The sequence below is a fragment of the Xenopus laevis genome, chromosome 6L (assembly GCF_017654675.1).
Source record: "Xenopus laevis strain J_2021 chromosome 6L, Xenopus_laevis_v10.1, whole genome shotgun sequence".
Classification (NCBI taxonomy): domain Eukaryota; kingdom Metazoa; phylum Chordata; class Amphibia; order Anura; family Pipidae; genus Xenopus; species Xenopus laevis.
The window spans coordinates 7,335,308-7,479,486 of NC_054381.1; the positions used below are offsets into that span (position 1 = coordinate 7,335,308).

At 38.9% G+C, this 144,179-nt stretch overlaps 3 protein-coding genes across 14 annotated transcripts; 2 read left to right on the forward strand and 1 right to left on the reverse strand.

The window, feature by feature from the left end:
• The first annotated feature begins 465 nt into the window (after positions 1-465).
• Positions 466-54,879, forward strand: LOC108718688 (ALS2 C-terminal-like protein). Of its 6 annotated transcripts, none has more exons than XM_018267032.2 (27): positions 471-751; positions 20,601-20,741; positions 22,993-23,098; positions 24,402-24,585; positions 25,005-25,070; positions 29,693-29,843; positions 32,212-32,340; positions 32,527-32,646; positions 33,198-33,274; positions 33,548-33,614; positions 34,866-35,062; positions 35,396-35,461; positions 37,110-37,208; positions 37,414-37,575; positions 37,744-37,855; positions 38,971-39,048; positions 40,017-40,147; positions 41,837-42,010; positions 43,654-43,747; positions 45,363-45,520; positions 47,333-47,404; positions 47,677-47,853; positions 50,223-50,265; positions 50,438-50,499; positions 51,012-51,161; positions 51,604-51,700; positions 53,020-54,879. In XM_018267032.2, the coding sequence occupies exons 2-27, from the start codon at positions 20,646-20,648 to the stop codon at positions 53,068-53,070; spliced, it is 2,919 nt and encodes a 972-aa protein (XP_018122521.1). In that variant the 5' UTR covers positions 471-751; positions 20,601-20,645; the 3' UTR covers positions 53,071-54,879. The 6 variants fall into 6 exon arrangements, 5 of the variants coding, with proteins under 5 accessions (XP_018122521.1, XP_018122523.1, XP_041421681.1 ...); XM_018267034.2 differs by lacking the exon at positions 471-751 and adding an exon at positions 8,476-8,635; XM_041565747.1 differs by lacking the exon at positions 471-751 and adding an exon at positions 12,009-12,105.
• jmjd4.L (jumonji domain containing 4 L homeolog) lies at positions 41,836-66,598 on the reverse strand. 3 transcript variants are annotated; one of them, XM_018266160.2, is made up of 8 exons: positions 65,149-66,598; positions 63,549-63,714; positions 61,883-62,008; positions 59,740-60,007; positions 59,034-59,180; positions 58,631-58,942; positions 50,772-50,875; positions 41,836-41,913 (listed from the first exon to the last, which is right to left on the reverse strand). In XM_018266160.2, the coding sequence occupies exons 1-7, from the start codon at positions 65,345-65,347 to the stop codon at positions 50,831-50,833; spliced, it is 1,263 nt and encodes a 420-aa protein (XP_018121649.1). In that variant the 5' UTR covers positions 65,348-66,598; the 3' UTR covers positions 41,836-41,913; positions 50,772-50,830. The 3 variants fall into 3 exon arrangements, with proteins under 3 accessions (XP_018121649.1, XP_018121650.1, XP_018121648.1); XM_018266161.2 differs by lacking the exons at positions 41,836-41,913; positions 50,772-50,875 and adding an exon at positions 54,985-55,725 and having other exon boundaries at positions 65,149-66,597; XM_018266159.2 differs by lacking the exons at positions 41,836-41,913; positions 50,772-50,875 and having other exon boundaries at positions 58,514-58,942; positions 65,149-66,594.
• Positions 66,599-66,624: 26 nt separating this feature from the next.
• Positions 66,625-94,553, forward strand: snap47.L (synaptosome associated protein 47kDa L homeolog). Of its 5 annotated transcripts, none has more exons than XM_018266121.2 (5): positions 66,625-66,741; positions 69,186-69,697; positions 75,369-75,853; positions 83,528-83,640; positions 93,784-94,553. In XM_018266121.2, the coding sequence occupies exons 2-5, from the start codon at positions 69,204-69,206 to the stop codon at positions 93,928-93,930; spliced, it is 1,239 nt and encodes a 412-aa protein (XP_018121610.1). In that variant the 5' UTR covers positions 66,625-66,741; positions 69,186-69,203; the 3' UTR covers positions 93,931-94,553.
• Positions 94,554-144,179: the final 49,626 nt, after the last annotated feature.

Sequence of the window (144,179 nt, forward strand, 5' to 3'; positions counted from 1 at the left end):
TCTCGAGACAATGTAAGAGAAATCAGCGGCAAGAGAAGTCAAATCTGTTACATAGTTTAAAGAGACAGAATCGGAGAACAGAAATGGCCGCTGAGACGCTGCTCTCAGTATCAATTCCATTTACTCGTCACTTTAAATGCAGTCAAAATCCCTAATGAATGTATATTAGGAAGTTGCTTTGAATTCCATTTTCTTTCATTGCCCACATCTTTTTTTCAGGGGATCACATCCCCTTTAATTTGCTTTTTTTTTTTTTTTTTTAATGTAGTTTCAGTTAATATTTCTGTCGTTCCAGGTTGTTATTGTTCTTTGCTGGGATTCCAAAGTGACTTGTATGAGCCGGCTGTACAACTCGGGTATTTGCAGTGAGTTTAATGTGACGTGCCCCGTCCCTGGGCAACTGCCAAACGCCTGCCTCTCCAGCAGTGATGAGCTTGGCCAAGAATGTGACTGCACTGCACCCTGGGAAAAGCTGTCAAATGGGACTTCCTTGTTTTCCCAGGAGCTCATTATCGAGGGGACAGGGCTCCCAGCACTTGACTTCTCTCTCCTTTACCCTGACGTGATGTGGAGTTACAGAGAGAAGTGCTGAGTGCTGTGGGTGTTGCTTCTATAAACAGGAACACAACTTATTTCGGGAGCTGCTAATACACAAGACTGGTGAGAGCGTTGCCTCCAGCCTTGCACAATCCTGTGTTTCAATTGTTTACTCTACAGTCCAAGCAGGAGAGGAGGATATAGTGGCTCTGCTGTAAGTATTAACCAACCCGTTGCTTTCTTGGTTTCGAGGAAGGTCCAGGTAGGGGATCTATTATCCGGAAACCCTTTATCCAGAATTCAACTGTGTTGTTTCCCATAGAGTCATATGAGGGCAGATTTATCAAGGTCGCGGTGAATCTTTGAATTCAAAAAATTTCGAGCTATCTTTCGTGTACTTCGACCAGGGAACAGGGAATTCGAATAGCGAAGTTTATCATGTACTGTCTCTTTAAAAAATTCAAATTCGACCATTCGCCACCTAAAACCTGCCGAATTACTGTTTTAGCCTATGGGGGACCTACTAGAACCTATTTGGAGTCGATTGGTCGATTGGAGTCTTATGAAAAAGTTTTTTTTTTTGGGGGGAAAAATGTTGAATCGAATTCGATCAAATGCGCTATTAATTTGATTGGTACGATTCGAATTCGACCGAATACAGACCTATTCGGTCAAAAACGAACCTATTGGAGCAAAAACATTTTGACAATTCTTTTTGAATTTGAAATTTTTTCCATTCGAAATTAGACCCTTAATAAATATGCCCCATAGAGTCATAAAGGGGCAGATTTATCAAAGGTCAAGGTGAATATTCGAATTCAAAAAATTAAAATTTGGAGCTATTTTTTGTGTACTTCGAGCAGGGAATAGTCCACATTCAAATCTATTGATTTCAAATTTGAAAAAAATTTGAATATCAAAATTTATCATGTACTGTCTCTTTAAAAAATTCAAATTCGACCATTTGTCACCTAAAACCTGCGAATTACTGTTTTAGCCTATGGGGGACCTCCTAGAACCTATCTGGAGTCAATTGGTGGACTTATGAAAAAGTTTTTTTTTTGTTGGGAAAAACGTTGAATCGAATTCGATCAAATGCGCTATTAATTTGATTGGTATGATTCGAATTCAACCGAATACAGACCTATTCGATCAAAAACGGACCTATTCGAGCAAAAACATTTTGACTTAATTATTTTTGAATTTGAATTTTTTTCCATTCGAAATTAGACCCTTGATAAATATGCCCCGTAGAGTCATAAAGAGGCAGATTTATCAAAAGTCGAGGTGAATATTCGAATTCAAGAAATTAAAATTTTGGTCCACATTCAAATCTATTGATTTCAAATTTGAAAAAAATTTAAATATCGAAATGTATCATATACCGTCTCTTTAAAAATTCGACTTCGACCTTTCACCATCTAAAACCTGCTGACTTGCTGTTTTAGTCTATGGGGGACCTCCTAGAACTTATTTGGTGGACTTTGGAAAATCGAAGGTTTTTTTGGGGAAAACTTCGATCCGAATTCGAACTAATGCGATATTACTTCAATTCGAACAATTCAATCGAAAACTGCCCTATTCGGCCAAAAATAAAAACTTCGACTTAATTTCGGTTGGTCAATTTGAATTTCGAAGTTTTTTAAATTCGAAATTCGACCCTTGAATTTGCCTTTCCGGTGCATCTCAACTGGAGAATAAGAAAGGAGTCTATAGAATAATATGATAACACTGAGCTTAATGGCAGACATGGGAGCAGATTCACTAAAGGGCGAAGTGACAAGCGCTAGCGACCATTGTAGATGGTTGCCACCCGCAGGGACATCGCCAATTCACTAACAGGCGCAGCCGTCAATTCGCTAGCGAAAGAGACAGTCGCTAATGTTCGTTCGCACTCTATCGCCAGGCGACTTTTCGCTCTAGCGAAAGGTCGTTACTCCGCAAATGCACTATTTTACTGAAAATGACCGCTTTCGCCAGAGTTGCGTTCGCACCTCAGACCAGGCGAAGTTCTAAAAAGCAGCCAGATCTTCCTCAATCTTCTGTCACTTACATCATATCCTGTGAGCTGAAAATACAGTTTTTCTTCAGACATTTCATAACATATGGAACATTTAAGGGCATATTTATCAAGGGTCGAATTTCGAAATTTAAAAAACTTTGAAATTCTAAAAGACAGACCGAAATTAAGTAGATGTTTTTTTGGGTCGAATAGGTCCGTTTTCGATCTGTATTTGGCTGAATCGTTCGAATCGAAGGAATAGCACATTCAATCAAATTCGATTCAAAGTTTTTCCCAAAAAAAACGTAGATTTTTCAAAGTCCACCAATTGACTCCAAATAGGTTCTAGGAGGTCCCCCATAGACTAAAACAGCAACTCGGCAGGTTTTAGATGGCGAATGGTCGAAGTCGAATTTTTAAAGACACAGTACATGATAAATTAGTAACGCTAGCAAAAATTCGCCAGAGGTCGGTGCCCAGGACGAAACTCCGCATTTTAGTGAATTAGCGTAGTCGCAGCGCATTTCGTCTGGCAAACTGGTGCGAAGCTGAAGCCGGCGAAAATTCACCCGTGAATGTACCCCTTGGAGTGAATATGTCGGTTGGGGAAAACCCCATGTGTGTCATTAGCTTAACTAAATTAAAGGGGTAGTTCACCTTTAAATTACAATTTAATATGTTATAGAATTGCCAATTCTAAGCAACTTTTCAATTCTTCTGACTCTTTCCAACTTTCAAATGGGGGGTCACTGACCCCACTTAAAAACAAATGCTCTGTAAGGCTACAAATGTATTGTTATTGCTACTTTTTATTCCTCCTCTTTCTATTCAGGCCTCTCCTATTCATATTCCAGTCTCTTATTCATATCAATGCATGGTTGCTAGGGGAATTTGGACCCGAACAACCAAACTGATTGAATTGCAAACTCGGGAACTGGTGAAATAACAAAATGAAAACCAGATGCAAATTGTCTCCGAATATCACGCGTTACATCATACTAACAGTTAATTTAAAGGGGAAGAACCCCATTAAATAGTGCAGAATGAGGCGTTTTTCTGTCTGGTGTGTAGAATTCTCTGGCTGCTCTGTATAAAGGGTTAGGTTATAGTTTAACTGCCTCTGTGCTGGTTGCTGATTAACTGTCAGTCAATGTTTGATGGTAACCCTGCCCATGAGAGCTGCCTATGAACACCAAGTTAACTGTTTCTAGTCTATAGGTGGTACAGTGTATTGCAGGTTGTAGCTGATGTCATTCTTTATTGTAGTTAGTAAAACAAATCACAGATCCATAAATATGTTTATTAGCCTCATAAAACTCTCTCTTTCTCTCTATCTCTGACCTCTACCCCCCTCCTCGTCTGCTTTACACTTCTCTCAAATGTCTCTTTTTCCCTCTTCTCTTTCCTTCCTTGTTCCACACCCAAAGGTTTATTAGCTTCTCTTAAAGGGGTTGTTCACCTTTAAATTAACTCTTAGGGCCGGGGCACACAGCCAGATTCGGGGAGATTCAGTCGCCTGGCGACTAATCGCCTCTTCTGCGGGGCGGCAATCTCCCCGAACTGCCTTCCGCCTGCTATAATGAGAAAACGCCAGCGCCAATGCACTTGCGGAGTGGAAACTTCGGCGACTTCGGAATTCAAAGCACCACGAGTGCATTGGCGATGGTGTTTTCTCATTATGGCAGGCGGAAGGCAGTTCGGGGAGATTGTCGCCCCGCAGAAGAGGTAATTAGTCGCCAGGCGACTAAATCTCCCCGAATCTGCCCGTGTGCCCCTGCTCTTAGGGGCATATTTATCAAGGGTCGAATTTTGAATTTAAAAAACTTAGAAATTTGATTTCAAAAAGACCAACCGAAATGAATTCAAAATTTTTTTTTGCCTGAATAGGTCCGTTTTCGATCGAATAGGTCCGTATTCGGCCAAATTCAAATCGTAGTAATAGCGCAATCGATTAAATTAAAACATTTTTCCAAAAAAACCTTTGATTTTTCAAAGTCCACCAATAGACTCCAAAAAAGTTCTAGGAGGTCCCCCATAGGCTAAAACTGCAATTCGGCAGGTTTTAGATGGCGAATGGTCGAAGTCGAATTTTTAAAGAGACAGTACATGATAAATTTCGATATTCAAATTCAAATCAAATTTGGACTATTCCCTAGTCGAAGTACACAAAAAATAGCTCCAAATTCGTTTTGTTTTTTTTTTAATTTGAAAATTCACTTCGACCTTTAATAAATCTGCCCCTTAGTATGACGTAGAGAGTGATATTCGGAGACAATTTGCAATTGGTTTTAATTTTTTATTATTTGTGGTTTTTGCGTTATTTAGTTTTTTATTCAGAAGCTCTCCAGTTTGCAATTTCAGTAATCTGGTAGCTAGGGTCCAAATTCCCATAGCAACCATGCACTGATTTGAATAAGAGACTGGACTATGAATAGGAGAGGCCTGAATAGAAAGAGGAGGAATAACAATACATTTGTAGCCTTACAGAGCATTTGTTTTTTAGATGGGGTCAGCGACCCCCTATTTGAAAGTTGGAAAGAGTCAGAAGAAGGAGGCAAATAATTAAAAAACTATAAATAGTAGAAATAATTAAGACCAATTGAAAAGTTGTTTAGAATTAGCCATTCTATAACATAGTAAAAGTTAACCCCCTTTTATCATAAAGACTAATGTCGTTATATAGCGGGGGCCAGTCCTAGAGAAAAATAAGGCAATTAAGGTCCCATTGGGGTCGTGGGATCCGCCAATCATATTATTAGATATAACACCGTGTGGATATGACTCAGTCTCTTCTTTTAAAAAGCCTTTTCCCAGATGCAACGTTTTCATAACCTTGTGCAACGTCCTCACGTTACTCCGTGATGCAAACTGCCACTTTCCCGGCACAGCAATGACCATTTTGCATGTTTAACTACAGCTCCCCATTGGCTGATTTTGGGAAGTAAATATCTGCTTAGTGAATAAACCCAGTGACCCCATGCTCTGCACTCGACTTTGTGCAATCGGGGCACTCTCGTGGGTGAGAAACGTGACGTCCGCTGGTAACACAATCACTCCAATGCCCATCAGACAGAGCAGGCAGTTAGCCGAATGGCAGTTAGGCTTATCAATTGGCTGAATATTGGCCAGAATATCCAACTTGAATGAAAAATTCCTGAAAGTGCTCTATTGATAATTTGTATTGGGGCATTTAGGTGTTTCCTCTGGAAGGAATTGCACTAAACTGTAGTCTTTATGGGCGGGGGAGGGGCTGCAGACTTAAATAGGGTGTTTCCCTTTAAATTAACGGTTAGTATGACGTAGAGAGTGATATTCTGAGACAATTTGTATTTGGTTTTCATCTTTTATTATTTGTGGTTTTTGAGTTATTTCACTTTTTATTCAGCAGTTCTCCAGTTTGCAATTTCAGCCATCTGGTTGCTAGGGTCTACATTCCCCTAGCAACCATCCATTGATTGAATAAGAGACTGGAATATGAATAGGAGAGGCCTGAATAGAAAGATGAGCAATAAAAAGTAACAATAACAATACATTTGTAGCCTTACCGAGCATTTGTTTTTTTAGATGGGGTCAGTGACCCCTTTTTGAAAGCTGGAAAGATTCAGAAGGAGAAGGCAAATCACTATGACTATGAAAAATAAATAATGAAGACCAATTGAAAAGTCGCTTAGGATTGGCCATTCTATAATATACTTAGAGTTAACTTAAAGGTGAACCAATCCTTTAAAGGGGTAGTTCGTCTTAAAATGAATTAATAATTAATAATAATTAATCATTTAATTACGATGTAATGAGGGATATTCTGAATTTTTAGTTGCTCTTTGTTTTTGTTTTTTATTTATTATTTGTGGTTTTTAAATACATCTGGTTGCTAGGGTCTAAATTACCATAGCAACCAGGCAGTGGTTTGAATTTGAAACTGGAATATGAAAAGGAAAGGCCTGAATACAAAGATAAGTAATAAAAAGTAGCAATAACAATCGTTTTTTGTAGCTGTCGGGGGGGGGGGGTCAGTGACCCCCATTTGAAAGTAGGAGAGAAGGCAAATAATATAAAAACTATACAAAATTAAAGATAAAGACCAACGGAGAAGTTGCTAAGAATTGGGGGGTGAATTACCCCTCTAAAGCTGTGCACAATAGCTCCCCAGCATGGGATATTATATATATACATATTTTTATATAAATATATATTTTTAGACACAATACTTGCACTGGATATAATAGCACACTGAATATTCAGCTATTTATTTAGCAGTTACATGGCTGGACGTCTAAGATTCTAAGCCTTTGAGCTTCACAGTAATATAAGTCGACTCAATTGGAAATCCCAGTGCATCAAGGTCACAGAACTGAGACGCCACGTTGATGTCCAACTGCCAGCTTCAGCCCAAAATAGCCCCTGCTACAGTGTAACGGCTTATACAGGGGCTTTAATATACTGGAAAGCACCCGGCAATTAGTTAGGAAAATATGGGCCCCATACTACTTAGCTGGCAGGACCCACCCACTTGGGTAAGTATTATGGGGCCCCATCATTTTTAAAGGGGACCTGTCACCCAAAAAAATTATTGAAAATCCTATTTTATCACGTTAGTCAAGCAAAATGAACTTTAATTACACTGCATAAATCATCTGAATCTTGTTTCCTTCAGTCTGGGAATTCATAATTATAACAAGCAGGCAGGAGCCATTTTGTGGACACTGTTATTAAGACAAGCCTTGTATCATCTCAGAATCTTGTTTGTGCACCAGAATGGGGGACCTGATGTCCATCCCCATGTCCTGGCTACACAATTAAATGGTGAAGAGAACGGGGGAATGTGGGGAGAGCAGTGACATCTAGTAAGTGCTGAATGGAAAGTGAAAGTAATTGTCTGCCCCGCCCCTATGTCTAAGGCAGAGAGGAGGGGCATCCAATATTTGATTGACAGCTGAGATTTTTAAACGAGTTTACAACAGCTATGAATGCTTGAATAAAAAAAAGAATTTGGATTTCATGTTTAATTTGAAAAGGACTTTTATTATACAGCTTTTGTGTCTGGGTGACAGGTCCACTTTAAGGGCAGCCCTGATGCTTCAGTGAGCTCATTAATGTGCTTCATTTCCATTTTGCTCCACTTTGCTTTATTATGATTATTAATATAATTTCTTGCTAACCCACTGCTGACCTTGAGAAACTATCCTGCCCGCTGGTAACAACGATGCTAAAATAACTGACACTTCCTTTCTTCGTGAATTTAGCAGAACTATCACAGATAGAAGGATATATAGAATTTCATTCTGTGACACATTCCCAGCAATATCTTAAAAGATGGAATAACATTGTAATATGTGCAGGGCACTTACCCACCAGCACACGGGCAATTCCTATCTGATCCCCATTGTAAGCAGCAGTCCTGCTTTATGGCAGCTGAGATTCTAGCTATCTGTATAACAGAACATTCTGTCCCAGTGGCTGCACAGATCCTATCTGATCCCCATTGTAAGCAGCAGTCCTGACCTGCTTTATGGCAGCTGAGATTCTAGCTATCTGTATAACAGAACATTCTGTCCCAGTGGCTGCACAGATCCTATCTGATCCCCATTGTAAGCAGCAGTCCTGTCCTGCTTTATGGCAGCTGAGATTCTAGCTAATCTGTATAACAGAACATTCTGTCCCAGTGGCTGCACAGATCCTATGTGATACTCAGTATAGGCTGCAGTAGTTACAGTAGTTCTTTGTAATGAACTATTTCCATAATAGTGAAATTATGTTTTACGCTATATGATGACTTAAGCACAAGACAGGAGCTGACGCACAGCACTCTATGGACTTTGCATGAAGTAACTTGTTACATTCCTATTTTGGGTGATTTAGCCACTTCCTTTTGTGCAACTCATGAGGTTATTACTGTTCCAGTTTGGATTATTCCTCAGTAAAACAGAAGATTCTGACTTTGTAGCATTTCTCTGCGTTTTTTATTTATTTTATTTTTTTTGGTATAGTTCATTGTCTTCTATTTGCTTGGCTCCTTGGCTTAGGATGTTGCTTTAGAAATTGACTTGATAATATGGACTCTCTACAGAACCAAAATACTACATTTCCTATCAGAAGGTAAGAGACGGATTGTGCGCCACATTCTATTTATACATGGGGCAACTTACTAATCAAATGGACTGAAACCTGCTTAGACTCCTGTCCAAATCAAAGAGGCCTTGGCCAAGTAATGTAACTAAACTAATGTAACTAAATAAGTACCTAATATATAGAGACAGAGACAAGAGGAAAGTGTTGGAAGGGTTACTGTCTGCTCTCTCTCATTTCCCTACAGAAATAGGGATTGGTAACACTAGATAGGTACCTAATATATAGAGACAAGAGGAAAGTGTTGGAAGGGTTACTGTCTGCTCTCTCTCATTTCCCTACAGAAATAGGGATTGGTAGCACTAGATAGGTACCTAATATATAGAGACAAGAGGAAAGTGTTGGAAGGGTTACTGTCTGCTCTCTCTCATTTCCCTACAGAAATAGGGATTGGTAGCACTAGATAGGTACCTAATATATAGACACAAGAGGAAAGTGTTGCAAGGGTTACTGTCTGCTCTCTCTCATTTCCCTACAGAAATAGGGATTGGTAGTACTAGATAGGTACCTAATATATAGAGACAAGAGGAAAGTGTTGGAAGGGTTACTGCCTGCTCTCTCTCTCATTTCCCTACAGAAATAGGGATTGGTAACACTAGATAGGTACCTAATATATAGAGACAAGAGGAAAGTGTTGGAAGGGTTACTGTCTGCTCTCTCTCATTTCCCTACAGAAATAGGGATTGGTAACACTAGATAGGTACCTAATATATAGAGACAAGAGGAAAGTGTTGGAAGGGTTACTGTCTGCTCTCTCTCATTTCCCTACAGAAATAGGGATTGGTAACACTAGATAGGTACCTAATATATAGAGACAAGAGGAAAGTGTTGGAAGGGTTACTGTCTGCTCTCTCTCTCATTTCCCTACAGAAATAGGGATTGGTAGCACTAGATAGGTACTTAATATATAGAGACAAGAGGAAAGTGTTGGAAGGGTTACTGTCTGCTCTCTCTCATTTCCCTACAGAAATAGGGATTGGTAACACTAGATATGTACCTAATATATAGAGACAAGAGGAAAGTGTTGGAAGGGTTACTGTCTGCTCTCTCTCATTTCCCTACAGAAATAGGGATTAGTAGCACTAGATAGGTACCTAATATATAGAATTTAGTGACCGGTAGCAGAATCGGTAGAATCGGTAGCAAAAATCCCAATCTCCATGTATTTCTATTTTAAGTTTTCTAGAATGGTTTCCCGAAACCAAATATTTCCAATATTTTCTTTGTTCGGAATGTTGATTTGTTTACAACAATGCGGCGCGTGGAATAATTCCATAACAGGCCTCCTCTGTCCCAGTGCAGTGTCTCTATAACACAGAAGGCCATTGTTATTGACATTGTTATTGTGTGTCGGGGCAGTTAATGCCGGGTGACAGTTGCGGCTCAGGGTTCGGGAGACTCTGCCCTCCAATATGCTGCGAGGATCAGCAAGGGAACCGGCGTGTCTGTATAGAGAGAAGGGCTGGTTGGACTGGTTCCACTGCAGATTAATTGTGACTGACTCAACATTCAGTCTGTTGTTGTTGTTGATGTGGGAACGAGACGTGGATTTTATTGGCAGTTTCTAGTTTACGGTCAGCAGTGAGGCAAGTTTTATAGATTTATCACTCGATTCTCTGTAATCTTATCTTACTGGTGCGACGAGGAGGAAAAATGAAAGCGAATTGCACCTCTATCATTATATTGTTTAGCAGTTCAGATATAGGATCTATTATCCAGAATGCTCAGGGACTGGGGTTTTCTGGAAAAAGGGATTCTTTTCGTAATTGGGATCTCCGTGCTTTAAGTCTACTAAAAAATAATTAAAATTTTAAACAAACCCAGTAGGATTGTTCTGCCACTAATATGGATTCATGCAGCTTAGTTGGGATCAAGTACAAGATTCTGTTTAATATTACAGGGAATCACTTTTCAAAATTAAAAACAGTTGATTGAAAATGGAGTCTATGGGACACAGCCTTCCCGTAATTCAGGGGAGTTTCTGGATAATGGATCCCATACCTGTATGGGATCACTTTCTATGGCAGAAGCAACAGTAGTAACCCTGAGTCTCCCAAACACCTAATATATCCCAATTCATTCTCTGATATTAGAAGAAAGCTGCAGGAAGGAAGGAGATCTATTGATGATATATCCAGAAATAAATATTGAAAATAGTAAGTTTTCAGTAGCGATGCCCCGAACCCACTATTTTGAATTCGGCCGAACCCCCGAATCCTTCGTGAAAGATTCGGCCGAATACCGTACCGAATGCGAATCCTAATTTGCATATTAGGTTTTGCCTCCAATAAGGATTAATTATATCTTATTGGGATCAAGTACAAGCTACTGTTTTAGGACCTGTTATCCAGAATGCTCGGGACCTGGGGTTTCCGGATAATGGATCTTTCTGTAATTTGGATCTTCATTCCTTAATTCTAGAAAATCATGTAAATATAAAATAAACCCAAAAGTTGCATATGCAAATTAGGGGTGGGAAGGGGAAAACATTTTATACTTCTTTGTTTTGTGACAAAAAGTCACGTGATTTTCCCTCCCCGCCCCTAATTTGCATATGCAAATTAGGATTCAGATTCAGTTCGGCCAGGCAGAGGGATTCGGCCGAAACCAAATCCTGTTCAAAAAGGCCGGATCCTGACCGACTCCTGAATTCGGTGCATCCCTAGTTAGGCTAATGACAGTTAGGTTTTCGAATCGGCTGAATATTGCCCAAAATATCCCACTTGAATGGAAAATGCCAGAAAATGCTTTATTAATCATTTGTATTGGGGCATTCAGTTGTTTCCTCTGGAAGGAGGAAGTTTAGGCTTTATGGGGGGGGGGTCAGCAGATCTGGTTGCTAGGGGCATAATGACCCCAGCAACCATGCATTGATTTGTATAATAGACTGGAATATGAATAGGAGAGGCCTGAATAGAAAGATGAGGAATAAAAAGTAGCCATAACAATACATTTGTAGCCTTACAGAGCATTTGTTTGTTAGATGGGGTCGGTGACTCCAATTTGAAATCTGTAAAGAGTCAGACAAAGAAAGCAAATAATTTAAAACCTATAAAAAAAATCAACGAAGACCAATTGAAAAGTTGCTTCGAATGAATCAATCTATACAATACTAACAAATAAGTTAAAGGTGAAGCACTCCTTTCAATGCTTTATAAATGCTAATGCTACGCTAATACCCCCTTTACTGCTCCGGGAGGTATAAATAGGCTGGAGGCTATTCTGAGAGGCTCTGTACATGGCTGGGCTCGGACGCTGCCTGGTCGCTATATATATATATATTACAGCACTGACTGCTCTGCTTGGAATTTGGTTGAACAGAAAAAAAAAAAAAAAAAATTGGGTGGGAGGGTGTGGGACAATAGAGTCAGTGCCTGCAGCTCTGTATAATGGCTGGGTGTGTTTGTATGTGAGGGAGCCGCTCCCGTCTGCATGGAAAGGTAAGGCAGCTACTCACTGGGGGAACCAGTCTATTTCCGTATATATATATATATATATATATATATATATATATATATATATTTTTACCTATAGGGTTTCACTAATACATAAGAGCACAGCAGTGAGTGTGCAGGGCACCCACATTCATTGTATTAATGTACTGCCGGCCAGCTGACAGTTAGAGAGCAATATCATGTGTCTCCTCTGGGTTCCCGACAGCAGAACAACTTTACTTAATAACTAGTATGGGACCTGTTCTCCAGAATCCTCGGGACCTGGGGTTAATGGATCATTCATTAATTTGGATCTTCATACCTTAAGTCTACTAGAAAATCATGTAAACATTAAATAAACCCAATAGGCTTCCAATAAGGATTAATTATATCTTAGTTGGGATCAAGTACAAGCTACTGTTTTATTATTACAGGTATGGGACCTGTTATCCAGAATGCTCGGGAACTGGGATTTCCGGATAATGGATCTTTCTGTAATTTGGATCTTCCTACCTTAAGTCTACTAGAAAATCATGTAAACATTAAATAAACCCAATAGGCTGGTTTTGCTTCCAATAAGGATTAATTATATCTTAGTTGGGATCAAGTACAAGCTACTGTTTTATTATAACAGAGAAAAAGAAAATCATTTTTAAACATTTGGATTTTTTGATTATAATAGAGTCTATGGGAGACGGCCTTTCCATAATTCGGAGCTTTCTGGAGAACGGTTTTCCGGATAACGGATGCAACTTTCCAATATACATTCATTTAATGTAGTAATATGTAAAAGAAACCAGTATCTGCCCTGGTGGTTCTGACTTCTGATAGAATGTAGCAGAAGGAAGCTCATGAACAGATCTGGGGAGAGGCCTGCAAGGCTGACACCTGCTACATTGGTTCATGAGACAGAAGCAGCAGTGCAGAAAGGAACAGCAAGTAGCTGGGGGACTGCTGGGGAGTGCAGCCTTGGGGCATGCTAATTAATTACACCACAAGGCAGGGGGTGCCCTTCTATGATTGACACCCTCTTTTATTTCATTACAGGAGCAGTTCACCTTTACATTAACTTCTAGTATGTTATAGATGAACATCTTTATGATGTTTGAAGCATTGAGTTTATTAGATACCACCTCTATGGGGAAAGTCACCTTTTATTTCTGCAAAGTTTCCATTGGTATATTTTACCCAGTGGATGGTTTTCACCAGGATATACAGTATAATTATAAACAGGGTTTAGTGATGTCACATGAAAAGTTGTGGTTGTAAATCCCCAATAAAAAAGTGATAAAAGCTTTTATATATAAAAACACTCAGCCTGCAGCCTTGTGCCTTTATATGGTCACAGAACAACCCCTCAGTGACTTCTAATAGCCTTATCATTTACAGTAGGGGGTACATTATCCCTTATAATACATGAGTGATACTCAGAGTTCCCTGTATAACTCAGCCTGCAGCCTTGTGCCTTTATATGGTCACAGAACAACCCCTCAGTGACTTCTAATAGCCTTATCATTTACAGTAGGGGGTACATTATCCCTTATAATACATGAGTGATACTCAGAGTTCCCTGTATAACTCAGCCTGCAGCCTTGTGCCTTTATATGGTCACAGAACAACCCCTCAGTGACTTCTAATATCCTTATCATTTACAGTAGGGGGTACATTATCCCTTATAATACATGAGTGATACTCAGAGTTCCCTGTATAACTCAGCCTGTAGCCTTGTGCCTTTATATGGTCACAGAACAACCCCTCAGTGACTTCTAATATCCTTATCATTTACAGTAGGGGGTACATTATCCATTATAATACATGAGTGATACTCAGAGTTCCCTGTATAACTCAGCCTGCAGCCTTGTGCCTTTATATGGTCACAGAACAACCCCTCAGTGACTTCTAATATCCTTATAATTTACAGTAGGGGGTACATTATCCCTTATAATACATGAGTGATACTCAGAGTTCCCTGTATAACTCAGCCTGCAGCCTTGTGCCTTTATATGGTCACAGAACAACCCCTCAGTGACTTCTAATATCCTTATCATTTACAGTAGGGGGTACATTATCCCTTATAATACATGAGTGATACTCAGAGTTCCCTGTATAACTCAGCCTGTAGCCTTGTGCCTTTATATGGTCACAGAACAACCCCTCAGTGACTTCTAATATCCTTATCATTTACAGTAGGGGGTACATTATCCATTATAATACATGAGTGATACTCAGAGTTCCCTGTATAACTCAGCCTGCAGCCTTGTGCCTTTATATGGTCACAGAACAACCCCTCAGTGACTTCTAATATCCTTATAATTTACAGTAGGGGGTACATTATCCCTTATAATACATGAGTGATACTCAGAGTTCCCTGTATAACTCAGCCTGCAGCCTTGTGCCTTTATATGGTCACAGAACAACCCCTCAGTGACTTCTAATATCCTTATCATTTACAGTAGGGGGTACATTATCCCTTATAATACATGAGTGATACTCAGAGTTCCCTGTATAACTCAGCCTGTAGCCTTGTGCCTTTATATGGTCACAGAACAACCCCTCAGTGACTTCTAATATCCTTATCATTTACAGTAGGGGGTACATTATCCATTATAATACATGAGTGATACTCAGAGTTCCCTGTATAACTCAGCCTGCAGCCTTGTGCCTTTATATGGTCACAGAATGCCTCAGTGACTTCTAATATCCTTATCATTTACAGTAGGGGGTACATTATCCCTTATAATACATGAGTGATACTCAGAGTTCCCTGTATAACTCAGCCTGCAGCCTTGTGTCTTTATATGGTCACAGAACAACCCCTCAGTGACTTCTAATATCCTTATCATTTAAGGTAGGAGTACATTATGCCTTATAAAAGTGTAACAAAATAGACCAGAGATGCATCATATATTATTCAACGTCACACCCCATTCGACACAAGAGCCAGTTTAAAGCTTGGGTGCCCAGCAGATCAGATCAGTGCAATGCCAGATGAATTAAAATGACTTTACTGTTGCAATCTGGGTGTGATAGAAACTGGCAGTTGGACAGGTCAGGATATGTCTGTACTGGATTTTACAGGGAATATGTTGCTAAATTATTATTTTTATAACATTCGGCATGGACAAGTAAAAACATGCAGATAGAATGTAATGCAAAAAACATGCTTATCCTCAGGTAATGGTGCCGTTATAAAGTATGGATTATTTCCTAACTCGTTGTGGTCCTATCACAGCCCTACAGTGCTGGGTGATTATTTCCCAGAAAGCAGTGGAAAAGCAAATTACCTATAGGGAAGACGCAGCAATGGAGGTGGATTTAATCAGTACCCTGGGCCATAACTGGGCAGTATTGAGCACAGTCAGGTGTAGCCAAGGTTATAAACCTTCTGGATTTCAGTTCTGGGCGGGTGACGTCACCAAGTTAAATATAAAGCTCTTGTTTTACTGCAGTTACTAATTGCCACATGCAACTGCCAGAGGATTCCCAACACAACAACATGTTTTGTAGGTAACACCAAACCTCTTTTTGCCACTATAGTTCCACCGTCACGCTCATGCTTGGGCACACAATCCCATCACCTCCCCACTGACAGCCTCATAGTTATTATTTCCAGGATCTGCTCCTGTTTCTTTAGGCACATGACCTTGTCCATATAAACATATCTAAAGCTGACCAAAAGCACCTGCAGGTCACTGGAGTATGATAGAGGCATGACGTTGGGAGCCAAAGGTGCAACAGATTCCCTGAAGCCATATCCACACTTAGTTGCGCATATCAGTCGATTATTTATAGTAAACAAAGGTCTTGTGTATTAATTTACAGGTATGTACAGATAGATGTGCTGCAATCCATTGTCTCCATAATAAATTCTCTGCCCACTTACCCTTTATACTATTGGAATGTGGCCCTTGTATAATTGAATCAGTGAAGGTTGGACACCTATGCTAAGAACACCCCAAAGGCTCAGGGTCCATCCACTTGCCTATTGTGGGACAATTGAATTAGTGAAAACAAACCACACCTAGATATAAGGACACCTAGATAGAAGGCTCCGCCCACTTACCTATGAATGTGTCACACGAGGAGGCCAACTTCACCAAAATATGAGGAGTCCTTCATACTGATCTGAGGTTACATTTGTCAGCCATTGTAACTATCAACAAGTGTTACTTTCTTTTCCTTCAAGCAGCAGACTGACATTGAGCACTTTCTTACAGAAGCAATAGAATTACATTGGCATCTCATGGGCGAATATACTGCAAAGGCAGAGATCCTGGGGAGGTATAAACCTGAGCTGATCTGTAGAGAAAAGAATAAGGAATCCAAATATTCAATTACGTGGTACAACTGCACATTTCTTTCCCCTCGAGTTGTTTCCATAGTAAGGGCACAGAGGTATATTCTCAGCAGTAGATGAACAATCCATAGGTGAGTTTTGTTATTAGTGTATTGGCTTTGGAATCTCCCTGCTCATCCCGAAGGACAATTTCTGAAGGAAATCTATTAGGTGCTTATTCACCTGCCTAGAATTAGTAATATGTCTGTTTACAATGCTGTGTGTATATTGGCACGTGTACACATTGCTATTTTTATCTCATTACCCCATAGACTCCATGAGTGGCCATGTACATAAATATCCTCTTGTCCGCCCAGGTCTGCAAATGAATGAACGAGCAAAGCAATAAGCCATATTGGTTCAAGTGCAGAGACATATAATTTGTGGGGTACTTATTTAAACAGCTGGATTCCTATGCAGAACATCCCATGCCCAATAAAGTTCAACAGATAGGATCTTCCACCAGTTCAGATTAATATCTACTGGAACCCCTGATCAAGTGTTGATCTGGAAGAACTTAGTTCTCCTTGTTTGAGAAATCACTTCTATCCTATCTATAATACACAAAGGGGCATGTTTATTAAAGTCCAAATACCAAAAACGAAATTGAGTTTTTTTACAATAAAATCCAAATTTTTAGCGGAAAAAAAACCTAAATTTTTTGGAAATGTATTATACCCTGAGGATGGAAAATCAGAATCTGAAAATCCAGCATCTCAAACCTGCCGAGGTTTAATACAAGTTAATGGGAGAGGTCCCTATCCTATTTAGACGTTTCTGTGGTCTGCACTGGAATTAGCCCGAAAATCAAACTATTTCCAACTTTTTGGGCAACAATCCGAAAAATGTTGGCTTTTTGGGAAAAAGCCTGAAAAAATTGAGCTATTTGGGAAAAAAACTCAGAAAACGTCATATGATTTGAATTTTTGCTCAATTTTTTCAGTTTGTCCCCGATCCGATTAAATTGTCATTTTTATTAATAAATAATATTAATTTTATTAATTAGTTTGGTCAGACTTTTTTTTATTAAAATAATAAGAAAAATTTGGATTTTGATAAATAAGCCCCAACATGTCCAAATAGCTTGTAGAATAAATCTTTGTAAAGAGTGACTGGTGATGCCACCAGTTGTAATCCAAACACCATCCCTTTCTTTTAGATACGAGTGGTGGCTTTCACTCATGTTAGTGGCTAATAAGCACATTAATAAGACAGTTCCTGTTGAACAGAATTTGACTCACATGGAGCCTATGAGGGGAGCCATACATGGTGTCATGCAAATGCCATGGGCTCAGCTCTAGCGTGCGGGCAGTGGTTCTGCTTCCCTTTTGCTAATCCGACTGGTATTTCCGCAAAGCCACAAGTTCCAATATAGCTAAAAACTTGTGGTTCTGGCCCACATTTGAATTTTGGTAGGTGTTATAAACCCCAAACTCAAGGGAAATACTTAAAAGAGTGCAAAGTCTTCTACAGGGCTGATCAGCCAATCAGCAGGTACGGTCTAGACTTGGGAAAACTTGTTATTACCCCATAAGATGGCATGTAACAGTTCTTTCCTTTTGACTCAACAAACAGATTATTGATCAATTTGGTAAAATACATGGTGGGGACTGGTCTATGAGCAGTAGTCTGGATAACCAGGCCAATCATGGTGGGGAGGTGGGAGAATAAAGAAGAAAACCAGCCTGTGTATGGGCAGCTTTAAAGAAAAGACTTCTTCGGGAAAGAATAGCACAAATGGTAGGGACAAAAACTGTAAACCATATCTACCAATCAGATTACTTACCAAAATAAATTTACTGCTGAAGGTGACTCTCCTTTTCTAACATCGAATTGTGAGGCCAGGGACACAGGTGAGACATTCAAAGATGTTCCCCTGAGCCCAGGCCTTGGTAGGGGTTTCATAGCCTGAGAAATATGCACTAGATGAAATGACAAACCATGTGCTTAAAGGGATCCTGTCATCGGAAAACATGTTTTTTTCAAAACGCATTACTTTATAGTACTACTCCAGCAGAATTCTGCACTGAAATCCATTTCTCAAAAAAACAAACAGATTTTTTTATATTCAATTTTGAAATCTGACATGGGGCTAGACATATTGTCAATTTCCCAGCTGCCCCTGGTAATGTGACTTGTGCCTGCACTTTAGGAGAGAACTGCTTTCTGGCAGGCTGCTGTTTTTCCTTCTCAATGTAACTGAATGTGTCTCAGTGGGACATGGGTTTTTACTATTGAGTGCTGTTCTTAGATCTACCAGGCAGCTGTTATCTTGTGTTAGGGAGCTGCTATCTGGTTACCTTCCCATTGTTCTTTTGTTTGGCTGCTGGGGGTTAAAAGGGAGGGGGTGATATCACTCCAACTTGCAGTACAGCAGTAAAGAGTGATTGAAGTTTATCAGAGCTCAAGTCACATGACTTGGGGCAGCTGGGAAATTGACAAAATGTCTAGCCCCATGTCAGATTTCATAATTGAATATAAAAAAATCTGTTTGCTCTTTTGAGAAATGGATTTCAGTGCAGAATTCTGCTGGAGCAGCACTATTAACTGATTCATTTTGAAAAAAAATTTTTTTTCCCATGACAGTATCCCTTTAATATTCACAATGGGAACATCCAACCTGCAGGCCTCAAGATGCAGACAAAAAAATTGTGTGAGATTTTTTTTCCAAACAAATTCATAGTTTAATGAATATGAGATCTTGTGCCTTATTTAAAGGGTTTATATTATATATTTATATATATTAGGGGTGCACCGAATCCAGGATTCGGTTCGGGCTTTTTCAGCTGGATTCGGATGAATCCTTCTGCCCGCCGAACCGAATTCGGATCCTAATTTGCATATGCAAATTGGGGTGGGGAGGAAAATCACGTGACTTTTTGTCACAAAACAAGGAAGTAAAAAATGTTCGGTTCGGTCTTTCGCAAAGGATTCAGGGGTTCGGCCGAATCCAAAATAGTGGATTCGGTGCATCCCTAATATATATCCAGTGCCTAGATGTTAATCTAATTATTAATTAACTGAATCCCATTTCTGTTGTCAACATAAACTGTTTGCAGGGCAAATATCCATCGCGTATTGACTTAGACGTGTCATTGTCACTTTAAGACCAAACTGAATTCTCCCGTAATGAGTTGCTTTTCTCTCCCATTGTGCTGAACTAGCAAAGTTTCCGCATGAGTTCTCCCTGTACTCCTGATTTAGATGAGCTAGCATTCTTTTGCTTTTGCCAACCTCCTGTTTTTATCACAGAAACACTACAAACCATAAGACGTGGGAGGAGTTGCCTTTGTCTGTCCACTCAGCTTCTTCATCTTTATCTCTATTTACTGTTCTCTTCTTTCATTCTTCTATTTTTCTCTTGTTCTTTGCCCTTCTGTCTTATTGTTTCTCCTCTTCCTTCCTTCATTATTTTTCTCTCTTGGTCAATCTTTCCCTCCCTAATTCCATGTTCCCTCTCCTCTCTCTCATTCAGAAGTATAGACTGTAATGGGTGCGTCGACAGTATTAATTATTGATTTTGGTGTCCATGTGGACTTTTCTTGGATCCCTGATGGGACAGTACAACCTTGGGAAGAAAGTTACTGGTGGGGTCCACGTACTAAGTTGTTCTTATAATCAGTTTAATAGCCAGTCCTCAAGATTTTGCAAATGTAAAGCAGAATTCAAACTTACATGTGGTGTTTTGGGTAAAGCCAGGTTTGGAATCAAATCCATAACAAAAGCATTGAAGTGTAAACCAAGGTGCTTCCCACCAATCTAAACAAAATCCTGCATCAGCAACTTTTGTTACACAAGGCTCCATGCACCACCCTGTGGGTCCAGTACTGGTTTAATGAGCCATGCAACCTTTATCCAAGAAACAAACAGGACTATCCCACTATTAATTTCACTTTCAGTGGTGCAGTGCATTCATGGGGACCAGTTAAGCACCAGTACAACTGCTCAGTAACCTTTAATTGTCTAGTACTGTTGAGTAAAATATAATTTATATTATTTATATACTGTTTCTTCCTATGGTCATGGATGCTCCATTGAGTACACACTCTAATAAAGCCATGGCTGGAAAATAACCATTGTATAACATGTTACTCAGATATGGGAATGACTGTTTTAATCTGTGTATTATTTTGGCATAGTTGTAAACATTTCTTGTTTTTGCCAGATGACTGACCCATGAATCGGCTGGAGATCACGTGACAGTTCTATAATGGCCACCATTCCTTCAATCACTAGGCGACTGGCTCGTCGCGAGTTCAGTTCTTCCAAAGATGGGAGGCTGTCCGTAGGAGGTTCTGTAATGAAGGTAACATGGCTTTGGTAGCCTTGAGAAAACCCATCCTTAAATAAAAGGAGGGTTCTGGCCAAATGTTGCTTTAACTGAAAAACTTTCCCAAACAAATTTTGATCACACTGCCATGAATTTTTAATATTTTTTATTTTCGATTTACAGATAATTTACACAATTATGCACATTTGTGCTACGATGTAATTTGTCAAGTAGGATCTCTGTATTGTTCTATATTTATATCTTCCAATCATTTTTGCTTGTGAAAATGTGAAACAGTTCAGGAAACTGAAACTACGTTGTTTTTAAATTGTACATCCTTTTCTGTGTGGCTAAGCTGTTGTTAGCAGGATGTGGTTACCCAAGATGAGTTGGGCAACTATGGGTTAAAGGAGTGTTATTTACTGCAAGCAGTGCATCAATATCAGATCATAAACTTCTCTTAGACCAAAGAATACCACCAATTTGTAACAGTATCACCAACTGACCATGAACTGGGAAACCAGCACAGGTCTAACCTAGGAGTAGCTGCTCATTACAGGTCTAATCTTAGAATAGCAGCCCATTACAGGTCTATCTTTGAAGTAGCAGCCCAGTACAGGTTTAATCTTGGAGTAGCAGCCCAGTACAGGTGTGATCTTGGAGTACTATCCTAGTACAGGTCTAACCTTGGAGCAGCAACCCAGCTACAGGTATAACCTTGGAGCAGCAGTCCAGTACAGGTGTAACCTTGGAGCACCAGCCCAAGTACAGGCGTAACCTAAGAGTAGCAGCCAAGTACAGGTTTAATCTTGGAGTACAGGTGTGATCTTGGAGTACTAACCAGGTACAGGTCTAACCTTGGAGCAGCAACCCAGTTACAGGTATAACCTTGGAGCACCAGCCCAAGTACAGGCGTAACCTTGGAGTAGCAGCCCAGTACAGGTGTGATCTTGGAGCACCAGCCCAGTACAGGTCTAAACTTGCAATATCTTTTGGAACTACATATACATGTAGCTTGGGGCTGATACAGTTACACACAGAATACCCCTGGATATGCCACAGATTGATTCTTTGATTTACTGGATTATGGATTGAGGGTCATTTGGTTTTATTAAATTCACCCAAATCATCTAATTTACTGCACTGTTCTTCCCTGCATGTGTTTTCACTAAATAAATAAAATCATGGGCCAGTGAGTAAATACCAAATCACTTGGTGGTTATTACTGTATGTCATCTATACATAATGGTGCAGCACATGACACTTTAACCTACATCTGCCTTTGAGGCTGGCCAATGCTTCCTGTTGGTGGGGGGCTGCATCAGCATGTTCATGGCTGACCCAAGAGTATTAAAACAGACACTGGCTAAAACTAATGTAAACTTTCTATAAACCCCAATATATTATGTTACAAGATGTTTGCTTACATTTATCATGTGCAGATAAGGGTTGTCTCCTTTAAGAGGCTCAGCCAGAAGGCAAGTCAGGGTGAGATATAAAGTGATACTGATTCAAGATATTATTACATTTTCCAGACATTCAGTAGTCCTAGATATTTTTGGAGCCCCACATAATGGATAGGTGGACTGGAGAGCTTACATTACATAATAGGGGGTGCTGGGCAGCTACCTCGAAAATAGTCTTCTGCCTACCCCTAGTCTGCACCTCTCAGTTACTCCCTTTGCTTCCCATCGCTCACCCCTCCCCTCCATAGCTCACCCCTATCTGTCGCGCGTGTGCGCAGACACACGCACAGGGCTTTCCGACCGGGCTTCCTAGGGCGCCCGTCCGGCCCTGCTGTTGGGGCAGGGGTCCTGCCTAATTTTTGGCCTGAACGGGGTGGGTGGGATCTTGAAGACAAAAAGTCTGAAAAACTGTTCTAAACATTTTTAACTTCACCCTAACCAAAACATTTGTAATTATCCACTTGACCTTAAAATAATACAGTTGTCTGTAATAATTTCTTTAGAATTTTGTTTTTTAATTCAACGTTTTAGCCACAAAAAGCGCTGTAGCATTTGCACAGTAATTTCTGCTTTTTATTTTCCTCCCCACCTTTTTTTACATGGATCTCAATTGACCTTCTTTTTTTAAACTCCCAGAGATTTTAACTTGATGTTTTAATTCCCAAAGGAATAAACTGAGAATCATTAATTCATTCTGCTCAGTGTTTCAATGATGGAATCGTATAATCAACATAAAGTAGAAATAACTGTTGGCCCATAATAAAAAAATAACATTTTTATAAAATCAAACCCAGCTAGTAACCATTGTTTTGTGCTTACAGATCATTTCCAGTACATCGGTAGAATCACTGTTAACGGCAGAAGAAGACTTTTTGGAATACTTGTCTTTCCTAAGCACGGTGGCACTGAATGCATTACTACGGGCTGGTAAAGCTTTCAAAATTCTTTAAAAATGTTTTTTAATTCAAAATAAATGCTTACTTTAAGAAACCTTTCTAAGAATCCAAGTAGGGAATGGAGAATATATATGTATCATCTTGATACCTGATATCCAGAAAGCTCAGAAGACAACTGAGAAGACAACCCCCATAGACATTTTAAAAAAATAATTCAATTTTTTTAAATTATTTCTATGTTCTCTATAATAATTAAACAGTACTTTGTATTTGATGGTAACTAAGTTGCACCAATCCACATTGACAGCAAAACAATGAGATTGGGTTTGGTTCATGTTCAGATCTTTTAAGTACACGGGAAAGATGATTTATATTTTTCCAAGTTGGTGGTATTTTTTGAACAGTTAAAAATTTTTTTTCAATTACAATTTTTTTCCTCTTAATTACCATAACAAAATAAGAATGGAAAAGCTTGATCATGTTGCCACAGAAAAGACAATTACAGTACATTGTTCCATTACTTTTCAGCAAGTCTGCAAAAATCTCACTGTTATTATAAAATCTCAAAAAAATAAAATTGAGTGTTGAAAATATACCTTCTTATGACTTCTATAGAAGCACTCCAAGTTTTAGCTGCCAATTTGTTTCTTTTGAATATTGCAGATTTCAATTTAAAAATGGTGGTTCGAGATTTTTTTTTGATTGTAAACTCAGATATGAGTGAATTTGGAATTTGGATTGTGGGTAGTGATGGGCGAATTTATTTATTTTTTTGCGCGATTCGCCGCCAGCGAATAAATTCACGAAACGCTCGCGAAAATTCTCAGCAAAAATTTGCCGGCATCAAAAAAAAAACAAGTCCCCGGCACCGTTTCGCGATTTTTCGCCGTTTCGCGAATTTTGCTAATTTTTCGGTGCAAATTCGCCCATCACTAATTGTGGGGGTTGTTTGACACTTTTTGGTGAAAATCACATTTTAGAATTTTACTTAATTTGACGCACAAGGTATGGTGAATTACTAGAAAAGAAACAGGTTCCAAGCATTCTGGATAATAGATTCCATATCTGTTTTGGGGAAATTGGCTACCTCAGGTGCCACCTCCATAACTACCACCTGATACTCCTGTTTTGAGGCATGCAGATGAACCATACCCAAGGCCATTCCAACTCACTACAATAAATCAGGTTACAGCTCCACCTTGTTTTCTCCTGTCATCTCCTTAAACACAAATTTATTGGTTCAGTGAAATGACTACTTTGCCAACTTGTCTATACGTTCATGAGAACAGGGACTCTTGGCCAAAATTCTACTAAAATATTTTCTTTCATCTCAGGTGCAGTGGATCCAGGGAATGTAAAGCTACTGCAACATTTCAATGAAAGTTTCCATGGACTCTGGGAATTAATATCTGCAAGTTACAAAACACTAAAACAGACACATGAACAGAATTTGGCACTGGACACTGATGAGCTCTACCTCCTGCAACAAGCAACTGACTTTGTTCAGATATTTAAAGAGTAAGGCCAAAGGAATTTGTAGGTTTTAGATTGGGGGTCCCCAATCTTTTTATCCATGAGCCACACTCAAATGTAGAAAGAGTTGAAAAAGTTCTTGAAGGTGTCAAATAAGGGCTATGATTGGCCATTGTGTAGCCCCTACAGGACCAAAACTTGCCTCCAAGTCTGGAACTAAAATAACCACCTGCTTTGAGGTCACTGGGAGCCACATCTAAAGGGTTGCTGAGCAACACGTTTCTCACGAGTCACTGGTTGGGGACCACTGTTTTAGAACAAGAATTTAATTTATCCCAGGGAATGAGGTGACTTGGGGATTACCCAACCTCTATCACCCTGAACATGAAAATGTGGCAATTGGCAAACATATGCCTGAAATCAATATATTAAAATGGTGACACAATTATCTTCTTTTGTTGCAGATATTTTGAATCGGTTTCAGATTTTATGGTGGTAAAGGGATTTGACAGAGCAGCCAAGCAAGCGAGGTGAGTCTGTTTATATAAATTGTAGTCTACTCACACACTGCGTGTTCTGCCCTTTGTGAATCACTGTCTCGGGCAAAAGGGAGGTAAACTGACTTGTTCAAGGTCTTGATACAATATTCACACCCATTTCTCCTTTCTATCTATTTGCATGAATTCCATTGGCATGATTCATGCTGCCCTTCTTTTCCAGGAAAAAAAAGTACCCTTATATCGCAGCTCCATTCTAGAGAAAACTTCTACCATTCCATTGTTGACAAATACCAGGCCACAGTTCAGCCCCAAATAATAAGTAAATGCTGAAATACACAGCCTCATTCTCAATCTATTTCAGGGCAGTAATCCTGGAAAAAAATGTTCCATCTGAATCCAGACAAAATTCATGTTACGCTTCTAGGTCGTTCTAATCTTACTTTGCATTGTCATTCTGGATATCGCTGGATATCGCTCAGATGAATCTGTGTATTATATCTGTATTTTATACATACATAATATAAAACAAGAAACAATTTAAAGCAGAACCTTTTTTAGTCATGGTGCTATTCCAGGAAGAACTCATATTACCATTTTATTCAGACAAATACTATGTTAGAGCTGCAATCTGTAAGAAGAATAAAGTCATGTTGCTGCCCTATTATGTGCCGAGTGTTGAGTTCCATTCCGGGCAAAGCTCATGTATCAGGTACATTCCCGAGTAAAAATGTTCCATTCCATTCATGGCAGAACTTATGTTACAGTTGCATTGTAGACTTAATCTCTGTTACCAGCCCAGTCCAAAAAAACTCATCCCGTGTTATGTTTGTTCTATAGAACTAACCCACTAAAACTCCAACTGAAGATATATTGAGTTAAAAGATAACATGGGTGGATGAACCTATATGGACCGGGAGCAGTTCCCTATGACAATCATTAATTCTAGAATGAGTCAAACCAAATAGACAGCACAGCAATTTATAGATACGGCAAGTAGAGTGCTGCATTGGGTTAAAGGGATTCTGTCATGGGAAAATATGTTTTTTTCAAAACGCATCAGTTAATAGTGCTACTCCAGCAGACTTCTGCACTGAAATCCATTTCTCAAAAGAGCAAACAGATTTTTTTATATTCAATTATGAAATCTGACATGGGGCTAGATATTTTGTCAATTTCCCAGGTGCCCCAGGTCATGTGACTTGTGCCTGCACTTCAGGAGAGAAATGCTTTCTGGCAGGCTGCTGTTTTTCCATCTCAATGTAACTGAATGTGTCTCAGTGGGACATGGGTTTTTACTATTGAGTGTTGTTCTTAGATCTACCAGGCAGCTGTTATCGTGTGTTAGGGAGCTGTTAAAGAGTGATTGAAGTTTATCAGAGCACAAGTCACATCATTTGGGGCAGCTGGGAAATTGACAAAATTTCTAGCCCCATGTCAGATTTCAAAATTGAATTTAAAAAAATCTGTTTGCTCTTATAAGAAATGGATTTCAGTGCAGAATTTTGCTGGATTTGCAAAACTCATTTTGAAAAAATGTTTTTTTCCCATGACAGTATCCCTTCAAGTACCGGCAGGAATATCCACAAAGAAATCTGGTTTTGGGCATTAAATAGCTGATTCCGTCACTGTGTGGCAGATTGTCCTTCCAGGCTACCCAAGTAAAGTGTGAGCTCTAATTTGGGTAATTTGTCCCCTCACTCCTTCCTAAGAAAAAAAAAATCTTTTTTTTTTTAACCTGGCTGTAACCACCCGCTCCTCCAGAGATGACTTAACTTCCCATTCATTGTGACATCACTTCCGCTTTACTCGGGTCTCAGGATGGCATTAAAGTTAACCCTCATGGGTAGGGTCAGGTAGTGAGACGGGGGAAAGCAGGTAAGCTGTTTTGGTTGCCAGTAAGAGGCTTTTACAAGTATATAATACATTAGCTATCTGCCATTTGTAACCTCTTATGAGCAAAGCCCTCTTATCTTTTTTTATTCCGCAACCTGTTTGTCATAAATTGATGTAAAGAGCCAACTTCCAGGAGTTATATCAATCAATGAGGATGGTGATAATCCGACTAGTGTGGCCAAATACAGTGTCCTAAACCATGATCCATAATTTACCAAATTCCATGTCTAAAATGTAATTCCAGAAGAAATGTTAGGGAGTAATCCATGTTACCGGACGTTCCTTTTTTATTGCTTATTGCTTTCTGTTACAATTTCATTCTAGACTAGGCTTACATAAACAAGTGAACAAGGTGCTGGAGTGTATGTCACCTCCCCAAAATTAAAGGTAGAAAAATTACCATGGCAACCCGTGCAAGGGTTTAAACGTTTGACATGAGGTGCAGCAACCATGTTTTTTTGTGACACCAACAATGTGCACGTTTCTCTCCATGATGTAAGCTTTATATTTTTATATATTTTGCCATGGAGCTAAACCCACTAGAAATCCCCTCGCTTGCCCAAGAGTATCCACTTTCTGGCAGTCTTTGTTCTAACTGCTGGGTGGTACGTATTGTATATTGAATGGACATAATGCAGGTATGTAAAACCTCTGCGTATGTATCTATCAAGAGTACAGAGCAATTATACAAATGACCAGGCTTGTGTTACTGCACAGCCCAAGGCGAATGCTTATCATGTTACACACATACAGGTCTCGTCACTTCCCATTCCAACAAACAAATCACTGAGCAGCAAATATTTAGTTAGTAATTGCAGTTATTGTGTTCCCCGCCCAGCAGACATGTACACACGGAGCACAGAATTCAGTCCCAAGCTGGGAAAGGGGAATGTTGGTACAGAATGAATAGTTGTGGAATGAGAATTTCTGCAGGGAAATGGGATGGTGACTAGGCTAGGAACCAGCCGCATTCTATTACAGGTATGGGACCTGTTATCCGGAATGCTCGGGACCTGGAGTTCTCTGGATAACGGATCTTTCAGTAATTTTCATACCTTAAGTCTACTAGAAAATCGTGTAAACATTAAATAAACCCAATAGGCTGGTTTTGCTTCCAATAAGGATTAATTATATCTTAGTTGGGATCAAGTACAAGCGACTGTTTTATTATTACAGAGAAAAAGGAAATCATTTTTAAAAATTTGGTTTATTTGGATAAAAAAGAGTCTTAGTGGGACATTCACTAAGATTCATAGTTGCGCCAGGCGTAACTTCGCCGCACTTCGCCAGGCGTAGTTTCGCCAGCGCTCTGCAAATTCACTAAAATCCGAAGTTGCGCTCAGGGGTAGCGTAAGGTTGCGCTAGCGTTGATTCGCTAAGCGAAGCAAAGTTGCGCTAGCAATGGTTAATTTGCATACGGCGCCAAATTCAAATTTCAATGGAGGAATATGTAGGAGCACTACAATTGCCTGGGAAACCTTCAAAACATCAAATAAAATTTTATTTTGCCCTACACATGTGCCCACTGTATAGTTAAGTTGCCATGAGTTAGGAAATGTAGGGGGGAAGGAGGGGAGCCCCAAAAATTTTTTCGATCTTTTTCAGCCTATCACCCATAATATAGAAAAAACGCCAGCGTTTTTTTAGGACTTAGAAAAAATCGGAACTTTTTTTGAAGCAATCCCTATCTTCACCTGGTCTGAGGTGGCGAAGGAAGTCTATCGTAAAAGGTAGCGTTCAGAACAATGCGCGCGTTAGTGAATTTGCGTAGTTACGTCCGTTGCGCAAATTCGCCAAGCGTAAGGGTGCGAAGTAACACTAGCGAGTTTACTCCAGCGTTCGTTAGTGAATTTGCGAAGCAACGAAAATGAACAAAGCTAGCGAATTGACGCTAGTGTTAGGCGATTCGGCGCTTAGTGAATTTGCCCCTTAGGGAGATGGCCTTTCCATAATGTGGGGCTTTCTGGACAACAGGTTTCCGGATAACGGAGCCTATACCTGTATATACTATATGTGCATTTAAAGGGCATTCCCCCATGTTCAAGCTTGTGTTGGACATACTTTTCACCTATTTTTAATAAAGAAAAATTTGGGTTTTCATTGTTTCTTCCACCAGTTCTGATTAACTGCAGTGAGGGTAGTTAATCAAGTTACCAGTGCACGATGAACTCCTTCCTATCTGTAAGCCAGGGACAAACACAACAGAGGAGGATCTAAGTTAAAAGGGTAGGGAATAAAATTATTACATTTCAATTTCATTTTAGGTATACAGGTATGGGACCTCTTATGCAGAATGCTCAGGACCTGGGGGTTTCTGGATAATGGATGTTTCCGTAATTTGGCTCTCCACACCTTTAGTCTACTATAAAATCATGTAAATAAACCCAATAGGCTGGTTTTGCCTCCAATAAGGATTAATTATATCTTAGTTGGGATCAAGTAAAAGCTACTGTTTTATTATTACAGAGAAAAATAAATTTTTAGATAAAACAGAGTCTATGTGAGTTAGCCTTTCTGTCATTGAGCTTTCTGGATAACAAATCCCATACCTGTATAGATAAATATAAATTTCAATCAATCAGTGATGGGGTTCTGAACGCTTTGTTTTCAATGGAGAACAATGGTGGTGGGCCTACGTAGGTCATAAGAGTACTCAATGAAAAATTGCAGGGCAGGCCTGAAAGAAGAGCAGGCCCTAGTTCCAGCTACAGAAAAGGCAATGAAAATAATCATTATTTTACCCCTTTTTTTATTTGAAGTTCATACTGGAAATCCAATAAAAAGCTGCTGAGGCAGATGATCAAAGACACAACAGATGGCCCAGTGCAAGTTCTGCTACAGAGAGTCTTTATTGACCCCTTCCGGAACCACGTGCAACATTACACGCTTTTCTTGTCAAATCTCATCGAGGTACAGTGGGGCAAGGGTCCGGGGGTCATTGTTTCTTACAGGGGAAATCTAATCTTCTAAGCATGTACTGGACGGTCCGCACACCAAGTATAATTATTTTCTGTCTAGCTAAACAGAGCAGACGGATCTCGCAACTCGGCGGATTCGGTCTCTCTTGGCTTAGAAACATACAAAGTTCATTAAGGCTATTAAAGGATAAGGGACCTCAAACTGCCCAAATAGAGTAAGGTCTGTAGAATTGGAGCTTATTCACGGACCAGTTCGGGGTTACACATATAGTACCACTGAACCCTACTTCCACCCGATCCACATATACATGGTGGGTCACTAGTACCCCAAGCCTGTGAGTGAAGTCTTGGGTAACTCACCGCACTTTTGAATGTAAACCGCATTGTTCTGACAAGCAAATACCGTCTATTAGCTGATGATCTTGAGTCTACTTCAGCTCCCCTACCTAACCTTGATTTTAACGTACGCTTTACCCTTATTTTGTCTCATTACAATTTTAGGATATATTTAATAAAAGTTATATTTTATTACATTAATTTGTTGCTTTGGGAATCCAGTTAACCAGTGTGGGATGGTGCAAATCTATGGGTCATACTTTTCTCTTTTTTTCTCTATATTTAACTATTAATGACCTTGCACACCACTATTTTTGTTTCAAATCACTATCAATGGGAGGTGCTACCTACTAAACTACCATACCTTAGAAATCTAATCTTCACTTGCAAGTAATTCTAGTGTGAAAGTGCTAATAGTGATGGGCGAATTTGCGCCGTTTCGCTGAAAAATTAGCAAATTTCGCACGAAATTCGCTAAACGGCGAAAAATTCACTAAACGGCGCCGGAGTCTCGTTTTTGACGCAGGGGTCCGTTTTTTTTTAAAAAAATTTTTTTGACGCCGGCAAATTTTCCCCGCGAATAAATTCGCCCATCACTAACTGCTAATTGTATCATATACAGATATTATTTCATTCACTCAGAGAAAGCAATGATATACAGGATCTGTTATGCTTGAGACCTGAGATTTTCCAAACTTTTCCCTAATTAGAGGTTTCAAACCTTAAAGGAGAAGGAAAGCTACGGAGGCATTTTAATGCCAATAGATTAGCTGCAATAGTGCAAGCTAGAATGCTATATTTATTATTTAGAATGTTTTGCCATACCTGAGTAAAAAGCCCTAGAACCTCTCTGTTTGTTTAGGATAGCAGCTGCCATTTTAGCTTGGTGTGACATCACTTCACATCTGAGTCTCTCCCTGCTCACTGCAGAGAAGAGGGGAGAGGAGCAAACTGAGCATGCTCACGCCTGGGGCAAGGAGGTTTAAGATGACGGAAGTCTGATACAGAAGCCCATGAAGGAGGACAGGGGACTCAGAGCAGCATTACTTTGAGGGTTTACTGGTATATTTAGGTGGATCTTTCTGATAAAGCTTACTTAGTTCTAACCTTTCCTTCTCCTTTAAGACAATGGGACAAAACCATTAGGATTTTTTGGCTCCAATATGGACTTATCCAACTTAGTTATCAAGTACAGGGTTCTATGTTATTACAGGTATGGGGCCTGTTATCCAGAATGCCCAAGAACAGGGGTTTCCCTGATACAAATTATGTTTTCATACCTTGAGTTATTTCCTATTTTTTATGTAAGACAGAACTTTATTAGCTTTAGCAGCCACTGAGTGACATTGCCTAGATTTGCACAGTTTGTTATCCTCAAAAATCCCCAGATCCATCTCAATTAAGGAAACCCTCAACACACTACCATTTAGTGTATATCTCGCAATATTATATTATTTCTGCCAAAGTGCATAACCTGCATTTATCAACATTGAACCTCATTTTCCAGTTTGCTGCCCAGTTTTCCAACTTAGACAGATCACTTTGCAAAGTGTCAGCATCCTGCATGGAACCTATAGTTCTGCACAATTTAGTATCATCTGCAAAAATAGAAACAGTACTTTCAATGGCCACCTAGTAGAATTTCATATGCCTGGGAAAGGTAAGTAAAACGGCAGCACGGCACCCTGTTTGTTTATTCCCCACAAGCAGGGATGGGCGAATTTGACCCGTTTCGCTTCGCCAAAAATTCGCCGCCGGCGAAATGTCGCAGACGCGTCAAAAAAAATTTGTCGCGCGGTGAAATTATTTTGTTGCACGTCTTTTTTTTTTTGACGCACGTCTCCATACAAGTCTATGGGCGTAATTTTTTCGGTGAAACGAGGCAAAAAAATTCGCCCATCCCTACCCCCAAGCTGTTGCAGTTTTCTCTAAAATTATTCCACACTTACTTGTCCTGAAAGGCATAACAAAACCAATAGCATTTCAATGAATTAAAGCAGTTCAATCCCTTTCCCCTCCCCCAGGATTCAGAAGCTGAACCTCTCACCGACGTTCTCAATACCTTTGTGGAGCTTCAGAAACATATCAGTCAAATTCTGGATGAAGCGTCTCAAACAAAAATACTGTGGTCTCAGATATCCAACAAATTAACGGTAGGTTGGAACCTGTCCTGTTGGAACTTTCCTTGTGGTACTTGTGGCACATAAAACAAGCCTTGCTATAGATTTCTGAGTTGTCCTAGGTTGTGCATAGTTCATTTAGATTTAAAAAAGACAACTGTTGATCACATTGATCATATTTCCATATTGAAATGGATTAATTGCCCCTTTTCATGACAGCTTGCCCTGTGCCACTCCGAGCGGAGATTACAAGAAGACAGCAGAAATGTTCCGGTTACTGTTACCAATGGAAGATACGAGAGGGTTCTTCTATTCAATGACATGCTGGTGTTTCTTCAGGTAGGAATGGCATGTTCTATCAAAGCTCTAGTGGAATTTCAGAACACGGCTTTATCCCAGTGCATTAAAGGAGAAGGAAAGCTACTGAGGCATTTTATTGCCAATAGATTAGCTGCAATAGTGCAAGCTAGAATGCTATATTTATTCTGTAGAATGTTTTACCATACCTCAGTAAAAAGCTCTAGAAACTCTCTGTTTGTTTAGAATAGGAGCTGCAGTATTAATGTGGTGTGACATCACTTCCTGCCTGAGTTTCTCCCTGCTCTGGGCTCAGATTACAGTAGAGAAGGGAGGGGTGGGGGGAGAGGAGCAAACTGAGCATGATCTTGCCCAGGGCAATGAGGTTTAAGCTGAAGGCAGGAAGTCTGATACAGACGCCCATGTGTACACAATAGAAGGGAAGAAATGCAGTATTTCTTTTGACAGGGGACTCAGAGCAACATTACTTTGGGGGTTTACTGGTATATTTAGATGGACCTTTCTGATAAGGCTTACTTAGTTTTAACCTTTCCTTCTCCTTTAATGGGATTTTCTTCTGCTTGTACTTTAAGGGTCACGAGTCCAAGAGCTTTGACCTAAAGACAGTTTGGGTAGATTCAACAGTAAAGCAGAAACCTGAGCCAAACAAGTAAGTATGGACGCTAACCAACAGATAATGTATATTATAATCAGAGGAGTAATTTAGTGGCAGAATATATTATTTAAATTAAATGGCTGTACTTGGGATTCCACGACCATGATACATGTATATAGATATGGAACTCCTTCGGTGACTTATAAAATTCTTATATTTTACAGTAGGGGATCCGTTTGTTTGGTTGGTCTTTCTTGATCTTGGTCACTTTTATTGGGGTCTGGATTACAAAGACGCATGTTTCATTCCTATTATTTTCTTCCCCAGCTATTGTCTGAGGATAATTACGCCGGAAGATGAGATCGTTCTCTGTGCTAGAGAGCCTCAATGCCAGGTTAGCAGTCTGAATATAACAAACAAACTCCTGCATGAGCTGAATGTATCAGCAGAGCTGGCAGTTACATTGTATTTCTCCTATCTGAGTGACGTCTAATATCCTTATCATTTACAGTAAGGGGTACATTATGCCTTATAATACATGAGTGATACTCAGAGTTCCCTGTATAACTCAGCCTGCAGCCTTGTGCCTTTATATGGTCATAGAACAACCCCTCAGTGACTTCTAATATCCTTATCATTTACAGTAGGGGGTACATTATCCCTTATAATACATGAGTGATACTCAGAGTTCCCTGTATAACTCAGCCTGCAGCCTTGTGCCTTTATATGGTCACAGAACTCCTCAGTGACTTCTAATATCCTTATCATTTACAGTAGGGGGTACATTATCCCTTATAATACACAAGAGATACTCAGAGTTCCCTATATAACTCAGCCTGCAGCCTTGTGCCTTTATATGGTCACAGAACAACCCCTCAGTGACTTCTAATATCCTTATCATTTACAGTAGGGGGTACATTATCCCTTATAATACATGAGTGATACTCAGAGTTCCATGTATAATTCAGCCTGCAGCCTTGTGCCTTTATATGGTCACAGAACCCCTCAGTGACTTCTAATATCCTTATCATTTACAGTAGGGGGTACACCATCCCTTATAATACACGAGAGATACTCCAAATTCCCTGTATAACTCAGCCTGCAGCCTTGTGCCTTTATATGGTCACAGAACCCCTCAGTGACTTCTAATATCCTTATCATTTACGGTAGGGGGTACATTATCCCTTATAATAGACGAGAGATACTCCGAGTTCCCCGTATAACTCAGCCTGCAGCCTTGTATATGGTCACAGAACTCCTATTCAATAACTTGCAATATCTTTATCACTGTTTATATTTAAAACTTCATAACCATTTAAAAATAGCTGAATTGGAACTCACGTGTGGGTTTCCATGACCATGTTTGCGGTATGCTGATAAAGAACTTGTCAAGATAATGATTTCCTCTTTTAATCTGATAACATGGCTCTGCAAGTGATGTGCCTATGGTGATAATAAGCCAATCCATCATCTTCCTTTTATCATGAGCCATTAAGCAACATTCCTTGCGTGGGAACCAGAGCTGGTTTAGGTGTAACAGATCATTAAACCATAGACGCAATTTAAGTGAAGATACACTCTTACAACTTTATAAGCGTATCAGGGAGGCCCCCAGCCTCAACAGTTATTTTTGGATTTCCCTTAGGGGCTGTGGCTATGGAAGATAAATCAACTGATTCGCCAGGCACTTAATGGAAGCAGGGATTACCCTTTATGGGGTAAGACAGGAGAAGTAACCAACCCACCTACATGCCGCTTCTCTACATACACTTTCAGGAATGACGGCAGATTTAAGGATGCTACTTATGAAGGAGACATGTCCTGGGGGAAACCACATGGGAAGTAGGTATCAAAATATGTTCATTTATCATAGATAGATAAGATACATCATGGACATCAACCCACGTAGGCTTCACATTAGCATTTAGTAGTAGACTGTAGTATTTTAGCTGCCAAAATAGTCTGAAAACATTAACGGGAAATATTAATCAGGTTCAAAAATATTGGTCTCTCCAAAGCTCTCTTAGTCTTTTTGTGAGACACAATATCTTATAGTTGTGGGCAGATGATAAATAGGTCCCACTGTATTTTCTCATTGAGTCAAAATATTCATTGTCTCGCACTGGTCATGCGTCACTATTCACTAAACGATTTTCTATCCTCATTAAACTATAGAGGCACCCTAAAATGGCCAGATGGACGTAATCATGTTGGGGATTTCAAGTTTGGTCAAGAAGATGGGTAAGGCACAAACATATCTGGATATTGGACACACGTGTTATTGTTTTTGGGAGGCAGGAGATATTTATGGAAGTGTTTTGGAAAATCTTTTATACATACCATTTATTCAGTATAGTTACTGAACTTAAAACTTAGTTTCAAGCTGTTCAAGAGACTGGTCGGACTGCCAATTTGGAGTCTCTGAGGCAAATCGGAGAGGGTACAAAGGATACTTTTTTTTCTGTCTCTGAAGGTTTTCATTCATCCAGGTCATGGCATATCTAGTAGAAGTAAATCTAGAGCAACTGGACTTGCTGCAACATCTTCAATAATTACTAAGCATGTCCAGTTGCTTTTCTATTTTCTTCTACTAGAGATGTTTATTTGTCTTTCTCAACTAGTAGATAGGCAGGGTTGAATAAGGACAAAAAGTTGAACTTAATGGACGCGTCATTTTTTCTGCTTCATCTTTCATACAGTATTACGCTCACTTGCACTTCCAAAATTTTAATTGGGAACTTTTTCATAGTCTTTAGTCTATAGGGGGAATTTAATAAAATCCCAAAATGCTGTATTCATGAAGGTTTTCAAAAACCCCCAGCAAGCAATTCTGAAATTGTGATAGTGATAGTGGACCCAGAACAAAACATGTGACTTGTTTTTGATAAATTCTCACAGTGGATCCCTACTTGGTGCAAAAACATGTACTTTAGTGGTTTGACGGGAGAATAAAATAGGTAAATGCCCAAAAAATATTTTTTTTAAAATATGGTCCTACAGTATATGTAATTGTAGTTACAACGTTTAATTAACTAGTTTTAGAAGCCTAAAAGTCTGTTTGTATTTATTGTGGAGTTCATGGAAATGTATAAGTTTTCTACCCCACCTCCTAGAAAACACCACTTTTTCTTGGTTTGTCTGGTTTTAGCCTAGGAAAATTTGTTAAGAGCACAGGGAAGTGTGAATGCACGTCTGAGCAGATTTATGAACCCGTCCTCTACTAGTATACAACGTGACTGCCCTAGTGAATAGTGGCATCTCTTAACTTACAACAAGTTTACAGATATAGGAAAACAACATTGATTTATCAGCCATAATATCTAGGATGGCAAATAAGATTTCACTCAAAGTCCAAGGGGGTTATTTATCAAGGTCCGAATTTATCTCAATATTGAGATCTAACCCGCTCAGGTTTTTAACACTTATTTATTATTAAATTTTTCCGAAAATTACCTTTGCGGGAAAAGCTCAGATTTTCACGATTTTTTCGTGAATTTTCCCCAAAAACTCAGAAAACATTGTGAAATTGGCTGAAACCCCCGACACAACCAAAAATCAATGGGACTGTTCCCATTGACTTATATGCAACCTCAACAGGTTTGAGATGAAAAAATTCATGATTTTTTTCAAGCCTATTATAACACAAAAAAAATCACAAATTTTTCGGATTTCAGGGGAATTTTGGGTATTCGGAGCTTAGTAAATAACCCCCCAAAAGTTAGATTCTGCTAAACTGTTTCTGTAGTCAGGTAAGCAGTAACAGGAATAGCAACTTATTTTATAATCATTAAACACTTACATTAATATACATTGAAAAAATGATTTGTGCTTCAAAAAATTGCAATGGACAACAGATTAAAAATAACACCCCCCCTCTTTTTTTTTTTAGGTTTGGTATATGTCTGGTTCCAAACTCTACCCAGGACCTATACGATTGCTATAAATGCCATTGGCAGACTGGATCCATGCAAGGTTATGGAATCTGTGAGTAAGTAACTTTGTGTTTACTCACCTGTTGCTCCACTAGTTTCCTGGGTGCCACTGATAGGGAACACTTGGTACTCCAGCTGATGCTGCAGAACTAGAACACTCTCAATTTTTTTTGGGGGGGGACATGACATGTTAGGCAATAATTGCCATTTGAAAGATTATTATTAGACCACAATTACTCCACAATTAAACCTCTCTTTCAGGTATGCTGATGAATCCGTGTATAAAGGCTACTTCAAAGACAACATGCGGCACGGATTTGGGATCTTAGAGAGCATGGCACCAGACGCAGACCCATTTAAATACACTGGCAATTGGGATAAAGACAAAAGATCTGGCTATGGAGTCTGGGAAAGCAAAAACAAGTAAGAATTTCTGTGACTTGCAAAATCTGATTTTAATTTAGTAGAAGTATCCACAAGTACACATATACATATACTTAAATGTTAATAGATATTAAGTTTTTGTATCAGTCTTTGGCATCTTGTGTCAAGTAAAAAATAAGGGCTGAAATCCGTGTGTTGTTTCTGTAGGGGTGAGAGGTACATTGGAATGTGGCTGAAAAATAACAGGCATGGTCCTGCCATCATACTCACTGATTCAGGTGCCTGCTACCAGGGGACCTTCCACTCCAATAAAATGTCGGTAAGTTGTATTCTTTCATCACTTCTGTGATAATGTAAAGAGTCAAAGTTATCTGGTGCAGAAACCCAACTCTAGGCTGAATAGTCATAAAGGACATAAACCTGTAGTTTTAAATCTTAGGCTGCTTCACCTGTTTTCTAGCTCCACACACCTATCGCCTTCCTTAAAGGAGAAGGAAAGGCATATTTAATTGAGGGTGCCTAACTTTTGGTGATATATGATTATATATACTTACCTCACATCTTGAGCCGGTGCTCCTATCAGGAGAAAATTGCACTGGTCCAGGGGTTCTTCCAGCGAGCACCACTGAGCAATCAGCTTTCTTCTTATTATTTCTTCAAATTTCCCGGGGCAGACACATGTGCAGTAGAACAAAAAAGATGACTTCTTCATTGAAGTTTGGCTTCTCACGCTATTGCGCTTGCGCGCCGCGGATAGAGGAAACCAGAAGTCGATCGATCCATGGTGCTCGCTGGTAGAGCCCCCAGAACTTGCGGTTTTATGCCAATGAGGTGCAATGACACATTTGTGTTACTTCCAGAGCATGTGTTCAAAATGTTGTTTGCATCTGATTTACTACGTACAAGTCTGGACCTGATGCAACACGTTTCCACCAGGTCCAGGTTGATGTAGCCCAAGGGTTCCCCAGTACCATTCATCATAACAGGCAGGAAAGAGGCATTGCCAACCATGTGGAACTATTAGGTGACTCATTAAAGTCCAGATAGGGGAATTGGGTAGAGGCTCTGGCCTAGCCACTCGCCAGTGAAATAGTCAAAAATAAATGGAAAGCCAATAACTTGTCTGCTACAAACGGGTGAATCCCAAACTTTATTCCATGGTGCTCACAACACTTCAATGTTCAATGAACATTGAAGTGTTGTGAGCACCATGGAATAAAATTTGGGATTCACCCGTTTGTAGCAGACAAGGTATTGGCTTTCCATTTATTTTTGAACTATTAGGTGAAGCATTGATTTAGATGGTGCTGAGATCCCAGAGAACACTGCATCAGTTAAAACATCAGATGTGCCATTACCCTTAGTTGCCTCCTGCTAGAGGAAAGACTGTTGATTGTGGCAGTAAATAGATACTTAAGGCTCAATCCTTTTTAGGGTACAGGCATTCTGCTGTCAGAAGACTCCACAATGTATGAGGGAGAGTTCACAGAAGATCGTTTGATGGCTGGAAAGGTCAGTTTTCCCACCTTCATTTGTGTATACTGTATAATAAATATATATATATATATATATATATATATATATATATATATATATATATATATATATATATATATATATATATACATACACAGCAACATCGATAAAGAAGTAGATTTAACAAAATTAGAAAAATATTGACCACATTTTCCACATGTGAAGTGTTGTAGATTGTTTCTTGACTTATTTTCATTCACATATTTATCATTTGATGATTGAATTTTCTCAATCATGAAAATGCCCAAGAACATTTTTCAAGATAGACGTTATTAGTTAAAATACTTAAGAATTCTCAAAGACTCTCGAGAATTGTCAAGAGAATGAAATAACTGAAAAAACATCTGTGGTCTAGCTTTTTACATCGAAATACAACTTTAACAAGAAGTTCAACAGATTGAAAATTACTTCTGAGTGAGAAAAACGTTTTCTAAATAGCCATGGGAGTAAACCTAGACCGGGGCAGCAGGTGTGCCTTGGTGGACTAATAGAGTATTGACATTGAGTCATATTAGCACATTTCTTAAAATCTAAATTTTATTTCTGGCTGCAATTTGTGAAAATTGTGACATAACAAGGCAAATTCACATATTTTCACCAGTTTTCAAGGAAGGTGTAAGTTTTTTCTGATTCAAGTGTTTTCTAAGTATACTAGCAGTAGAGGAAAAAACTAGATTGATAGATTTTTCAACCTCACCAGGAACACCATGAACAAGTTCAACTCAACTTTGGTGTTGAAAAGTTGAATATAGCACTGGTTAAAAAAAAATGTTGAATATATATGGCAAACTATTCTATTCTTAGTAAAAATGTTACATCAGATTTGTACGATTAAACCCAGTATATAGAAAGCAGGTTCATTTTGGGACTAGGTTTTCTGTCCTTATTTTGGTCTTTTTACCGTTTCCTTTCTTTCATATGTATTTCATTTTTTCAATACACAGGGCAAACTTACTTTTTCAAATGGATTCACACTGATCGGAACCTTTAACAGACATGCTTCATTGGGCCTGCATACTCAGGGAGTTCTCAACACAACTAGTGCCCATGATGATGAGACAATAAAACGAAAATTGTAAGTCTTTATTTAAAGGAAATGTTACAAAATAGAACGGCCTCATTTCACTTGTCTGAATGCATTTGTGTAGGATACGTCTAACCAACAAGGTAGCCCCAAATCATCATGGTTCAAAACGATCCCTGTTTGCTATTATTCACATAATTTTTTCACTGGAGCTCCATTCTATATGTTAGAAGGCCCTCAGCTCTATGACCAATGGTCACCGGGCGCACAGTTGTCTTAGTAGTATGGAGCACTAAAATTACAGATAATTATATAAAGTCAATATGATAATTCCAAATCAAACCTTTAGATAGAGGTATGTCTGGTCACACTACTCAGATGGCTACAAGCCTTTCATTTGTGACAACATACATATAAATGGTCAGCAGGCTACCATAAAATAGCCATTGCCTAACATTTGTAATAAAAAAATGAAGCAAAGAGCTGAAACACTGGTGTTTCGCCATCTAAAATAATCTTAGGAACACATAACAGATATATCGGCGCTGGAAATTAAGGAATCTCTTATAAAAAGGTGTCAAATTGTCATCTGCTTCCATCTCATTCCCATTTACTACATGACCAGAGCCATATTTAGACGGTAACAAATAGAGGCAGCTTCTGCTGGACCCCACACTTGAGAAGGACCCACATTGACTGCAGAACCACCTGTTTATTGTCCTCCTATCAATATGGGCCCTGCCCTGAATAGCTTCTCCTGGGTCCATCAGTCTTTTAGGATTGGTTTAAAAATACAGAAGACAAAATTACAATGGCTATTTTATAAAAAAATAATATGTCATCTTAGACCAGGTGTAAGTCAATCATTTCTATAGAGTACTTGCCAGTGTTTTTGTCTATTTTACCATGAGTAAGACTATGTCAGGTAAAAATTTATCTTACACAGGCGATTTTTACATCTATAGCTCTAAGATCCGTAATGGGTTATCAGCTTAAAAACGTTTAGCTTCATAAGCAACTTTGCAACATACGTTGATTATGAGTCTTTTTATTTGAATTAGCAATTACATTTACAAATAAATCATTGATTGGGTTTGCCTAACTCTTAGGGGGTTATATATCAAAGGTCGAGTTGTGTTTTCCAAAATATTCGCGTTTTCAGGGGTATTTTTTGGTCAAAAATCTATTTTTGGGGTTCAAATTTTTTTTTCAAGATTTATTATGCTTGAAGCTTGAATCAGAAAATACACCATCTAAAACCTGTCAAGGTCATGTAGGAGTCAATGTCAGAGGTCCCTTGAACCATTCGAAGATGTTTTTAGCCTTCATGATTTTCAAATTGTTTTCGGTGGTTTGTGCTTAAAAGCTCAATCAATTTGAGGTGTTTTTTTTCAACTTTACACTGATTCGAGTTTTTTACATTCTAATTTTTTCTTAAATTAGAAACCATTCGAGTTGTGTGTTCATTCGAGGTTTCGAAAAGCTCACAAAGCTATGACCTATGATTAATAACCCCCTTAATGAATGATGAATGTTCTTTTTTTTTCTTGAACGTCAAGCAAATATTTTTCATGAAAATATGGCTAAAGGAAGTTACTGTTGCACTTGGGTTTTGGGAATATTTTGACTGAGAAGAGCAATTCTAACTACTCAGACTCTGACTGTGCAATAAAAACATGTGTACCGAAAATCGCTAAAATAATATGTATTACCTGATGAAGGAATTCTTTTATATTGCAGTCAGCTAGGTTCCGAATTGTTCCCTGTGGAAGAACGGTGGAATGGTATTTTCGAACCTTTCCTGAAATTCTTAGAATCTGGGTGCCAGGGAGAGACAGAAGAGTTCTTTTTAGGCTTCCACGTCCAGTCAAGTAAAAAACTCCAGAAATCACAAGAATATCTTTATTGTCAGAGGTTAGTAAAAAATGATGTGGCAAAATAGCATCTTAAATTACCATACACAAAAGATTTTCATGGTTTATTTGAAGAATTTCTGAAGGCTTGTGTTGGAGATATATTTCTCAAATATTTCTCACGTTTATTTTTGATGCTCTAGTGACGCTTTAGTGGATTCCTCCCTTTTATACTGTATGTTAAATAAACACTCTACATGGAAATATCTCCTTAAGTCGTTGCCCTCTTAATCATCTGTACCAAAATGGTTCCTGACTGTCAAATCGATATTGAAGCTGAAAACTGTGTGTACTATCAATCACTTTGAGGATACGAAAAGGTCCCTTGATCTGAAACCAGTTTCTCTCTCTCAAGATCTAGTCATTCAAATAAATAAATAAAGTTCAAATAAGAGTGATGACACTTATTTAAAGAGGTGGTTCAACTTTAAGTTAACTTATAATATGTTATAGAATGGCTAATTCTAAGCAACTTTTCAATTTGCCTTAATTTTTTATTTTTGATAGTTTTTTTTAAATTATTTGCCTTCTTCTACTGACTCTTTCCAGACTTCAATTGGGGGTCACTGACCCCCATCTAAAAACCAAATGCTCTGCAAGGTTACAATGTCATTGTTATTACTACTTTTTATTACCAATTTTACTTACTCAGTGCTGCAAAATATGTTAGCGCTATATAAATACATGTTAATAATACTGTTCAGGCACTGGCATTTTCATAATTCAGTATTTTATTTAAATCAATGCATGGTTGCTAGGGTAATTTGGACCCTACCAAGCAGAATGATGAAATAGCAAACTGGAGAGCTGCAAAAAAAAAAAGCTAAATAATTCAAAAACAAATAATAAAAAATGAAAACCAATTGCAAATTGTCTCAGAATATCCCTCTCTACATCATACTAAGGGGCAGATTTACTAAGGGTCGAATTTCTAAGTTAAAAAAACTTTGAAATTCGACACTTGAATTGAAATCCTTCGCCTTCGAATATCGAAGTTGATGGATTTTTAATGTATTCAATCGATCAAATGATCGAATAGAAATCGTTAGATCGAACAATTAAATCGTTCGAATCTAACGATTTTTAGGGATCGATCAAAGGATTTCTATTCGACCAAAAAAAACTTAGAAAAGTGCTGTGGAAGGTCCCCATAGGCTAACATTGCACTTAATGTAGCTTTAATTTGGGGAAGTATGAAGTCAAAGTTTTTTTTAAAGAGACAATACTTTGATTATTGAATGGTCGAACAGTCAAACGATTTTTACTTCAAATCGTTTGAATCGAGGTCGAAGGTCGCAGTAGCCTATTCGATGGTCGAAGTACCCAAAAAATTACTTCGAAATTCGAACTTTTTTTAACTTCGAAAATTCACTTGAGTTTAGTAAATCTGCCCCTAAAATTTAGAGATAAACAACCCCTTTAAAATAGCACCATGTTGGTAAAATTAGCAAAGCCCACTTTTTGGCTACCCTACCATACATTTTTAATGGAACCTAAGACCTAAGTGGTGGAGCAAGACAATGAACACTAGTGTCTGAATTTTCCTAGTTTCTAATCATGAAAGGATACAATTGTAGTTTTATAAAACAACTAAACACCACTGAACAAATGAATAATTCTTACTATTATTTTTTCATTTTTAAGAGACAAGGATGAAGTTTCAGGTAAAATTGAAGACATTTTAAAAGAGATTAGTGTTTTCCAAAAGCACGAGGACCTGCAGCAGTATCTGGAGAAGGTAAAGTCACATACCGTATATACTCGTGTATAAGCCGACCCGTGTATAAACCAAGGTACCTAATTTACCTAAGAAAACTGGAAAAATGTATTGACTCGTGTATAAGCCTAGGGGCCCCATGTCAGATTTCAAAATGTGAATGTGTAAATGTGTAATCATGTTTTATGGCATAGAAATCTAAAACTATTTAAAAGAGCCTCCCCATAATTCCATCAGCAGGAACATGATGGAGTCCACTTGTAGAGCTTGTACAACAAAGTTAATAAAACGTGATGTGAATGGCAGTGTGAAAGGAGCTTGCAGGGCTTGGAAACAGATTTCAAATTCTCTTGGCAGTGCTTCCTGTTGCTATAGAGTGTTATTCCTGCTGCTATTGGCGACTCGTGGTGTGGAATGGATTTTCTCATACAAGCTGATGTTGATTTCCTTATTTTTTTACTTGAGTTTGTACATTGACATACAGTGTGTGTGTGTTTGTGTGTATATACAGTATACACGCGGGCCCTGAGGGGGTGCACCCCCCAGTAGTTCTACCCCTTCTTTTTTGATCTAAAAACATTTGCCCATTAGTCTTCTTTTTAAACTACCAGTCCTGCAAGGCCTGCACATGCTGTTAGACTCCTGAATAGATTTATTGCAGTGTTGTAGTTGCATTGTGTCATGTGACTATTATAGAATATGAAGGCTATAATTAATTTCAGTCATCAAGGTCATGATATACCTGCGGCCCCAGCAGGACTGTCTGTGACTGACTGTGTCGCCGCCCGGAGCAGGTCCAGGAGCTCCGGGCGGCGCGTCCTTCCCTGCCGGCGTTCGCTCCCAAAATGGCAGCGCCCATGGCCGCCACGTGGGTAGCGGCGCCGGCCGCTACCCACGTGGCGGCCATGGGCGCCGCCATTTTGGGAGCGAACGCCGGCAGGGAAGGACGCGCCGCCCGGAGCTCCTGGACCTGCTCCGGGCGGCGACACAGTCAGTCACAGACAGTCCTGCTGGGGCCGCGGAAGGAGGTATGACCCGCGTATAAGCCGAGTTTGAGTTTTTCAGCACATTTTGGGTGCTGAAAAACTCGGCTTATACGCGAGTATATACGGTACTATTGTATATACTTCATAATCCACCTTTCTCTTTAGCTGCTAGATCAAGGCAATCGATAGGGGTGTGTAGTGGTAGTGCTTCTGTTTTATTTTACATAGAGGTGGAATGTTTTATTATGGAAGTAACAGATGTTTCCTTCAAAGTCAGTGGACTGGACTAAAACTATAATTTCAGGAGAGGGGCAGTGGTGAGAGCTGAGCTGCAAAAGTTTGATGGGAGCTCCCATGCAAGCAGTGGCCTGGAATAGAACATTCTGAAAGCCAAAAACATTGCAATAGGCAAGGAATCTTCACCTAAAGCTCAAGTCTGAATAAGAACATTGCAAAGGTCTCTCAATGCATCGGTTATATAGCCTTATATTTTAAATATCTTTGTCTCAATTGTATCCCCTTTTACTGACATTATTTATTAATATTTGGGTGTGTCCAAATGTTGTGATTCAAGATGAAACATGTATGCGTATACAGATTGGTTTAATATCCAGCATCCACATCAATCTTCACTGATATATCTCTTTCAGGCTTTTAAGTCTTCCCATCATCCCTTTAAGAAGCTCTTGAAGATCATGCTTGTAGTATACCAGGCAACATATGCTGGCGTGGGAGCAAATCTGCATCTCCTCAGCATGGCCCAGGAGGAAATAAAATATTATGCCAAGAAACTATTGGAATTTTGCAGGTAAATACATGTGCACAGTGCAAGAGTGACTTGTTTCTTGAAGTTAAGGGGTATGTTTTCAACCGGGTCCCTTAGCAACACATACGTTTGATGTTCCCCCCGAAACGTTGATTTTTTGGTGGCATAATAAAAGGGGTCCATTCCTCGACTGCATAATCTAAAGTGTATGTGGATCCGTTTCTAAACGTATATGTTCAACTAGGGATGAGCCTTTTTCAGCAGGATTTTGATTCAAATCCTTGTGCCTGGCCAAACCAAATCCAAATTTGCATATGTAAATTAGGGACGACAAGGGAAATCACATGACTTTTCATCACAAAACAAGGAAGTCAAAAAATATATATACGGTTGAATCGTTCACGAAGGATTTATTTGAATCCCAAATATTGGATTTGGTGCAATCCTATTTCCAACCCTATAAGTTCCAGTTTCAACATCAGATTGGGGGGCATAGGGCCCACCAGGCCTGCAACCTCAGGGTAGTAATTGCTCACGCACACCTGTCTGTGTAGATAATTCCAAATTCCCTTGGTGCACAGTGATAGAGGTAACCGGCAACCTCAAATCTGATACTAAGAAAAGGCACACTGGCACACAAGCTGTGAATGCAGGTGAACACCTTGCAAAGTTTTATTACCGGAAGTGCAACGTTTCTGGGCAAGCCCCTGCTTGACAAAGGGGCTTGCCCCGAAACGTTGCACTTCCGGTAATAAAACTTTGCAAGGTGTTCACCTGCATTCACAGCTTGTGTGCCAGTGTGCCTTTTCTTAGCTGCAGCCTCAGGGGCCACCCACACCATCACCCAATCGCAAAGTCCTCTCTGTCGGTACCCCCCATACCTTTCCCGGCGCATCAGTGTGACCGGGGTCAGGGAGGGAGGTAAGGAGAGAGAGTGAAGCTAGCAGGTCTGTCCCAGGCCCAGTCCAGTTTTCACCCACAGGTTCAGAGATTGAATACAAAGTTAGAATTAACTTTGTTTAACTAAAAATAACTTGGTTATGAACTATTTAATAAAAATGATAGCCCATAATGAACCCTAGTAGGTAGCCGCACTAGTTTGGGTAATAATTGGCTTCAGTCTTTTTGGGTTGTACAATTAGTTATGTATGCATTCACTAGTTATAGGATAGGATATAGGATATAGGATACATGTCTGCATACAGCTTTCTTTCTTTTCTCTAGAGCTGGGGTCCCCAACCTTTTTTACTCGTGAACCACATTTAAATGTTGGAGAGCAACACAAGCATTGAAAAATCCATGGTGATGTCAAATAAGGGCTGTGATTTGCTGTTTGGTAGCTCCTATGTGGACTGGTAGCTTACAGGAGTCTCTGTTTGGCAATGCATCTGGTTTTTATGCACCAAAACTATCCTCCAAGCCTGGAATTCAAACCTGCTTTGAGGCCACTGGGAGCAACATCCAAGGAGTTGAGCAACATGTTGCTCGCGAGATACTGGTTGGGGATCACTGATCTAGAGTGACAGGGGTTTCTGCTGGTCCCCAGAATTAGGGCTGTACTCAGATCTATCAGACAGGAGGAATCTCCTGCCAGAGCTGAGTAACAAAGAGGAAGCCCCAGTCTTTTTACACTGTCTGCAGGCAGAAGATTCAGATTAAAGGTGAGATATTATGATGCTCATGTTTGCCAAAACATCTAATATAAAAGCCATTTCCCATAATAATTCTATACTATTAACTGAATTGCTTTTCTCTGTAAAAGACAGCCCCTTGTACCGGATGATACTAGCAAAGTTACTTCAGAACCTGGCATAGTAACCGTAATGATTTGTTTTCTATGTTTTTAATACATAGAGCCTTAATAGTTATGGCTGGAGAGAGAAATGGTCACAGAAACTGTATTTTGGATGAAAACGAAGAAACAAGGTAACAACACTGTTATATTATATCCTTTAATTGGTATATTGTGATGTGTTCTAGAGTAGGTATAATCGATTCAGAAGATAAGAAGCATAGGAAAAGCACATTTTGATCTTAAAACACAAAGGTTCCCAAGGTGGACCATTTAGCATCTACTTATGCCACTTCTAAAAAGAATTTATATGTAAGATATCCTAATGCTAATTATATGGATATTATATATCAAAAAATTTGTCATCACATCAGAATGCAACTAACTTAAAATTTCCCTTATGCAGTGATGACACCTATGCTTACACCTTAATTCTACCTCTCATCCTACCACGGTTTCACCCCGACCTATTCATGCTATACATGCTTTACCATGAGCAGGAGGACGGATTCTACTGGCAGGGGATTATCCGTCTGGGGCACCTGACAGATACAAAGCTACTGGAGTTCTTGGATGTACAGAAGTATGTAAAATAAAGTCTGCTGCCTATTCTTATATTTTGAAAAAAAAATATTATAAAACCTATAAATGCCAAAAAGCAGAGGGTTCATTGATGATGGTGGCCTCAGAACCCTTTGGAAATTGTTGGTGCAATATAGCACCGGTAGCAGTTGCAGGGCTGGTCAAACAAAGTTCCTGCAATAAGACAATGATCTTCAGTAAAACCGAATGCTGGAATACAAAATTAATAAGGGAAAAGTTCTTAAAATGTGAGATCCTGGTTTTTTTTGGAGGTCTTGAAAAAAAAAAATAGAAAAAAACTCAAGCTTTCCAAACTTGAATTTCCAAGATTTATCAGTAAAAAAAATCTCAGAAATGCTATTGAAAAAAATTCAGTTGAACAGTTAAATTTGTAAAATTGAATGGGCCTTTCAAAATTTGTAAAATTATATTGACTTCCATTGTGATCGTTTTTCACATTCTTTTCTTTTTTTTGCTAGCAATTGTGCAAAACATTCTGCTATTGAGATTCTGAAAAATTAGAATACAAAAAATTTATAAATATGCCTTCTCAAAGCTCAGACCTCAGCTCTTTTCAGATGTGACAGCTTCGTACTAAAGCTGCGTATTTACAAATGCTCTCTAATATAAATGAGCTAAAGCAGAGTTGTGAGGAAGACCTCAAACATGATCTAAAATGTCCACAAGCTACTGAATCATAGGGTTTGTAGAGCTGTCCTTAATTTTCCAGAAGTCTCCTGGCAGAATAGGTATGCAGTGATGGCATAATTGAGCAAGATCATGGTGTGATGGGGTGTAGCCAAAAATCTTTCATTCTTTTTTATTAGCTTCCTGTTCATCTTATTTTTACTAGCATCAACTTGAATCTGTCATTTGGTAATTGTCCGATGAAATTGGGTTTACCTAATTTCAGAACTTGTTTTGGAGAACTAAATAATTGTTAGTGAAGTCCTGATAAGTAAAACCATGGGTGTATGTGCATTATATAGCATTTGTTTTTGTGTGCAGTAGATTATGTCACAATTGTGTCTCTGCATGACAAGGACATTTGTTGTTGTTTTGTGCCTTTTTTTTATATTATTAACTCTGCTCATATGAACATCATTTAGAATATGGGGCATTATTTTAAAGGGCCTATTTATTAAACCTCAAATTTTTCTGGTTGAGTTTTTAAAGGGGAAAACTCGAATTTTTAGAGAAAAAAATCCTCGATTTTTTTTTTAGATTTATTATATCCCAAAGCTGCTAAAAATTTGAATCCGAAAATACTCAATCTCAAACCTGTCGAGGTCATGTAGAAGTCAATAGCAGATGTCTCTGAAGACTTCTTGACATTGTGATCTGCACTGGTTTTCATCCGATAATCCGATAAATACGAGTTTTCATGGTGACAAGTCGAGTTTTTAAAGCATCATTCATACGATTCGAATTGACGCATTGACTAATGCTAAATGAGTTAAATTCATGGATGGGCGTTAGGTCAACTTTCTTTTAATAAAAAAAATTAGATAAACTTTAGTTTAAGTAAATAATCCCCTAAATGTAGGTTGATTGTACAGATTAAATTGGTTAGTTTGTGAGCCATGAATACCCTGTGAATATCATTAAAAAGGGTGCTTAGTGTTGCCGTCAGTTATAATCGGAGGTTAGTGATGTAGTTTGTGTCACCTGACTCTCTAAATTTTGTTTTTTATAAGATTTTTAAGGGGTCATTTATCAAAGGTCAATTGTTACAGGTTTTTTTATACCTCGAATAAACTCACAACTCGAATTTGGTTTAAATTTAATATAAAAACTTGAATGGGAAAAACACGATTCAGCAAGTCGAGTTGCGAAACTTGAAAACTTTAATTGATAGAGTTTTTGGGCAAAACCCTCCAAAAAAAAAAAAAAAAAAAAAAAAACTTGAACATCATGAAGGCTATAAACATCTTCAAATGGTTTAAGGGACCTCTGCCATTGACTCCTACATGACATCAGCAGGATTTAGATGTACTTTTGGATTCAAGCTATTTCCAGGGTCGGGGTATAACAAATCTAAAAAAAAATTGTTTTTGTTTTTTTAAAACTCCAAACTTTTTTTAACCTGAAAATGTGAGTTTTGACAAAAAAATCAATTCGGAAACTCTAACTTTCATGGAAAACAACTTGAACCATAATAAATAACCCTCTAAATGTCACCTCAAAATTTCCTGACTTGTTATATGGTCATAGAACTCCTTGGTACCTTCTTATATCCTAATATTCCACAAAAGGGGAACATAATTGACTATATATTTTCATAGTTTTTGAATTTTTTGTGAGCAATTATAGATGTATACTTACCGTTACAACTCCAATGAATAATTCACAATTTTTCTCAATATTTAGACAACTGTGGCCCCTGAAAGATGTCAAACTTACAACCAACCAGGTAAACCAAAGTGAATTTCTCTTGAATTATGTCTTCTCCGCTATATTCCAGTATATTACCCAGCAGGAAACACAATGATGGATTGAAATTGCTATGGGACATGTTTAAACATTTGGTCATTTCAGTGATGTCATGTTGGGTTCTTAAGTTTTTGTCTGAATTATTTTTGCAGAGGTACTCCATCGTGAGACACAAATGCTTCCACTCAGCAATTGAATGTCTACAGAAGATAATGTAAGTAATATCACAGGTTTTATAACTAAAATCCTTTTTTTTTATTAACATATACAACACGGTTTTGTTCAGATAAATCAGAGAATAGCACAAAACTGTAATCATTTCCCATAATTCAATGACTTGCAGAATACTTCTTAAATGATATATTTTTATAGTAAAATAATTAAACATTTTAAATATATGGTTCCTCCTAGTACACTTACCACCATTAGTAAAATAGTAAAAATAATTAAACATTTTAAATATATGGTTCCTCCTAGTACACTTACCACCATTTCCACCACTGTCTCGAGGCAGTACACTTCATGGCACACTCCATTCTGAAGGGTTATTTGGTGCTGGAGGCCTCTGGAGACTTCTGCAGGTCACAGGTCTAAGGAGGAAAGAGATGGGTTAGAAAAAAGTGGTCAATAATAAAATAATACACAGAAGGACAGTATTGCTGTTTGCTGGACACACTCTATTGTGGGTGGAAGCCTTCTAATACCGCAACCTTTCTTCTCTCACAGCACGACTGTGGATCCAAAAGAGAAACTGGAAATCATCCTGAAGACATACACGGAGATTGAGCGGACGGTATCCCGAGTAGTAGATAAAGATTACAAGCTTCCCATGGATGATCTTTTGCCATTACTAATATACGTGGTGTCACGAGCAGGGTAATTATACTGATTTTTAATTTGCCAATGACGCCAGTTTACTTTAAGATACTGATGAAGAGTTCTATTTCACAGCTTAAAGAGATAAATACATTTCCATGTAGACATTCTTTTTCTCTCCCATGCATTGCTATGTAAAATGAGCGGGATAGATCAGAGAGCAGACAAATGGACTACACTAGCACTATGGGCTTTCTAGCCAGACAAAGATGCTATGTTCTACTGCACTAAAAGAATAATGAGACTTGTGGGAGGCCTTTGTCCAAACAGCCAAGAAAGCGGAGTGCATCTGATTGCTTGCCAAACAGTTATTCTCATTGTGTGACAGTTTACCCAATAAACACATTGACCCACCGGCCTCACTCAATATGCTTGCACTTCCATTTTAGTGATTGCTTTAATAACATGCAGAGGAATAACCTTTCATATATTTGTTTCCTAGCATACAACATCTCGGAGCAGAAATTAACTTCATTCGTGACCTGATGGAACCCAGTAACAGAGGAGGGATATATGATTTCCTACTAACTGCATTGGAGGTCTGTATTAAATGTCATCATTGTCTCGTTAAAATCAATCGGTATCCTCTCCTATAATCCTCTAGTCCATTATCTAGCCACTTGTCTACCAGTCTACCATAGAGTGTGGAATCTACTGTGCCAGCAGTCAGGTACTTCAGAGCCAGCGGCATAGATTCTATGATCTATGGCAGAAAATGGGTCGGGTGACAGACTTGATGATTCTTTATTTCCAGGTTTCATATTATTTAGGCCGGTAGGATGTAGTCCCACTACAGGGAATTACTGATTATTGGGAACCTAAAAACAGCCATACAAGGGCTGATCTCCCATAGTCTCCGACCTAGCGCATGAACGATCAACAGGAAGTGAAGAGGAACTGCGGCGCCTCTTTACTTCCTCACCTGTTCATGCACCATGCACTAGCCGACATTCAGTTTTCATACCTTATCGATTGCCAGATTGAACAATATCCATAGTACCTGGCGGGTTACCTAACATGCACAGATAATCGTACTAATAATATATATCAGCAAAGTAACAATTCAACTAGAGAGCTGTGATATAACCTGTGTAATAACTGAAACACCACATAAAACAGCAACTGCAAAATATGTTATCATACCCCTGTAAGCAGCAGACTTGAGGGCAGAATTATCAAAGGTCGGGTTTTAGAGGTTTGTGAGGTTTTTTTTATATATATATATATATACTGTAACTCAAATGAACTCGCAACTCGATTTTTTCTAATTTAAGAAAAAACGCAAATGAAAAAAACTCGAATCAGTTTAAAAACCTGAAAACTAATTAATCAAGTTTTCTGTGGGCAAAAACTCAAATCGCTCGAATTGATCACGTTTTCTAGTGAAACCCAGTCTTCTAATTTAAGAAAAAACTCAAATCAGTTTAAAAACCTGAAAACTGATTAATCGAGTTTTCCATGGGAAAAAACTCGAATCGCTCGAACTGATCGAGTTTTCTAGTGAAACCCACCGAAAAAATCCCAAACATCATGAAGGTCACTTGAACAACAAATGGTTCAAGTAACTTCTGCCATTGACTTCTACATGACCTCGACAGGTTTTAGCTGGTGTATTTTCGGATTCCAGATATTTCCAGCTTCGGGGTATAATAAATCTTGAAAAATTTGAGTCTTTTTAAAAACAAACAAAAATTCAAGTTTTTTTTATAAAACCCTGAAAAATCTGAGGTTTTTTTAACCTGAATTTGGAGTTTTTGACTGAGAACTACCCTAGAAAAACTTGAATCTTTTGGGTAAACCCAACTCGACATCGTGAGACACCCCTCTAACAATGGTTTCTATGCTTTTATCCCTGCAGTCCTGTTACGAACACATCCAGAAAGAAGAAATCCGACACTACACGTGCTAGCAGCTGATTTGGGGAGTGTGAACTACACTGCACACTGAGCCTGACTGTTTCGGAAGTGCAAAATACTTTTTAGTAGCAGATTTCAGCAGCAGCCGCTTCTATAACTACAGGGCTGCTTAAATATCTGCATGACCCCATGATCTCCTCAAAAACATCAGAGCATGGAGGTAGAGAATTACTATAATTTGGGGCTGGTTCCTTTCCATTAGAACACTCACAGGGCTAGACTAACTCTCTATCCAATCAGAGGATAAGAACATTCACAACGCTAGGACATCCTTTAGCAAATCAGTGTATCTGAATATTAAAGGGGCTAAAACAAATATGTAGCCAATCAGAATATTCACAGAAATAAAACCAGTCAATAGTTAATCACAGCTTTATAACATTTGCACGGCTAGAACTACTTGTAGTCAATCAGCAGATCAGAATATTCAAAGGCTTGGACCCATCTGCAATAAGAACTTTAGGATGCTGACAGCACAAAACTGGCAACTGCAAAAAAAAAAAAAAAAAGAGTAACTGGGCAACGAAGGCACTGAAACTGAGTTATAATGCAAATGATCTTATAATTAAAGTGGGTGGGTAACAGTATTTTTTGCAGGTCGTGAATATATTTATTGTACATAAAGTAGCTTATTTAGGGTTAAAATTACTTCCATTTCTTATGTTCAATTCTAGTTCTTTTGTTTGGGTATATTTATCCTTTATTTATGAAGCACCTGCATGTACAGAGATTATACATCATTCACATCAGTCCCGGTGGAGCTTACAATCTAAAGTCCCTATACACTCACTAGGGACAATTTTATCAGGAGCCAATGAAACTGCCTGTATGTTTTTGGAGTGTGGTAGGAAAACCCATGCAAGCACAGGTGGTTCGTTTGTCTCTGACCAACCATCCTAACTCTCCAAGAACACCAGTTAAAATTCCTGAATATATTTATTACCTAAAAAGATGAAAAACTTTTTAAAATTTTTTTTTTTTTGATAGTAAAACAACTCAGTGGGCTGGGATATTAATGCCTCAGAGATAACTATATATATGTCATCCATGGAAACTGTCATCATCCATGTCAACTGTCAATGACGGCCTTAAGTCAGAAACAGATATAGGAACCCTTCAGTTCCCTGTGTGAGACAGTGACCCAGTTGGGCTACTTCTACCTTGGTGCTTTTTAGCCACTGCCTCAAGCAGTTAAAGTCAGCAACTGTCATTAGCAAAAGTGCCCGAGCAAAACTATCTGCACACCTGGGTCTGGCTGTGCCACTGAAATCGCCAATGCCAAAAAACTGATTTGGCTTTACCCACCAGGCACACAACCGGCTGGCCAGCAATTATGGCTTTCAGGTTCTACTACAACTTCACAAATGATTCACAATTAAAAGCCTTGATATCTTAGTTACAGTAACTTTTAAGTAGATATATTATGTACATTTCAAACAAACGAGTGCCGACTCCCTATGGAAACAGCAACTTGGTATAGCACAACGCTGAAATGAGTTACACTTGGTTCCTGCACACCACACAATATACTAGGCACATACACTACAGCGAGACTATTTTCACACAACTGTGCAATCTTTTTTTATCAACCATTGGGCTCAGGGATCGAGCAAGAGTTTTATTTATGCTGCCCGTTGGACAACGTTTTTGATACTTCAATTTTTTTTAAAAATAAAATTGTAATTAAAGATCTTTAATATGAGGATGATTGAATTGTAAATATTGTATTTGTTTATTGTGTAAAGTATTCCTGTGGTTAAATGGATGAACCTACAGTATATTAAATTCTTTTTGGCATTCGATTATGTGGCGGTAAGTGGTTAGAAACCCAAGCTTACGCAAACTGTGTGTGTCAATTAAGAGTCCTGCAGCAGGTCGGGTTACGCGGAAAAACCTGCACCCTGCGGATTGCGGGTAGAAGTTCTGGGTGCGGGTATAGACGGGGGTCGGGTATAGATGGGGGTCAATTTTTACTCCTTTTTTCTGATCATGCCTACTTCTGATGATGTCACTTCCGGTTTACAATGACAGCACTTCCTATTTTACTCCTTTGTTCTAATCACGCCTACTGTACTTCCAATGATGTCACTTCCAGTTTTCAATGACAGCACTTCCTGATTCTTGATGGTCAGCGGGTCCGGGTTGTGGCTAAGGTACTTGCGGGTTGGGTCGGGAAGCAGGTCCAAGCGGGTAAGAATGCGGGTTGCAGATTGCACGTTGCGGGTACAGGTTGGGTACGGGTTCCAAAAAAATGAACTCGTACAGGACTCTAGTGTCAATATAGCGGATTTACTGCATAACAGACCTTGCATAACCACCCCCTTATGAAAAAACTGAATTTTGTTGTAGAGCGCTTGAAACACACCAAGGTTTCTGCTATTTTTGGGAGAATATTTGGTCCCAAAACGACATATATAAATTAGCAGTAACATAACTATCCATCTCCGGGGCTGGGTGCAGGCAGTGCAGCAGGGCCCCCATCTGACATAATCTTCATGGCGGATTCGCATACGTGTCAACTGCCGGCGGGCTCTGAGGGGGTGCAGGCCCTGGTGCAATCGCTCCCCCTGATCCCCTGGTAGTTCTGCCACTGTGTAGTAGCATGACCACTTCTTCCGTTTCAGCAAAAAGCCCTTTTATCCACAGACCTGCAATTATACAGTGACACGATTTAAATGACAACTAAAGCTTAAAGGGATTCTGTCATGTTTTTTTATGATGTCATTTTTATTTCTAAATTACATGGTTTACACTGCAAATAATTCACTCTACAATATAAAATGTCATTACTGAACCAACAGGTGTATTTTTTTTAGTTGTAGGTGAAAGTTATTAAAATAAAAAAAATCCTTCTATTATACCTCATTTTACATGGTTTGCTACATGCTTTATGTCCCCTTTAAACCAACTGAATAGCCACTTACCCAAAAGTACAAACACCATGTTCATAATTACAAGTGACTGGACCAGTTCTTTGCAAGATTCCATTGATATAGTGAACAATGTGATCATCTGTTGTTAAATATAGAGGGGATGTATAAAGAAAGAAAGGAGTTCCATATCCCCCAGCAGCCTAACAACAGAACAATTGGAAGGTAACCAGATAACAGCTCCCTAACATAAGATAACAGCTGCCTGGTTGATCTAAGAAAAACACCGAATAGTAAAATCCAGGTCCCACTGAGACACATTCAGTTACATTGAGTAGAAGAAACAACAGCCTGCCAGAAAGCAGTTCCATCCTAAAGTGCTGGCTTTCTGAAAGCACATGACCAGGATCACTTTAACCCCCTCCTCCCCACTGCTCGTTTCTCTCCCTCTCTGCCCTGTTTGTTACCCCCCTTCCCTGCACTGCTTGTTTCTCTCCCAGTTTGGCCTATTCATTTAACACCCTCGCTGCACTGCTCCTTTCTCTCCCTCTCTACCCTGTTCGTTTAACCCCTCCCTGCACCCTTCTTTCCCCTTCCCTTAACTGCTGGTTTCTGTCCCTCTCTGCCCTGTTCATTTAACACTCTCCTCCCCCTCTCTTCACTGCTCCTTTCTTTCCCTTGCTGCCCTGTTTGTTTAGCCCTGCTACATTCTCTCCCTCTCTGCCCTGTTCCTTTAACCCCTTGCTCCCCCTTCTCTGCTGGTTTCTGTCCCTCTCTGCCATGTTCATTTAACCCCCCCCTGCTCCTTTCTCATCCTCTCTGCCCTGTTTGTTTAACCCGCCTTCTCCCCCTCCCTGCACTGCTTCTTTTTCTCCCTCTCTGCCCTTTTCATTTAACCACCTCCTGCCCCTTCCCTTCAATGCTGGTTTTGTCCCTCTCCACCCTGCTCCTTTAACCCCCTCCTCCCTTTACTGCTCCTTGCTTTCCCCCCACTGTCCTGTTCCTTTAACCCCCTCCCTGCAATGTTCCTTTCTCTCCCTCTCTGCCCTGTTCCTTTTCCATCCTCCGCCCCCCTCCCTTCACTCTTTGTCTTTTTGCAGGCTTGGGTACATGCGCAGTAAAGCAATTTCTATAGTACTGCATATGTACCTACGCAAGACCAGCAGATGGTCCTGACAGATGAAATAAGGTACCACTGGTGCATGTTTAACTGGCCTGGGGCAGAAGGTTAGAAAATTATGCTCTTATGGCTGGAGTGATTTTGATTACATTATACTTACTCAACATAGTCCGTAGCACTTTACAGAGATTATACATCATTCCCATCAGTCCCTGCCCCCAGTGGAGCTTAAAAACTAAGGTCCCTATCACAGTGATACAAATTAGGGTGTTCAGGAGCCAATCAACCTTCCTACCTGTAAGTTTCTGGAGTGTAGGGGGAAACCAGAATACCACACAGAAACAAATATATATGTCACATAAATGCAAATGATGTCCATTAGGAAATTTGGAATATGAATTAGGAGACGAGTGCTTCTCAAATGAATTGAACATGGACTTAGCTTGTTGAGGTTTTAAAGGGGAAAATTCTAATTACTCGAGAAAAAAAACCCCTCAAATTTTCTGATAATAATCCAAATCTGAAAATATGCCATCACAAACCTGTCGAGGTCATGTAGAAGTCAATGGCAGATGTTTCTTGACATTGTGATCTGCTGGATAATCTGATAAAGTCTGGCTTTTTCACAGAGTTTTCACAGAGTCAATTGTATTGACACTGGATTTTGTTGCGACGTTTTATCGCTCTGACTTTTTTGAGAAGAATTATTGATAAATAAGTTCAATTGGTGGATGGGAGTTTGGTCGACTTTGTTTTAATAACATAACCGAGAAACTCGAGTTTTAGTAAATAACCCCCTAAAAGTGAAGACTGAACACAAGATAAATCCTTAGTGGTCCACAAATTTACTCAGGTAATCAGGTTAGCATTTGAATATTTACAGGGTAGTCACATTTCTAAAACTATGGTAAAATCAGTCCAAGCACCAATAAAAAAATACTTTTATTCACACTATCATTCATGCATGCAAACAACAAAAGGGGGTCATGTTTGCTTTAATAAACTAAAACAATGAGACCAGCCTCACCCATGGACTTGACACATCAGCGGTTTAAATAGAGCAGGGATCCCCAACCTTTTGAACCCGTGAGCAACATTCAGAAGTAAAAGGAGTTGGGGAGCAACACTAGCAGGAAAACTGTTGTTGGGGTGCCAAATAAGGGCTGTGATTGGCCCTTTGGTAGCCCCTATGTGGATTGTCACCCTACATTAAGGCTCTGTTTGGCAGTACACCTGGTTTGTATGAAACCAAAACTTGCCTCCAAGCCTGGAATTCAAAAATAATCACCTGCTTTGAGGCCACTGGGAGCAACATCCAAGGGGTTGGAGAGCAACATGTTGCTCCTGAGCTACTGTTTGGGGATCACTGATATAGTCTATATAAAATGCCAAAATATTGCTTTCCTGTAGTCCAAGTTATAACATTTTATGAAACGAAAATGCCAGAAAACACCAACTCATGACTCATGTTGCTATGGGTTTCAGGACTAAGGCAAACTTTGCCTTTTACTGTATGACTCCCAAATTAAGTGAATGGGGTTTTTGAGAGGAAGTTAAGCAAACCTGGGAATTCTCAGTAATAACTGCTTCCAGGCGCTGCATGAGGGCACAGGGCGATGGAGACAATGACTCCTGATCCAGATTCTGAAAGTCTTGGTTACTGATCAGTAGTGACAAAACGTCAGATGTCATTTTCAGATCAAACAGAGCATGAAGGCGACCCCGTGGATGTAGCATTGCCATGTTGGTTGGACCACTCCCATCAACTGTGTCCTCTGTAAGATTATCCAAAGCGAGCAGTCTTTTCTCTGCAATTATCCTGAGGAAGGTATAAAATTCCTTATAGTCGATTCCAGTGCAAGACTTCATGATAACCTGTCATGATAAGACAAACAAGGAAACAATGAGCATAACCAAATGGGACTAAAACAATTTATTTATATTTATGAAACAGCAGAAAGTCTACCTGGCAATGAAGATGCCAATCTTCCATCATTTCTCTCCATTCACTAATCTCTTTCTCAACAGAGAGCAACTCTGTGTGCAGGAAATTCCACATCGCAGACACATTACAGCCATTGATCCAGTTGTGGTTTATTGATATGGTATCCTCCTAAATTAAAGCATGGTATCATAATGAATGTACTGTGCATTACACCGATCTTTCTGCACCCAAAGTTTTCTAGTGCTTAGTACAGGGAATACCTATGCTGCCATAGTTTTATGGGATCTCTCTGTACAGACTATGAGCAAACTGTGGGGTTGTTCCTGCTGAATTGTGCTTAGTGCAGGGGAATACCTATGCTGCCATAGTTTTATGAGATCTCTCTGTACAGACTATGAGCAAACTTAGGGGACTGTCCCTGCTGAATTGTGCTTAGTACAGGGGAATACCTATGCTGCCATAGTTTTATGGGATCTCTCTGTACAGACTATGAGCAAACTGTGGGGCTGTTCCTGCTGAATTGTACTTAGTACAGGGAATACCTATGCTGCCATAGTTTTATGGGATCTCTCTGTACAGACTATGAGCAAACTTAGGGACTGTTCCTGCTGAATTGTGCTTAGTACAGGGGAATACCTATTCTGCCTTAGTTTTATGGGATCTCTCTGTACAGACTATGAGCAAACTTAGGGGACTGTTCCTGCTGAATTGTGCTTAGTAGACTTACCAGGTTGTAGACTTGATGGTGCCACCCACTGGGGATAAAAATCACTTCACCTGCTTCTTGAATGACCTCAATAGGCTGGCAGCACAGGCTGAAGTTTGGATACTGGTTGGTGTCTCTAAGGCAGGTGGAGGTCACATCATAGGGCAAGTTCCTGTGGGAATCTCTGAGATCTTCCTCTTCCCCAGGAGGGAAGAGCAGCCATTTTTTTCTACCACACACATTGGCTGACCAACTGTAGGACCGAAATACGTCAGCATGGAAAGGAGTCCTGTATGCAATAATGTAGTAAATATGAAAAATGAAAATTCCCATTCTGGTATACTCATTTCAGGAGACCGGTAATATAGTATTGCTTGCTATGGGTTAAGGGGTCAGAGCAAATTCTGCCCTATTGTCACACAACTGCCATAATTAGCAGAGAACTGCCAGCCTAGTTATCCCCTGTACTAAGCACAGTTCAGCAGCAACAGCCCCTAGGTTGTTCATAGCCTGTACACGCTAGTATAGGTGTTCCCATGACCTAAGCACATAAAGTTCAGTGCTCTTATTGTTAGGTTTGTTTTTTGTTCAAGCAAAGAATTACACAGGAATAATGCAGTGCAACAGTATCAGCAATTTATTTTAGGGATGCACCGAATCCACCATTTTGAATTCGGCCGAACCCCCGAATCCTTCTTATGCAAATTAGGGGTGGGAAGGGGAAAACATTTTTTACTTTCTTATTTTGTGACAAAAGTCACTCGATTTCCCTCCCCGCCCCTAATTTGCATATGCAAATTAGGAATCGGTTCGGCAGAAGGATTCGGCCGAATCCCAAACCGAATCCTGGATTCGGTGCATCCCTAATTTATTTGCAATTATTCATGTCATCATTACTGGAGGTACTGACGCATGTTACGATCTCAGTCATTGGGAGGTAAAAAGCTTAACAAATCCTTTTTGTTTGCATAAATAGGGGGAGATTTGGGGTGAGTGTTTATTTGTACCCTGGGTACCCCTTGAACTATAGCAGGGTGACACCCCAATGTTTCTATATATCTGTAACCTTGTTATGAGCTAAGGGGGCCCAGTCTGAAGGCCAGTTAGGGGGAGATTTGGGGTGAGTGTTTATTTGTGCCCTGGGTACCCCTGGAACTATAGCAGGGTGACACCCCAATGTTTCTATATATCTGTAACCTTGTTATGAGCTAAGGGGGCCCAGTCTGAAGGTCAGTTAGGGGGAGATTTGGGGTGAGTGCTTATTTGTACCCTGGGTACCCCCGGAACTATAGCAGGGTGACTGTTACCCCAATGGTTCTATATATCTGTCTCTCTAACTATCTGTCTCTCTAACTATCTGTCTCTCTAACTATCTGTCTCTCTCTTTCCGTCTGTCTCTCTCTTTCCGTCTGTCTCTCTCTTTCCGTCTCTCTCTCTCTCTCTTTCCGTCTGTTTCTCTCTCTTTCCGGCTGTCTGTCTCTCTCTTTCCATCTGTCTCTCTCTCTCTTTCCATCTGTCTCTCTCTTTCCATCTGTCTCTCTCTTTCCATCTGTCTCTCTCTTTCCATCTGTCTCTCTCTCTCTTTCCATCTGTCTCTCTCTCTCTTTCCATCAGTATGTAACCTTGTTATAAGCTAAGTGATACACTGCCACCTTCTGGGAAAAACTGTACAAACACAAAAGGCAATTTTGATTTCACCTGTGTCTATATGTGTATCACTTAGTTATACAGTGAATGACCTATAATCAAAAAGAACATTGTTTCTTGGGATTGATCATAACGGATGACAATTTTTAACAGAACATAAAGCCAAGCCATAAGGATTACTAGGAAATTCGCTGTCCCTTGCAATTAAACAAAATGATCACTATTCACAATTGAAGTAAATCCCCCTCGCCAGAGCCATACTACTTTGCATATTACATTTGGCACAAAATATTGATGATTATTGGATCTTATCAAATATTGGGCTTTGCATGGAATCTCTCTATGCAGGATATAGCCAGAATGAAGACACAATATTTACATGCATAAAACATTATTTTATATAGTCTGCCACTGCTGGGTTCCCTAACCCCATTCTCCCGACATGACAAAGGCATGTCCCGTAAAGTTACTGGATTGGTTGTGCTATGTGGATTAGCCAAAGACAAGCAGAACTGACCAAGAGCCTTTGGGTCCCATGTAGACAAAGCGGTAATCATCTCCATCTATGGAGTCCCAATATTCATTCAACCAGTCCGAAGTGAAGTACTCTGGAGTTTCATACACATTCTGCTTTGGGAACTCTCTGTGGCAAAAAAACATTATAGTGTTTTCCTGATGATATTACATTAGATTCAAAAGCATCTGCAAACTCCAGCACACATATATCTAAAGGAAAAAGATATGTGTCATCAAAGATATAAGGACCCATTCGGTTAACAGTTCCTACTTGATGGAAATCCCCAACAAAATTCTAATCCCCCTATTTGCTAGGTAGCAGGACTGTATGTAAGTTACTGGAGTTTGATATTTTTGTTATTGGCATACAAAGTTAGGGACCACTTCCTGTTAATTTTAATATACTGTAGTCATCGGAAAAAGGATGTTCTCCTCTTGGGCCTCCAACCTCTTACCCAGGTGTATGTGTGCTGAGGAGGCTGGTGTCAACATGGTCCAGTAAAAAGTCCTGTACTAGAGGGACAATCCTTCGAGAGAAGTACCACTGTGACAGAGTTTCTATGGATAGCTAGAATCTTGCCATAAAGCAAGGCAGGACTGCTGCTTTCAATGGGGATCAGATAGGATCTGTGCAGCCACTGGGACAGAATGCTCTGTTATACAGATAGCTAGAATCTCAGCCATAAAGCAGGGCAGGACTGCTGCTTACAATGGGGATCAGATAGGATCTGTGCAGCCACTGGGACAGAATGTTCTGTTATACAGATAGCTAAATCTCAGCTGCCATAAAGCAGGACAGGACTGCTGCTTACAATGGGGATCAGATAGGATATGTGCAGCCACTGGGACAGAATGTTCTGTTATACAGATAGCTAGAATCTCAGCTGCCATAAAGCAGGGCAGGACTGCTGCTTACAATGGGGATCAGATAGGATCTGTGCAGCCACTGGGACAGAATGTTCTGTCATACAGATAGCTAGAATCTCAGCTGCCATAAAGCAGGACAGGACTGCTGCTTACAATGGGGATCAGATAGGATCTGTGCAGCCACTGGGACAGAATGTTCTGTTATACAGATAGCTAGAATCTCAGCTGCCATAAAGCAGGACAGGACTGCTGCTTACAATAGGGATCAGATAGGATCTGTGCAGCCACTGGGACAGAATGGCCAATTGTAAGTAAATTTTCTAATTTGTATTCTATATTTTATTTGTATAGCTTTTGTATTATTTGCCTTCTGACTCTCTATTCTAATGGGCATCACTGACCCCGACAGCCAAAAAAGTATTACTCTGTGAGGCTACAATTTTATTGTTACTTTTTAAAACGTATTTTTTTTCAGGTCCTCTTCTATTCATATACCAGTTCCTTGTTTAAACCACTCCCTGGTTGCTAAAATAATCTGGACCATAGCAACCAGACAGCTGCTGTAACCCAACTGGAGAACTTCTGAACAAAAAGTGAAAGAACTAAAAAAACTACAGATAATTGTCACAGAATATCAATCTCTACATTAAGCTAACTCAAAGGTGAACAACCCCTTTACGAGAGTTCGATCACGGTACAAGGCGCTTGTGAATGGGTTTAACAACCCATTTGAGCCTTGCACAATAACCCTTCGGATGACAAAACAATACTGTATAGACATTCTTGGTGAGCTAGCCTACCTGCTCATGTGCCAGTCCTTCAGATAAAGACACCCTTTGGGGGAGTGATAGTTGTGCTCTATATAGTCTCTCCAGTAGCTGATGAACTCACAGAGTGGAATTTGTTCTTTTGGATTAGCGTTGTACTCTTTCACATTGCAGTTTGCTACAGGAACTATTGCATTGCCTAATAGGAAAGGAAAAAAACAATGTAGTTCAATCTCTGCAATTCTGTCCTAGGCAAAAATATATTGTATTATTTGTGAAGCAAAATTGTTTAAAAGCATGTAAGAGGGTATTTAAGTCAGGATAATGCAATGGCTTAGATTGGTTACCGTACATTTATAATAACTAAAGAAAAGTAAACTTTTACAGGGACTTTTCCGATTGTTCTCCAGAAATACTCCAGAAAGACTTTTTGAATCTTAAGTAAATTTTTTACCATTTCTCCATCATCTAAGTTTAAAGTTGAATGTCCCTGTTTCTGGTGTTTCAGTCTGGCAGCTCAGTGATTCTGGTGCAGATTCTGCAGTTACAATTTTGCAACATTTAATTGATCCATTTCTCAGCAGCATCTCTGGAGTATCAGCAACTATTGTATCAATTCAAACAGCTGCCTGTAATGAAACCCAGGGATTCTGCTCAGCAGGGACAAAGATAAGAAATGTATCAATTTAGAACAGTTTAGAGAGTCAGCAACCCCCGCTCCCCTCCCAGAGCTGCTTTAGAAAGGTGAAAAATTAGATTTAAGGTGGCCATACACGGGCCGATAAAAGCTGCCGACAGAATAAGTCGGCAGCTTATTGACCCGTGTATGGGGCCCCCCGAGGGGCTTCCCCGATTGAGATCTGGCCGAAAGCCGGGCAGATCTCGATCGGATGGGACAAAAAATCCCGTCGGATCGCGGCCGCATCTGCTCGTTGATGCGGTCCCGCGATCCGACCCCCGTTTCCCATGCGTTAGGATCCGATCGTTGAGCCCTAGGGCCCACGATCGGATCAGCCCGATATTGCCCACCTCAAGGTGGGCATATCGGAGAGATATCCGCTCGATTGGCGACATCACCAAACGAGCGGATCTCTCCGTGTATGGCCACCTTTACACTTCAATATTAGAAAAAGTCACACGTAGAAAATAGAAAGTAATTGGAAAAAAATCTTTATTTCTAGTGAACTGTCTGAAACCAACTGAACTGAAAAAAGTGTTGGAAGGAGAACAACCCAAATAAATATATTGCAGCGCTACATCAGAATATTTCACACATAGTCTCTTTATTTATATTAGTTTAGTGGCACAGTGACATCAGATATAAAAAATAATATGGCTTTTGTTCACTTAGGCTGAAGAAGCCAGTATAGGTGGTGGAATTAATAAGACATCACCTGGGAAAAAGGTGAGGGGCTGGGAGTAGTGGGGCACTAGCTTGTAGAGTTTGAGGAGAAAAGAATGTTTTCAATATCTGTCTTTTTATGGAATACTTTGACCTAATAGTGGCTGAGGCGCTAGCAAAGAGCAGGTTTCCTTTATACGCAGCCTGTTCTGGTTTCAGACGTCCTTGCTGCCAAAAAGCCAACTCCTAAGCACAATTTCCGGTATGTGTGTGCGTGAGTCTTGCTCTTACCAAAATTCTCCAGCAGATGATCCCAGTTGGGCTTATTCTCTTCTGTAACCCAAGTCTTCCGGCTGCCCCAGTGTTGGGTGAACTCAGCAGAGAAAAGGCACGGCGAGTTGGTCAGCAAATACTTATTAAAGAACTCGCCATAAGGAAAGGTCTGGGGCTCCTCAATAAAATCTATTTGATGGGGGGCGCTGGGTGGCATTTTAAGGTTTGAACTTTTTGTTTCTAAATGAACATTTGTTAAAATATTCCTCTCCACTAGCAGTGTGGTTTATGAATAATTTTGCCTCAAAGTCTTATCCCCATTGTAACATGCTGTAACAAAATACACCTTAATTTACTCATGAAGTAGCGGCCTTGTGCTATTTTACATTACATTTCCCTAGCCACTCATTGTCCGTATATATAGTTACCCTCCCTATCTCATATAACTACAACCAACCTCCCTGCCTCATATAAAACGACCCTCCCTGCTTCATATATAACGACTCTGCCTCGTATAGAACTACAACCACCCTCCCTGCTTCATATATAAATACAACTACCCTCCCTGCCTCATATAGAACTACTCTGCCTCACATGTAACTACAAAGTCCCTCCCTGCCTCATATAAAACAACCCTACAGGCTTTATATATAAAAACGGGCCTCCCTGCCTCATATATATAACTACTCTGCCTCATATAGAACTACAACCACCCTCCCTGCTTCACATATGAATACAACTACCCTTCCTGCCTCATAGAGAACTACTCTGCCTCCCATGTAACTACAAAGTTCCTCACTGCCTCATATTGAACTGCCATCCCTGACTCATACAGTATATGACTACAACTGCCCTATCTGCCTCATATATAACTACTCTACCTCACATATAACTACAACTGCCCTCTCAACCTCAAATATAACCGCAACTGCCCTCTCTGCTTCATATACAACTACTCTGCTTTATATATAACTGCTGTCCCTGACTGATACAGAGTATATGAACAAAACTGCCCTCCCTGCCTCATATATAACTACTCTGCTTTTTATAAAACAACTGCCATCCCTGATTTATACAGTATATGACTACAACTGCCCTCTGTGCCACATAAATAACTGCAATTGCCCTCTCTACTTGATATATAGCTACAACCACCCTCCCTGCCTCACATATAACTACAACTGCCCTCTGTGCCTCATATATAACTACTCTGTCTTATATAAAACAACTGCCATCCCTGACTCATACAGTATATAACTACAACTGCCCTCTGTGCCTCATATATAACTACAACCACCCTCTGTGCCTCATATATAACTTCTGTGCCTCATATATAACTACAACCACACTCCTCGTCCCTGTATTCCCCTCACGCGCTGTTTCAAGCCGGGCCAAATTAACTAGAGCAATATGGCAGGTCCCAAGCTGTGAGAGAATGAGACTGGGCCGCATTATCCAATGAGGCGCAGTAACACTGGGCGGGGCGTTCCTTCTGTTGCCCTTCGAAGGGGAAGAAGATGGTGACGTCACCAGAATGCGACGACAACAACAAAAGTGACTGCGTAATAAGAAGTTGCCGCCTTTTTGATCAGCTGGTTAGCGGCTTGAGAGGTAAGGCACAATAGGTTAGTATTGTTATATCTTTCCCGTTACTGAGGCTTCATTATTCTGAAACTATGACTGACTGTAAAGTGAAACAGTGTTCCCTTATACTCATTACATTGTTCTGACCCCTGGCCAAATGGATCTCATATGTGCCGCGCAGGGAATCACGGGGGTTTTAGTTTTGCAGCTTGTTGGATAACCAGGCAGTCTTCATCCCCCAGGACTGGAGATGTTTGCCTTACAATGTGCTGTTTAGTATGATGTAGACTGTGCTATTATGGGACAACTTGCAGTTGGTCTTAATTATGTTGTCTTTTTTTTAATTCACTAATCTCTCCAGTTTAGGATTTCAGATGCTATCTGGTTGCTGGGGGTCAGTTTACCCTAGAAACCGGGCAGTGTTTGAAATGAGAGACTGGAAGAGGAGAGGTAAGTGCCAAGGATGCAGGCACGAAACGCGTTAGAGAGATTCACATACCCTCCGTTCCATGTAATTTTAAGCGTAATAAAGCCGGGTTGATATTATACCGTCTCCTGGATTTTTCCGATCAGCGCTCCGTAGCGAGCTCGTGTCTGCATGGAAGAGGAGAGGGACTGAATAGAAAGAGATTAAAGGGGTTGTTCAGCTTTAAATTAATTGTTAATATGACATAGAGAGGGATATTCTGAGACAATTTGCAATTGGTTTTCATTTTTTATTATTTAATGTTTCTGAGTTATTTAGCTTTTTATTCAGCAGCTTTTCAATTTGCACCTTAACCAATCTGGTAACTAGGGTCCACATTCCCCTAGCAACCATGCATTGATTTGAATAAGAGACTGGAATATGAATAGGAGAGGCCCGAATAGAAAGATGAGCAATAAAAAGTAGCAATAACAATACTTTTGTAGCCTTACAGAGCATTTGTTTTTTAGATGGGGTCAGTGACCCCCTATTAGAAAGCTGGAAAAAGCCAGAAGAAGAAGAAGAAGGCAAATAACTTAAAAACTATAGAAAATAAATAATGAAGGCCAATTAGTTGGCCATTCTATAACATACTAAAAGTTAACTGTTAGGGGCCCATTTACTAAGGGTCGAAGTGAATTTTCAGAATAAAAAACGTTGAATTTCGAAGTAATTTTTGGGTACTTCGACCATCAAATAGACCAAATTCGACTTCGATTCAAATTGAAAATACTTCACAAATTCGACCATTCGAAAATTGAAGTACTGTCTCTTTAAAAAAACGTTGACACTTCGCCACCATAAACCTGCCGAATTGCTATGTTAGCCTATGGGAACGTCCTAGAACCCATAGCTAGTATTTGGCTACGTTTTGAGAAGTCAAAGGATTTTTTTGTAAAATTGTACGATCGGACGATCTTAAAAGACCTTCGACTTCAAATGTCGGACTACCCTATTCAATGGTCGAAGTTTTTTTCACTTTGAAATTCGACCCTTGATAAATCTGCCCTTAGTATGATGTAGAGAGGGATATTCTGAGAGAATTTGCAATTGGTTTTCATTTTTTATTATTTGCGGTTTTTGAGTTATTTAGATTTTTATTCAGCAGCTCTCCAGTTTGCAGTTTAAGCAATCTGGTTGCTAGAGCCTAAATTCCCCTAGCAATCATGCATTTATTTAATTAAAGACTGGAATATGAACAGGAGAGGCCTGAATAGAAAGATGAGTAAGCAATACATTTGCAGCCTTACAGAGCATCTGTTTTTTAGATGGGGTCAGTGACCCCCATTTGAAAGCCGGAAAGAGTCAGAAGAAGAAAGCAAATAATTTAAACACTACAAAAAAATAAAAAATGATGTCCAGTCGAAAAGTTTCTTGTAAATAGCTATTCTAATATTCTAGACAAAGGGCCTGCATAGCCCGAACCGTTGCCTATGGCATTTGATTAAAGTTTTTCACTTTTTTCAAGAATACCAGAGTGCTGCTGCTTTATTTGATATAGAGCTATTCTATACCACCTCTTTAAAAATAAAAATGCAAGAATAAAGCAATAGTCGCTAGTCTGCTGGTATCAGTGAGCGCCGACCCCCATTGGAAAGCTGGAATGAAGCAGAAGAGGAAGGCAATTGGTATTCAGATAAAGTAATAACTAGGGATGCACCAAATCCACTATTTTGGATTCGTCCGAACCCCCGAATCCTTTGCGAAAGATTAGTTGAATACCGAAACAAATCCGAATTCTAATTTGCATATGCAAATTAGGGGTGTGAAGGGGAAAATCTTTTTACTTTCTTGCTTGTAACAAAAAGTCACACAATTTCCCTCCCTGCCCCTAATTTGCATATGCAAATTAGAATTTGGTTCGGCCAGGCAGAAGGATTCAGCCGAATCCGCATCCTGCTGAAAAAGGCTGAATCCCGAACCGAATCCTGGATCCGGTGCATCCCTAGTAATAACCTGCTGTGGCTTTTCACCCTTCTTCTAATTTCATCTTCTTGTTACCTAGCAACCAGGAAACGGGCAGATGAGCTCGGACGTGTGTGTCCAGAACTGGTCATGTTCCTATTACCTGACAAGCGAGAAACGTTGGATCCCCGGCAGACTTTCCTTAACCCCGTCACGCCTGAAGTTTAAAGCTGATGGTGCACATGAGTTTCTCGTCAGCTTCCACCTCTCCAGCATTAATGAAATCAAAAAAGAGTCTTCCAGTTATATCTTTAGCTCCATCACCGTCCTGGAGAAGGACCAGGCCAAGCACTGGTTCAGCTCCCTCCAGCCCAATCGGAATGTGGCGTTTAACGTTATTCAGCATTTCTGGAGGGAACAGTTACTGACACCCCAAGGATCTCATACAGCCTCCTCCAAAACATCACAGGGAGGTGAATTTGTTAACAGGGTCACGGCATCCCAGAGTCACATGGAGGAAAGCACCAATGCGCTTCATCACCAGGGGGAGCGGTTTGACAACATCCATAAAGGTCTAGACAAGATTGAAGCAGACATGGCGACCACTGACAGGTGAAGTACCAGACTGATATCTGACTTTATTTGCCTTGGCATGGCACAGAGGGGCATATTTATCAAAGAGTGAAGTTTAAGATTGCCACAGTCCGCTAGAGTGAAATTCCGCCGCTATCCATTCATTTCTATGGGATTTTTAAAGGCGTATTTTTCAAAGGGTGAACGTGAAAGTTCACCCTTAGATAAATATGCCCTTAAAAATCCCATAGAAATGAATGGAGAGAGGCAGTATTTCACTCTAGTGGACTGTGGTGATCTCTAACTTCACTTTTTGATAAATATACCCCCAGTCATGAAGGGTTAGTGTTTGGCATTGACAGTTCTCTCTGGGTCTGAGAGGGCAAAAAAAAAATCCCTTACGTTGAAAATTCCCACTTTCCAGCAATTTTATTCCTTACTGTTACACAGGCTGTCCGTTTCATTACCGGAAAATATAAGTGCACATTTCTTATTTCATTGTAATCACTTATCACAGTTTTGGATGTAACCAGTTCTTTAGTTTCATGCACTGAATGTTTTTTCCACCCCCTTTAACATTTTGATGTTTTCGATACTTGTTGTCGTTCAGGTGTAGGCAAGTGTTGGCATTCTCAAACAAAAACTTCCAGGATATGCTGGTGTCATGCTGGGAGTTGCAGTTTTCCTACATTTGTTGGGGTTACTTACACAAAGCCTCTATGGTTCATTCCGCAGATAGCGGCTTGCTATATGACACTCGGCTGGCCCAGAAATTATTTAGATCTTGGGCTTGTCCGTTGCACCTACTTACCCGTAACTGGAGCAGTCGGATGCTTTGGGTCACATCATTCAACTCAAGATTTTATTTGCTGCTGTGAATGAACAATGAGCTGTTATAAGGGGCTAGAGAGCTTGAAGCAGTAATTTAGGCATAATGAAGAGCATTTTTATCTTCTTAACAACTCTGAAGCTGGCCATAGACGCAACGATCCGATAGTAAAAATCGTGGATTCGTACGATTTTCGGACCATGTGTGGAGAGTCCCGTCATTTTTCGTCCGGCAGAGATCGGTCGTTTGGTCGATCGGACGGGTTAGAACATTTCTGTCGGCTGCCGATAATATCTCTGAGTGTATTGACGATCGTACGATTTTCACTGTCACTAGCTTTGTCTATCGTACGATTGCTGTCAGGGACAGAACATCGGCTGATCTGTTCTTTAACGACTTTATTTGATCCGAATGGTAAGACTTTGATCTGAATGGTTAGTGGAGGGTCGGGAGATGGGAAAGTCCGATCGTACGTTGATTCGTACGATCAGATCTTTGCATCTATGGCCAGCTTTACTCTTTCTCATGCTGTGATACCGACTTTTAAATGCCTTGCAGGAGAGATTCCCCATGACAGTGATTTTTAGACCCTTTCAGTTTACGGACAGGACTCCAGGGACGATTCCGGCGCGATACGACGTGCTGCGCAAAAACACAGGCGACACATCGGATGCAACGGAAATAAGGTAAGTAATTCTATTGTCGTATCGTGTTACATTGTTGATGCGACGCGACTGTCAAATGCAGACGCAGCGTCTGCATCCGACAGTCGTGTCACAATCCGACAATAGAATTACTTACCTTATTTCCGTCGCATCCGACGTGACGCCTGCGTTTTTGCGCATCGGCTCACGGTGGAATCGCCCGTGGAGTCCTGCCCTAAACCCTCAGTTGTTGACTAAAGTTTGAGAAGAGCCTTGTAAGATACCTACACCGATTACTTTAAAGGGGATTTTCTCCTTCCAACACTTCTTTCAGTTCAGTTCAGTTCAGTTGGTTTCAGATAGATCACCAGAAATAAAGACCTTCTCCAATTCTATTTTCAATGAGTGACTAATATTGAAGTGTAAAGTGGTGTAATTTTTCACCTTCTAAAACCACTCTGGGAGGGGGGATCGCCAACCCTGTAAACCAGAGGTGCCTATAGCTGGGAAGGGCGGGAGCTACAACACTTAGCACTTCCCAGCTGTAGTCAGGTGATCCCACTGGTGTCTAATAAAAGGGCAGCCAAGTTTGGGAGTTTTACTTTGAAAGCAGCTGGTAAGTTGCAGGTAAAACTTAGTCCCTTTGTAAAATGTATAATTAAGCAATTGAATTCTTAATGAATCAGATGAAAATTAAGCGTAGGACTGGCCAGATATGGGATGACTGTGACGTAGTTGTTCAGCTTAAATATATTGCAATATATGGACAAACAATCCCTGTGTTATTTAAAGGGTAAGGCATTTTTCAGTAGCAGTAGCACAAAATGTCGCTGTCTTAAATATATTGATAATGGGTTGAGTGCAGAGGACTCTTGTAGTTGACTATATGTATTTTGTGGTCACACCCTCATTGCACCCCCGCCTAATGGTTTATATATATATATATATATATATATATATATATATATATATATATATATATATATATATATATATATATATATATATATATATATATATATATATATATATAATACACAAAAGCCATGAATATCCTGTAAATTATATCCTTATAAACGGTGAGTTCTGATGTCAGTTATAAACAGTGAGTTCTGATATCATTTCTGTCACATGACTCATTGAAATTTGTGTATTATAATAAATAAAGTACCCCCAGTTGTAAAATATGAGGATATTAGAAGTTACCTTGGAGTTCCATGACCTGTATTAAAACACTCGGCCTTCGGCCTCGTGTTTTTATGTGGTCATGAAACTCCTCGGTAACTTATAATATCCCTATATTTGATTCGGCCAGGATTCGGCCTTTTTTAGCAGGATTCAGATTAGGCCGAATCCTTCTGCCCGGCCGAACCAAATCCTAATTTGCATATGCAAATTAGGGGCGGGAGGGAAATATTTTCCCCTTCCCACCCCTAATTTGCATATGCAAATTAGGGTTCGGATTCGGTTTGGTATTCGGCTGAATCTTTCGAGAAGGATTCGGGGGTTTGGCTGGATCCAAAATAGTGGATTCGGTGCATCCCTGATATATAGTGAATAAAGTACCCCCTATTGTAAAATATAAGGATATTATAAGCCACCGAGGAGTTCCATTACGATATAAAAACACGAGGCCATGGAATTCTGAGGTTACTTCTAATATCCTCATATTTTCCAGCAAGGGGTACTTTATTTATTTGAATACACACGTTTCAGTGAGTCATGTGACAAAAATGACATCACTAGTCACCGTTTATAACTGATGACATCACTAGTCACCATTTATAAGGATATAATTTACAAGATATTCATGGCTTTTGTGTATTATATCCCACGGTCCCTTTGATAAGCAACAGTTTGGCATTTCTAACCAGGCTCCTTCTAAACAGAAACCAGACGCTTGTGATGACATTGGTGAAATTACAGAATAGGCAGGAATACGGCAGGTCTCTTCTCCCATTCTGGAGGACTATGAGAGCAGCCAAGCTTAGAAATCCCAGCACATACATCATTCATCGTTCACCTGTACCATTTCATTGCCAGACTGGGACGTGTAACGTTCCACATGATTCCCAGGCAGCGAGAGGTTAAGGTGCAATTCCGTGTGAGATGGTGCAGGCCTATGGGCGAGACAGCTGCTGCTGGGCAGCTTTTACCTAGAGAGGAAGAAATTCAAGTCAAGTCAATATTTATTTTGGACAAACTCTTGCATCCTTTTAGGGAAATGCTGTAAGCTGAAGGAGAAATGGGGATATGAGAACATTTCTCTGTCCTGAATCCCTTTCAACCTCTGCCAGCAAAGGAATTGCCCCTCGTTTATACAGGAGCATCAAGATTCGGGGCACAGTAAGAGCAGGGTCACTCCCACAGTAGTGAAAATAAGCAGATTTTTAGATCCCAGGCAGAATAATAAAAATATCACATTTGTTTTTGTATTTATTGATGCATTGGTACAGCATCAAGTATTTTCATAATTCAGCCTCAGCATTAAATGGCACCTATCAAAGCTAAAATCAAATCTGTATTAACAATCTGACCAGTAAAACCTAAACACATTTAATCAAACTACATATATTGTTTTTTTGAAAAAAACTGCAGGTTTAAAAAAAATCCCTTACTTTGTCAAATGGGTTCTTTCACTGAGGGAGGCCATACTGAGACTATAACAGAGACTCTAATATGCAAATTTCAGGAGCATGCTCAGATTGTAGCATTGCCTTGAGTATTCTTCCCAGAATGCCTTGTTTCAGTAAACTCCTCCACTAGAAGTATCACGAGATTTCCCTATCTTGTCCCCTGCTGGTGATGTTATTATGTAGAGACTCCACCAGTGGGCAGGGCTAGACCACACTAATGGCAGCTTACACGGGGGACAGAGTCTGTATTTCAGTAACGGTACATGACAGACATAAGTTCACTGGTGCCAAAAATACATTTTAGAGTTTTGGTCTCCTTTAGGATAGTGTCAGTGCCATATGTATATAGATTTAATTTAAGTTCAAGTTATTAAAGGGGTTGTTCACCTTTGACTTTTTAACTTTTAGAGGCACATTTATCAAGGGTCGAATTCATGTGAGTTTATTTTTTAAACTCCCTAAAATTCGATTTGATTCGAAATTCGACGTGGGGAATTTCGAATTGTAAAAACTTGGACAAATTTAAATGACCCAAATTCAATCAAACTCGATTTGAGTTTTTTCTCTGAAAAAAAACTTGAATGTCAGGAAGGCTACAAACTAGGGATGCACTGAATCCAGGATTCTTGTCAGGATTCGGCCAGGATTTGACCTTTTTCAGCAGGATTGGCCGAATCCTTGTGCCTGGCCGAACCGAATCCGAATCTTAATTTGCATATGTAAATTAGGGGCGAGGAGGGAAATCACTTGACTTTTCATTACAAAAGAAGATTTTTTTCCACATTTTCCTTTACTGCCCCGAATTTGCATATGCAAATTATTATTTGGTTCGATATTCAGCTGATTCTTTCACCAAGGATTTGGGGATTCGACTGAAAAGTGGAACTCTCCAATTGACTTATACAACAATTTGGCCAGAGTATGAAAATTCTCGAGAATTAAATTAGAAGTTTTTGAAAAACTCAAATTGCAAAATTTTACAATTTTGATCATAAAGAAAATTCGAAAATTAAAATTTTCAATCCCACCCTTAATAAATTTGCCCCAGAGTATGATGTAGAGAGTGATATTTTGAGACAATTTGCAATTGGTTTTCATTTTTTATTATTTGCGGGGGTTTTTTCAGCAGCTCTCCAGTTTGCAATTTCAGCATTCTGGTTGCTAGAGTCCAAATTCCCCTAGCAACCATACATTGATTTGAATAAGAGACTGGAATATGAATAGGAGAGGCCTGAATAGAAAGATGAGTAATAAAAAGTAGCAATAACTATACATTTGTTGTCTTACGGAGCATTTTTTTTAAAGGTAGGGTCAGTGATTTTTTTTTTAAGGTGGGGTCAGTGACCCCCCCATTTGAAAACTGGAAGATAAATAGCCAAATAATTCAAAAACTATAAAAAAAATAATGAAGACCAATTGAAAAGTTGTTTAGAATTGGCCATTCTATAACACACTAAACGTTAACTTAAAGGTGAACCACCTCTTTAATAGTAAGTAACTGGTATGTGGGGTCATAAATACCTTCCATGTTGTTTTTCTAAAGTCTTGCTCAGGTTTCATTCATGTCACTTGCTGATATCTTGACTCTTTGTTCCCAACAGGCTGCTCTCTGTCCTTGAGTCTCCATCATGGTGGCCATTCAGCAGAAAACCCTGGCAGAGCTGGAAGCAGGCTGAGCCTAAGGAATCACCTGGAGACGTGACTCCCCCAAATCATGGGAAGGAAGGGATTCTAATGAGCGTTCCCATAATATTCTCCCGCAAGCCAGACATTAACCTTAAACCAGGGAAACTCACGGTTCTGACGTCCGCCTTGGAGATTTCCGACTGCAACTCACAGCTGCTTCATCGCTACCAAAGGGAAGATGTGGATGACATCACAGTGTGCACTGGATATGACATCAGCATTCGACAAAGGTTTATTGGGAAACCAGACATCACGTATAAAATCTTGTCTGCCAAACTGCCAGATGTCATCCCACTGTTAGAAATGCAGTACAGCAAGAAGATTGAGTTCCTAGAGGAGGCCCTAATGTTCAGTGGGTCCAGAAGATCCTCTCCGAGGGATCAGTCTAGTCCAGAAACAGGTATGAAAGAGTTCCAATATATTGTCTCCACCTACTTTCATCTCCTCTTGATCTCTCCCCCCACGTCTCTGCTTTCAAGTATAATGTAGGTGCTTGGAGTGGTGCAGTGCCCATCATGCAATTCTAGGGAGGAAGCTGCTAAAAACGACGGGCATTGCATTCATGTTAACACAATGCCAATGTAGGGGCCAATTTTACTGTGTATTTACAGGTATTCAGGCATTTCTCAGTGCAGCCGCTGGCAGGAGACTGACCATATTTTAATTTATGGCAATCTTATCCTGATATGAGTCCTGGGAGATGAACTTTGTTCATTTGATGTTCTGCACTGTTGCTGCTTAGTCAGCCTTGTCAGGTACCCCAATCTACATTTCTGTCTCAGAACTGGAACACTCCCTAAATGAAAAGCCTGATCGGTGCAAATCTGTATGCAGGACACTAGATGGCACAAGAACTCTGTGCGTATTTATTATTCATGTCCATGAAGAACAACATGTTATAGCAGAATCATTTGTTTAAAAGTGCTTTAACTTTCCAGTTGAGTAACAACTACAAACGAAATACACACAAATACACATAGATGTCCTCAATATTCAAATATCAGCTAACATAAATTGTCAGACTTTGCCCCGTACCTCCCACCTTCTGCCCTTTTAGGGGGTTCTGAGAGCTGGGGTTGAGCAGTAGCATGAGGGCATTGCTTGTGGTAATGAAACAAAAACCAACAAATCAAACAGTAATTGATAAGAAACAAATAATGGGGTGAGAGGCATATTGGGAAGAAAATGGAAAGTGAGATGAGGTACATTGGAAATATACATGGAAGAGGGTGGAAAGAGGGTAGAGGTAGATTGGAAACTGAATGGAAAGTGAACAGGTAGATGGGAAGTACGGTGGGAGGTGGAGGAGGTAGGTAGAAAAGAGAGTGGGTGGTGAGGGGAAGATAGGAGAGAGTGGGTGGTAAGGGGTAGATAGGAAAGAGAGTGGGTGGTGAGGGGGTAGATAGGAAAGAGAGTGGGTGGTGAGGGGGTAGATAGGAAAGAGAGTGGGTGGTGAGGGGTAGATAGAAAAGTGAGTGGGTGGTGAGGGGGTAGATAGGAAAGAGAGTGGGTGGTGAGGGTTAGATAGGAGAGAGTGGGTGGTAAGGGGTAGATAGGAAAGAGAGTGGGTGGTGAGGGGGTAGATAGGAAAGTGAGTGGGTGGTGGAGGGTAGATAGGAAAGAGAGTGGGTGGTGAGGGGGTAGATAGGAAAGAGAGTGGGTGGTGAGGGGTAGATAGGAAAGAGAGTGGGTGGTGAGGGGGTAGATGGGAAAGAGAGTGGGTGGTGAGGGGGTAGATAGGAAAGAGAGTGGGTGGTGAGGGGTAGATAGGAAAGAGAGTGGGTGGTGAGGGGGTAGATAGGCAAGAGAGTGGGTGGTGGAGGAGGAGGTAGATAGGAAAGTGAGTGGGTGGTGAGGGGGTAGATAGGGAAAGTAATGAAGGATGGGGATGGCACAGTGAAATGGAAGCTGGGGAAGCAAGTAAGAGAATGGTGGGGAGATGGGGAAAGGCAGAGAATGGTAGACAGGGGCAGTAGTTAGGGAAGAGGAAGGAAGTTAGATAAGTAAGATAATGGAAGGTGGGGGAAGACAATGGAGTTGTGGGAGATACCGTAGATAGGTGAGAATGGAAAATAGGGGAGGCAGATGGGGAAGTGAGGTGGAGGAAGTAGAAAGTAGGGACGCACTGAATCCAGGATTTGGCCAAGATTTTGGGGGGGGGGGTTTCAACAGGATTCGGCCGAATTCAAGTGCCTGACTCAACTTAATTGTGTGACTTTTCATCACACAAACAAGGAAGTTGAAAAATGCATGCGGTTCTCTTTCACCCTCATTTCCCTAGTCTACATATGCAAATTAGGGTTCTGATTAGGTTTGGTATTCGCCAGAATCTTTCACAAAGGAAATAGTGGATTTGTGCGAAGACGAGGGGGGTGGATAGGGAAAAGCTTGACCAGTGGGAGAGGTAGATTAGAAGGTATGGAAGGTAGATAATGAAGATCATGGTTGTTATTGGGACAGGAGGCGCTGATCTAGTAATACCCATGGGGCAGCGAATGTACTGGTAACCAATACAAGCAAAGAGAAACCAAGGGAATTCACTGAAGGTATTAAACATCAAGTTATTTTTTGGTTCAATGTTCCAGTTTAGCAGAACAAAGATACTGCCTCTGTACAAAGCAGACACTAAATCACGTTGGTACATCTGGTTTGTGATCGTCCCGTCTCCCTGTAAGGCACAAAGTGCTGAGCGCTCTCTATTAATGCAAAGCAGAAGGCAGCAGGAACCGACAGACTGGAAGAATTCCACAGAGTAGGATAAACGGCCTTCCAGAATTGCAGGGCGGAGGTGCAGCCGTTCAGGAAGGGTTATCCCACCAGGATCCTACAGTGATGTCAAAAAGATGCAAAACAAAAATCCCTTCACATGATCGCAGTGTGTCTGTAACCCATTCCCTGCCACAGCCATTGCGATAGAGTCTATCCAGCACTGATCTATGGAACACACAGGCAAGGTATGATTAAAGGAGAACTAAACCCTAAAAATGAATGTGGCTAAAAATGGCATATTTTATATAGTGAACGTATTGCACGAGGCTAAAGTTTGAGCTTGTCAATAGCAGCAATGATCCAGGACTTCAAACTTGTCACAGGGGGTCACCATCTTGGAAAGTGTCTGTGACACTCACATGCTCAGTGGGCTCTGATTGGCTGTTGAGAAGCTAAGCTTAGGGCTCGTCACTAATTATCCAGCAGAAAATGAGCTTCCCTGGCTGTAATATAAGCTGATGCTACAGGTTTGCTGATTATTCAATTCTGATGCTAATTGCACTGGTTTCTGTGCTGCCATGTAGTAATTATCTGTATTAACTACTAATCAGCCTTATATTGTGACATTTCTATTCTATGTGTACTGTATATTGTGAGTGGCTCCCTAAGCTCAGTAAGTGACAGCAGCACAGAGCATGTGCAGTGAATCAGCAGAAAAGAAGATGGGGAGCTACTGGGGCATCTTTGAAGATACAGATCTTCACTGCCAAACTGCTCCGATTGCCTTGAGCTGGTACAGAAGCACAAAACATCATGTACAACATTTCTAGCCACTTTTTTAGTTACGCTTTAGTTCTCCTTTAAGGCACAGTTAGCAAATAAAAGAGTAAATATACCTACTTTAAAAACTATAATATATCCTTAAATTACACAAGAGCCATTAATATCCATAAATTATAACCTTATAAACGGTGCTTAGTGATGTCATCGGTTATAATCGGAGCTTAGTGATGTCATTTCTGTCACATGACTCACTGAAACTTGTGTATTATAATAAATAAAGTACCCCCAGTTGCAAAATATGAGGATATTAGAAGTCACCTTCGGCCTCCTGTTTTTATCTCCTCGGTAACTTGTAATATCCTCATATTTTACAAGAGGGGATTCTTTATTCACTATGTATTTACATATCAGTTTCTGCATTAGGCACCTGCACCATTAAACACAGTGGTGCTTTTTTATCAACACTAGACAAATATGCCCATGGGCAGTTACCCATAGAAACCAATCAGTGATTAGCTTTTTAAAGCCAGCTGCAAGTAGAACAAAAATGCAACAATCTGGTTGCCATGGGTTACTGCGAATTTGTTAAGAATTTACCAAACACTTTAGGTGGATGTAGCGGGAAGATCCCCTGCAGTTTTATTAATACAACTGCAGGGGATCTCCCCGCTACACCCGCCTAAAGTGTTTGGTAAATTCTTAATGTATTGCTCCGGGAGAGGTGCCGACCCCTCCAACCAATACTAGGCATCATTGACTTGGAGAGGCTGGGAGAATAGGAAATTTGTTTGTTACGGACTTTTACTACAAATTTGCCCAGTGTTGATAAATGACCCCACTGTAGAATTACTAAAGGTTACCTTGGCATTCCATGACCTGTATAAGAGCACTCGGCCTTTAGCCTGGTACCTTTAAAGAAACAGTTCAGTGTAAAAATAAAAACTGGGTAAATAGATAGGATGTGTAAAATAAAACGTGTTTCTACAATAGTTAGTTAGCCAAAAATGTAATGTATAAAGGCTGGAGTGAGCGGATATCTAACAGAACAGAACACTACTTCCTGCTTTTCAGCTCTCTAACTCTGAGTTAGTCAGTGACTATAAGGGGGGCCCACATGGGACATAACTGTTCAGTGAGTTTACAATTGATCCTCAGCATTCAGCTCAGATTCAAAAGCAACAGATATGGCCCATTTTCCCACTGATTGGTTACTGCCTGGTAACCAATCAGTGGAAAGCAAGAGAGCTGAAAAGCAGGAAGTAGTGTTCTGGTTATTATGTTACACATCCAGTCACTCCAGCTTTTATACATTACATTTTAACTAACTATTTTGAAAACATGTTTTTATTTTGCACAGCCTATTTATTTACCCAGTTTTTATTTTTATACTGTTCCTTTAAATGGCCATGGTGACTTATTTCACAGCAAGGAGCGCATTATTCACTATATATTACATTGCCTTGTCACCTTCTGAGGATTAAACTTGCCCTTTTTTTCTTTTTCCTCTGGTTCTTTTGGTATTTGCACTCCTACAGGGCATCATTTAATCCTTCACATATTAATCCTCATTACTGGACTTCTAATCACCGCCCGCTGACACTGCAGCCCCACAATCCCATTGCACGAGGGCCTTCCTGCCGCCGGGCCGTTATTAATTAGCCCGAAGAGAATTTTCTGCAATAAGTTCTGTGTTTTTAATTAGTCTGAAGCTGACAGCTCCCTCGCAAACATTAACCAGCCCTGCGCTGGCAGCGCTTTGAACAACACATCAGTTTGGATGACTTACCCCAGTTAATGACTCACTTGTCCTTGCGGTTACACGGGCCCAGACAACTGATTGATGCTGTTTATTCATTAAAGTGTGCTTGTACCCCCTTGTTCCACCCTAGCATCTTTACTGAAGTACAGGAACCGCCAGATAAAACAATGCCCGTAGAGTGCTACGGCTGGGCACCTGCTAATATTTTTAAATTTGTAAACGCATACCTTGAAATGTGTATATACAGTCAAATTATGGCATGGGATGGGTTATATGGCTTGTTTATCTTTAGGTCAACTTTTAGTATGTTATAAAATGTCCTGTTTTTAGCAGCTTTTCAGTTAATCCTCATTTTTTACAGTTTTTTGAATTGTCTTCCTAAGAAATTGGGGTCGCTGCCCCCGGCTTCCAAAAACGTATTGTTTTGTGAGGCTACAAATGTATTATTATTATTTTATTGCTTATCTTTCTAGGCACACCTTTCCCTGTTCATATTTCAGTCTCTTCTTCAAACCACTGCCTGGTTGCTAGGGTAAATGTAACCCTAGCAACCCGAGAGTTGCTGAACAAAAAACGGAATAATTAAAAAAAACTTAAAAAAGTAAGTCCAGACCATTCTCCCTTTTTTTTCTTTATCCTGTCTGCTGCGTATCTCAACCTTTGCCTGGTTTATCGACCTGCTTTCTGCTTCACGATACGTTGTTTTGGGGGTCCAGCCTGTTTGCCTGAGAAATGTTTCTTTCCCATTGGCACCTCTCTCTACCTAGACGTAAGGAAGGCTATTCATCCACAGGCTCACCCAGAGGCCTGACATCATGTCATGAAATGGCTTGTATTAATTAAGGATGTACCAAGTCCAAAATGTTGGTATTCAATTAAATATAGAATGCTCCTCAACAAAATGCCGAACCAGATCCAAATCTTCACTGGCATATTCAAGTTTGAGAAAAAATGTTAAAATTGTACAAATTTTGAGCAACATACTGTTGCATTAGGGTATCCAGAGTCTTAAAGTCACATGGATTTAAGGGTTTAGAATGACTTTGGCTGACTGCTTTGGATTCAGGTGCTATGATTCCGCCAAATCCTGGATTAGTATGTGTGTGCAGTTACAGTTCATTAGCGGTTTCATGGGATGGGTAATATTAATGTGGATGAAGTCAATGTTTAGCAGTAACTTTATGGCAAATAGACCAGTCCCTGGATCAACTTGTACTAAGAGCTATTCTCACTTGTGCCATCCAACCCCTTCTTGTACCTGCCTAATGTATCAAACTCATTCACGGCATATTCTAGATGGGACCTTACCAGCGCTCTGTAAAGTGGAAGAATTACCCCCCTCTTCCCATGAATCTATACTTTTAACTTAGCTCAAAACCTTTATTTGCCCTTGCAGTTGCTGATTGACATTGCTTGCTACAGACAAGTTTATCACTTGGCCGCCCCGATTGCCAGTTTGTCAAGACCCTGCTGCAAGTGCCAAATCCTGGATGGAATTAATTGGGCTGGATAGTTTTGTGTCATCTGATACAAACACTGATTACTGATTACTTACAATACCCTCCCCTAAGTCATTAATGAACAAGTTAAATAAAAGTGGACACAATACCGTGCCCTGAGGGACCCCACTAAGAGCCATACTCTTAGGGGCCCATTCACTAAGTTTGAGTGAAGGAATTGAGGAAAAATAGTTCGAATTTCGAATGTTTTTTTTGGCTACTTCGACCATTGAATTGGCTACTTCGACCTTCGACTACGACCTTCGAATCGAACGATTCAAACTAAAAATCATTCGAATATTCGACCATTCGATAATCGAAGTACTGTCTCTTTAAAAATTTCTTCGACCCCCTAGTTTGCCAGCTAAAATCTACCGAGGCCAATGTTATCCTATGGGGAAGGTCCCCATAGTCTTGCTAACAATTTTCTGATCGAAGGATAATCCTTCGATCGATGGATTAACATCCTTCGAATCGTTCGTTAGTTTAGAAAGCAGTCGTTTGTGGGTCATGGTATCAAATGCTTTGGCAAATTCTAAGTAGATCACATCTACAGCAACCTGTCTATCTTCTTACTTACCTCTTCATAAAAAGCAATCAAATTTGTCTGACATGACCTATCCTTCATAAAGTCATGCTGAATAGTGCTCACAATGGCATTCTCCAGAATATAAATTTTGTATGTATAAGTTTGTAACCTTCAAATAGCTCGCCCACCACGGATGTCAAACTTCATTTTTTTAAATATAGAAATTACATTGGATTTCCTCCATTACATAGGTACCATAGCAGATAAAAGTGAGCCTGAGAAAATCAGAAATAGAGGCCTGAATAAAACTGAACTAAGCTCTCTCAAAACCCAAGGTGTTTTCCATCTGGCCCTGGTGCCTTGTTTGCATTAATTTTTAGTAAACCTTTATGTACCATAACCTGCTTCATTAATGGACTAGATTGAGCTGAGCCATCAGTGCCTCTATCAGGTAGGTCTTGAAGCTCTCCTCCATTGTACACATACAAAAAAGAACAAATTTAGCACATTTTCCTTTTCTGTATTTGCCTTTATAACCACATTAATACCATTATTTAATGGAGCCACACGCATCTTTTTATTTTCTGAATGTACTTTTTGGGGTTAGTCTTTGCGTCTGCTGCAATCTGCTCCTCATTTTCTGTCTTTGCCTTCTGGACTGCTGTTTTACAACATTTGTTATAGTGTTTATATTCATTAATTATGGCTTGTTTTTTCCTGTTTGTTAGTATATATATATATATAGTATGTTCATGTAACTGGATATGGCAAAAACTCTCTGTTGGTGCCTTATAGGATCCTGGGTCCTTGACCAAATTGTAGCCTCTGCCATCCATTCTGAAGGAAACTCTGAAGCGTTGATGCAAGAACAATTGGTTTCAGAATCCGAAGCTCAAGAACTTAGAAAGGTATGTTTAGATATTATATTTTTAGTGAAAAGTAGCAAGTTTTAGATATTTATATTGTGAAACTAAGGACAGTTTTACCATAAAGTCTTATCACTCAAAAGAAAGCAAAATTAATTACATTTTTAGGGTATAAAGTGAAGTGATATGCACTGATATCTACTAGTTTTCATAGTTCCACAGACTCAAAGTTGGATCGAGAACAGGGTTGTGAGTGGGCCATTGTAGGACATCCACCTGTTTGTTCTCAAGCTGTTCTTTAATAGTGCTCCCCTGTTTATTAGTCTTTGTAGTTCATATGAGTATCTTTAGCAAAGAAACAACAATATTGCACATTGCTCTTAATGACATTGCATTGATTAACTGATGTAAGCCACATGGAGTAGGTGCAGTTGAAGCCTGTATTGCAGGTTATACTTGTAGAGTGAAAATGGAAGAGTTATTGTGGATTCCCACTAGAGAACACTATAAGAAGGCAGGTCAAGGGACAAAAGATGAAAGCCATAAAGAGAATATGACAAAAAGCGGTAAATGGAGGAAGAAAGCTAAAGGCAGAAGAGCACCAGAGAAGGGAGCCGCTGGATGGGTGCCACAGAAGGGAGCCTCTGGTTGGTGCCACAGAAGGGAGCCGCTGGATGGGTGCCACAGAAGGGAGCCTCTGGTTGGCGCCACAGAAGGGAGCCTGTGGAAGGAGACAGCCACAGAAGGGAGCCTGTGGAAGGAGACAGCCACAGAAGGGAGCCGGCGGAAGGAGACAGCCACAGAAGGGAGCCGGTGGAAAGAGACAGCCACAGAAGGGAGCCTCTGGTTGGCGCCACAGAAGGGAGTCGGCAGAAGAAGACCGCCACAAAAGGGAGCTGTCGGAAAGAGACAGCCACAGAAAGGAGCCGGCGGAAGGAGGCAGCCACAGAAGGGAGCTGGCGGAAGGAGACAGCCACAGAAGGGAGCCGGTGGAAGAAGACCTTTGCATTGTAAATGTATACATGCAATCTATAAATATGATATCTGCTCTTTAGTAGCTTGTTTTTATGCTCAGCATCAGGTGCGCTTGTGTACATGTGTCCAGCAGAAGGCTAATGACTAAAACCCACAAACATTTCTATAATGGCATGACAGCATTTATCTCCATGCCTACCTCACAAATGCTGGCGCAGTAGAGAATTCCAAAACATAATGAATTTGTGGGTGTATCCGGGAACACTCATAACCACATTGGTTATTAAGTGGTTGGTAGTGCTGACAATCTGTGTGTTTTGTGGATTGCTGCAGTGTGCTATTCTTAGAAATCAAGTAATGGACGATAAATCCTCCGGAATCTGATGTATCCATCATTTAGCAATTGCATTGCCTGGAACTATGTCTGATTAACTTGCCTAAATGACTAGAACAATGTGCAGCACCTGGTGCAAAAAATATCCTTTTGGAATCCGAGAGGGATATATATATCGATATTCCAAAGTTCTTATTATTTACAGTAGGGGGTACATTATCTTATAATACAGGAGTGTTACTCAGAGTTCCCTGTATAACTCAGCCTGCAGCCTTGTGCCTTTATATGGTCACAGAACAACCCCTCAGTGACTTCTAATATCCTTATCATTTACAGTAGGGGGTACATTATCCCTTATAATACATGAGTGATACTCAGAGTTCCCTGTATAACTCAGCCTGCAGCCTTGTGCCTTTATATGGTCACAGAACAACCCCTCAGTGACTTCTAATATCCTTATCATTTACAGTAGGGGATACATTATCCCTTATAATACATGAGTGATACTCAGAGTTCCCTGTATAACTCAGCCTGCAGCCTTGTGCCTTTATATGGTCACAGAACAACCCCTCAGTGACTTCTAATATCCTTATCATTTACAGTAGGGGGTACATTATCCCTTATAATACATGAGTGATACTCAGAGTTCCCTGTATAACTCAGCCTGCAGCCTTGTGCCTTTATATGGTCACAGAACAACCCCTCAGTGACTTCTAATATCCTTATCATTTACAGTAGGGGGTACATTATCCCTTATAATACGTGAGTGATACTCAGAGTTCCCTGTATAACTCAGCCTGCAGCCTTGTGACTTTATATGGTCACAGAACAACCCCTCAGTGACTTCTAATATCCTTATCATTTACAGTAGGGGGTACATTATCCCTTATAATACATGAGTGATACTCAGAGTTCCCTGTATAACTCAGCCTGCAGCCTTGTGCCTTTATATGGTCACAGAACAACCCCTCAGTGACTTCTAATATCCTTCTATATAATATATATTTACCCTTTTTCTTTTATAGCAAGGGTCTTCAGTGCATTCAGAGACCAATTTTTCAAAGAAATGTTTATTTTAATTTTGATTTCCACACACTCTCTCGTTTTTGCCATTTGGGCATTTTTATGTGCTGTCTCAGGGTGTTTTTCTGCTTCCAACCTGTGATAAAGGAAAGTCAACTCTACACCTCGACGCCTGTCAGACGGATTTGGCAGACAGTCTTACTCAGGCATTTTGTCTTCTTCTTCTCCAGCACATGAAAGATCTGCCAAAGGTTGCTGTCTTGATGGATTTGATACATTTTCCAACTGCTTCATCTCTGAGACTTTTTATATAAGTTTGCAATCAGCAGAAATGTTCTAATTGTTGGAGTGGTTGGTGTGTACCTGGACACAATGAAATCCATTCCCCTTGAAGGATTGCAAAGACGTGTAGTGAAGTGCAGGCCGCTCAGACATTTGCCAGGCGTTCGTGTCATCAGAAATAGCCAAAGAACTTTGTGGTTGTGTGGGCTCCGCTCAACGTTCCACTCTCTGTTCTCGCTGCTGAGAAGCCTGCTCAGTTTCTGAGGTTTGTGGCCTGACCTATCATTGGATCTGACATGATGTAAGCAGGTATAGGAGAGAGGCTGAAACTGTTTGTTGTTTGTTTGATTTTGGTTTTTAGTCTCTGACGCAAGCAATAGAAATTAAAGAGTCTCTTTATCAACCATAATATATTTAATACATTTCCTACAAATGAGGTTTTTTTTCCCCCACCATAAATTCAATTTGGTTTTATTTGTGTTGAGTGTTCTTGGACAGGAGAAATTAGTCTTTTTTTTTCCTTTTATTGAGATTTATTTAAATGTAATGTTTGTAATAATTGGTCTCCTAGTGTCTCTATATTTGTCTAATAATCCAGATCCTAAAAACCAATACGGCTAGAAATGCACCATTTTGATTTTGCTACACCAGCCTAAAGGTTCAGCATCTTTATAGCCGTAATGATCACTCCATATTTTAGCTAGGAGTGTCAGTGACACTGCACATGCTCAGTGGGCCCTGGCTGTTTAAAGCTAAGTATAGGGATCGTCACAAATCCTCAAGCAGGAAAGGAGGATCACCTTAGTTAGGTGTGTCTTGAAATCTGTGGTGACCAGCGGTTGGGCTGGTTCCGGTTGAAATGGCCAACCATTTCGGGTTTGGTGCAGGTCAGGCTGGGGAAGTACACTCCTCCACTGCTCCTTGTCTCAGAACCAGAGGAGCACACATTAGTAGAATACAGAGTGAGAAGACGTAGGTTTGGGTCAGGTGTGGGCCTACAGCAGTGGTCCCCAACCAGTAGCTTGTGAGCAACATGTTGCTCTCCAGCCCCTTGGATGTTGCTCCCAGTGGCCTCAAAGCAGGTACTAATTTTTGAGTTCCTAGCTTGGAGGCAAGTTTTGGTTGTATAAAAACCAGATGTACTGCCAAACAGAACCTCAATGTAGGGTGACAATCCACATAGGGCTACTAAATGGCCAATCACACCACTTATTTGGCACCCCAAGAACATTTTTCATGCTAGTGTTGCTCCCCAACTCCTTTTACTTCTGAATGTTGCTCACGGGTTCAAAAGCTTGGGGATCCCTGGCCTACAGTGTCAACATTTTGCAAGTTAGGGTCACATCACTAGTTCACCTATCATAGAAGCTGATGCTATGGGGCTGATTATTACATTTTCATGCAGAATGCACTGGTTGTGGCTGCCTTGTAATGAGAATCTGAATTAGTTACTGTTATTATATATGACAGCAGCCCAGGGAATGTGCTGTGAATCTGCAGAAGAGAAGATGGGAAGCTCCAGGGGCTATAGTGGTGGCCTTGGGCAAGCACAGAACACCAAACATAATTTATTAAGTTTAGTTTTCCTTTAAGTCTTAAATTATAGATTTTTTCCATTTTGCTTTGTTTTCTTTGTGGCCCAGCCTGCAGTTTTAGTCTTGCCTATTTTCCAATTTTTTTTTGGTCAAAATTTGAATTGTGAATTATCCAAACTCTAATCAAGTTTTAATTTCAATTCAAGTTTCGAGATTTATAATACTCTGGGCCTTTAAGAACTCAAATTTGACTATATGCCACCTAAAACCTGCCGAATTAACTGTATAAGTCAATGGGAGAGTTCCAGGGACCAATTTGGTGATGTTTGCAGCGTCTCCGAAAAAATTTGAATCAAGTTTTTTTTTTTTAATTCAAATTGAGTTTTTCTAATTCAAATCAAATTTGATTCAAGGTTTCAGGTCGATTCAATTTGTCTGAGCTGAGAAAATCTGATTTTATTATTACATTTTGATGAATTTTGAATTTATGGGAGTTTTAAAAAACTCACATGAATTCATAATTTGACCCTTGATAAATGTGCCTCTCAGTATTCTAAAGCTGCTTTGGTAAACCATATAGACAGTGTCTGCATCTGCATATTCATATTTATTGAGCAGAGCACTTTCTGCAAAAATCCTATTCTGCGTGAAATTCTAAAATGTTTAAAAGAATTCACCTCCAATTAAAAATATATCGGCATTTTCCCCATGCAAATTTGAGTAAAAACAATGTTTTGAAATGAGTGAAATAGTTTTGCATTCAATTATGAGAAGTTGAATTTGTTTTAAATATTTTTCTTTCACTGCAATTTAATTTTTGGAGTCTCAATGTTTCCTATAAATCCTTGCACCTGCTCTGACCATTAGTTTAACCCGATATGCAGTGAATTTTTCTCTCTCTGCCAAAAAATGTTTTTGCTGTAGTTTTGGCAGTTGCTTATGATCGCTATCTAAGATAAAGTTTTGCTCAGGAGAAAAATTATATTTTTGTTTAGGAAATTGCGTGACAAGGTGTGTGGGGTTTTTTTTTTTCTGACAAGAAAACAAAAAAATAAGTTTATGAATTTCAGAATATGTTGATATTGTCTTTTTACTTGAAAACATACTTTCTTTAAAAGGACATCAAAATAGATTGTCCTTTATATCATCAGTGACTGATTTCAATAAACACAACTGATTAAAACAACTACAGGTATGGGACCTGTTATTCAGAATGCTGAGGACCTGGGATTTAACAGATAACAGATCTTTCTTTAATGTGGATCTTCCTTAAGTCTACTAAAAAGTCATGTAAACATTAAAGGGATCCTGTCATCGGAAAACATGTTTTTTTCAAAACGCATCAGTTAATAGTGCTACTCCAGCAGAATTCTGCACTGAAATCCATTTCTCAAAAGAGCAAACAGATTTTTTTATATTCAATTTTGAAATCTAACATGGGGCTAGACATTTTGTCAATTTCCCAGCTGCCCCTGGTCATGTGACTTGTGCCTGCACTTTAGGAGAGAAATGCTTTCTGGCAAGCTGCTGTTTTTCCTTCTCAATGTAACTGAATGTGTCTCAGTGAGACATGGGTTTTTACTATTGAGTGTTGTTCTTAGATCTACCAGGCAGCTGTTATCTTGTGTTAGGGAGCTGCTATCTGGTTACCTTCCCATTGTTCTTTTGTTTGGCTGCTGGGGGGGAAAAGGGAGGGGGGTGATATCACTCCAACTTGCAGTACAGCAGTAACGAGTGATTGAAGTTTATCAGAGCACAAGTCACATGACTTGGGGCAGCTGGGATATTGACAAAATGTCTAGCCCCATGTCAGATTTCAAAATTGAATATAAAAAAATCTGTTTGCTCTTTTGAGAAATGGATTTCAGTGCAGAATTCTACTGGAGCAGGACTTTTAACTGATGCATTTTGAAAAAATGTTTTTTTCCCATGACAGTATCCCTTTAAATAAACCCAATAGGCTGGTTTGGCATCCAATAAGGATTAATTAGATCTTAGTTAGGATCAAGTACAAGCTACTGTTTTATACTACAGAGAAAGAGGAAATCATTTTTAAAAATGTGGATATAATGGAGTCTGCAGGAGACGGCCATTCTGTAAGATGGAGCATTTTGGATAACGAGTTTCCCGATATCTAATCCCAAACCTGTATATATTTTTCAGAATCCACTGGATTACATAAATAAAAATGTTTTTAAAATGTGTTTTTAACTTATACTTCTAGGGTTAAATATATGGGGATATTCTGATTATTATTACTTTGACTACTTATCGTCAATTTTTTATTTTTTCTTAAATTAGAGTAGATAAAATTAAAAAAAAAAAAAAAAGCAGAAAAACAGTTGAAAACATATGATAAATGTATAACATACATCATTTTTAGGATTTAATTCTGAAGTCGGAATTTGAAATTGTATTGTTTACGTCTGGGATCTTTCAAAATATCCTACTTTTAGTGGTTAGCAGCATTCGTGCGTCCCTGACTAGACAGCCTGTCATCATTCCTGCAGCAAAAATAACCAGCAAACTGTTTTTTAGGGTTTGGCCAGACTTCAAACCCCTTGGAATCCTTACTGACCATCTGCATGTGGCATTTGTTTGTGTTTGTTGTAGCCAAAAATATGACATGAATTGCAAAGAGGGGCACAGACAGAATCTCTGCACTGTCACTGTGGGGTATATCTGCGTCTCAGGAATTCACAGGACCCCATGACATTGGGAAAATAAATCTAAACATCTGCCTGGTTTTTATTCCCCAATGTACAGAAACGAGGCAAAACTGAAATAATGGTTTGTGTTGTAGATACGCAGCTAAATAGCTGCCTTTGATAATCAAGCTTTGGTCAAAGTATTTGTGCTTCAGTTGGGGCTTGATTGTCTGGCAACAAAAAACAGTGATTGTCCTAATGTTTGCCATGTGTTTCTACCAACCCAAATATTCCACATTTGTTTCAGATTCTATCAAACAGGTTTTTATAAATGTTATAGTTCACTTTGCAGTAAGGGTCATTTAACGCTGAGAGGTAGGTAACTACTGCTGGAAACAGATTAGAAATTAGGGTTGCCACCTTTTCTGGCTCCCTACTGCAGGCAGGGGGTGGGCAATTATGTCACATAGGGCGGAGAGAGGCAGGCAGTGACATCACAGGTTTGGAGAGAGGGCAGACTGGTGATGTCACTGATGAGGGACTATGACATGTTGATTGACAATTGGCGCATCAATCTCAGAGATTCCTCATTTTGCTAATTTGGAAAACCAGGCAGATTCCAAAAACTGGATCGTCTGGGTCAAAACTAGACAGGTGGCATTTTCACTCAAGCCTTCTGGATGAGCATCACAGAGGGGTCTATTTAAGATTACTCGTGCATTTTGGCAATACTTAAGGAAACTCCATGTGAGTTCCCTAACTCATACTGGGTTTCGGCCAAAAAAACATCAGCTATTTTTCAAGTTGTACTCTTTTGGAACTTTGGCAACTTTTAAGTGGCAAGTTTTTCTTTGTTCCAAGTGCCCATTCAGGTAAAACTGCTGAAATCGGTGAGTTTTTTTTTGTAGGAAACCAGCAGAGTTTCGTAAAGGAGAAATAAAGCTTAATTAAAGAAGTAGCTATAAATTATGTTTGTTATGTTTTGAGCTTCTGTACCAGCCCAAGGCAACCACAGCCCTTTAGCAGGAACGATCTGTGTCTCCAAAGATGCCCCAGTAGCTCCCCATCTTCTTTTCTGCTGATTCACTGCACATGCTCTGTGCTGCTGTCACTTACTGAGCTTAGGGAGCCACTCACAATATACAGTACACATAGAATAGAAATGTCACAATATAAGGCTGATTACAGACACTTTCCAAGATGGTGACCCCCTGTGACAAGTTTGAAGTCCTGGATCATTGCTACTATTGACAAGCTGAAACTTTAGCCTCGTGCAATAAGTTCACTATATAAAATATGACATTTTTAGCCATATTCCTTTTTTTCGGGTTTAGCTCTCCTTTTAAATAGGCTCCCTTAGAGGATCCAATAGTATTAAGTTAGATACTTGGTCTTTATGTACCGCAGATGTGACTGCTATTTTATCCCAAAAATGTGCCATTCAGATTAATGAAGTTGTGACTTTTTTTGGTGGGATTATATAACCTCTAAATGTAATTTCTGCCTCAGAATTTCAAATTAATGAGACCTGAATCCTGACGATGTGAGATGTTGGTTCATATAGTTTAAGAAGTGTGATAAATTAAATACAATATATTTGAAGCAAGTTACTGTATGCTTTGCCGTATTCCCTGGTTACTTATATTTTATGGTATCCACCTCAACCTAGACTGAGAGGGATCCAAAAGAGTCGGATCCAAAAGAGTACACAGTCATATCACATGAGGCACTTCCCAACGTTATGTTCTTAACTACATTAGGGTCACTCAACCCCCAACATAGAGGGGCTCTGTTTTGGTAGGGCGGCCTAGCTTCCATACTCCTACATAAAGTTAGTTAGAAATGCACTTCAACCTAGACTGAGAAGGATCCAAAAGAGTGACCTGGCCTATACCGCTGCCTTTTATACACAACTGGGAGAATTACACAGTCCTATCACATGAGGCACTTCCAAATGATATTTTACATAACTTCCCTAGGGTCACTAACACCCTTCTGTTAAGTTTGTAACAACATCAAGGGGCTCTGTTTTGGTAGGGGCAAAAGCTTCCATGCTGCTACATAAAGTTAGTTAGAAATGCACCTCTACTTAAAACTCCTCAGAAGATGTCTATCTGTAGATGGGGGGTCAATAGTAGATATTTTATAATCTAGTTGCATCTGGCCACAGCCTTCTTCTATGTGCCCCCCAATTGGAAACTACAAACTTCCTTACCTTTCCAAAATGTCTGCTACATAGCTATGAAGAGGGAGACTGTGCTTAGGTATAGAAAGTCCCAATAAAGCTTTGAGCAAAGAATTCAGTAACCCTCAAGTTATATCTTAACTGTACGGCATAAGATAGACTTACTGGGCTGACTGGGCCTCTTTTGTGGCCTCAATAGGTTCATTAACAGTAAGGTAGGTGAACTGCACTTTATCAAAATGTAACTAATCATTATGAAGGTTATATAGACTTTAAACAAAGCAAGCCTGTGTCGGCACAACTGTTTGATGCACTAAGCTTTCTCAGCAGGGTCCGTCTCTCTTATCTGATTAATATCCATAATAAAACCATAGTCTTTCAGTAACTGGATGATAGTCACACTTACATCAGGTCGGCATAGCTGTAGCCCCTTTATAGTGTGACATCGGCCTTCGTTTCGAGCCTTTTGGGGCCATTAGACTTGGCACCAGTTCAACGTTTGTTATGTAAATCTAAGTATTTGTCACAAACCAAATATACATGTTAAAACGCCAGCAGTCTCAGAATGGGGACTAAAAAGAACGTAAATTAAAAAGTATTAAAAAGGTACTTTTACTTCAATGAAACAAAGTCCAGCTGAAATCTCTACCCATAGGGTTTCCACATTCCCCTCAGTGTTATCCTTCCTAATTTGATAATTATATGTAGCGATTATGGTTGACTTATGATTTGCTGTTATTGATATCATACCAAAACTGAGCAGCAGCAAAATGTTCATAAAGGCCTGAAGTATGAGTAGTTATTATACCAACAAAGATTAAAGCTCAGGAGCCGGTGAAGAAACAGAATTAGAAGTGCACAATATTGAATAACAGTCAACAATTGGATGCAGTAATAACACACCTATTGCATAAAGGTATGACACCTGTAATCCTGAATACCTGAGACCTGGGGTTTTCCGGATAAGGGATTATTTGTATCTCCGTAATTTAATTAAAATATTAAATACAATAGAATTATTTTGCCTCCAATAAGGATTAATTATATCTTAGTTGGGATCAAGTTCAAGGTACTGTTTTTTTATTACAGAGAAAAGGGAAATCATTCTCAAAAAATTTAATTATTTGTTTAATTAGGAGTCTATAGCATATGGCCTTCCTGTAATTTGTAAAATAAGATGATCGAATGTGCCCTCCCTTCCAGATCTTGATGAAACTGAAGTGCATCGCTCTGGAAGCAGAGACTGAGCTGGAGAGACAAGATGAGGTTCTGGATGATCTAAACTCTTCCGCCGATAGAGCAGTGATGAGCATGGACAAACAGACCTGCAGGATGAGGAACCTCCTCTAGAAACACTTCTCAAGATTAAAGACTGTCACCCAACTTTCAGCTTGTGTCCTAATAGAGTCAGAATATTGTTTACATACATTGAAGCTGGGAGGTCAAGGGCTCCTTGGACTCCGTTTTATTAATAGTTTGCCAGTATTTAAACAAAAAGTATGTCTATGTAATGTGGCGTTCTTACTATGTTCATGAGTCTATATTTATTGTATATTTATAATAGGACTTCTTAGTTTTACAGGTTGAAATGTTATTTATTAATGATAAAGTATTAATTTATGCATTTTCTCCCCTCGCTGAAGGGGACTTTTACTATTGCTCCTCGGCAGTGGTTATTGTCTATGCTTCCATTACACAGAATGTAATAGATGAAGAAGTCTTAATTGAACAATCTGTTATTCTCTAACACAGAGAAATTAATGGCATGCCATGTGCTACATCTACTACATGACGGGTCAAAGGAAGAAAAAAAGGCCCTTAAATGCAACCTATTGACTGAACCAGAGAAAGACAATTTTTTGAGCACGCTTTGTGTTGGATTATTGCAAGACTTCTGTTTTTTCTTTTTAAATAAGTAAATGTAAAGCACTGTGTAACCTGCTGCCATTATATAAATAAATGATGATCCTAGAGCAGGGGTCCCCAACCTTTTTTTTACCCGTGAGCCATGTTCAAAAATAAAAGTTAGAGAGCAACATAAGCAAAAAGTTCCCGGGGGTACCATATATGGGCTTGATTGGCTATTTGGTAGCCCTTATTTGGACTGGCAGCCTCTGTTTGAATTAAAATTTCAAGTCAATAGTGAGTTTATTGTCAATTCATCCATTTACGCTTGTTCAGTACACAGTGAACCAAAACAACGTTCCTCTAGGACTATGGTGCTACACACAACATAGATGTAACAGACAAAAAGTGCAAGTGCAAAAATATCCTGCAAGACAGGTCAGCACAGTGCAGAGACAGGACAAGACAGTGCCACTCAGCAGATGTAATATATTTAGTAAATAATGCTAAATGTCAGACATGATGGGTGTCCAGCTTTCAAATGGGGGTCACTGACCCCATCTAAACAGCAAATGCTCTGTAAGGCTTCAAATTAATGGAGTTATTTATTAAAGTCCGGATAAAAAACAAATCAAAAAATTCCAATTTTTTTAACTAGAAAGCTCGAATTTTAAGTGCAAAAATAAAAGCTTGGATTTTTTTGAGATGCTGCTCAAATTCAGAATCCAAAAATACTCCATCTCCAACCTGTTGAGCTCCTGTAAAAAAACAATGGCAAAGGTCCCATTTCAAACTTACCTTCAAGCCAGGAATTTGAAAATAAGCAACTCAATTGAGACCACTGGGAGCAACATCGAACATGTTGCTTTCAAGCCACTGGTATGGGATAATTGGCCTGGAGGAAAGATCATTACTCTTTCCAAAGTGGGCATACATTGGTTCTAGTGATACTTAAATTCTGGAAAACTGCTTTACCAGCATTATAAAATAGGGCAAAAAATTGTATCTGGCGATATCACCTAGCTCAGTGTGGGAATATTGGGGAAGATCTTTGAGTGTATGGCCAGCTTCATTCCTTTATGTCCCTGCAGCCAACTGTGTATCCACAATCCTTGGTATCTAGTACAGATCCAACCTTATGATCCATAAATCCAGTCTTGCACCGCCTGTTTCAGTCTTGTTACATTTAATCGGTGCAAGATATTGGAACTTGGCTTCTAAGAACTTGAAGAGTAACCATACGGAAGAACCAGAGAGGTTGAACGCTTACATGTATCTTTGTATTGTGTGACTTAAAGGGGTGGTTCACCATTGCGTTAACGCTTAGTATGATATAGAATGTCCAATTCAAATTTTCAATTGGCCTTCTTTATTTTATATAGTTTTTTATTTATTTGCCTTCTTCTTCTGACTCTTTCCAACTTTCAGATGGGGGTCACTAATCCCATCTAAACAACAAATGCTCTGTAAGGCTTCAAATTAAGGATGTTATTTATTAAAGTTTTATTAAAATTTTTTAACTAGAAAGCTCGAATTTTAAGTGGGATTTTGTTTATATTTATTATACCCTGAGGCTGCTAAAAGTCAGAATCTCCAACTTGTCTAGGTCCTGTAAAAAGTCAAGGGCAAAGGTCCCATTTCAAATTTGAAGATATCCTGGTCTGTGCTGAGTTTCATCCAAAAATTTGTGGGTGTCGAGCGATATCATGAAAAATTTGAATTCGCAGAAACTCTAATTTTAAGCTCAGAATACCCGAAATTCCCCGAAATCCGAAAAATTCTTGATTTTTTGTATAATATCGGACTTTTAAAAAAATCATGAATTTTTTCGGAATTTATTAAACCCTGAGGTCTAAAAACCCCGAATATAAAAACACGGCATCTCAACCCTGTCGAGGTTGCATAAAAGTCAATGAGAACAGTCCCATTGATTTTTGGTTGTGACCTTTGTTTCAGGCAATTTCACAATGTTTTCGGAACTTTCGGGTGAAAACTATCGACAAATTCAGAGATTTCGGGGAAATTTCAGAAAAAAATCGTGAAAATCTGAGCTTTTCCTGCAAAGGTAATTTTCCGGAAAATGTAATAATAAATAAGCGTAAAAAACCAGAGCGGGTTAGATCGGAGTTTGTAGCAGCCGATATTGAGATAAATTCGGACCTTAATAAATAACCCCCTTAGTGTTATGGGTACTTTTTATAACTCTCTTTCTGTTCAGGCCCCTCTTATTCATATTCCAGTCCCTCATTCAAATCGATACATGATTGTTAGGTTAATTTGGACCCTAGCAACCAGACTGCTAGAGAACTACTGAATAAAAAGCTAAATAAGTAAAAAAAAAGCACAAATAAAAAAAAAATGAAAACCAATTGCAAATTGTCTCTGAATATCACTCTCTACATCATATTAAAAGTTAATTTAAAGGTGACCAACCCCTTTAATAGGTCGGCCTCTTTTAACGAACCAGAACCTTATTACAGAACAAGACTATGAATAACTGATGATTTATGAAATGAATTGAGAAGTTTTTGTCTACAGGAGAACTTCTGGTGAGATCTTACTTTTCTAGATGACACCATATTTTATCTTATGAGAGATGACACCCAATTCATAACCTTCTGTGTATTCAGTGGTTACAACTGTGCAAACAAAGGGTATGTGGGGGGGGGGTTGGCTAGTGAGCACTATCATGGCAGGACCCTATGGTTTTGTAAAATGGCTTATTGACCTTTGTATACTTTTCACTTAAGGTTGTCTTTATAGGGGGCCTGGGGCATTTTATGTGTCTCTTTATACAGAACTTTACTTGGAGTGCCACCATCAAATATTGTAATGCATGGAAGAGAAAACAGAGGCACAATCATGTCTTGTCAACAATGGAACCTCTTTGAAAACTCCAGCTTGTTCAAAAACTGCATGTTTTTTAAATGAATTAAAATGTGTCACTTTACGAAGTGAAACAGTTTATTTTCTGTGTGTTCTTCTTGATTTAATAAATGCATGCTTCACATTATGATTAATAACATGGAAGCATCATAAAGTCAAAGTAAACTTTATTGTCATCTCAGCAGTATACAAATATACAGTGTTAAATATTCAAAATTCATATTTGCATTAGTAGAAGGTCTGAGGAAAAGGTCCTGTATGGTACAATACTTTAGTTGAGCTTTTGAACTACATTTAGCCCCAGTTGGACGTTTAAGTAGACTTCCAGGAATTTCTAGGTCTGCTAATAACACTCATCTTTCAGGTTGCCCTTCTCTGTTCACCCATTGCTTCAAAGCCTCCTTATCACACATTTGGAATAACTGTGTTCTTATATATTCCCTGTTCTCCCCAATTCACACTTTAGGGGGAAATATATTCAAATTTTCAAAAAGCTTCAGGAAAATTGCCACTATGTTAAAAAAACATGTCTGACAGCCGGAAGGTCACCTAGTTACAATTGTATATTAGGAGGTGGCCTTCTAGGTGTTGCTATTAAATAACATTTTGCTTATTCTATGGTTAAAGGGAGTTGTTGCTAGCAACAGGGGCCTCGCCATAGTATCCAAGAGCTAGAGACTAGTAAAACTTTACAGTTTGGAGGAATTTACAGTTCCACTAACCATAGTTTCATAGGGACCTGGGTGAGTTCGCTCACATTATGACCATTTCCTGTGGGTGAACGAAAGGGCACAGCCCACCTTCATGTCAGCCTAGACACTGAGCAGAATGTTGTCTCTGCAGCTTTTATGTAATGACATTTTTAGGAGGTAAAACATTTTTTTTCTTTGACATACTACATTAACAGGAAAGAGGAATTTAGTAGTAGGAGATGAGGCTGGCACTGTGGGGCAGATTTATCAAGGGTCGAATTGAAAATTTGAATTTTAAAATTTTGAATTTGAATTTTTGAGTTTTTTATGGCCTAGTCAAATTCGACTAGGCAATTGTTAAACTTCGATTCAAGTTTTTGTTTTTTTTGAATTCAAATTAGATTTTCAAAATGTATCATACCCTGGCCCTTTAAGAATTCAAATTCAACTATTCACCACCTTAAACCTGACACATTGCTGTTTTAGCCTATGGGGAACATCCTGGGATCAATTTCGAGTTGTTTGCAGCCTTCCTGACATTCAAGTTTTTTTCAGAGAAAAAAACTCGAATTGTGTTTTAAAAACTTGAATTGAATTCAATTAGAATTCGATTCGAATGAGCGGGTCGATCCTATTCACCCGAGTTTGGAAAATTTAATTTTTACAATATATTGTAATTGGTTGAATTTCGAGTTCATGGGAGTTTATGGGAGTTTAAAATAACTCCCATGAATTCGAAATTTAACCCTTGATAAATCTGCCCTCTTTTAAGTGCAGGTTTTAAATGGGGAGGCACCTTTATTTCCACCAGGGCCGGAACTAGGGGTAGGCAGAAGAGGCACCTGCCTAGGGCGCAACAACAGGGGGTACCTCTTAAACTGTCTTCTGCCTACCCCATGTCTGTTATCAAAGCTCTCTTTGGTTTCCCACCCTCCCCCGCTCTCTCCCCTCTGTCACTCCTCCCTCTTCCCCTCCCCTCTGTCGCTCTGCCCCTTTCCCCTCCCCTGTTCTCCTCCCCCTCCATCGCTCTCCTCCCCTTCATCTCCTCCCCTATGTTGCTCTGCTCCCCTGCATCCCCTCCATCGCACTCACCTCTTTCCAAGTTCTCTCCCTGTCCTGCGCAAGCCCAAGTTGCGGCTCATCTGGTTCATGTGCGCGCGCACACGCATGGGAGTGGGGAGTATGGCCGGCTTGCCTAGGGCGCCTGGCCGGCTTGGCCCAACCCTGATTTCCACATCATTTTATATGTTTCATATTTGTCATATTGTCACCCTTTCTTTAGTCACCAGTGCTGCTTGGTCCAGCATTGATCCTCTGCGTATGTGGCAAGGCTTCTAGCCATATGGAAGATACAGACATGTGATTGCAAGAAAGCAGTCTCCTTTTATTTTATTTCATTTGGTTTGCCAAAAAGAAGTAAAAGTATACATATGGGGCTGATTTATTAAAATTCAGATTTCCTTTTTTTTTCACAAATCGTATTTTTTCTTAAAAAAATAATTTTTAAAAAAAGTTCTCTAAAACTCAAAATTCTAGAATTAAAGGGGGTTATTTATCAAAGGTCGAACTTCCAAGTTATGTGAATTTTGTTTTAACTAAATTTAAATGTAGTCACAACTCGAATGGGAGGTTATTTAAGAAAAAACTAAGCTCGAGTGAATAATTAGAATGAAAAAATATTCAAATTTCAAAGTAATTTTTTGGGTATTGTGAAATTCGATCGAATTCGAATGATTCAAACGATTCGAAGTAAAAATCGTTCGACTATTCGACCATTCAATAATCGAAGTACTGTCTCTTTAAAAAAACTTCGACTTCATACTTTGCCACTTTAAACCTACGGAAGTCCAATGTTAGCCTATGGGGACCTTCCCCAGCACTTCCCCTTCGATTGATCTCTTAAAATCGTTTGAATCGTTTGATCGAAGCTTTTGCACTAAAATCATTCGATTTTACTTCGAGGGTCGAATTTGAGGGTTTTTTAACCCTTGAAATTCGACCCTTGATAAATCTTCCTCCTAATATTCAATCAAATAGGAATGACCCGAAAATTTGAATTAAATTCAAATTGAGTTTCTTCCGAAAAAAACTCGAATGTCAGGAACTAATATCTTTACATGGTTCAACGGACCTCTGCCATTGACTTCTACATAAACTCGGCAAGGTTTTAGGTGGTGAATAGTCAAATTAGAACTGTTTCCAGGTGTGATAACTCTCACATTCAAATTGAGTTGGTAGTTTTAAATTCGAATTTGTGAGTTTTGACCCCAAAATCTGGTCCCTAAAGTATAAAAACCACAAAAAACTCATACAAAACATCGGAAAGTAAAATCAGTTGAGATTCCATAGAAGTCAATGGGAGCTGTGCTGATACCATTGAACCTTTTTTAACCATTCAGACTTTGACAATTGTTTGGATTTCTTTTGCTAGTAATTGTCTGATTTGTCAGATTTAAAGGTTCTGTTCGTAACAGAAATCTAAGGGGATTGTTTATTAAAATGAAAGATTGTTTCTTTCACAATTTAATTCCACATTTTTGCAGGCAAAACACCTGAATCAGGAAAATTTTTGGAGGCTTCCAATCAAGATTTTTCGAGATTTATAAAATTCTCTGAATTCTCCGAAAAACTACGATTTTAATGGTTAAAGAGAGATTCCGTGTTTTTGTTTTTGATCGTTAAGAACTTTTTTCCATTCATACTTTTTATATTCTGATCTTTTAATAACTTTCATGGCATTAATGGTTTTAAATAAAATAGGGTTTGAGCGTTGATCCACAAAAAGCTCTAATACCACTAAAATTCGACGTTTAAAAAAAGGGCCTCCCAGTGTATCAGAAAATTCACTTTCCTTGCAAACAGAAATCTAAGGTGATTATTTATTAAAATTTAAGATTGTTTTTTTCACAATTTGATTCCACAGTTTGACGCAAAACATCGGGATTATTTAGGCTTCCAATCCAGATTTTTTTGACATTTATTAAATCTAAAAATCTGTAAAAATCAATGGGAGGAGTATTTTTAAAATGCGAGCAATTTTCAAATTTAAGCTTTTTGAAAAGAAATTAAGGTTTTGCAGATTGAAGAATGCAATTTAACGTGATCACATTTTTCTGATTTCTGGGGGGGGGGGGTTTGCAAATATGCTGCAAATCTAGAAAAAAATTGTTCAGGTTCATTGGAGGCTTGAAAAACCCCAAAACTTCAATTTAAGTAGATTAGCCTACATTTTTTAGTGCAGTAAATAATTGATTTTCCTTTACATAATATTGTTTTCAAATTAACATTTTTTTAACCAGTCAACAAAATCCCTTTAAAGAGGTGGTTCATGTTTAAGTATTTATAGAATGGGTAATTCCTAGAAATTTTTAACTGGCTTTCATTTTTTTTTTCTTCTGACTCTTTCCAGTTTTCAAATGTGGGGGTCACTGAAATTGCAATCGGGGGGTAAATAAAAAGCTAAATAACTTAAAAAATTAAAACCAATTGCAAAATGACTCAGACTATCACTCTCTACATCATACTAAAAGTTAATTGAAAGGTGAACAACTCCTTCAAATAAGTACATAAAAATGTAAGTTTTATAATAAATTGTGTAATATCAGTGCAAGTGTTTTGTGCTACAGATTCAGACGATGTGTCGTGCAAGCCAAATAAATTGTTCACATGTCACTTTTGTATTGCAAAAAAATTTCCAAACTTGGTAGAAAAGGTGCTGAGTGTTTAGCAAAATATTTACCTAGTCTGCTATACAATGCTTACATTCACTTTTACCTCCCCTACATGTCAAAATCTTAATATTTTCTTGAATTCCACTGTGATTTTCTTCGGAGAATTCGGGTTGCCTAGCTTTAGAACACACAATGAAAGCAATAAAAAATGAGCTCTGCTTGGCAGCCGTGCTTGTTCTCTTCATGGTTTGACGGGTCACACAGGAAATTAAAGTGTTCCATAGATCCATGGTATCATGTTAACTAACAGCCGCATGCACCTTGCCAGACACTCTACCTTACCAAAGTCCCACCTACCTGTTTGGCACGGGAAAGGTTTCAAAATATTCAACACATATATTAAACCCCTGTGGTGACTAACAGTAATTTATAGTATTCACAATTCGAGCAGGGAGCACGGTGCCAACAGAGACCTGCCCAGAGCAGGTGGAAACAATTTGTTTTAAAAATGTTAAAACCAGATGTTTGGATCCATAAAATCATTATATTTCTGAACTGCCAACTTGATGCTCTGCAGCTGTTGTTGAACTACAAGTACCGGTGTTCCCTGGAGCTTTACTAAAAGGGATGTGTTCGTCGATATGCAGAGTGTTCTGTTTTGAGTAACTTTGGAGATTGTTGATTTTCTTTTATTTTTGAACAAATTATAGCCACTTTTCTTTTTGGATATTTCTTGCTACTTATGGGCCTATCAAATTGTTCTTTAAATATGTCTCCTTGAGTGATCATGATAAGCTCTTCAGCATTTCTGATCAGAGGTCCACCTATGATGAGGTTACTGGTGGAGAGCGTCTTTTTGAACATCACTGTTTTATGCCTGCTCATAGCACTATTTAGAATGCCCTGTGTCGCAATAGCCTTTTATTCCAACATCTCGAGAATCTGTTTGTACAAGAAATATGCGTGTGGGCTGAAGATTTAAGAAAATAAACATAATTGCAGATGATTACCTCCCCAAGAGAGGTCATCATGCCAATGTCAAGAGGTGTCTCCATGCTGGACCACTGGTACCGCAGTAGACACCAGGGATTCCTGGAAGGTCATTAGTGTGCAGGACTTTGGTGCAAAATTCAAGAATAAAAGGCACACAGACACCAATAATCAGTAGGTCACTTTGTCAGTGGTAGATACTCCTGCTAACTTTAGTATCCATATCCTGTTAGTGACCTTGGCCTTTTTGTTCTCAAGCACCAGTCCCAGTCTAATTCTTCCTTGATTCTCACTAAACCCTTAATATGGACCAGTGTCCCTTTTTGGTCCATTGGGGCCTCCGATTTCCTAATTAGGCTAATATTACACACTGGGGGAAAAATATCCCACACTGCCCTTGCTGCCTTCATTTATCTCTGCTTATAAGGTGTCTTTTTGGTTAAAAAATATGCATTAAAGCATACATCTTCCTGTCACCACAACCTGTACCACCACATAGGGGAAGGAGGTATCTGAAAGTGTTGTAGGAAAAAGGGATGGTGGCTATTTTTTTCTAGAAGATTTATTTTGTGTCATGGAGGCTGAAGTACCTCTTCGACTATGTAAAGATCAGGCTTGTAGAACAACCAAAAATCTAAATTTTTATTGAGGGATCCAAGAACAATTCAACCAGTCATATCCGTAAATGTATTGTAATGTATTGTATCATTCGTCTCTGCCCATCATCAAGCTGTTGTCCTCTTATGAAGTCTATTACAAACAATAATCATCATCATTGGCAGTTGTATTGTTGCTGCACCTCAACACTATTCATAAACGTGTTTGAAATGGCACACCTTTGAGGAAACACCATTAGAACCTTATAATAATCAAACCCTATACTGACATGATTCCAGTGTCAACCGCATTCCAAAGCAGCATTAGGAATTCCTAGCGGTTTGCTTTGTTTATGTGGAAGACTAATATGAAATAACCACATTTGTGAGCATACTCTCCCAGATTATTATTATTAGCTCATGCTCCAATTTTCATATTCATCATTTTCTTTGGATCGTCATGGCTCCATCTGCAAGGCTCAGTTACTTAGAGTTCTTCTAGTCACCTCAATATATCTTTATGTTTTTGACTTTGTCTCGACTTTTTGCTCTAAGCTACAGTTCATATGTGGGGCCCGTTGGAAAATTAAGATGCTACTGGTATGTTCGAGAACAATATGAGGCATAGTCACGTAATAAAACTCCAAGCCTCCAGCTGTTCAACACCCCTTCTATTTATGGAAGAACTTTAGAAGAAAATAATATTGTTCTGCCAGTATTTGCAGCCAATGGTTCTGGCCTTCAAGAAATCCTTTTTCATACACTCATTCTGTCCCATTTAAGGAAAAATATACCTAGTCTATATGTAGAGTTTGTATGGCCTTTGTTTTTTTCCCTAGGGCTTGCAATGTTAAGTTTGCTCATGTTCCTTTCTTCACTTCAAGTTTTACTTTATTAATGCAGGAGGAGTTTTCATATTGTCTTCTATAGCAAAGGATTCTCCATCAGCAACTGCAACAACTAAACCCTTATTAAATGAGCAATGTTTTCCTAAGTTCAACAAAACCTGTGTAGCATCAATAATGTTACTGCAAGAGGTTTGTTAAACTGCATAGTATAATAGAGTGAATGTGAATGTGGTTTCTCTGGTGCAAAGAATGTCTCTGCTGGGTCAGGCCTTGTGAGCTTAGGCAAGGGTCAGCACAGACTTTTTAAAAAACCTTGTGTCAATACACAATTAGATGCTTGTTACACATTCTGTTATCTGCACTGAATGACCAATGCAGTTTGAAGAGAGAGACTGCCTTCTGCTCCTCCCATGGATGTGGTTAGTTCATATCCATTACAAACACAAGCTGTATTTGAAGAAGAAAACACAACAATTAAATATAGTGTCACTTGGTACCAACCCTTTCCCCGTTCCGAACAACTAGTCCTTTTAGAGGGTGTTCCGGACCCTGACATTAACCCAGCAGGGTTTGTCAAAGAGCTTAAAGCTATACAGATAATTTACAGAGCAACACGCAGGGACATAGAACAAATAATGAAATTGGGATTTGGTCCAAGGGTGTTGGCCATTTTGGAAACCTGTAAAGCCCACATGGTAAAGGAGGAGAGTATGGAGGAGGACACAATAGAAATTAAGGATAAAAAGGGGAGGAGAAGCATTAATTCAAGCCCTAGAAACACACTGGTTGTTGGACAAATTAAATAAAACTTGGGCACGTGCCACCAGCCTCAAACAAACAGGTAATGAAAGATCTGTAGAATTCTTCCATAGACTTAAAACAGCATTTATGGAATCTGGGTATTTAGAAACCAATGACAGAGACAAAATACAGTTAAGAACCACATTCCTAGATGGGTTAAGGAAAGACTTCAAAGATGCCTTAATAACCTCTAGACCAGAAGCAAGACCTATGAAGGAAGATTAATTAATCATTGTCTGTACTGGAATTGATGATAAAATAAAGAAGGGTAAGGAAGACAAACCACAGAAGGTAATGATAGTGACAGAAGATGGGCAACAGAAACACACTAATTCCTATAGAAACAGCAACAATCACAGTTCACATGTTTTTCTTTTTTCATGACCCTGAAACTTTGCACTTCTGCATTAATACATAGCAAGGACTTGCACTGCAAAAAGAAATCTTGTGTGCTGGTGAATTTCTCTCTCTTGGCTACTTTGGAGGTCTATTATTGCGCACCAAGCTAATTATACTGGGTGAAGGAAGGGTGTGCGGTTGCTCCAATGCAATTTGAACCCAGCTTATATTGTAACCAGTCATGCAGAGACTGAAAAGATATCTCTGGTTACCGAGATCTTCTACTGGAAACTCAACACCAGAACTTCCAAAACCCTCATTGCTAACCAATGCCCAACCCTAGCTTTTTGCAAGCAAGTTCAAGGAGTCATCTTGATTAAATTAATCAACCTGGTAATGTATCAGTCAACAGCCTAGTCTTATTATTCAGTTAAATCTCTGTTGGAAGTAGACAAGACAAGGCTTTAATGATCAAACCAGTAAAAGAAAAGACAAATTAGTGAGAAATCACATGGATGCCAGTGTGAAAAGTGCAGATTATTCACTGTCAGACTTTCCCATGCCACTCCTCTGAATGCCTCCTTTTTCCTGTTTTTTTAGTTTACACCCTTTCTTCAGAGTGGTAAATGAACCCTTTTATCAGTAATTTTTTTAAAATTTTAAATAGAATTTACAAAACAAATATTTTCAAGATCTATTCAGCGCAAAAAAATTTAAATGAAAAAAATTGGCGTCTAAAAGCACGTAGAAGTCAATGGGAGTTGTCATTTCAAAACTCAACCTATTATTCAATTTGAAATTCAGCAGAAGCAATTAAAATAAAGGGTAAAATGTGATATCACTGTGTTGAAGTTGTTTTTTCACATTTTGCACAATTGAGATTTGTGTTTTTTTTTTTTATTTCTTATTATTTGTTGTGTTTTTTCAACAAATACATACATAGTATCATCATATATTTCTCTAAGGAGTAAGATCTAATATTTGAGATTTGTGTTTTTTTTATAGATAAGGGCAGAGGATTTAAATTATTTTTAAAAAAAATTTCGAAAAAAACCCTCAAATTTTATTTTGGCAAAAATCTACCTCCCCATGTTTATACAGTATTTTCTATTCAAATATAATGTTATGCACTGTGTAGTATGATAAATAACTAAGTCTTTTTAAAATCAAAACTCTAGGCAGAATCCATCATCATCAAGGCCAGTAGTTATTAGACACTATTGTGTATGGCTCCTTTAAGCCTTTCTTTGGCTTTGTCTCATCAAAACATGTAACATTTCACCAAGAGAAGGCACCATCATGTAAAGTCAGGAAGTTCTATGCCCACTGGAACCCACAGGAAGATAAACAATTCCTTGGAAAGTATCATATTTATTTAGAGACAGCATTTAGGTCATTTGTAGAATGGAAACTGGCACATTTTAATATAAAGTAAATATATTTATCTATATTTCTGTACCACAATATGCGGTATATGCTGTGGTTCTCTTGCTTACAGACACTTGCACTGGCCTACATCTCTATGCACTCTTAATATTTAATGAATTGTGGCATGGGCTGTTTCCCCGCAAAGCCCACGTATGACAGTATTTATAGGCGATTGAAGTCAGCACTGTCTAATTTTGTAACAAATTAACTTAATTGGATGCATAAAGTTGCTGCATAAAGGCACATATACACAAACAGCCACCCTCACCCTGAAATTGCACCCCTTGCATCTCAAGGTGCAATTCTTGCTCTCCTAGGGTTGCGGCTCTTTGAGCATGTCAAATGGTACAAGAGGGCATGGGCAGCACTGCTCTAGCCTGTGCTCAGAAGATACAGGCAAAGAACACTGATTAAGGCAAGACGCTATGGAGCTCTTTCTTACTGCCTCTTTATGACAGGTGTAAAGTAAGTGAAGGGTTCCATTTTGCCCTAGGCCGAACACCTTTATTGTAGAATGAATCACTCACCTCTTCATTGTAAATGGACCCCCCCCCATGCAAATGCCCCTAAGAACTGTTGAACCACAAATTTTCATCCCTGAAAATTTGTTCCCTATATCAGCATTGAATCTGCAAAATTGTGCAGAAGGATTGACGGCTGCCATCTTTGGCGACATTGGATCCAGTTCTGGCTCCTAGAAGGGCATCTCAAGCCAGGCTTCCACTGCACAGGTGCTCCAGGTGGTCAATCTCTATTCAGGTGCCAGAAATTAGAACTGAAGAGGCTGAAGATGGTGGCCACCAAAACTGCTGGACAACTCTGCAGATTTAGCATTGGAACATTGGACTCAATGAACTTTCAGGGAATGCAAACATTCAATTTAGGTTATGGGGCAGAGGGGCCTCTTGTTTTTAACTTGGGAGCAGCCAGTTCTACCAACAATTCGAGCCTGTAGGATAGCATCTGGAAAAATGTGTAATTGTTGTTTTTCATAACAAAGTAGCAAGCAATACAACCCATTCCATTCTCTTGGAAGAGTTTGAGGAACATGGCGGTAATAGGTGTTTTCTTCTATTAACTTTTCAGTGTTGTTTTATAAATGCATGTTTTTTAAGTTCAGCGTTAGACCTATCATCTATTTTTATTTAACATTTGAAACCATTTCCTTTATTATTCTTGTTCTCATTATGATTAATAAATCATGTAAAAATTGTAAAACCCATTCCTTCATTCTCTACCCTCAGAACAGCATTGTATTTTCCTGGAGAGCAAAACCAGTGCAGAACACTCATTTTTCTACTTGCATGGACTATTAATGTCCCAGTATCAGAATATTTAAAGATCTTCCCTTGAAGTTCCAATATGTATAAGGATATTTGATCATTTGGTAGCAGTCATGGGGTTTGGGCATGGAACCAGATTGGACCAGACTAATAGAAAACAACATTCCTCTAATAGGTATTTAATTTGGATTAAACGCAACATTTAAAAAAAATACTAAAATCAATCATTCAGATTTTCTGAGTCAAAACCTAGGAAAATTATTAAAATTGTTACTGATATTTACAGATATCGGTCTTGCAGGATTTGCAAAGCTATATAGTTTGAGTTCAGTAAACATTTTAATTGGGAATGGTCCAAACCTCTCCAAAGAGATAGAAAAACCCTGAGCACCCTGCCTCAATCTCACCAGTGCAGTTGTTCCTAAAGAATCAGGCCCAGGCCGCACTCTCACTTTAAACACCAGAAAAAACGTAAGGCAGACTTTGAAAATATTCTGAGCAATTTGCGATGAAGCTCACACAGAGCTGAGTCTATTTTGGTGATTCACCTGCAATTGCTATGGAATGACCCAGTTGCATCCGCAATGTTGCATGAATTCTGGAAAAAATCACGGCGATTACACTTGAAATTGCACTTTGCACACTGCGTCAAAGTACGTAAATGCACCCTATAATATAACCCACAAATCCTGAGGCTATAGTACATTAAAATAATGATGCCATACAAAAAAGTCTATGTAACCCTTTGAATGTTGCTTTGTCCCATGCACCTCCAGTTGGGGCATCTTGCTCTTCACTGCTTGAAACTTTCATTGATGTTTTTAAAACCCCTACAACATATCCAAATATGGCTATACACTTGGGGGTGATTTATCAATGTTTGAATTAGAATTTTTGTTACAATTTGAAATTTTAATTTGCACATAAACTTGAAAAACTCAAATGGAAAACTTCCGCATCTAAAAGCTGGCAAGTTCATGTAGAAGTCAAAGGGAGTTGTCCTAGGCAACATTTAAGCCATTTTATTAGATTTTTTTTTTGAGGTTTTTTTGAGCTTGTAAACGCAGAAATTTGAGGTATCCATATTTTTTCCACGATTGTATTCAATCAAGTTTTTTTATATTCAGATTTTTTAATACAGAAGCAATAGTGATGAGCGAATCTGTCCCATTTCACTTTGCCAAAACTTTGAAAAATTAGCGGAACGCATTGAAGTCAATGAGCATGAAAATAATGTGAGTTTATTCAAACTAGAAAAAATCTCACAATTTTTTTTTATTATTAAGCTCATTAAAGGTCTTCTTATTTGTTGAGATCTCTAAATGAGTGTATTTGGACAAAATGTTGCTCAAATCTTGTAAGATCTTTGTATTGTTTTAAAAGTTGAAATCATGGAAAGATGGGGGAATTCTTTCCTTTTACAAAGCACCAGTAAAGTTCCATCTAGATCATGCAGTGCAGCTTAATCTCTAGTACTCAAAATGGACATGTACTAATAAAGCATATAAAAGACCTTCTTTATGAAGAAAAGTTGGCCAAGTTTGAATTATTTACTTTGGAAAGATGGAGGCTTCAGTGGGGAATATAGCCACTATTTATGACTATAGTGGACACAGGGCCAACTTAAGACTGAATACTTATTTATTAAAGTCCGAATGGTAAAAACTCAAAACATTTTAGGTTTTTTACTATAAAATCTGAATTATTAGTGAAAAACAAAACAAAAATTTTTCTAGATTTATTATACCCAGAAGATGCAAAAAGTCAGAATCCAAAAACACTCCATCTTCAACCTGTTGAGGTCTTGTAGAAGTAAATGGCAGAGGGTTTAGTCGGCGCTGGGTTCCGTTCGATAATCAGAACATTTCGGGATTTTCCAAAAAATTATAACTTTTCAGGCGTCAAATCCGAAAAAATTCGGACCTTTCTGCATCAAATCTGAAGAAGTTGCGTTTTTGTTGATTCAGATTTTTTTCGTTCTTTTTAAATGATAAATAAGTGTAAATCATGGATTCTAGTTTGGTCTGATTTGTTTTATTAATTAATCAGTAACATTTGGATTTTAGTAAATAACCTCTTTAATGTATGAATTATGTGCCTGCCATTCTGCACTCCAGCACTTGCACCTGTTACACTGATAAACGAGCCCCAATATGTAGAAAGAGTCCTAACTCATGTGTATGTGAACTATAGACCTTTTGAAGCAGGACATTTTGCTTAGTTGAGATTAATGATCACTCACAAAGTTACTGTATAACTTCTTATTTTGTTTAATAAAATTTCGGCTTTATTTTACAACATACAATTGACAGACTTGGACGTGCCTTTGATATAGAAATAACAGATTGTTGGTGATGAATATGTGTGGGGGAACCAAAGAAATGGGTCTCCAAGGAAATTCATCATCAGCAACTGAAAAAAAAAGCTATCTTGTTTTGTTCAAGGTTGAACGTTCTCCTTAAAGGAAGGTGACTATGAAACATTTTTCTCTTTTTATTTGAGGTTTTGAAACACAAAATAAATTAGTGTCTAAACTGGAATTTCCTTTCCAAGAAAAAATAAATAACACAAATTGTTTTCGGGGTTTGTACAATTGAGATGGAAATTTGTAGGAATGGTGTAATATGAAGATCTGAAACGTACATCCAAAAACTTGCAGTTTTACCAAAAAGTTTGGTGTAATATTTCTGATGGGCAGTGACCTTCTCTTTTTCACAATATAGTGTTTTAGATTTTACAAATGAATATCTGTAATGTTGGTAATAATGAAGCATATTCTGTATAAACACAAGGCTACATGCTTATACAAGGAACACTGAGGGGATTATTTATTTGTTAAATAATAAAGTCTGACCAAACTAGAATCCATGATTTGACCTTATTTATTATTAAAAAAGCATGATTTAATCAGGTCGGTGGAAAACTCGATAAAATTGAGCGAAAACGATGCGATTTTTTCAGAGGTTTTTCCTGAAAAGACCAAATTTTTCTGATTTTTTGCTCAAAAAGAAATAGTCAGATTTTCAGGCTAATTCAAGCGCAGACCACAGAAACTTCCAAATGGGATAGGGACCTCTCCCATTGACTTATATACAACCTTGGCAGGTCTGAGATGGCGGATATTTGTATTCTGAATTTTTGCACTTTGGGGTATAATAAATCTCGAATAAAATTCAAGGTTTTTTCCACTAAAAATGTTATACTAAAAAAACCTCACATTTTTCAAGTTTTTGGCATTCGGACTTTAATAAACAACCCCCTGAGTGTCACTCATGTATTATAAGGAATATTGTACCCCTACTGTAAATGATAAGGATATTAGAAGTCACTGAGGGGTTGTTCTGTGACCATATAAAGGCACAAGGCTGCAGGCTGAGTTATACAGGGAACTCTGAGTGTCACTCATGTATTATAAGGGATAATGTACCCCCTACTGTAAATGATAAGGATATTAGAAGTCACTGAGGGGTTGTTCTGTGACCATATAAAGGCACAAGGCTGCAGGCTGAGTTATACAGGGAACTCTGAGTATCACTCATGTATTATAAGGGATAATGTACCCCCTACTGTAAATGATAAGGATATTAGAAGTCACTGAGGGGTTGTTCTGTGACCATATAAAGACACAAGGCTGCAGGCTGAGTTATACAGGGAACTCTGAGTATCACTCATGTATTATAAGGGATAATGTACCCCCTACTGTAAATGATAAGGATGGTAGAAGTCACTGAGGGGTTGTTCTGTGACCATATAAAGGCACAAGGCTGCAGGCTGAGTTAAACAGGGAACTCTGAGTATCACTCATGTATTATAAGGGATAATGTACCCCCTACTGTAAATGATAAGGATATTAGAAGTGACTGAGGGGTTGTTCTGTGACCATATAAAGGCACAAGGCTGCAGGCTGAGTTATACAGGGAACTCTGAGTATCACTCATGTATTATAAGGGATAATGTACCCCCTACTGTAAATGATAAGGATATTAGAAATCACTGAGGGGTTGTTCTGTGACCATATAAAGGCACAAGGCTACATGCTGAGTTATACAGGGAACTCTGAGTATCACTCATGTATTATAAGGGATAATGTACACCCTACTGTAAATTATAAGGATATTTGAAGTCACTGAGGAGTTCTTTGATAATATAAACTGTGTGTGCAAGTTAATTTATGACAAAATAACTAAGATGTAAAAAGAAAACCATGAATTTTCAAGTTTTCTGTCCACTCTGCTCTATACCTCAGATATGTGAACAGGTACAGTAGCCTGACAGCATCTTCACACTGTCATCCACAACTCCCAGTGACTTCTGAATGCCCATAGTTTTCAGTTTCTTGCCAATTTATATTTTTTACTAAAGTGTCATTGTTTTTTCTCCTTCCAACAGGACCTTATTTTCACCCACAGTTCACACAGACTTCAGAAAGCTTCAGGCCTTCCCCAGTCACGATTTTTTAAGCATATTTCCCATCGACAGGAATATTGTCCCTGAACATTTGTCCTTTACAATATTTATATTGCTGGAAATGCTGAATGCCCTCCTTGACATATTGAGTTTTGTGTTGTTGCACCAACACCTTTTCCCTTAGCCTTTGCATTGTCCTGTGTATAAAGAAAACATAATACATAGAAAGAACCATACAGAAGGGTTGAGGGTTTATAATAGGTGGGTATTGCTTGGGAATCCTTGAAGTAAAAACACCTCTAATTAGTAGTGTAATCACGCTAATAATCACATATTGTTGAGACAAAATGTAGCATTTGGTATAAATTAAACTAAAATTCCAGGCAAATGATTATTTTCTTCTTATGGTTTATTTCAACCGGTTTCTGTCCTTATAAACTGTTGACCTCACTTTGCAGTTCAAGAGGTTCTTTTTTTTCCCCATTCGTTTTGGAATCCTATCTGAATAAATGTCCCATCTCACTTCACAAATAATCATTTGAATCTTGGCCTTTGCTTTGCAAACCCAGTAATGGGCCAAACCAACATTTTTAAATTATATGGAGCAACCAGAAATCATGAAAAATAGTGTGGTAGGCAATGAAAGTGCATCATTTAATCTTAATTGTCATCAAAATATTAGAAGCACTTTAAAAGATCCCATGGGAGGGCTGGTGGTAGGAAGATCTTTCTTGTGTAATACACGTTAATGTCCTCATTTTAAATAATTGTGGACTAAGTGCCAAGGGTGTTTACACCCAAAGGAATATTGGGTTTGAGGAATAACATTCATAACTATGATTTATAAGTCAGCTTTCTAATGTGTTTTGTAAAACCATAGAATGATTTTGGTTTTCATTTGGGTTTATTTTTATGTTTAGATATTTTAATGGTTGGTAATTCTTAGAAATATACAGCTTGTTTTTGTGTTGAAGAGAACGCTTTAGGAAACCTGCCTTCACTAATTCATTTACTTCTGTGTTTATTTGTAAATAATATCACTGTATTATTAAATAATAATAACAACTATATTATAAAAGAGGATATATCTGCACTGAATATTATTTGGGGTATTCGAGGTCATCTCAGATTAATGATAATCACTGTAGTTAATCATATAAACCAGTTGCTCTGCAGTCATTAGGCATAAGTTAAAGGGAAACAGTTGCTTGAAAAAAAATGTAATACAGGGTTAATCACATGAAAACACAATGGGGCAGATTTATCAAGGGTCAAATGAATTCGAGGGAATTTTCGAAGTAAAAAAATTAGAAATTTGAAGGTATTTTTTGGATACTTTGACCATCGAATAGGATACTACGACTTCGAATTTACTTCAACTTTGATTCGAAGTAAAATCGTTTGAATATTTCACCATTTGATAATCAAAGTACTGTCTCTTTAAAAAAAACTTTGACTTCAATACTTCGTCAAATTAAACCTGCCGAAATGCTATGTTAGCCTATGGGGACCTTCTAATGCATTTTTTGTTTTTTGTAGTCGAAGTAAAATTGTTTGATCGATCGCTGAAATCATTCGATTCTAACAATTTTACTTCGACCGCAGAATACCCAAATTCGATGGAAAAAAGTTTGAATTCGATATTTGAATTCGAAGTATTTCAATTCGATGGTCGAATTTCGAAGTATTTTTTACTTCATAATTCGACCCTTGATAAATCTGCCCCTATCTATCAATCAATTAAAAATGCAATTAAAAATTCTGTACCTTTTCTGAAATAATTGTTCATCACTAGTCTTAGCACATCTGTCTTTCTGCATAGAGCTTTGTGTTTGAAAAACAATTAGTGCAATACATTGTATTTATGAAATTATCTCAATTTGATTCTGAGCAGGTGAAGAAAGAGATTGCTGAGAGGGTAAGACTGCAAAGTCACTTGATTATTTTTAAAAACTGTTACAGAATTTGTATTTGATTCTATTTAGAAAGTTCTCTATTTGCATGAGATGGAGCTTGTATTAAATTGTAAATTTCACAATAATTCGCCTTTAACTTCTAGGGGCAGATTTATTATGGTTCAAGTTATTGTATTTCAAAAAAATTCAAGTTTTCGAGTTGGTTGTTTGGTTATACCCGACCCTAAAAAATAGCTTAAATCTGAAAATACACCATCTAAAACCTGTCTTGGTCATGTAGGAGTCAATGGCAAAGGTCCCTTGAACCATTTGAAGATGTTAACAGCCTGTTTAATGTTTGAGTTTTTTTCTGAGGGTTTTGGCCCATAACTTAAATAATTCAAGTGATTTGAGGTTTTTTTCAACCTAAAAACTTGATTAATATGAGTTTTTAGGTTGCGGGAATTGAACTCTCAGAATCGTGTTGTTGCCATTCAAGTTTTTTCTTACATAAAATACCATTTAAGTTTCGAGTTCATTCAAAATCATTTGAGGTAAAAAAAAACTTCTAACAATCGACCTTTGATAAATTACCTCCCTAGTGTTTATAATGTTATAATTATCATTAGATAAGATTGGGTAGAGATTAGATGGGTAGAGTTTCGTGGGATTGGGTGGACTGGTAATTGGGGTGTTGATTTGATTGGACCTCTGATGTATAAATATTTGAGGCATGGCTCTAGGATTTTAGCCTATGATTAAGTGTTTGGAACACGAAACGCGTCAGGCTGTTTTGACACAATAAACTTTTTCACTTTTGAACATCTGCCTGGTGGAAGTTTTTGCCCTTGAGTGCCTGCTTCCATTCGTTATAATTATCATTATCAAATTTACTACTTTGTGTCATATGGTGTGTTTCCAGGTTAGTTTATCATTGAATTTCCAGATTCAGGAGCCCTGTTTATACCCAACTAGATTATAATGCTACAGATGAGCAACAGGAGGAGTTGGTCATTTGAATAGAAAGTAATGGAGGCTTGGAAGCCAGTAACACCTATATTAAAGCTTGGGAAAGCAAAGTGAGTTGGATATAATTATATATATTTCTATTACGAAAAAACAATGGAAAACTAAAAATGAAGATATTGTGATCCTTGAACTAACCACATTTCTGCAAATATATAGACACACAGGGAATTTAACAACATTATGGCTCATCATTAAGCAATATTATTTGCTACAACATTCATTTAATGAGTTCCATTTTTCCAAATGCATTGTTCACAGGCTGTGGATAAACTTTACTCTGCCATCAGTCAATCCAAGAACTATAATCCCTTTCCCACATAGATCTTGGAAGAATTTAATTTTCATTCCTTGATGAGGTACATGTACAAAGCTTCCTGAAAAGGATCCACGTAGTTTCCATTAAGGGAAAACTACGGTATGCAGAACAATGTGTGCTGCCATCTACCAAGTTTCAACTTAAATACCGAAGACAGGATCAAAGCATTGGATTTATTGAATGTTATGCTGCATGACTACAGGATTTTGACTAGACTTACCCCATTTTGGATTGAGAGAACATAGTATTAGTGGTCATTCTGAGGCACAAGGCTGCAGTTGAGAAAAGTCATTTACAATATTCTTCTCATGGACTACAAAGGTAATGGATTTTCATAAAACGCATGGAAAAATAGAATTATGTTCTTGTATCATAAAAACATTATAGGAGGCAATTAAAATAAACTGGCTTTGTATCCCACCATCTATTAGTCTTGTAAAAAGTAGAATAAACTATTTCCAAAGAGATGTTAAAGACTGCCATGAAGGTTTCGTGCAATGTGAGTGCACTTTTATAAATTGTTTCTCGAATTATTTAGAATGGATTGTGCTTTTCATGTATTCATTTTTTAGGGCTAGAATATGTTTTGATATAAGCCATTTTGGTGATAGTGTTGTGGTTTGTACCCAAGCTTAGGTCATATTAGCAGAAACCTAAAATCTATAAACTCTTAGGGGCAGATTTATCAAGGGTCGAAGTGAATTCGAGGGAATTTTTCGTAGTAAAAAAATTCAAAATTCTAAGTAATTTTTTTGATACTTTGACCATCGAATAGGATACTACGACTTTGAATTTACTTTGAATTCGATTCGAAGTAAAATAGTTTGAATATTTGACCATTCGATAATCGAAGTATTGTCTCTTTAAAAAAACTTCGACTTCAATACTTCAATACTTCAATACTTCAATACCAAATTAAACCTGCCGAAGTGCTATGTTAGCCTATGGGGACCCGTTTATCTAAGTCTTCACACATCGAAGTAAAATCGTATACTAAAATCGTTCGATTCGAAAGATTTAATCGTTCGTTCGAACGATTTTATTCAATCGTTCGATGGCCAAATTCAATGAAAAATACTTCGACTTCGATATTCGAAGTCAAAGTATTTTAATTTGAGGGTCGAATTTCGAAGTATTTATCACTTCGAAATTTCGACCCTTGATAAATCTGCCCCTTAGAGGTCCATTAATACAATCTCAAATTTTAGTGTTATTAGAGCTTTTTGAAACCCCAATTAAACTCATATTCTTTAAAACCACGAATGGCATGAAATTTATTAAAAGATCTGAATAAAAAAGTACAAACGTAAAAAATGCTAAACGATGCAGGACAAAAAATATGAAAACCTTTAAAAATTCCAGTTTTTCATACAATTACTAGCAAAAGAATCCTAAAAGTCTGAATGGCTAAAAAAAAAAAAGGTTCAACTGGATCAGGGCAGCTCCCATTGACTTCTATAGGACCTTGATTTTGTTTACTTGTTGACGTTTTGTACTTGAGTTTTTCATAATTTTTACACATAATACATTTTTAATTAATTAATTAATTAATTAAAACATTTTAAGAAAAAAAAAATGATTTGTGAAAAAAATTGGAATGATAATAAATATGACCCCAAAATTCAGTTTTGTTTACTGAGGTTTTGTTGCAGACAACATTTTTCAAGCAACACTGCCTAGTCAAACACCAAGTTCATGGGCCCATTGCAGGCCCATTGTCAAAAACACCTGCACACTACAATTCTCTCGAGCCATCCCTTCCCACCCCCAAACGTTCAATTAGAAGCTAATGTAGATAGGACCCCCAAAAAGGGTTTGTTCATTCTATATTATGATATAATGAATTGGGATTTGCTTATGGCTGTCTCTGTCCAGGACAATAGGGTTACTTTTATTTGTTTTAATGATCCAACAACCCTATAAATCAAATTTGAAATTAGTCTGAACCCTCTCAACCAAAAGTATTGTTTCAGTTGGGAGATTTAGGGGCCGATTCACTAACTTCGAGTGAAGGATTCGAAGGTAAAAAACTTCGAATTTCGAAGTGTTTTTTTGGGCTACTTCGACCATCGAATGGGCTACTACGACCTTCGACTACGACTTTGAATCGAATGATTCGAACTAAAAATCGTTTGACTATTCGATAGTCGAAGTACTGTCTCTTTAAAAAAAACTTCGACCCCCTAGTTCGCCATCTAAAAGCTACGGAAGTCAATGTTAGCCTATGGGGAAGGTCCCCATAGGCTTGGTTAACTTTTTTTGATCGAAGGATATTCCTTCGATCGTTGGATTAAAATCCTTCGAATCGATTTTAATAGTTCGATCGAACTATCTGCGCTAAATCCTTCGACTTCGATATTCGAAGTCGAAGGATTTTAATTCCTAGTCGAATATCGAGGGTTAATTAACCCTCGATATTCGACCCTTAGTGAATCGGCCCCTAACTATCCCAATACTTTGTATATTGCTGTCTCCTTCAAGTCCTGAAATATAGGAAATAGGAACAAGTACTGTAAAATGTGATGACCATCCTCGAAACCCTAATCCATATACAATCAAATTGGTTACTCCATAAAGCCATAAGGGGCTGTATACAATTACCTACTGACTTCCAGGATTTTACAGAAGCTTTATAATAGCAGAAGTGATGCTAGAGCTGCCACCAGGTATTTTAAAACATCTCTCTTTTGCTTGTAATAGTGGAAGATGCCATAATTAAATGATGGGGGCCTCCCGACACTCTCATCACACATTGTATAATATAACTAATATATCGTTTTTCAATATTTTACTATTAAAATACAAAAAATAATGAAAATGTTAATGAAAAGAATATTAGCTACTGCAAATTTGCCATATGCTATTGATAATTGAATCTATTATTCTTAAAAATGTCTGTTTTTCCTATCCTGGGTAACAAAATGGCATCTGCAGCTTCTGAAGGCCTTTCTTTGCATATGGAAGCAATTTATCAGTCACCAGTACACACGAGAGGGGGGATTTACATCTGGATAAAGCAAGAAAGAATTGTCATGTTCCAGACCTTCGGTAATTTCTCTGATTCTTCTGAAGAACATCAACATTGACTTAAAGGAGAAGGAAATGTAGAGTCACTGGGGTCGGAGTCGAAGGTCGAAGTAGCCAAGTCGATGGTCTATTCCTTCACTCGAGCTAAGTAAATGGGCCCCTAAAAGTTAATTATAAAGTGAACAAACCCTTTAAAGTCAATACCCCAACACTGCAATTCAAACACCACCATGTGAAGGTATTGGTTAATTAAATGGGCACTAATCACACTCTCTATTGTGCAGCCCACTGTTATTGAACTGTGTTGCTCTTACTCACCAATATAACTTGTGGCACTTTTGTATCAGGAGTTGCTGTCAGGCATACGGGAATAGGGTTAGACTAAATCCTGATGGCCTGGGGCACTGTTTCACTTTGTCCTCATTCTATCAGTTTTCAGTGACAACCAATCAAACCTTTACTTTTCAACTTGTAGTGGCCTGTTCCAAACTAATTTCTAAATGGTTGCAACCGCTCTTGTGCAATTTGCCACCTATGACAGTAAACAAGCCTCATGATGTAGTCTATTATATCATGGCCGAAGATCTTAGCAGTAGTGATAGGCAAATTTATTCAGCAGCAGTGAATAAATTCACAAAACCGCCACAAAAATTCGCCACCGAAAATTCACCAGCGTCAAAAGAAAATGGACGGAGGCGTCCTTTTTTTTGTACGCCGGCGCATTTTCGCCAGTGAATTTGCGGCGTCAAAAAAAACGGATGCTGGCGTCAAAATACGGACGTCGTTTGTGAATTTTGCGTGAAATTCGCTAATTTTTCGGCAAAACGCCCTAAATTTGCCCATCACTACTTAGCAGACTTTCCTCATAAATGGAGTATCCTTCTCTTAGCCTCATCATTTCATTTTTCTTTAATTTCAAAATATAATTATTTGGATGTTCTCAATGTATAATTTTATTAGATTTTCTTATCTCCCCGCGGAAAGCATCCTTTTATGATAATAAACTTTGGTAATTGTTTTTGGACGTCCACAGAGTTTCTGTCTTTCATAAACTTCGCCTTGAAACCCCACCGTGTATTTCCCTAATTCCTCATGTGAAACAAAGCCATCCGGTTCTAATTATATTTCTATATTGCTTAATTATGTTTTATTGTTGCAATATTCCTAATGAATGGAAAGAAGTGCATTGGACAGTATTCCTCCATATTTGTGCAGTGGCCAAAGCACCGCCCTTGGTGACCAGGACTCCCTAATCCTCATTCCTTTTCAAGTCTTGATGAATCATTCAGAAGAAATATTCTTCAAATTCCAGTTTAAAGAAATACCAAAAATCACTCTACTGCAATATGTCAATTTTTTTTGGTAATAAATACAATACTCTACTTTAAAATGCTACAATCTACATGTTATATATAATTAGGGGAACCTCTGTTGTAGCTTAGGATCTTTATTAAAAATTAAACTCCTCTAAAGCCCTTATTCTCTTTATAAACAGGGAAACGGTAATAATGTCATTGCCCCATGACATATGATTTTAAATAATTATTCAACAATATTTTTACCTTCTTTCTTGTGGTCTGGATTTTGTCAAATGGAATATTTAGGCCATAAATTGTAGTGGATGTGATCTTCTTACAAAATAATATTTCTTATGATGTGCAATATTCTGTTAGATTATTAATGTAGTTTTTCTATTAATGAAACCAAAACATTTTCCACAATTCTGTGCATTATAGGTGAGAGGAACAGATGATGACATACACAGCCAGATCAGTGTCACCCATCGGCTGATCCAATCATAATGACGGTCTATGGAGACTTCTTATCCTAAACTATCCACACAAGAGATGATAAAAGCAGCTAACGGCTAAGAGTCAACAGTTTATTGGCCTGTGTTTGGTGTCTGCCCAATGGCCTGTAGGTTAAAAAATCCAATTGGGAGGGGGAATCATCAACACACCAATGTGGTCCCTAACCATTGGAATTTTCTCATCTGACTTATGGATGATATTTGTGCAGATATTGGTTGAGTGGGCCATTGGGCAGGCACCATACACAGGCCAATAAACTGCCGACTCCATTAGGAGTGGCCGAATTGACAGCTTTTATTGCCAGTATATATTGGTCACCTTAAGTGAAAAAATAAATGGGCAATATGGGCTTGGCTGTATATTTTGGGTTAAGTTTATATTTAACATTAAGAGATTTTGTTGAGTGTTGCACAGAAGGTTTGGAGAACATGTGGGAATCAGCTTGATAAATGGGAGATATGGGACTTGTATATTTATGGGTTTGGTTGATTTTATCTAGATGGGTTTTGTGGAAAGTTGGACAATGACAAGAACAATGGAAGGTGATTGGAGTAGCTACAATATTTGGAAATACTGTAGACAGATCTTCTAGTAATGCAAGTTAACTAAAAGAAAAGGAAAACTTTGGAAGAGGATTCCACAAATCGGGTGTTGTGAGTTCAAAAGGAGATTGTATTAAAAAACCAACCTATGCTCATTAGTATGAATATTTGGAGCTGCCACAGTTAGTACTGGTATGGGACTTGTTATCCAGAATGCTCAAAACCTGGGGTTTTCCAGATAGCAGATATTTCCGTAATTTGGATCTTCATACTTTATCTGCTAGAAATGCATGTCAACATACAGGGGATTATGTATTAAAGTCTGAATTTTTAGTGGAAAAATATTTTTTTTCCCCGAAATTTATTAAAACTAGAGGATGGATAAAGTCAGAATCTGAAAATCCAGCATCTCAGACCTGTCGATAGATTGGGAGAGGTCCCTATCCTATTTCAAAGTTTCTGTGGTCTTCACTGGAATTTGCCCGAAAATCCGACTCTTTCTGACTTTTCGGGCAAAAATCTGAAAATTTTTTGGAAAAAAGTCTAAAAAATTAGCTATTCCGGGAAAAACTGTATGATTCGGATTTTTGATCAATGTGTGTCTATGATACAATTAAATCATGCTTTTTTAATAATAAATAAGGTCAAATAATGAGTTCTATTTTGGTCAGACTTTTTTTTTTTTTAATTCAGATTTTGATAAATAAGGCCATAAATAAACCCAATACTCTTGTTTTGCTTCCAATAATGATTAATTATATCTAAATTTGGAGTACAAGGTACTGTTTAATTACTACAGAGAAAAAATATTTGTAAAAATTTTTTGGATTATTTGGATAAAATGGAGTCTATGAGAGACATCCTTTCTGAAATTCAGAACTTTCTTGCTAACAGTTTTCTGGATAATGGATCCTATACCTGTATATTTTTTTTCTATTACAATGTTTTCTTACTTGTGTGACTTCATCTGCAATCCCTATAATCAAGTAATGAATACCAAATATATTAATGTACTGATTGAACTGCGGCCATGATTGAGATATAACCAGCAGACAGAAGGCAACGCCAATACTTTACACACTATGTTTGTTCCAGTTTCACAGATTTTTGTCTGCTGAATCTCTTAATCATGGCCAGCTCTAAGTACATCAACAACAATTGTATGAATCAATAAACCCGTCCTTGTTTTCATAGGGTAAGGGAGAACAGAGCAGCTAGTAATCTTTCTTGCCCTTTTTCCTGGTTTTTTTTCCATCTAGTGGTCGAACAGGCAGTAAATCTTCTAATGTTTTCTTCTTGCGTCTGTGCCTATATATTAAGGTGGCCATACACAAGCAGATTAAAGCTGCCGATATTGTTCCTTTAGCAAGAGTTTAGTCAGCACTTATACCTCCAAAAATCCTTTCATTTGGTGCAAGTCTCACAGTTTCCACCATCAACTGATTATCGAATTCTTTGTATCACAGACAGCACCATCCACGAATGTATTTTCTTAAAATGCCTTTATTGAGACATAGGCTCTTGGCCCAGATAAAACACAACGTTTCAGACCTGCGTTTCAGGATCTGCCCATGTGTAGGGGCTTCCAATGGGTCTCCCTGATCGATACCAGGCCTAAATCAGTCCGATATCGATCGGGCAGGTTTGATTTTTCCTGCGGTCCTGCAACCTCGCCAAACGATAAGATCTTATTGTGTATGGCCACCTTTAAGCAAATATCTAGGATAATAACTAGGATAAATGAAAGCAGATTAGACAACAGGGCTTTTCTTGCATTACTTTGGGTCTGTCCCAAAATATAAAAGATGTATTTAGTGATACCAATGACTATTCTTATACAAAAGTTGACAGTAAATTATCCATTTCAGATTTTCCTCTTAGCTCTGCCCCTTGTCCCACCATGACCTGAGGTTTCACACTATTTTGTTCTTATACTTGTTTTAATCATCCCAAGTGCTTTAGGGAATGACTGTTCATAGTCCAATTGATTCCTGTCTCCTGTTGGAGTGTTTACATCTGCTCCCTATGCTGAAGGTCGAGGGCATGGTCATTTCTGGCCGTGGTGATTTTATTTTCTCATTTCCACTGAAGAGTGTTATTTGCTAATATAATTAGTGATGCATCAATTCTTCTCTAAGTACAATATTCATAGCATTTGAAAAGAACAGGAAGCAGGCTTGGGTGAATTTGATCCATTTTGTTTTGCCAAAATTTCACCGCCGGCCACATTTCGCATTAAAGTCTGTCGGCGTCATTTCCACGGCGAAACAAGGCAAAAAAATTGGCCCATCCCTAAACAGTAGGGGTCGTTTAAGATTCCAGACCAGTGGTCACTTCTAAATTCCCAGACAGATGGAGTGAGGTGCCCAAAAGAGATGTCATGAGTGTAGTGATACCCTAATTCTGACGTGGTGGGGCATGCAGTATAAATGAACTATAAAGAAAACATTCAGATACAATCCTTGGAAAATGGCATTGATTTATAGACATCATGGAAAGCATCTGGTCACCTCCCTCTAGACAAGTGATCCCCAACCAGTGGCTTGCATGCAACATGTTGCTCACAGTGGCCTAAAAGCAGATTTTTGAATTCAGGCTTAGAGGCAACTTTTCGTTGCATAAAAACCAGGCGTACTCTGAAACAGAGCCTCCTTTAGGCTGTCAGTCCATATGAGGGCTACCACATAGCCAACGCATGGCACCCAGGGACTTTTTCATGCTTGTGTTGATACCAAACCTGTTTTTTACATTTAAATGGGACTCACGGGTGAAAAAAAGGTTGTGGACCCCCGCTCTAGATAAACAACAGGGGGATTTAGTACTATATTCATTTGCTGATCATCCAGATCCTGATAAACCCCCAGTGTATGACAATATTTCACATTACTGAATTCACTCCATAAATAACATGTTTCATGTTTCTTTGTTGACTGAAGAAACAATAACCCACTTCAGTCTCTAGAAATCCAGTGGAGTTTTTAAGATTTCTGTATATGGGTAAGCAACGCTCGACAAAAGGTACACAAACCTAAGATTCTTATGATAAAATTACTTTTCTCTTTGTAGGCTTTGGAGATAAGCTGGTGATTTATTTAGTTCTGGATTTAATTCAGGGGCTACTTTACTGTATATCCTCTAATTCTATCTCTGCCTGTACCCAGAGATTGGCAATGCCACCAACCACTGTTTCTTCTCCTCATTCCACATGTACAAAATTTCGCTAAATATTTTTTTTTGTTCAAATTTGTATTTGTCTAGAAGGCAACACCAGTAATATAAGAACCGACGTGAGAGAACCCTTGTATTGATTAAAAGATGCAAGTCTAGATTTTCACTGGTGATCTTGGCTCATAATAAGGACCATCTAAGGGAAGGTCTTCAGGGATCCAGGGCCACATCTGACTTGGACTTTTTTTTAAAACATATTCTCATTCTCTGTATTTCTAAACAAATTCTAAACCAGCTGCTTGTTTCTTATACATGATATGTCGAAGGAATGTGCAGGCAAAGTGCCCACTTTTGTGGCTTTCCTAAGGTGCTGACATGAAGCCCATAAGTCCATTCCTGTACCGTACTCTGATTTATGATTGAATTGTCTTCTCCACTGAACCCACTTAGCCTCAAATGATCTCTTTGTCAGTTTCATTAGTTTTTTTTTTACCTTTCCATTTCCTGACTCCAAGTTCACACTATTTTGTAGATGAAATGTGGGTTAAGGAGGACAAGGCTGCTGATATAATTACATCAACTTGTGTAAACCTAATTTTTTAAGCATGTTCTTGTCAAGTGAGAAGTATGACTGACTGCGCTGGACTTTTGTTTGCCTCAGAGGGGGTATTACAGTTTTTTCTGTTGAGTTTAGGTGAGGTAGTCGGTATAAAAGAGTTCATGAGTTGCAGTAAAGGTCAATGTAGCTATTCTTTGGGTCATTAGGTGAAAAGTTCACCATGGAGCTACCCAACCATTATTTTATGAAGACTTATTTCACCTATGGCTGCTCAATCTCTCTCTTTCTCTATATATGTATATACAGGTATGGGATCTGTTATCCGGAAACCCATTATCCAGAAAGTTCCAAATTATAGGAAGATCATCTCCTGTAGACTCCATTGTATCCAAATAATCAAAATTTTTATAAACTATTTCCTTTTTCTCTGTAATAATAAAACAGTAGCTCGTACTTGATCCAAACTAAGATATAATTAATCCTTATTGGAAGCAGAACCAGCCTATTGGGTTTATTTAATGTTTAAATAATTTTATAGTAGGCTTAAGGTATAAAGATCCAAATTACAGAAAGATCCTTTATCCAAATAACCTGAGAATTCTGGATAACAGTTCCTGTACCTGTATAAGCAGTATTTTTTTCTATTTATAGTGCTGAACCTAAAATTGTTTCTGAGGATTCTTTAGGGTTTGCTGAAGTACCATTTAGGCAAGAACCGATTAAGTTAATAAGGTGTGACGATAACAGGACGATATTTAGCTGAATGATTTGGCCAACCTATCTGAGGGCCTAGCAGCAGAAAATATGCTATTTTGTACTCAAACCATAGGCAAGTGTTGGCCAGCTAGTAGGCACTTCATCTGTCTATGTAAACTACATTCCAGGATTTGGTTCGGGATTTGGCCAGGATTCTGCCTTTTTCAACAGGATTCGGATTATTATTATTATTAACATTTATTTATATAGCGCCAACATATTGCGTAGCACTGTAAAGTAAATGTGATTATACAACTACATCACATGAATTACATATATAGAATATATGGAGTAACAAACATCACAATCAATACAGGTACAGAAAGGTGAGGAAGGCCCTATGCATAGGCATACAGTCTAAAGGGAAGGGAGTAATACACAAGGTGTGAGAGTGGGCAAGATCGAAGTAAGTGGGTGAGAAATGTGGTACTGTATGTGGTGTTGCGTTTGGTAGTTAAGCAGAGTGAGGGTAGGCTTCTCGAAAGAAGTGCATTTTCAGAGATTTTTTGAAAGCAGAAAGGTTGGGAGAAAGTCGGACAGACCGTGGGAGAGCGTTCCAGAGGAGGGGTGCAGCCCTTCCAAAGTCTTGAAAGCCACTGCTGCTGGATTGAACTGAATCCTTCTGCCCGGCTGAACCGAATCCTAATTTGCATATGCAAATTAGGGCCTGGGAGGGAAATTGCGTGATTTTTTGTCACAAAACAAAAAATTTTAAATATTTTCCCCTTACCATCCCTAATTTGCATTTGCAAATTAGGATTTGGATTGGTATTCGGTCGAATCTTTCGCGAAGGATTCGGGGGCTCGGCCGAATCCAAAATAGTGGATTCGGTGCATCCCAAATGTATACCCAGCTACAGTAAAGCTAATGTTCCACTGAACAATACATTTAGTTCTAATTCCATTGAATCGCTGAAAAAGAATCGGGAAGACCCACCCAATAATAATGAACAATAATTCCCACAATCTCATGAAATGAATGATAAATGGAACTGTGACTCTGCCCCAGATGGCAGTTGCTTTTGGATTGACAGTCTCCAGAAAATGATTTGTCAAATTGAAATATAACACGGTCACTTCCAGACCCTTGCTGTCATAGCATAAGGCTCAATAAATTGATATAGCAGGTGGAAATGTTGCACTTTTTTTGGATATACTGGGAGTGGCTAAAGGAGGAGCCTGAGCTTGAGAAGTGAGACCACAAACAATTCAGAGAAATAGAGTATAGAAAACCACGCCAATTGGTTTTAAAGGAATAAAATCGGTCAGAGACCTCTTTGGCAGTTCTGACATTACTAAAAGAATGAATTTGAAATGACATCACCACCTGCTGTTCATCGAGGCAGGATTAACGCAGTCAACAGAAAATTAAGTGAGCGAGAAAAGGAAAGTCCTGTGATGTTGTTCTATGTAGAACTGACCGGAGAAGAATAAAATGACTCTTCTCTACTCAGTAATTTTATTTTCTGAGCAGAACAACATCTCTGAGCAGAAGTCCTTCTCTCACTAACTTAATTTTCTGACTGTTGGCCAAAACAAACAGCAAGTGGCACTGTTGCTGCAAATCAGTTATATATTAGCCGTCTAAAAACTGCTATTATTTTGAAAATCAGACACAAAAATGATAACTGGAAACTGCAAGTGCTTTTAATTTTACTTCCATTTGTTTCAAGAGTTTACATTTCCTGTATCACTGTTTTAAAATTGCTTTTAAAATCCCCTAGTGCTATAAAATGGGAAGACCCCGATATAGTATGCAATTTAACTATTTAGTAGTTGGTCCACATTTTGCATCATAGACCAATAGGAATGAATGAACATTCTCTGTGATACTCTGTTTATAAAGAATCATAAGAATAAATCCGAAGTCTCTTCATTCCAGCAATGGTGTGAAAATTTCTGCTGGTGTCAAGAATATAAAATGGATTAATGTGGTTGTTAACAGTTTGCGTGTAGATATATAGCAACTGCCACCGCTATCTCTTTAATTATAGTCACAATAATATTCCTATTACTTATATTCACACAGCTAGAGATCAGGCTAAGAGCTGCAATATTCATAGTGTTCAGTAGAGGTCAGTGTAGCACCAGGATTACCAATTATAAGTCAACTCAAAACATCACCCAATTTTGTGAAGGCTCCTTGCTAATATTTTTAAGGAAACACCGGGACCTACCAGGCAGCATTAGCTAAATATATATTCATGTGATGTAGGTGTAAACCACATGCATGAGCATCCAATGTGCCTTTCAGTGAATGATTTAAATTGCCAAAGAGAGATTGACCCTTTAAGTGCCATAGATTGTAGAATTAAAAGTGCTGGCATGCTGGAACTTGTGTGTCAACCTGTAGTTGAGTTAATCTCATGTTTACGCCTAAGGTAGTGGTTGTCAGGATATTTCAATTCAAGCACCCCTTGGGCAGGGGTCTCCCTTAGTACCCAGGGCGGGCCCCCTTAGCTCATAACAAGGTTACAGATATATAGAAACATTGGGGTGTCACCCTGCTATAGTTCCAGGGGTACCCAGGGTACAAATAATCACTCACCCCAAATCTCCCCTAACTGACCTTCAGACTGGGCCCCCTTAGCTCATAACAAGGTTACAGATATATAGAAACATTGGGGTGTCACCCTGCTATAGTTCCAGGGGTACCCAGGGTACAAATAATCACTCACCCCAAATCTCCCCTAACTGACCTTCAGACTGGGCCCCCTTAGCTCATAACAAGGTTACAGATATATAGAAACATTGGGGTGTCACCCTGCTATAGTTCCAGGGGTACCCAGGGTACAAATAAACACTCACCCCAAATCTCCCACTAACTGACCTTCAGACTGGGCCCCCTTAGCTCATAACAAGGTTACAGATATATAGAAACATTGGGGTAACAGTCACCCTGCTATAGTTCCAGGGGTACCCAGGGCACAAATAATCACTCACCCCAAATCTCCCCCTAACTGACCTTCAGACTGGGCCCCTTAGCTCATAACAAGGTTACAGATATATAGAAACATTGGGGTAACAGTCACCCTGCTATAGTTCCAGGGGTACCCAGGGCACACAAAATCACTAGAATATCCCTAAATACTGGTATCCCCAGGATGTTAGCTTCACTCTTACTCCACTCTGGTCCATTTTGTGTCCACAGCAGAAACATTACGTTATCACTTGCTAATAAAGATAAAGTTGACTAAATTGACCTAGAATTAGGCTAGACCCCTTTTACCTCACTATTTCAGTCAACATTTGAATATAATCAGTATATTTGATGGGCACATACTTCTATCATAGAGTGCTGCAGTATATATTGGAACTTAATAAAACTAATAATGGAGGAGACACTGCAATTTACATATATTTATATATAAAATGCTTTTCCAACTTTTCCATATTCAATAAAACACTTAGAAATACACATATTCGGAGTAGGATGAGGGGTTTCTGTTCTTTCAGTCATTCCCTTGTGTTCCCTGCACCATGTCAAGTGACTTTGACCTTCTCTGAGCAGTTTCTGACTCTGTATCTGAATTTATTGTCACCTCATTAATTCCCGTTTGTATCTCGTGCAGCAGCGGAAATGCGGCACACGACCATACAATCAACCAGACAATAGATTTGTTCTCAGTTTAAAGATAAAGCAGGAAAGCTAATTTTAAAGGGAGAGCACCAAGTCGACTCTGATGTTCATGCAATTTATGAAAGTTACCAGTATATTTTGCATTATAAGTATATTAGGAAGTTTTCCCTTCTTCTTTAAAATACATCTCTCAGAGCACCCTGGGAGGCAGTTGGGGGAAGTGCGAGGAAGGAAAGGCAGGTTTTAGTTACAGGGGATTCAGTTATTAGAATGGAATCTGTTGTAAGGACCCCTTATGCCGAACAGTCTGCTGCTTGCCTGGTGCTTGGGTTGTGCATGTGGTGGAACGAGTGGACAGAATATTGGGAAGGGCTGGGGAAGACTGGTGGTCTTGGTAGACATAGGTACCAATGACAAAGCTAGAGGAGGTGGTGAAGTCCTCAAGAATGATTTTTAAAAACTAGGGGAAAGAAAAGAGCGTGAACTTCCAAGGTAATTGGAAACGAGCAACATTAAGAAGACATAGGAGCTTAGGAAGATGAATGTGGGAGATTGGTGTAAGGAGGAGGGTTTTGGGTTTTTGGAGAACTGGGCTGATTTTTCAGCAGGATCTTGACTAACTGGCAATCTGGGCAGCTAAGTGGCAAATGAGATTCAATGTTGATAAATGTAAAGTCCTGCACCTGGGATGTAACAATATCCACTTATACCCTTAATGGGACTGCACTAGGCAAATCCATAATGGAGACGGAGCTTGGAGTCCTTGTAGATGATAAACTTGTCTGTAGCAAGCAATGCCAGTCAGCAGCATCAAGGGCAAATAAGGTCTTGAGTTGTATTAAATGGGGCAGAGAGTCACGGGAGGAGGGGGTCCCACTGTATAGAGCACTGGTAAGGCCCCATCTAGAATATGCCGTACAGTTTTGGTCTCCATCACTCAAACAGGACATTATTGTATTAGAGAGGGGACAGAGAAGGGCAACTAAGCTGGTAAAGGGAAAATCTTAGCTATGAGGAAAGACTGGCCAAATTGGGGATGTTCACTCTGGAGAAGAGGCGCTTAAGGGGAGATATGATAACTATGTATAAATATATAAGGGGATCATATAATAATCTCTCTAATGATTTATTTACCAGTAGCTCTTTCCAGCTGACACAAGGTCACCCATTCCGATTAGAAGAAAAGAGGTTCCAGCTAAATATTGGGAAGGGGTTTGTTACAGTGAGAGCTGTGAAGATGTGGAATTGTCTCCCTGAATCAGTGGTACAGGCTGATACATTAGATAGGTATAAGAAGGGGTTGGATGGTGTTTAGCAAGTGAGGGAATACAGGGATATGGGAGATAGCTCATAGTACAAGTTGATCCAGGGACTGGTCCCATTGCCATTTTGGAGTCGGGAAGGAATTTTTCCCCCTCTGAGACAAATTGGTTCCTCTGGATCAAATAGCAGTTAGGCAGGTTATATAGAGACTTAAAAGGTTGAACTAGATGGACGTGTGTCTTTTTTCAACCTTACTTACTATGTCACTATCATTACAACAAGTTACTAAAATTGCTTTGATATCTATGTAAAAGCCTTTTGTCGGAACTCAATATATTATTCCACATTTTTGCATTCAAATTGTTGTGAAAAATTTTACTTTGTAAAAAAAAAATGTAAATCTGTAATTTTTTTTACTAATGTAATAGGTTGTACTATCCATTTAAGTGTATATTATTGTAATCGAGATATGGGATCTATTATCCAGAATGCTCTGAAATATTTAAATGCAATTTCCCATACAGTCCTGTATAAGCAAAGTATCCTTAATGTGTCTATTCTCTGGAATTATTTAGACATTGTACCTAATGGTAACTAAACTGCAGAAATTCTGAATTACGAACAGAATTTACAAAAAAAAAACCAATAGGTCTTATTAAACATCGCAAATGCAGACGCAGCCACACAACAATAGATGCAGTCCCTAGAATCCTGCATCAGATCTGGTACCTGCAAGTACCCATGGCATACCCGCAGAGTGGTCAGGTTTTGGCAGAAATTCCCTTATTGTGTGGTAGTCCGCCTTGGTACCCAGATAAAGAATGGAACTGGTCCCTTCCTGTACTTACCGTGGGCCCTGGGTTGGAAGGTAAGCTAAATATTTGTGTCTAATCGGGTAGTGAGTCTAGGTAGGGGAGCATAGTTGGTGGCGGGTGCAGGTCGGATTGTGGGCCCAAGCCAGGCACAGGTTTGCCCGACTAGACCTGCGCAGGACTCTGCACAAATAAATGGCATTTATTAAAGGTACTAAAGGCTGCTCCTTCTGCATAGTTGTACTTGGGGGAGGGTATCGTCACAGAAAATGCACAATAGTCCCATAGTAATCAAAAAGTAAAAACAACTGACTTTCAGTATTGTTTGCCTCTTATAGAATAAAGTAGGAGACCCCCTACCATGATGTCATATCCTGCATATGAGATTATAGTGGCCCAATTGACAGAATCTTATCACACTCCGACCCAACAATTGAATATGAGGAAGGAAAAAGGGTGTCGATTATTTCACTGCAACTCCCTCGTAGATGAGCATGACTGTGTACCTAGACATTGGGTAGGCCGGATGTAGTGGAAGATTCAGCTGATCAAATGTACTGTACGTCATGAGAAGATCACGTGTAGAGAAGGTAGATCCTAGCTATGGGGTCCCCAACCTTTTCTACCAGTGAGCCACATTTAAATGTAAAATAAGTTGGAGAGTAACATAATCACGCAAGAAGTTCCTAGTGGTCCGAAATATGAAATGTTATTGGAAATTGGTGTGGACTTGCAGCCTAAAAGAGGCCGTGTTTGGCAGTACACATGGTTTTTGTACAACTAAAACTTGTCTTTAAGCCAGGAATTCAAAAATAAGCGGCAGTTTTGAGGCCACTGGCTAGCAAAATCCAAGGGGTTGGTGAGGAACATGTTGCCCATGAGCCACTGGTTGGGGATCGTTGTCCTAGCTGTTGTAGGAGCATTATATAGATAAACCATAAGCTCCACTAAATAAATATAATGTGGTTTATACCACTCCTATCAAAGGAGGGTCCCAACATGACATCAAAAGTGTAGAAGGCAACTTAACATAAGCATCAAAGGGTAAAGCAAAAGTAGTTTAAGACATGACTTAAAGGATAGCAGCCAAAAGTGGTGCCCTCTGTTAATAAGAGTGATGCAAATATAAAAGTAAGTGCTAGTATAATATTTCTGTATATGTTATATGTATATCTGTATCCCAGTGACCACCAGAAAATGCCATTGATTATATAATCTGTAAAACGCCTCTAGAGCAGGGATCCCCGCGCTTTCTTTTTTACCAATGAGCCACATTCAAATATAAAAAAAGTTGGAGAGCAACGCAAGCAGGCAAAAACATTCTTGACGGTGCCAATTATAGGCTGTGATTGACACTTGGTAGCCCCTATGTGGACTGGCAGCCTACAGGAGACTCTGTTTGTCAGTTCACCTGGTTTTTATGCAACCAAAACTTGCTTCCAAGCCTGGAATTCAAAAAGATGCACCTTATTTGAGTCCACTGGGAGCAACATCCAAGGGGTTAGTGAGGAAGATGTTGCCCCGAGCCACTGGTTGGGGGTTCATTGCTCTAGAAAAACCTCATCAGAACTATCTCTTTGTGATGAAACCCAAAGCTTCACTCTTTGGGTTGTGTGAGGCCCTTTAATATAGTTAAAAAATCATCTAATGGCCCCAATTTCATCTCCCATCTGTTGTAAACTGATCCCAATTTACCTTCATAACTGAACTTTTTTTGCATTAAACAACCTCCGCCTTCCCTGGATTCTCTCTTACTCCACAGATTCACAATTCAACAAATGTTGGTGGTTCTTCTCCTTCAAAACACTTGTTTATCTGGCGTTTTATGAAACATACTGAGAAACAGATACCATCTCTGATCTGTCTCATTTGCCATTATATGACTGTGATTGACAGAGGAGGTCCCTTGTCACATGGTTTATTCTTAAAGGGTGGGAGTTTGATTGGCATAAAATCTTTGGCTTTAACTCTCAGTCATACTCCTGTAATCTTTTGCATTGACGTTTTAACTAATTCTAATGACTCACAGCAAATTGCAAGTGTTTGGCTTCACTCAAAGAAATATAGTAACAGCTAAAGTGTCTGTTTTGCATGAAATTTTTTCGGTGCTCCCCAAATTAACTAGAAACATCTAATCCCGTCTGAAATCCATAGCCAAGACTTTATTAAATGCAGTCATTATTTTTAACTTTCCCTTTCTTTTATCTTGCAATAAAACTGTGTTCATGCAGTCAATTGCTTGGCTTTCCTTCCCAGAGTGGCCAAGAAAATCCTCTCCCAGCCCTCTCCTATTGTTACAGAATTAGCAGATTTATATTATTTAAATATGACTCCTTATGAAAGGAAATTAGATGAATGACTTGGATAGCATGCTAATGTTTTAAACCTGCCAGAACATGAGATATTGACTAACGTATGTATAGCCAAGGCCAAAACAAAGACAGCCTGATTAAAATGGCATTGCAGCTATATGGATGCAATAATATTTTCATTGGATAGTGACATAAGTTTGGGGAGAACAGAAAAGATTTTTTTCACACCTACATGGAAATGGGGTTCAACAATATATTTACTGGTTTCTAGGAAATAAAAAATGAGCGTTGATATATACAGTATATTATTCTATTCAATTTTAAATCCCCCCCATTCTTAAGATTCTAAAATGTGAAATGTTTGAAAAGGACTTGTCAGATGTAGCTGTGTATTAGTTGTCTAAATACTGTATATAATACAAGATCCTACTGTATCTTAATGTCTAAAGATATCTAGTTAATGTTAGGCTGATGGAACAGGGCTCAGTCATTGGGAGGAGATAGAGTCCATGGGGCAGATTCACTAACTGGCAAAAACCGTTTTGTACCCAACCGTTTTGTACCCATCGCTACACTTCGCTAGATGAAAATTCGCGGAGACAATGCAGAGTTTCGTCATGGGCGCCGAATGCTGGTGACTTTTCAAAGCGAATATGCGCTAGTGTTCATTTCCACTGTTAATTAAACATGTCCAAGGGACCTTAATAAAGAAAATAGAGTTGTTATAATGCCCTACACATGACCCCCCTGTATAGTTTATGTTCCATATGTTAGAAAATGTATTGGGGAAGCCGGTTACCCAAAAAAATTTTTTAGGACTTTTGTAGGCTATCACTTTAAAAAAATGGAAACTAAGAAGTATTTGGACTAAGAAGTATTTTCCACTAAAAAATATGATGTAAGTGACAGAAGATTGAGGAAGATCTATGCAATCCAGTGCACTTCACCTGGTCCGAGCTGGTGAAGGCAAGTCTGGCGAAAGAGCTAACGTTCAGTAAAATCCATTTGCCAGAGTGAATTGTCGCCTGGTGATAGAGTGTGAATGAACGATATCGCCTATCTCTTTTGCTAGAGAATTGGCGACTGTGTCGTTTGTAAATTTCCGATGTCCCTGTTGGGTGATAACAATGGCAAATTGTCGCCAGCGTTGCCACTTCGCCCTTTAGTAAACCTGCCGCCATTTTGGGTCTTTCTTTGTAGGCTGAAATATGCCCAGAGGAGAAAAATCCCCAAATTCTTTAATCTATAATGTATGGCAGTAGTCTTAAGTAGTGGCCACATTTCGCTGCGAAAATGATGCCCTTAGACTCCAAAGGGTGAAAAAAATAGCCAAAATGTTTTTGTCCCCTATCGACTTCAATGCATTTTAGCTGATTTTCAGGTGAGAGAAATGGGTAGGATTCGCTCCCATTACTAGTCTTGAGCAGTGAAAGAAAGGATGATGACCAGTTAGGGTGAGATTCGGGGACATAGCCTTCTTGCTCTTTTAGATGAAGCTAAATGGTCATCTTAAAGGTAAATTTTGTTGTGATATGGGATAACCTGACCAAAGGTTGGACCTCAAAGGTAGGCTGGAACTGAAAAAGGATAACAACCATTACTGAATGGGAAACCTATGGATTTCAGATAATAAGTTGGTTTAAAATGGGTTTAAAGTAGTGTTTTCAGTCAATAGGATGACAATCAGGTGTGAGACAGAGACTCTTTTTAATGAAAGAATTGGGATCTGGCAAAGCCTAATCATGCATAGAACATATTTGTAGATGTGACTCGAACAAAGGAAGTGTCCCATGACCTCAGAAAAAGTTGTTGAGGCCCATAAAGCTGGAAAAGGTTACAATACTATCTGGACTCCACCAATCAACAGTCAAACAGATTGTGTACAAATGGAGGGAATTCTAGACTGTTGTTAACCTACCCAGAAGTGGTAAACAACCAAAGATAACTCCAACTTCAAGGTGTCTAGTAGTCTGAGAGGTTACAAAGGAGTTTCTAAGAAACTGAAAAACTGTCTTACATTTGGTGAAAGTAGATGTTCGTGAGTCCACCATCAGGAGAACACTGAAAAGCACTAGTGTGTACGGAAGAAAGGAGAAACCCACTGCTCCCCCCCAAATATTGCTGACCTTTAACAGTTTGCTAAAGATCATGCAGACGAATCAGAAGGATACTGGAAGCATGTTTTGTGGATGGATGAAGCCAAAATAGAACTTGTTGGCTTAAACAAGGAGCGTTACATTTAGAGAAAGAAAGACTACATTCCAGCATAAAAACCTTATCCTATCCTTGAAACAGGGTAGTGGGAGTGTTTGGGCATGTTTTTCTGCATCTGGGCTTGGATGCAATGAACAATGGATTCTGAACTATACCACAGAATTCTAAAGGAAACTGTCAAGACATTTGTCCGTGAACTGAATCTCAAGAGACAGTGGGTCATGCAACAAGACAACGATCCTAAACACACAAGTTGTTCTACCAAAGAATGTTTAAAGAAGAATAAAGTGAATGGCCAAATCCAAATCCTGACCATAATCCAATTGAAATGCTGTGGAAAGACCTAAAGTGAGAGATTCATGTGAGACAATCCACCAACATCCAAGAGCTGAAGCTATTCCCTGTGGTGGAATGGGCTAAAATTCCCCCTTGTGTCCATGTGCAGGACTGATCAACAATTACCGCAAACACTTATTGCTGCACAAGGGGATCTGAGAGCATGACATTTTTTCTCAATAAACACATGACCAAATATAATCATTTTTGTTTCTTTTATTTAACTAGGTTTTCTTCATCTACTTTTAGGACTTTTTGAGAATCAGATGATGTTTTAGGTCATATTCATATAAAAATATGGAAGATGTTAAAGGGTTCCCAAACTTTCATGCACAACTGTATATGAGGTGTTCCTTATACCTAGGTGTATTTGCCTTAACCAATTATGTCATGTGACATATTCAAAGAAAATAATGGGTAAGTAGGTGGGTCTCAATATGCTTTGAATATCCCAGGGTTTTGTCACTGTCTGAGCTAAACCAAGTAACAATCAAACAGAATGGTATCATTGCTGGTGACCAGGTTGGTTGCTAAGTCCAGTACAAGCATGATCATATGAAATGGTTCAGGTCTACGGTAAACCCATGAATAATTAGAATTTTGTCATAGTTTTTTAAGCAGGTTGCTTCAACCAAATTGCCAGGGCTTAAATTAATATTCCTTCTACCTACTAAAATTGTAAACATATGGGGTTAATAGATCAGGTCATGAACCATGATTAAAAACATTTGTGTGTAGTTTAGTCAAAGAGTGGCACTAAAAACCATGCGCGCTCTTATTTATGTCATTGTGTCATGCAGCGGTCTTGCCAGCAACGCCAAATATCCATTCTATTAGATATTCTTAAAAGCCAACATACTCTGCCAGAGGTTATATTTCTCCCTAATTAAATGCAATAAAAAGGAAGATGATTTAAACTAGCAATTCCATGTGCTGAAGGAGACATGTTCACTTGGTATAGGTCAATTTATGTACATAAGGACAGAGAAAGCTCACAAATGTTTTGGGTTGTCCATTAGGAAACCTGAGCCTACTCTTAGGGGTCAATTCATTAACTTCGAGTGAAGGAATAGAAGAAAAAAAACTTCGAATTTCGAAGTGTTTTTTTTGGCTACTTCGACCATCGCATGGGCTACTTCGACCCTCGACTACGACTTCGAATCGAAGGATTCGAACTAAAAATCATTCGACTGTTCGACCATTCGATAGTCGAAGTACTGTCTCTTTAAAAAAAAACTTCGACCCCCTAGTTTGCCACCTAAAAGCTACCGAACCCAATGTTAGCCTATGGGGAAGGTCATTTTTTTGGTCGAAGGATAATCCTTCGATCGTTAATTTAAAATTCTTCGAATTGTTAGATTCGAAGGATTTAATCGTTCGATTGAATGATTATTCCTTCGATCCTTCGATCAAAGTATTTGCGCAAAATCCTTCGACTTCGATATTTAAAGTCGAAGGATTTTCATTCCCCAGTCGAATATTGAGGGTTAATTAACCCTCGATATTCGACCCTTGATGAATTTGCCCTTTAATATGTTTTGTTATTTGATCTTAATCCACCTTTGTATCTTTTCCACCCTTGTCGTCTTTCAAGTCTTACTCCAATTGTTTCTCCTTTCCACCTTCAATCTTGTGTTTTCTTTTCAGTTTCTCTTTTATGCATACGTCATACCTTCACCAATCTTCTTTTTTCATCCCCTCTTTGTTCTTCTTTGTTGCATATATCCACTGAGATTTAAGCACCTATTGTATTTTTTAACTGGATGTCCATAACTTTGAAGAAGCCAAGGCTTATAGGTAGTCAATAAATACCTTTTATTGTTAAAATTAAACACATTTTGAACTTTTCTTTCAAGTTTCCAAACGTTATTTTTTATGAAATGAAGACTTAAAACCTGGTGAGATTCTATAGAAGTCAACAGGAGGTGTGTTTGACTTTTTAAAAATTCTATTGATTTTTCCTTCGATCGAAGCATTTGCGGTAAATCCTTTGACTTCGATACTCGAAGTCAAAGGATTTTACTTAGAGGGTCGAATATCGAGGGTTAATTAACCCTCGATATTAGACCAATAGTAAATGTGCCCCGTAGTATCCTATTCGATGGTCAAAAAATTACTTCAAAATTCGAACTTTTTAAACTTCCAAAATTCACTCGAACCTTAGTAAATCTGCCCCTTTATAAATATGCAATTAAATAATTCCTTTTTTCTGACATACCATTTACATTGCATATTTGCCAACAGGCCCCTATAATACTCTGAAATAATTCACAATTGCCATTTATTTTTTATGGTTTGGTACTTAAAGTTTTTTGGTCACACACCTATTACACCCTGCAAAACCCAATTATACATCAACCAGACACTCTCTCTACCACAGTGAGGATAAGTTGACACTATTTGAATGACAGAAAAGAGGACAAAAGCTAAAAAGAAATCTAAGAAGAGCAAATAATGTATATATGTACAATAGAAATCTAACTGCTGAATACATCTACTTTCTGTTTGCTGAGTAAGTTTCACTTTAGATAGAGGCAGACTTTTCAAGATCAACACAAAAAAGAAAATAAATAAGTAACTAACACATCCCAAATTCGAAATAACTTTCCACAACACATACCAAATTTACTAAACTTCCGATTTCAATACAAAAATGGGAACATAAGAAGGCACTTCTAATTGATGTACAGAATACAAAATGTGGCCAGATTTTTGGGTACAGGTATAGGATCCCTTATCCGGAAACCCGATATCCAGAAAGCTCAGAATTACGGAATGGCTGTCTCCCATAGACTCAATTTTATCCAAATAATCCAAATTTTTAAAAATGATTTCCTTTTTCACTGTATTAATAAAAGAGTAGCTTGTACTTGATCCCAACTAAGATATAATTAATCCTTATTGGAAGCAAAACCAGCCTATTGGCTTTATTTAATGTTTAAATGAATTTCTAGTAGACTTAAGGCATGAAGACCCAAATTACAGAAAGATCCGTTATCCGGAAAACTCCATGTCCCGAGCATTCTGGATAACAGGTCCCATACCTGTACTTCTTCTGTCCATTCTAGCAATAAAAATGGGTCCCCAAAGTTTTAAAATTAACCCTATGTTATAACTGATACGCTCTTAGTGATGAGACCCTTAGAATAAATGTAGACTTTTCGGCACTGTCTACTTTTGTAAAAATACACGATTTTAACACCAGTTTTTTTTTTTTTTATTAATAAATTATTAAATACTATTAAAATTATGATTTTTAAAAATCTAGAAAAATAAAATAACTTGAATACACTTCTTATTAATGTCTAGAGAAAGTCTCCAGGTTTTAATTGTTGGATGTTTTCGTTTAAATTTTCAAGATTTTTTTCAATTTTGAAAATTGGAGTTTCTAAAACTTGAATTGAAACAAATTTGATTTTGCTTTTTTTGTTACAACAAGATAACATTTTAAGTTTCAGAGGGAAAAGGCTTATAATTGAAAAAGCAACAACTAAGCAACCCATGCACATTCATTAAAATCTTTAATTGGTTTTAGAATCAGTTGTAACTGTCAGTCCCCAGCTAAATAACACATTTGGGAAGAAGCATGCAAGACATTGTAGGAGTTGGAGTCTTGGCTGGTTCAAGAATAAGAATCGGTAGTGTAGAAAGGAATCAACTAAAAATAATTTAACTGCGCATTTACAAATAATAAATAAAAAAACGTATTTGTATACTGAAAAGTCACTTAGCAGCAGATTTATCAAGGGTCGAATTTCCAAGTGGAAAATACTTCGAAATTCGACCATCGAATTGAATACTAGGGATGCACCGAATCCAGGATTCGGTTTGGGATTCGGCCAGGATTCGGCCTTTTTCAGCAGGATTCAGATTCGGCCGAACCCTTCTGCCCAGCCGAACCGAATCCGAATCCTAATTTGCATATGCAAATTATTGCGGGGATGGAAATTGCGTGACTTTTTGTCAGAAAACAAGGAAGTAAAAAAAAATGTCTCCTTCCCATCCCTAATTTGCATATGCAAATTAGGGTTCATATTCGGTTCGGTATTCGGCCGAATCTTTCATGAAGGATTCGGGGGTGTGGCCAAATCCCAAAAAGTGGATTCGGTGCATCCCTATTGAATACTACGAAATTCGAAGTCGAATTCGTAGGATTTTTTGCATCGTACGTTCGTATTCCGTTCGTACTCCGATCGGACTTCTAATCGTACGATTCGAACGATTTTATCGTACAATTGTACGATTTTCCTTCAAATAGAAAAAACTTAAAAATATGCTCTGGAAGGTCCCCATAGGCTAACATAGCACTTCGGCAGGTTTAAATTGGCGAAGTATTGAAGTCAAAGTTTTTTTTAAAGAGATGGTACTTCGATTATCGAATGGTCGAATAGTCGAACGATTTTACTTCGAATTGAAGGTCGAAGTCGTAGTAGTCTATTCGATGATCGAAGTATCCAAAAATGACTTTGAATTTCGAATTTTTTATCTTCGAAAATTCCCTCGATTTCACTTTGACCCTTGATAAATCTGCCCGTTAGAATTCCACTTTTTTAAAGTATGCAAAGTCGAAAATAATTTAGAGTTTCCCCCGAAGAGACAAATGAAATCACAATTCTCTCCAAATAACTTAAAAAGCCTCTCTAATAATAAAAAAAGAACTGATCTGAAAAAAAAGCATAAAAAGTTAGTAAACACGACTTTATCTTCTTTTCTTGTTAAAAACTCTTTCAGAATGTTTGGACTTTGTACCCATGGGTACGATGGGGTTAATGGCATGAGCATGACAGTTGTTTCGCCTACGTTACTATATAATTGAAACTGTGGAATTCTAATCAATTATTGTTATGCTTAAATCATCGCACCGCACTTTCTATCAAGCCATACCGTGTTTCCAAGTAATTCCATTGTGTCGTCATTTAAGAAAAAATAAATTGAGTTTGGGGTTTAGAAGTTTAAACTCACATGAATCCCACGACTCCCTAAAGCTTCACTGTCTGCTGGGCTGTTGTTAATAAATTTGCTTCATGCTTAACTAGTAACTGTGGGGAGTGAAAAGGCAGAGAGAAGCCAGACAGTGCAGTGAATGTATATAAGGCCCAAATTACCCACAGACATCAAAGCTGGCACAGAAACCAATATACGTTTCCAAAAATGAGGTTGCATTATTTCAAGGAAGGGATGGATATTTCATCCACCGCAACAACTCCTTTTTCTCTCTGTTCACATTTTTAGTTTTGATAACATTTTAAAGGCCCCGTTACTAACGGCAGGTAAGTACACTTGTTTTACCCATGATGCCTTATTATTTATAAAAGCTTGCACCCAATGCTAGCAGCATGTATCATACATTTATGTCCATTGGTCCAGTGTTTATACTGTAAGTTAGCATGGGAGGAATGTGGTGGTGGGTGTATTAAAATACTCCACTCATGTTTATATTCAGGCTGTGCAAAAGAATTAGCATTAGTGTGAAGTAAAACTTGGACAGGTCTAAGCTTGGAATGCGCAATAGTGATGGGCGAATTTGCGCCGTTTCGCCGAAAAATTTGCGGCGCCCGCGTCTCATTTTTGACGCCGGTGCCCGTTTTTTTGACGCCGGCGCCCGTTTTTGACGCCAGCGTCCATTTTTTCGTGGGCGTTTCACGAATTTATTCGCTGGCGGCGAATCACGCAAATTCGCCACAAATTCGCGCCTGGCGAATAAATTCGCCCATCACTAATGCGCAACATACATTGACATTGAGTCCGTTGACTACGGTTAATACTATGGCTTAAAAATACAAGTTACTATGGCTCTTGGCAGCGCCGGATTTCATTTCTGGGCGCCCCTAGGCCGCGCGGTCCGACCAGGCGGCTGCACAGTCCTAGCCCCCGCCTTCCCAGCGCGCCGGCGAAAAAACACCAGTTTCAACGGTGTAGTTGAACGGGGACGCGAACGTCCCCATAATGCGGCTGGGCAGCATGCCGCCCCTATTTTTTTGCCGCCCTAGGCCCGGGCCTATGCGGCCTTGCTGCAAATCCGGGCCTGGCTCTTGGTGCCACCCAATGGATGAACTGAAAATAGCAAGTTGATACTGGACAATAGCGATGGGCGAATTTATTCACCAGGCACGAATTTGCACAATTCGTGAAAACGCTGCGAAAATTCACCGGCGTAAAAAAAAACGTTTTTTGGACACCGGCGCATTTTCACCACCAAAAACGAGACGCCGTCGCCATTTCACAAATTTTTTGCCGTTTCGCCCCAAATTCACCCATCACTACTGGTCAATTTATTGTTATGGACAATATAATTATTATGGATGATATGCATGGCAGGTTATTTGTCAGGCAGAAGATTTATTGAACAGCACCACCTACTCTTCAAGTAAAAGGCCTTTATTGATGCTTTTGTGGGCATCACCGCAACGTTTCAGGCCTTTTATCAAGCTTACTAACCAATTCTGGGTACAACAATTTATACACTTAACACCACCTAGTGGTCAATATTGTGTATAAATTACTTTTGCAAAAACAAACAAGGCCAATTGGAATACATCATAATATAGTGTCAATTAGCAATACATCAAACAAGTGATAATTATATACAGGTGAATGCTTGGCATGATATAACTCACATAGTGCATCTGTAAAAAATAAAGACCTGCATAAATGCCCACCGGTGCTGCTGTTCCAGGGCCTCCCTTTGGACCCCTGCCCCCCACTACGCCTGTGTGTTTTTTTTTATTTTGAAAATATGTGTGGTTTTTGATTTTTTTTTTGCTGCGGCCCAGAACGGAGGTTGCGGCAGGAGTCAGGACAGCAGGAAGATTAAACAGGGAGCAGGTCTGGGATGGTGGGGCCCACAAGAGCCGGGGGCCCACTGGGTCCGACCCTGTATATAGGTAAATCCTCCCCTTTCTGCACCAGCACCATCTGTTTGACTGTGAGCTTATACTCATAGCCTACAGTTTTATGGACAGCAAGTTGAAATGATGAGAAATAACAAACGGACCAAGCATCCAATGTAAGAGAGTGCCATAAAGCAATTACAGGAAAAAACGCTTTATTCTTAAATTTGAAAAATGTTGGTACAACTTCAGCAGAGGCTGAGAGCCACGGACAAAGGTTAAAAAAGAAGAATTTTAACTGGGTAAGAAAGCTGTATAGAAATAAGTTGTTCATCAATTTAAAGCAATGGAGGAATCAAGTAGTCAGTTGGCCATTTTCTTGACAGTAAATTTCACACAACGGAATGTACAGAATGACTTCACTCCCCAAGAACATTCACAATGTGAAAGCTCCAGCTGCCATGGGCTTTGGATAAATGAATGAGAAAGAAATAGAGGAAACATAAAAGTTTGGCTTTGTTGACCAACAATTCTGCCAGTTTTCACTGGTTACTCCGTGCCATGGATTCAAGAATGGCCTTGGCAGTCATTCATTGGGACATATTTCTGTGGCACATAAATAGCTCATCATACCCTGCTCCAGAAATATCCAGTTGGGATGTTGTGACCCCAGAATTCCAAGTTATTCAATTTGATTTGACATCCCTGCCTGCCCTATGTCCTGTAGTATTAATTGTGAAAAGAATGTTTAGTAATTCCTTAATTTTCTTTGAGAAATCTGGAAGCCTTAACTGGCAGACCATAAAGTTGCCAAATAGCTGCAATAGTTTTAGCAGCACATTGACATTCACGATAACTTCATTCAAGTACAGGTATGGGATCTATTATTCGGAAACCCGTTATCCAGAAAAATTAGGGAAAGACCGTCTTCCAAAGACTTCATTTTATTCTAATGATCCAGATTTTTAAAAATGATTTACTTAACGCAGTTAAGAGACTTCTACAACCCATTGACTCGCAGAATCCATACCTTTCTGGAATTACGAGCGAAGCATGATGACCTACCCAATACAATTTTCTATCAACATCTGCAGATGCGACATTACGCCTTGAAGATGATTGGCCCCCAACTACCTATAAACCATACACCACTGGACACTATTATGGCTACTAGATCCCATAGAAAAGGTCTAATTTCAGATATTTATGGAATTCTTACGATGGACACGGAACTCTCATTTGTGAAATACAGATATATGTTATCATGGGAACAGTTCTTGGGGGAGGAGCTCTCCCTAAATGATTACAATATGGGAAAACCTCAGGAAGGCCTCAGCATGTGTCACCCATAAAGAGGTTAACT

Coding starts and splice junctions, on each gene's coding strand:
- jmjd4.L (XM_018266159.2), bottom strand. CDS start 65,347: ATGCCACCCAGCGCCCCCCATCAAATAGATTTTATTGAGGAGCCCCAG. Junction 63,715..65,148: donor TCATCTGCTGGAGAATTTTG/GTAAGAGCAAGA, acceptor CTTTCCTATTAG/GCAATGCAATAGTTCCTGTA. Junction 62,009..63,548: donor AAGGACTGGCACATGAGCAG/GTAGGCTAGCTC, acceptor TTTTTGCCACAG/AGAGTTCCCAAAGCAGAATG.
- LOC108718688 (XM_018267032.2), top strand. CDS start 20,646: ATGGCCACCATTCCTTCAATCACTAGGCGACTGGCTCGTCGCGAGTTC. Junction 37,576..37,743: donor GTCTGGGAAAGCAAAAACAA/GTAAGAATTTCT, acceptor TTGTTTCTGTAG/GGGTGAGAGGTACATTGGAA. Junction 45,521..47,332: donor AAACTATTGGAATTTTGCAG/GTAAATACATGT, acceptor TTTAATACATAG/AGCCTTAATAGTTATGGCTG.
- snap47.L (XM_018266121.2), top strand. CDS start 69,204: ATGAGCTCGGACGTGTGTGTCCAGAACTGGTCATGTTCCTATTACCTG. Junction 69,698..75,368: donor GACATGGCGACCACTGACAG/GTGAAGTACCAG, acceptor TGTTCCCAACAG/GCTGCTCTCTGTCCTTGAGT. Junction 75,854..83,527: donor TCAGTCTAGTCCAGAAACAG/GTATGAAAGAGT, acceptor GGTGCCTTATAG/GATCCTGGGTCCTTGACCAA.